At 39.6% G+C, this 121,789-nt stretch overlaps 7 protein-coding genes and 1 long non-coding RNA gene across 10 annotated transcripts; 4 read left to right on the top strand and 4 right to left on the bottom strand.

The window, feature by feature from the left end:
- The first annotated feature begins 10,715 nt into the window (after positions 1 to 10,715).
- On the top strand, positions 10,716 to 11,635 carry LOC137295824 (sarcoplasmic calcium-binding protein-like). Its single transcript, XM_067827376.1, has one exon. It carries the CDS (start codon positions 10,847 to 10,849, stop codon positions 11,471 to 11,473), a length of 627 nt encoding a protein of 208 aa, XP_067683477.1. The 5' UTR covers positions 10,716 to 10,846; the 3' UTR covers positions 11,474 to 11,635.
- Positions 11,636 to 14,833: 3,198 nt separating this feature from the next.
- Positions 14,834 to 20,785, bottom strand: LOC137295651 (NADH dehydrogenase [ubiquinone] 1 beta subcomplex subunit 11, mitochondrial-like). Of its 2 annotated transcripts, XM_067827115.1 has the most exons (4): positions 20,555 to 20,778; positions 17,593 to 17,726; positions 15,300 to 15,483; positions 14,834 to 15,054 (listed from the first exon to the last, which is right to left on the bottom strand). In XM_067827115.1, the coding sequence occupies exons 1-3, from the start codon at positions 20,762 to 20,764 to the stop codon at positions 15,327 to 15,329; spliced, it is 501 nt and encodes a 166-aa protein (XP_067683216.1). In that variant the 5' UTR covers positions 20,765 to 20,778; the 3' UTR covers positions 14,834 to 15,054; positions 15,300 to 15,326. The 2 variants fall into 2 exon arrangements, with proteins under 2 accessions (XP_067683216.1, XP_067683215.1); XM_067827114.1 differs by having other exon boundaries at positions 14,834 to 15,483; positions 20,555 to 20,785.
- Positions 20,786 to 20,928: 143 nt separating this feature from the next.
- On the top strand, positions 20,929 to 34,587 carry LOC137295650 (ATR-interacting protein-like). Its single transcript, XM_067827113.1, has 13 exons — positions 20,929 to 21,030; positions 21,980 to 22,556; positions 23,304 to 23,775; positions 24,772 to 24,849; positions 25,688 to 25,871; positions 26,954 to 27,497; positions 27,995 to 28,138; positions 28,888 to 28,970; positions 29,749 to 29,900; positions 31,401 to 31,489; positions 32,452 to 32,535; positions 33,128 to 33,362; positions 33,710 to 34,587. Exons 2-13 carry the CDS (start codon positions 22,035 to 22,037, stop codon positions 33,796 to 33,798), a joined length of 2,676 nt encoding a protein of 891 aa, XP_067683214.1. The 5' UTR covers positions 20,929 to 21,030; positions 21,980 to 22,034; the 3' UTR covers positions 33,799 to 34,587.
- Positions 34,588 to 36,726: 2,139 nt separating this feature from the next.
- LOC137295649 (thioredoxin-like protein 4B) lies at positions 36,727 to 42,216 on the bottom strand. Its single transcript, XM_067827112.1, has 3 exons — positions 41,559 to 42,216; positions 38,761 to 38,912; positions 36,727 to 38,325 (listed from the first exon to the last, which is right to left on the bottom strand). The coding sequence occupies exons 1-3, from the start codon at positions 41,688 to 41,690 to the stop codon at positions 38,160 to 38,162; spliced, it is 450 nt and encodes a 149-aa protein (XP_067683213.1). The 5' UTR covers positions 41,691 to 42,216; the 3' UTR covers positions 36,727 to 38,159.
- LOC137295648 (mitochondrial ribonuclease P protein 1 homolog) lies at positions 41,789 to 46,920 on the top strand. The gene is made up of 4 exons (XM_067827111.1): positions 41,789 to 42,102; positions 43,514 to 43,869; positions 44,175 to 44,869; positions 45,712 to 46,920. The coding sequence occupies exons 2-4, from the start codon at positions 43,552 to 43,554 to the stop codon at positions 45,836 to 45,838; spliced, it is 1,140 nt and encodes a 379-aa protein (XP_067683212.1). The 5' UTR covers positions 41,789 to 42,102; positions 43,514 to 43,551; the 3' UTR covers positions 45,839 to 46,920.
- A 1,595-nt stretch (positions 46,921 to 48,515) lies between these two features.
- On the bottom strand, positions 48,516 to 50,795 carry LOC137295881 (uncharacterized). Its single transcript, XR_010957608.1, has 2 exons — positions 50,706 to 50,795; positions 48,516 to 50,496 (listed from the first exon to the last, which is right to left on the bottom strand). It is a non-coding gene; the product is annotated as an uncharacterized lncRNA (long non-coding RNA).
- Positions 50,796 to 50,848: 53 nt separating this feature from the next.
- LOC137295880 (EF-hand calcium-binding domain-containing protein 12-like) lies at positions 50,849 to 59,444 on the top strand. The gene is made up of 7 exons (XM_067827443.1): positions 50,849 to 50,926; positions 52,206 to 53,058; positions 53,845 to 54,040; positions 55,924 to 56,237; positions 57,367 to 57,592; positions 58,256 to 58,565; positions 58,952 to 59,444. Exons 2-7 carry the CDS (start codon positions 52,243 to 52,245, stop codon positions 59,199 to 59,201), a joined length of 2,112 nt encoding a protein of 703 aa, XP_067683544.1. The 5' UTR covers positions 50,849 to 50,926; positions 52,206 to 52,242; the 3' UTR covers positions 59,202 to 59,444.
- Positions 59,445 to 59,936: 492 nt separating this feature from the next.
- LOC137295792 (zinc finger CCHC-type and RNA-binding motif-containing protein 1-like) lies at positions 59,937 to 68,649 on the bottom strand. 2 transcript variants are annotated; one of them, XM_067827341.1, is made up of 6 exons: positions 68,434 to 68,649; positions 67,012 to 67,123; positions 65,916 to 66,023; positions 64,622 to 64,719; positions 63,662 to 63,731; positions 59,937 to 60,771 (listed from the first exon to the last, which is right to left on the bottom strand). In XM_067827341.1, the coding sequence occupies exons 1-6, from the start codon at positions 68,544 to 68,546 to the stop codon at positions 60,637 to 60,639; spliced, it is 636 nt and encodes a 211-aa protein (XP_067683442.1). In that variant the 5' UTR covers positions 68,547 to 68,649; the 3' UTR covers positions 59,937 to 60,636. The 2 variants fall into 2 exon arrangements, with proteins under 2 accessions (XP_067683442.1, XP_067683443.1); XM_067827342.1 differs by lacking the exon at positions 68,434 to 68,649 and adding an exon at positions 67,811 to 67,901.
- Between the last annotated feature and the right edge of the window lie 53,140 nt (positions 68,650 to 121,789).

The raw sequence follows: 121,789 nt of genomic DNA, 5'->3' as shown, positions 1-121,789 counted from the left end.
TATTTAAAAAGTTTTAAAATTTATTGTCTCTTTGAGTGGAATTTTTAGAAGGTCGAGAGTCCGATAAGGATATACCTTCTTTTTTCAGGTGGTGTAAGGTACAGATTCTTGTATTGTTGTATCATGTATGCCTACTTGACTATGATACAAGATCTGTACCGTCGCACCACCTGAATAAAGAAGTGGTTCATCCACAAAGTTTGTCCTTATCCAAATTTATTGTTGGCAATCTTTAGTGTGCAAAATTGACAAATAGCATACTGGTACACATTTTCTGTGTTGGAGCTCCATAGAGTCTTTCACTGGCCTGAACATGAATGATAGGCCAGCCCATGCTGTTCGTAAAAGGTGACAGGCGTGTTTGAATGGAAAGGTCTGCTGGGTCGTCTCATCGGATCCGTTATAGATGCTCGTCGCAGAATTGTCTGGCCCAGACGCGATCATTTACATGCGCAATACCACTGTAATTCCTTATTAGTGAATGACCATTGAAGCTCTTCTGAAAACGGGTAAAAAAACTGAAAATGGTGGCGGATAAAAAGTCGAGTCAGGATTAAACATGGCAGCGCTGTGTACAAAACGTCACATTCTCGTGTAAGAATAGCTAGTAACTCACACGATTCGTGCTGTCTGCTTCACCTCATCCAGCCTGGAGGGCAAAATGTGACTCGGTGAGGCTCATTTCGCTGTGTTTACGTCCCACAGTCGTGTCTTGTCAGGAATTAATTCCTCATTAGCCATGAAGATAAGACCACGATCAGCCCCGCAGTTATACAAAGACTTATCTTCTACTGCTTCCCTCATCACAACATGGCAGTAAGCCACTATCTCAACAATCATTAATTAGATCTAAATCAGCTGGCACGTGCCTCTTTTAACTTAAATATATTTTGTAGAAAATGTATGAAGAGGTTTTCTGGTTTCATTTTTTTAGTCATGCAGAAGAACCCATAGAATAGATCTAATGAACGTCATTCTAGTTCATTTGGATGTTGTGTTTTGAACGAGAAGATGTCACGGGAGCAGAGAAACAACAAATCTGTTTCAATGAGCTTTGAGTATGAGTTCAATATGGAATCTGGGCTTCAATACGGAATTTGACCACACCATCCGTACTGCACCCCGTATTAGTATCCGTTCACATGGATATGTAAAGTCCTAACTCATAGGTGATATATCTAACAGTATCTTGTGAGAAGCACCAATGGTTTGGTCTAGTGTTTCGAGTTAGTTGTCGATCTGAATTTCGGGATCACCAACACCAGGAAAAAGAAGACAAGAAGACAAAGTCATCAATATATACCGCAATGGCGAAAATACCCTTGTGAATATGTCTACTAGTTATGGTGATGTCAAATGTTCGGGGACTAGATTTTCGGAGCTCTCTTAGCGCTAAGACAGTTGTAAGTGCCATACATTTACTTGCGACTGTCTTAGAGCTAAGAGAGCTTCGAAAATCTAGGCCCAATGCCCTTATTCTCGAAACTTAAGTAGCCCTAAGAATTCTTAACTGTGTTAAGAATAGGTTTAACAACTTCGCAGGGCTACGAACGTTTCCAGCCTGGTGTGTATGGCAAAGTGGAAGAAAATTATTGAAAGGTTTAAATGTGCTGCTCCAGAGCAGTACCATCAAATTCAACTGAAGCCAAACCTGTTGCCACGGCAACACAAAAAAATGTAAACTAGATAAGATCGAGGAAAATTAATTGATGAAATTAAACGATGAAGTTGCCATGTAAATGTGGGTGATTCTAATTCTTACAAGCATAAAATATTTGAGCGTGAGACGTCATCGTTATTGTGTGGTGGTTATGGTCATCGGAATATTGTTTGGGGTATCTCTGCACATTGGGGATCTGTAGTTGTGCACCAGATTACGTTCAATGTTCTTCCACCAAAATTATTGAGTGTTTGTAGAAAGATATAATCCGTGTGCTTGAATGTGAACATTGCTGAGGTGACATTCACTTTCAATGGGGGACTTTTCATGACAGCCATGCAGAAACAGCCACATGGAGTGTTACGGAGTTGCCAGAGTGAAATGTGAGTAAATTACATATTATATATGCTGCACCTTATGAAGACATGAACTTTGCATTACCACGCGTCGGAGGAATATCTTAAGCATTGGCTGAAGATCAACCGTTCTAGTACATGTTCGATTGAAAGGACGTGTGTCGCCATTTGCACTCATGAACTTTGCAGAACGTCTTATATTGTACATTGTTTCAACGAGTGTGTATTGCTTCTGAATGTTTTAACACTGGAATCACACAGTAGCTCGGTGCTGGAAGCGGACCTTTTTCGAAAGAATCTCTGTGTCTATCAGTGAAAAATGTCGTTTTCATCAATTTATCAAAGAAGCCTCGAGGTAAATCGATCTCACAATCGACAAGCACTGGCGTTATCGTGTCAGATATGTTTTGAAAGACGATACATGACACTTGTCACACATCCCTCCAGTAAAAGTACAAATTTGCACATGTTGAAGATTCTAAGGAATCCCGGTCTTTATGTCTAACGATTTTCGCATACTAGTAATTGTTTCCACAGGTATCACTGATTGTTCGAGCCTATTTTTAATTCATGAACAAAAGTTTTAAGGAACTGAATAGATTCGTGTTATATATATTATACATTGTGTAAAATATCTGTTTATGTTTCTATCGTGAAAATGACAGTTGTAAAGGATTTTTAGTCACTGAGAGGTTCCTGTGCTTGAAGCACGAGCAAAAATGAATTTTAGCCAGGAAGCAGTCCGTCATAACCTGGACCAAGGTCATGACCATTGAGTAGCCAATCACGGGATTAGAAATCGATCTCACACATATGGGGTGATACCAGTTTTCTCACATGGGTTTCTCACCCATGGATGTGTAAGGAAGTTCGCCCTACCACCATGTATAGACTAATAAAGCACACTTTCGCCCCTATCTGTTATAGTTAAAGTACGAGGACGCTAACTAGAATGTACCAACAAAAACAGGGTCCATCTATTGAACCCGTTCGTTATCGAACATTTTATTACAGGAATAACGGCGTACAATTCGTAAGTTGCGCTACACTGAAACCTGCGTAACCTTACTAACGCTTAGTCTCTAAATACCAGTATAAATACTTTCTTTCAATCAGAAAAGAAGACACAGCCAAGGAACTCAATCTAGACTTGCTAGCATTTCCGGTGTCCTCCGCTGTGATCGTACTGAAATATTGCGAAAGCGGGGTAAAACTCAACTCACTCACTCACTCATATGACATTCCGATCCCCAAAGTCCCCTGAAAGACAATATTTCTGTTGAGATGTTCGTCTCTGTATGAGTAATGTCAATGCAGCATCCCCTGACAAGTCAGTAACTCATACTGGGTGTTAACTGATAGTCGCCACGAGCACATCAGCCTACAGTGTGCTAAATACTTGTAGTGCATGGCCTGCAGGGTATTGGACCTACAGCTGTATCGTGCTCGGGGAAACTGGTGCCTGTAAGAAGCTTACAGATGTCATACTGGAGGCCATGGTCTGCGTGTACGTTGCAGTTGTGACTTCTCTTCCCTCGCAGTGGGGACGTTAGAGACAGACATTCGTGACCCGTTCGTAATAGAGACAAATGAATCATACAATATTGAATGTTTCAAGCTGTACAGAACTGGGGAGTGAATGAGATAAGGTTTACGTTCAGCAATATTACATCAATATCACGGAGGGGGACACCTGGGATGGGCTTCACACCTTGTGCCATCGTGGGAAATGGAATCGGCACTAGGCCGATTCGGCACTACCTAACCGCCCCACAGAATTTTTGTAATTCTCAGATATCCATACATACGACGACATAACGTCAAATCTTGGAAAAAAAGACATATTTGAAATTTCGGCGCCACGGGATTCGAACCCAGGAATTCCTTATGAATAAACACAAAGTGTGTTACTGATTCTTCGAGTTATATTATATATGAGATGTTGATACACGAATTGTCTAAAACAGTCGTAAATGACTCACAAACGTACGAATACCACGAAGCTTTCCGGGTAGCCCAGTAGTTAAAGCGTTCGCACGTCACTCTGACGCTTCCCGACATGGGTATTTCTGATATGTCCAGCACTGATATTGCTAGAAAATTGGTTAAAGTGTCGTAGAAGTATTTCTACGAAACGGAAAGATTATTTGAAGATAAAGCGGATTTAAACACGCGTTGAAAACAATTAGTGCTCGCCAGACTAACACTTCAATAAACCTTTTTAACATGTTGCAGTATTTCTATGAAGCCTTATCACAGAGCAAATGAGAGAATGGCAATCACAGAGTCCACACAGCCGCAATAGGTCCATGAATGGTGTGCATACAGACGATCCATAAGCTGATGCTACTGGTAATTCGATTCAATACCATTTGTCTAGATATTCTGTAAGAGGACAATGATTTCTCCTGATGTGTCGTTAAGCGGCATAACACGTGATCCACACGGCAGAATGTTGCGTGACTCATAATCCTCACAAGGTCGATGAGACGGTAATACTTCTGGTTATACTCATCTTGTCGATACGTGTACGTGACTTAAATGTACGTGATAAATCCGACATACAGACGGACGGTTATAATTCTTACCCAGTTTATAAATATTGGCTGTACATGCCGAATCTCGATACAGGAATAATTCCCACTTATGAATGTCAGTGGTGATATTCGCAAAACACGTTGTCGTCTAAAAGTTCTAAGAGCCGAAACGAAGACATTGGTCATTTTAAGATATTATACCCAGAAACAGAAACTGTAGCGTGTATAAATGCTGTTACCAGTCTAACTGAGTGGACGGGGGTAGTTTTACGCCGCTTTAAGCAATATTCCTGACTATCACAGCGTGGGACACCAGAAATGATCTTCACACATTGTGGGGAATTGAACCCCGGTCGCTGGCACGAAGAGCGGACTCTTTAACGTCGAGACTACCCCTCAACTTGACTAAAACTATGAGAATATTTATTATTTATTTATCGAAAATATGAGAAATAATTCTCAGGCAAAAAAAAATGTCACGATTTAAGTTGCCAACAAAACAAATATATTTTTTTTTAAAAAAAGCTGAAAACTTCTAACCCCAAAGTGGTTAAAGTGTTAAATTCGATACCCTTACAAATTTGATCCTTTTCCTGAGATAAATGTAGTTTATACTAAGACTCAGTGTAGTAGTCTAACGAATAATATTGAGACTAACTTTACTTAGACTGGGTTCGAAGATTAGGGCAGTTTGGAGGTTCAGTTCTCGAGCAAAGTTGTCAATCATTTTGTCAGTGTCAATGTAAGCTTTCCTCCTGCAATCGTGGTTTTATCCTGTGTCTATAGGTTAAAACTTGTCCTCAGCAAAACTTGTCTTCTGTTTAAAAGAGACCAATAACGGGATCGGAAAATCTTTGAGTTTGTTATTTAACGCCGCACTCAGGGATGGCCCAATTCTACGCGTGGCGTCTGTAAATAATCGAGTCCGGTCCGGACAATCCAGTGAGCATCCATCTAGGCAGATGGGAGACGTTGACACGTGTCAACCAAGTCAGCGAGCCTGACAAGTATGTGTTGCTGAAGACCAGTGGGTCGAACCAACCTTAGTTATCAACCGTAACTTAAGGTTAACCTTAGCTGAGGTTGTTTCGTGCAACGGGAGGCTAAGCTTAGTAAAGGTCTAAGGTTGAAATCTTAGAGATAAGGTTGACCTTGGAGATAAGGTTGTTTTGAACAACGGAGCACTGGTCTAATACGGATCTTCACGGGTGGATCGAGAGGTCAGGCTGGCTGACTTGGTTGATTGACGTTATCACACATCCCAGTTGCTTAGATCGATTGTTATAACTTCCATCACTGGACAGTCTGGTCCAAGTTCTGTTATTTACAGTCCGCCATCATACAGCAGGAAAATTGTTGATTCTGCTAACATGCAGAGCAATATACTCTTTATGGCATGATCAGATACGGCTGACGTAAATATCAGTATTCCAATACCATATATTTCAAAAAGATTTTCAACATTTACAAAATTTCAGCAAAATGTCTTCCCCTCCCTTCAAAGTCAATCTTTAAATAAGAGAACAGCCTTAGCATTAAGGTTGTTTTGAGCAACGACTCCCGGATCCACAAAGCCTTTTTAGTGCTACGACCTTCGTAAGCCCGTGATAAAGTATTGAGTTACGACAGGTCGTATCATTACGAACGCTTTGCGGATCGGGGACCTGGATCTGTAACACGTGAAATGAGAGAAACGATTTAACTGTTACACGTTCATCCGAAAGTTATGGCACGTTTCCCCTTAAACGGCAGACCCATAGTAGATGATTCCTTGCTCCGCAATGAACACACAAGCCCGTTGGTCTCTGATGATCCCTGGAAGACGATGAACACCTTGTGTCTCCAGTAGGTAATATAACGCGCAGCCAGGCTGGTGTCAGGGTAGTCGCACATGACCTTGGAGCTATCTGCCCGGAGATTTCGGTAGATGATGGCCTTACCATACCGTTGTTTCACCATTACGCGGAGAATCGTTTTTTCGCCTGATGCAATGTTAAACACATTGCTCTTACTGGACCGAAAGGTGGCAATTTTTTTATAAATGTATTCAGGATCATTAATTCCTATTTCAAAAACATCTTCAGCCAAACGTTTTCCTAAAATGTACAACTTCCGGTCAAGTTGATCCAGACGAAATCCGACAAACCGTAAAGGTATGGTTATCTTAAACAGCGTTTTTTCATTGTCACCCACATTTGATAACGTCTTCACGAACAATCCCCGAGTCCCCTCCTCTTTGACCAGTAAAAAGAAACGCTGCGAGGGAGAGTCAAACGTCAGGGTCTTCACGGTGGTGCCCGGCTTAAACTTCTTTATTATCTTTCTGTGGTCTCCCCCTGAACAGGCACATCTAATTGATGACGTATTCCTCTTTTTGTTGACGTATACCCAACAGACACGACACATCTTGGTATCCACGGTGATATGAGGTACTATACCTCTCAGCTGAAGCCCAATCTTCTTGACATGGTACATCTTATTACGTTCATACAAGCAATAGACGGGACGTTGTGTGCCATCTGGTTTTGTCAGTGTCATCACAACCTGCTGTTTACGGCGTTGAGCTTTCTCACCAGGAAATGTGCACTTGCAATTCAGTTTTAAAATTCTGTGTTTTTTGGTCGTAATGTGTGGAGTGGTAGGGACCGTGCCAGCCATCGTTTGGAGTTCGGTTACGGTCGCATGTGTATTGCTTGAAACTGTAGGTGCAAGAGTCGTTGTACTGGTCCCCACAATGGTAGTTTCAGTAGATGTGGATAATGTGCTTTGTGTAATTGTAGTAGACGAAGGTTCTTTCACCATTGTTAAAACTGAAATAGTGGGCGAATCTGCTGTAGTACTTCCTGAAATACCAGACTGTGGCCGACTGACATCCCTTGGTAAATACATCCGACATGATGGTGGCACGGGTACCATGATATTATCACGTGAATTCCTTGATGAGGTGGTTAATATGTGAATGCTTGAATTAACCTCAAGAAATGAACATGCTCCCTTCCAGTTTTTACATCCATACGTCACCGCTTCACACGGGAACGTCCTTAAACACAGCTCCACACAGCGAAGAAGGCTACGCTTGGATGTGGGATTGTCGATGATCTGGAAGCCACCGCTCCTGTCTGAAAGTTGATGTCCTGTCCACGATGTCTGTAAAATCCCTGAAGCTTTGCCATGTTTGATAAGGAACAAAATAAGCGCTATTCGCCAGCATCTTCTGTCGGTCATTTCGTCAACCGGGAATGGATTGAAAAAATATCTGCAACCGTGCTCCCCAAAGATAATGCAAATACAAGCGTGAGATCCCAGGTGTTCTTTTTTAACTTATGATAGACTTTCGTCACAACAGAAGGTGAAATTGTAAATATCAGCATTTGATCACATTAATTCAAATGACCGGGAAAGGTACGTTTTCTTGTTTGGTCTTCTTGAGTATATGAGTATTTAAATGGTGAACTTGATAGGAATACATTATTAATGAAGTGTTTATCAAGTGGAACCTAAGGTTCTACTGTTTTGTATACACAGTACAGTAGGGATTTAATTGTTGTTTTTGTCACCACGGAAACAGAAACATAATAGGATATGTTTCTCAGATCAATAGCCTAGCTTCTTGTCTCCGGTACAAGCTAATGTGGCCATGATATTATTCGGGATGAATAAAACATATTATCGTTTCCCGCTAAATTTCACCATGGAAAAACTTTACACCCTCACCAGAAACATGATCGCCATACACCCTCTACAAAAGCATGGTCGCCATGCCCACACTAAAGCGCAGGTTTGTTGAAGTAGAAGCCAGTTTAACACTGGTTTGGTTGTTGTTTAACGCCGCCCGTAGAAAACTTCTACCTATGTGGCCCGGGTCTGTATATAATCGAGTGTGGACCAGACAGTTCAGATGATGCCTGACCACCCAATCCCGTCAGTCGCCTCTTACGACATCAATGGGTGTTTGAAGACCAATAATGAATGGACGTTTTGAAAGGACATGATTATATTAAGACAAATTATTCATTATTCAAAGCACTTATGCACATGACTAAAGTTATTACCACTATTCGACAGAACAGGGTTGCCGTAAAGAAGGGAGTCACTGTGTAGGTGAACGTTTAATAGTTCAAAGTCTTGCTTAGATCCAAACAGTAAATTGTCGTAAATATCGACTTACGTGATCGAGTTGTCAGGTGTGCTTACTTGGTTGACACATGTCATCGGTTTCCATTTGCGTAAATCGATGCTCGTGCTGTTGATCACCAGATTGTCTGGTCCAGTCTCGATTATTTACAGACCTCTGCCTTGCATCTGACGTAAGAATCAACTGACTCAGTCTCTGGAAACCCGTGGAGTTGGAGGCAGAGCAAAGGTGGAGCAGAGGTGATCATTTGTCAACAAAATGCTGGACTTCCCTGTGACGAGTTGCATCCTTTGTGAGTGGAACTATCCGATAATAAGAAGTTGTTCATTATCCTTGGTTTGGAGCATAGTATCTGTAATACGTCGCTTGGGTTCTGCGGTGTGGCCTAGTGGTTAAAACATTTGCCGGCGTCGCTGAAGACTCAGGTTCGATTCCTCACATTGGTACAATGTGTGAAGCCCATTTCTGGTGAAAATTGCGCGAACTAATCACACTCACTAGCCAATACGATGTGAAGCAATTGAAACCATGGTGACAAACTAATCAGGCATATAAACCAGACAAATTACAGTATACACTTTTAAGTAAAAGTGTTATCAAAACGTCACAGTCGCCGCAACACTGTAATCTACAACCGTTTCAAATAAATCATCTTGGAATAAGAATTTCTTGTTTTATAGTGGCCATCATCAGTATGGGTGTATATATTTATTTTCTTTCACTCGGCGCTTCAGTTCATTGACTGACGCCCCCATGTAAACATACGTTCTACTAGAAATGTATCCTGTCTTTTCCTGCTCATGTTACCGGGGCAACAGTGACTTCCATATCAAATTCTTTGTAATTAATCCTAGCTACATTGTTGTTCCTGTGTTTAGGTGTTATATGTTCCATTGACAAATACCCGGGGTTACAAAATTACCTCGTCTCGGTGCGTATAGTTGCAGTCCTTTGGACATCTCAGAAGCCTGTTGGGATCATATTGAAGTACCTAGAATTGGGGAATTAGCCGGGGGCATCACCACCCCTTAATACAAAAAGAAGGGTTCCAGGGTCAGACTGATGTATGTTTCAGACCCTGGTGCTTATATAGCTGAACCCTCTGCTTGTATGGCATAACCAGTTTCCCTAAAATGGAGACGACGCTTTGCCTATCTTTTGAAAGGTTGTGCCATCGAGATATTACTCAATTTTGGCAGGTAGCTTTAGCGATTATAATTGCTTTGGCCGCATGTTGTCGGAAACGTTGAGTAATAACCAGTAATGTACGTAGTTAAGCATCCACATCTACATCTGTCTTATTTGACAGCGTGTACAGGCGTGAATATTTGACCATTAAGTTGTGGTCGGAGCAGTCAGTACAAACACTGGAGTGTAGTCTCAATCAGGCTTTTAGCGGCATGGGGCCATAGCGGTAGCATGGACTGCTGTCAGTTACGCAAGTTGCCGATAACAAGTCTGCTACAACGTGAATACTTTGACAAAATGTACGAAACATAACATTGACTTTGGTGAGAAATATCTGAATACTTTAGGTAAACATATACACATTTTGCAACTGTTATAATATGTAGACGTTTTTCAGTAGGTGTATTTTACCACAAACTGGTGAAAGTCCTAAGATCTGGGCCGCTTCTGGAATTTCTACGACCCCAGTTTGGCACACTGCGACAAAGCAGCGTTAAAGAGAAATGACTCACTCCAAATAAAATGTGCCCTCTTCATGTCGTGTGGAAACGATCCCTTCTGCAAACATGGAATTGGTATCTGTGAGAATAATCTGAAGTTGTATATTTTCTCCAAACATAATTTCAGTTTCGGGCTTCAAGCAAATGCAAGCTATAGTTCTTGTACTCACGTGTTACTGTACAGTGAGACTCAGATATTCGTGACCACTAATCATATTAAACGACATCGGAGAGATACATTTCGTTAAGCGTGCAGCCACCTTCATCATAACCAGAGCTGATTAAGTATATCCTATTATTGCTCATAACTAGTCTCGTTAATAAGACCTCGGGAAATATTCAAACTCAGTCAGCTCCCATCCTCAGAAGAGACGAGAAGTCCTTGTCACAGAGTGCAAAACAGGCCATTACACTCACCAAGCTCATAGCGACAAGGTGACTGCACACCTTTGGAGATCCATCAAACCAACATGGCTGCTAACGCACTCCTTGATACGAAAATCCGAGCTTGGTTCAAGATGACCGACGCCAAGAAGGACGGTTGTATGTGTAGAGAAGACTTCCAGCTTATAGCAGACAGATTTGTTGCAGAGTATAACCTCGGTCCGGAGAAGGCCACTGAGATAAGAAATTGGCTAGTTGACGGCTGGGACAAGATCCTCCATGACGACACATGTGACATGAAGGCCTTGGAAGCAGAACTACCTTTGGTAGTAGCGGTGAACGCTAAACTGGGTGCTGGAGAGAAGATTACTGAAGACGAGTTCACGGAAGCCTTCATTCAGCTCCGAAACAAAGACTTGTCCCTCGCGAAGAAGAGTCTGGAGAACATGATCGACGTCTTCTTCGACATCTTCGACGCCGACTCCGACGGGTTCATCATCAAGCCAGAGATGGTGGTCGCCATGAAGTGTTTCGGTCTGGAGAGTTCTGAACTCGTGCAGAAAACCTTTGAGTGCATGGACAAAGATAAGGACGGGAAGCTTAGCAAGGATGACTACATCGGAAGTTGGACTGACTTCTTTTTCGGTGAGGAGAGTGAGAATCCACTCCTTACATGCTTCGCTGCGTTCATGAATCCAGGTGCTGCCTCATAGACACCATGTGAATTGTTCGTGGACAATACTATCCCGAGATTGGGATGGGGTATGTATCGGTAGCTGTTTTGTGAGACAAGTACGGATAAAGGTGTCAACAGCCCATGCATTACACTCAATGATTTGTACGATGTGTAGTAAAATACAAAGTATCGATATGTCTGTGTTTGTATTTGATATTATGGAGTGTTGTGCGGTATATGCATGTTTTCTTGTTGACTGGTTGAAAGGGTTGTGTTCAAAGTCGTAATTGTGAGCATTGTTTAGTTACATTCCAAGGGAGTGTATTACAGGGTTAATGTAAATAGGTTGTGTTAATATATAAAATGACTTTAAGCATTGTTTCGTTACATCACGGGTAATGTATCACAGGGTTAATGTAAATCATCAGGATCCAAGGATCATCATGAGAAAGATTTGATTTGGACACGGTTGCTGGGATACTCCTGAGGTTATATATTTTCTTTATTGCTACTATGCTTTGGTGTGTGTGTGTGTGTGTGTGTGTGTCTGTGTGTGTGTGTGTGTGTGTCTGTGTGTCTTTGTGCATGTGTGCGTGCGTGCGTGCGTCAGTATGTGTGTCCGACCAAAACCAAAAGATTTTCACCAGAGACGACATCTTGTACCGACACAGTTCGGGATTTTTTAGGGTCTCTGGAATGTCTACATTATTTACAAACCTCCAACAATAGCATCTGAGAAATGAAAACTTCGTTCAATACAGCGAAAGTACACTGAAAAGTATCTCAGCAGCACAACGATACCGGGGTTAGATAATGTCTCCTGTGTCATATATCGTGAGAGAATTATTCAGAGTGAATGACATGAAATGATTGGTAGCAATTATTTTACGCCGCATTCAGCAGTATTCCAGCTATATGACGGCGGTTTGTAAATCATCACTTCTGGATCAGTTAACACAGTAAACAGCAGCATGAGCCTCGATCTACGCAACTGGGAAACGATAACGTCTCAACCTGGCCAGCGAGCCTGACCATCCGATCCCGTTAGTCTCCTTTTACATATACATGGATTACTTTGACTGGCATTCTAGAAGTTGGGTGTATGAAGAATGGGGACAATTTTTATGGATATACAACTTCTTTATTCTGTATAGGCGCCGTTTCGACAAAGATTCTACACCTGAAGACTAGTTCTAAGCCGGGTCTTCACGGGTAATGCGTGTAACGGCGTTCTGGAATCTGGGTATTCACTTTAACCATTAGGCTACAACACCGCCCCGAGGAAGCATTAAGTGAATTGGCTCACCATTGGTGGAACCTAGAAGCTGACAGCCTGGTGCTGACAGTCTTTGAAAAATTAAGAAAGCGAATGTGGCATTGGAACTCACACATTTAGCGCTAGGAACCCAACACTGAACGAGAAGGGATCGTAGATGCCCTATGAGAGGGGAGGTGTCTGGGTGTTTAACGTAAGGTTAAATATTAATGCATTTCCATCAACGTGTAAGCACCCGTGAAGGTCCCGTGGTAGAATAGCCCTTCAGCAACCCATGCTTGCCATAAAAGGCGACTATGCTTGTCGTAAGAGGCGACTAACGGGATCGTGTGGTCAGGCTCGCTGACTTGGTTGACACATGTCATCGGTTCCCAGTTTCGCAGATCGATGCTCATGTTGTTGATCACTGGATTGTCTGGTCCAGACTCGATTATTTACAGACCGCCGCCACTTGGCTGGAATATTGCTGGGTGCGGCGTAAACCTAAACTCACTCACTCACGTGTAAGCATACGAGTCTTCGCGTTGCTGCTTGTACTGATTGCCCTAGTTTAACTGCAGCTGAACACTTCTTGTTTTTGTAATGAGCTTTATACAGGTTAACAAGTGTACTTGTACGGGGTAACAGTCTAAGTAAACTTACCCTCAGTACTTTTCGTTACACTCCACCACTGAGTCTAACAGAACCTTACGGGAGGTCGCGTCAGGTAACCTTTGAGATTGACCGATCAGAACACAGCTTACCCACAGAACTGGAACAGCCGTTGTCTGATTGGTGAAATCTATTTCACCGTCTTGCGTTTGATAGGACGGTCATTGGTCGCTGAAAGGTTACCTGACGCGACCTTCTTCTAGGTTTTGTTAGACTCAGTGGTGGAGTGTAACGAAATACACTGAGACTAAGATTACTTAGACTGACGGGGTACAACCACCCTTATTCCGTTCTACAGACGCGCTCTCCAACAATTTCAGAAGCTTTATATCCTTCCGCGACACAGCAGGTTTTGAGTGAAAGTTTGTTTTGGTTTTCTGTGAGAATATAATAACCATCATCCTTGAAGTGCGAGGACATTCGGTAACAGAATCATCCTGGTTACTTCAGAAATAGTGTTTTTTCTGATTAACAGCACACTCAGCAGTGTTCCAGAGTGTCTGACTGAGACCTGTGAACAGTAGCATCTGGTCCAGACCACCAACCAGCGATTTGCAATGTGAGTGAGTTTAGTTTTACGCCGCACTCAGCAATATTCCAGCTAAATGGTTGGGGTCTGTAAATAATCGAGTCTGGACCAGACAATCTAGTGACCAACAACATGAGCATCGATCTGCGCAAGCCTTAATAGCCTGACCACCCGATCCCTCTTACGACAAGCATAGTTGCCTTTTATGGCAAGCATGGGTTGCTGAAGGCCTATTCTACTCGTGGTCAAATCATTCATGAAATCTATGCCAAACCAATATTTTTTGAGTTCACTAACCCAAACTTCGTGCATAGCGTCATGTTCTGTACATTTGAATGAGTATAGTTTAAGCTACACTCAGCAATATGCCAGCTATAGACAGCATCTTGAAAATGATCCAGTCTGAACCAGACAATCCTGTGACCAACAGCATGAGCATTGAGCATCGATATGGTCAAATGTGTCCCATTTGTCAAATCATACAACAAATAGTAATAGTACACATCTGTGGCGCTCATATCCAGGCACATTGCCTGCTCACTACGTACATTGTCCTCTAGGTCATAGGACTATCACACTTTCCAAAACTTTTTCAACTTCCTGGTGATCACATAGCCACGCTACCTGCTAGGCACAACATGCACTTATCACATTCGAAGCACATCCTAATGAGTACCCACTTTACAGCTGGGTGAACTGAGACAAGGTGGATCGAAGTATCTTGTCCAAGGATACTATACAAATGTGCCCCCTTCAAACACAGGCCAAGGTGCCTCCACTGGGGATCAAATTTAGGATTTCTGCCTTCAGCATGATAGGCAGACGCCACATCATTGTGCTTCACAAAGCACTGGTTCTGAAGACCAGTTCTCACCAAGATCAAGTGGGGACTTGGACTAGTGGCTAAAATGTTCTGGAAGAAAGAAAACCACCAAAAGATGGACTTTGTAATAATTTATTCAATCTTCAACATAGCACTTTGGCATCCCACACAAGTGTTTCGTTAACATCTCCCAAGTATCGATCATAAGAAGGGCCTTCATCCAAAGAGTCGGTTCCAAAGACTTCAAGCATATTTACTCTTCATCTGTCTATGCACACAAACTATGTACAAAGCAATCTGTATGTGACCCATGAAACAGATGTCTTGCTTCAACTGTGTCTGGAAAAACACTGACACATCAGGTATCAACAAAATATTCTTTCAAACTACAATCATGTCAAACCAGTAAACAACTGAAAAAGCATTAGTGTCAGTCATAAACAAAATCAATATAAGAACACTTTATCACTTTAACTGGTGTTATTTGTTTCTTTTGACCACAATAGATTTCAACAATAATATCTGAGATGTCAGCATACAAGACCTGATGATGAATGGAGGTTGACACAAAGCATACACTACACCTCCATCAGAGTGTTACGACAGTATATTTATATGATGATTTCCGTGTCACCAAGCTCTTCATCTGAAGGTAGGGATGCAATCACACTTTCTTTGTCAACGAGTTCTGGGTCTATCAAAGGAAGACCTTCCTTTTCCCGGCGTTCTAACTCAAGGAAAGCTTCTCTTGTAGACCAGCTTAGGTACCTGGAAACAAAGAATTACAAATTCAATGCAAAAGTCATTTAGAACCTGAGATCACACAGCAATATTTAAATTGGGCTAAATTTAATAGTATGGGAGAAATAAGGTGCAATATCATGTTCAAGATTGTTGCACCTGCAGAGCAGGGTGCATGCTGCATGTGGCTTCTTGTACTAGGTTGGTCTTAAGAGTCTGTCCCCTGAGACAGTGTCAGTTATTCCAAACCATTAATCTTCACCACCTAGCTGGGTAACAAAAGTACCATCTTTAATGTCCTTTTGTATGACATGGTCAGGAATGGAACTACTCAGCAGACACTTGTTACACTACAGACGGTGAGTTTAGTTTTACAACACAACATGTTGAATTACATCAATTTTGATAATTTTCAGATTGTTTGACAACACAACGAAAGTGAATGTAAAACTATTTTAATGTACCCATGTGACAACTGAACCCAAGTTACATAAAACCTATTTATATCTTTTCCAAAATGGCTAAAAATTGATTCAGGTTGTCCAGATCTATACATTCCTAGACAGATGCCATTTTCCTGGAAGTAAATTCAGAATTGCCTTGAATGCCATCTACTTGGACCTACAAGTCAGCTAGCCATCACTACCTGGGTTCCTTTTTCAGTTATTTCAAATAAAAATATTTGTCCAGTCATGTTATACTTTCTGTAACTCTGTACATCATGTAAACACATCATTAACAAGTTGTTACATATCGTAGGTATAAAATTCCCAATGGGTTTATCCAAATACAACTGGTGGAACATATTACTTTTTAGAATAAATGCAAAAAATGATCTGATACATTAAAGAATAAAACCTTGGGAAGTCTGTCTTCCACGTGCATTATTGTGTTGTGTTTGGGCGTGTGACTCAGACATGGTGTTGGATGTGTTTCAGCACCCTTGTTTTTCACTGTTTTTGACACTATTTTCTTTCAGTCAAACTCAATGCATTGAATCAGTTAAATTACTGCAAGTTCTTCAATTTTGTTCAGAGTCCATTACGCATACGAAAAGATACATTTACCTAAGGGTATAAATGACCTCACCACATTTCAGTGTATATGTAGCTATCAAATTTTCTAGTATTTATATAAAGATAACAGCTGGAGATGTTAGCCATCAAAGAGCAAGTTTTCCAGTGAAACCGTGAACAGACTTATGGTCTTGAAAAAAACATGAACATCCCTGGTGATTTACCAAACCAGAAGTAATTCTTGACATGCTTGTGAGGATCACTGGCCAATTGCTATCCAGTTCTCATGTGTTATGTTAATTTATTTAGTTTATTTAATATAATATAAATAATGACAGTTTTGTTCATTCCAAATACTAGTAACAAAGATTATGATTAAGTGTAATGAGAGTGTACCTTTCATCCATATTGGCAACCCTACTGCTTGAAGCCACCCTACATTTCTGTAGAGTGAGTGAATTAAGATTTTCAGTCACATCGGCAATACTGCAGCCCTACGTGACTGAATCAAGTTATAAATATATTGACAATCACAGATAAATTACAAAAAATCTGTCAGTGAAGGACAGTAAAACAACTAGAGTATCACAGATAAAACTAATAATTGAATCTAACTGTAAAAATATAGATTACCACCGACAGAACGTAGATCACCATACTAGGGACCCCATTTCTGCAGAAGCTGTCAGTGGTTTAATGATTTTGTATGCCGGAATCAGCATGATCAGTTGCCTTGCTTTATGGCATTGTGGCCTTCAGTCACTTGTCATAGAGGTACACAAAGAACATGATCTAGACTAGCATATGTCCAACAAGCACTTTTGTGGAAGCTGCAGTGGCTGAGTGGGTTAGATGGCTGACAGCAGGTACAGACAAACCTACATAAATACATATCCCCTTCATGACAACCTTCACCTTTCACTAAAATGTACCAGGTTATGGACACTATCATTAATGCTTGACACAATTTTCATAAATGTTCATAAAATCTTACAGCATAAAGCGTTAAGGCCTGAAATCATACACAACATTGCCAAGCACAGCAATGTGTTAAAAACAAAAACTTAAAGATACTTATCAAAAGTGAGGTGAAGTTACCATGGCAGCATCTACTACATACCTATAGTCAGGTTGGTATGCAAGGATGAAGCCTCCCCAACAAATGCATAATGTTATTGTCATAAACATGGTTATTCTGTGGACAAACCAGTCCAACTCAGGGTCTGTTGGCTCATAACCATGGCTGATCCAGTTCTAAAAAAGAGAAAAAAATACATTTGTAATGTACAGTTTGTGCTTCCCTATAATGGGAAGTGCATGTGCAGGTTCAAAATCAACGCTTTGATGTAGCAAATTCGCTACTTAAACTCCTGTTTTGCTACCTGAAAGGAAAACACAGTACCAACAACTAGCCAAAGGGTATTTTTTTAGTGAAACCGCTTACGTTCATCAATTAGCTGTCATTTTCAAAGGATAGATCTCCACTTGACCGGAGATGTAGACTGCAGACAAATACACTTGAAGATTTGAAGAAAATTAAACTTGCAGTCCCCTAGACTCTTAAAGACATTGATCCAATTGATCACTAGTGAACAGGTGGTGGGGGAGTGGAGAGAGGGTCAGGATACCTATTACAGTTCCATATCACAGATATGTAATTGGTAAAGGAACATAACTGAGTGTAGTTTTAAACAACAAACAAACAAATGAATAAATAAATATGAAAATGCACTATGTGGTGAATACGCATTCACTGTGAAAAGTAAGCGCTTTTACAACTAGTCTACCTGTCACCCAAGAGTTAGGGGTACTGATAATGAAGATAACCACCTACTTTATACAAACCTACAGACTCGTGCCAGCAATGTTGGGCACTTAATGTAATTCAATTTTTGTGTAGCATAAACAATTTTCATGAAATTCATTTCCCTAAGACCCACGTAAAATTTTGCTCGTTTTTGAGGAATCATCTTACCTATGATCACATATTTTCTGCTGAATTTTCTGTCATTTATTGAATGGCAACATAACGATCTAATCAACATATGTTAACTTCTCTAACACGGCTGCCTATGGATTTGTGCATTGTGGAACGATACATAAGCTGATAACTGAGATGTCATTAGTTAAATAGTGGTCAGAAAATTGAAATGAAATTATGTGTGCAGAGCAGAGATCATTTTAAATGTGCCTCTGAATTGGACCAATCGCTTATGAAATTAAGCAATCAACAGTCACATTGGGAAAGGGGCCCACTTTTAGAATACAGCACCACAAACTTTTAAAGACATGTCATAATACTATTTTACGTAACTGCAGGTGATTTTGTTCAAAAGCACGTTCTTGAAACAATGCCCTATGACGCTGGCATAGCAACAAGGTCGTCAAGCTCAGCGAGTGCGTATATGCTCCACTTACTGATGTTTCATCTCTACCAGCCATGGCATTACAGAAACCCAACGATGTTGAGAGTTTCCAGTAGTAGTTCCCGGCGGATGCGCAATTTTTTGCAAGCACCTGTTTTAAATATTTTTTTCGTTTTTTTTACTCATATTTCATGGTATTAAGAGGTGCTGAGGTATTATATTTTGTGTATTTATATATTTTCTATTTTTAAATTTAGTAAGAATGACTTACATTGATCACATTGTGCCATGTTTTATTATTCGCAGTTTGGGTCAATGTAAAATTAATCTAAGTATATTCTATATTTTGGTTTCAAACGTAACTATTTGGATCAAATGAATTATAACTGTAAACTAATATACATATATGTCTTTGTCATTCAGTAATTTGCACCATTACAAGGAAATATTTATTTCTCGAATAGAAAGAATTCATTACACTCGATACGTCAGCCATTTTCGTGCCGGTTCGGTGAGCGTATTCCATTTATTAGAATTATTCCAAGGGTTAGGTTTAGGGTTAGGGTTTAGGGTTAGGGTAAGGGTCCTAATCCAATGTAGTAGGTAAATGCACGAGTACTAACTGTTTTCCTTTTCCATTTTTAATACTCTGTTCACAAAGAAAAACGGGAGACCAAAAACGTCAAAAGTTAAATAAACGATGAAATGGTTTAAGCTCCATATTTTGGGCTGATGGAAATCGACCTCCAGCAACTTTTACCTCTAGATCTACATATTTTCAATAACATGCCCATGTCTCCCTCATTCCTCAGCACGATCCACATTATCCTTAGTGTGTTCCCTACAACACTTTTCTGTCACAAAAGCACACAATGCTTTTTATACAACCGCGCCATTCATGCATGCGCCATGAAATCAACATCTGACGCCTGACGTCAATAACCGTATTCAGTTTGAACCATATCGAAACAGCATGGTATCTTGTAGATTCCGGAATAGGATGATCATGCCAAATGATGTCGGGACCATTCGGCAACCGTCAGTAGATTGAAAGCACGAGGCACCAAGTCTACACGTAACCTTCATAATTGTCCGCAACCACTTCGACTCTTTCCGTTCATTTCCATGACGTGACAGGAATGAATAGCTAAATTTGCACATTGTGCAAGAATGTGGACGTAGCTCAGTCGGTTAGCTGTCGAGTTAACAATCCGTAGGTTGAGAGTTCACATCAGACGGGTTCTCACAAACTGGCTGTCTGTCTCACTGACATGTGACCTACGGCTGTGACCGTCCTCACGAGAAATTGTGGTGCTGAATTCTTAAGGTGCAATCAATCAATTAAGCAATCAATTTTCGATTATAATCGATTATCTAATTGTGCAAGAGGAAGGATTAGACTCTTCATGTGTTCAAGTTACTAATTAGTCTGAAATTATCTCTGAGTCAGCTAGATATTAAAGTTCATGATACAGACAGGTTACACTTCAAACTGTTTTCTCCCAAAAACAAACTATACTGACTCACTTTGATCAAATTTGACTCGGTATTTGAAGTTGTAACGAGTCATTTTGACTCAAGGCCATGAAGAGCAAAACGACACCCTGGAACAGCATTTTCAAAAATCAAAGAGTCAAAGGGACTAGACTGAAGTTACTTGACTGTGTTTGACGTTCGCACTGTTGGTGTTTACATGTATAGCATAAATTCACTCACCTTTTCTGAGGCTGGATTGGTGTCAGCAAAATGTTTTTCTAGTCTTTTTAGTTCTTCGGATTTTTCCATTGGTTCGACTGTAGTTGAAATGTCTTTATTTTTCTTTGAGGTTGAAATCAAACATGCTGATTGTTGCAGTTTGGGGTGACGAGGACGAACCAAACTAAGCGTTCGACCTTGCCGGGCAAGTGCCCTCATGAGAGTCGCCATGTTTGTTGTGGGAAAGTCTCGAGAACTAACGTTCATGGCATTCATAAATCATAAAACTTAAATAAAAATATAGCCATTAATTAATTTTATCTTTTCATGTGCAGTGGCATTTTGTGATGTCATATAGATAATATTTGCATAGTTCTACAAGACTCCCATCAGGCCCTATAATCAAAATGGCGGCAAATTGAAGCAGACAACTAGAGATCTGTGCACTGTGAGGAATGCTGATCTAGAAATGCTCTATTTCAGTAACATTATTCAGTGTACGCATGTGACAGTATTTGTATTCAATATTACACGATATCCCACAAGTAGGAACGACGTGATCAAATTTCTTGATGAAGTGTTGCTTTCTCATAATATCTAAACTCCCCTATCTAATGTAGGATTTTCTAGTTTTGTGGCGATAGTATGCCATTATTTGCATTCAGGGGATATTCAGTGATGTCACTGACATACAAGTTCTAATTTTGATATTGGTACATTGATGATACATCTCGAATCTCAAGTAAGGCATAATCTTGATATATGTTTTAAAGCAGCAGAGAAAGAAACTGAAGAAGAAAAGGTGACAGGTTATTTGAGTGTGAAAAAGTGTCACACCGTTTACAAAACTGTGTATAATATTGCTCGGTATTTGCACCCAGTTTACACAATTAGCACAACAGTCCATGAAAGGAGTCATCATATACATTACATAAAGGAATGACATTGAAGCAATTAATGAACACATAGGTCCAAGTTTGTTAAAATTAGTAATCAAACAGCGATGTTTTTGCAGTAACTTACTCTTAGACGCATGTAGATCACATAATGACTCGTAGCCCTCTGATATAACTGATAGATGATCAGCTGATGACTGCCAAAGTATTTCTACTCATGAAGTTTATTGTTAGATGTCCTACGATAATTATGACATTATTGACTAGGTATCTGTAGTCATTACACAGTTGTATGGTAAAAAGTAAACTTGTATCTGCTCTGAGACTTTTCACATAAACAACACTGAGACACTGATATGTTTAGGATGTTTAGGATTAGAACTGCGATAGCATGTAATAATTGTTTTTACATTTTTGTATCTTAATATTTTCTGAAAGTTTGGCCCTTTCAACTTTCCATTGGCTCTTTCGACTTTTTCAATTTTTTCCCTTTGGCCCTTATGATCTGTGCCTCTACTGGCAAAATTACAAATATCTGTTTGTATTTCAGATGCAACAAGATGACTTTCATTAATGCTGTATATGGTTGAATCCAGAGATTGTTTATGGCTATCAATCCCCTGTTTTCAAATTACAAACATCTATATTCGAGTCTGAACTGTCAAAGTGTCAACATGTCAAGAGATTCTGAAAAGCCACCTGAGAAGAGACGAAGAACAGATGATGAAACTGAGGCAAAGTATGATGAAATGTGGGATGATGAAATGGTATTCAGCCAAGCAGATATACAAAGCATCGATGTGATGGCCTCCCAAGCATACACATCTGAAACAAAGGAAGAACATCCAAAATCAAATGGAGGAACTCAGCCTTATCTGCTTGGCAGAAAGAAAACTACATGCCCAATCAGTACAGATTTTCAACAACCTGTTTCCCGCCCATCTGTATCTCAGACCTCAAGGAAGTCTTCTTCATCACTGTCTTTATCAAGAGGATCATCTTCAACTGCATCAACAGCATATCCATCCTCAACATCAAGCAATCGCAGCAGTGGCGGAAATGTGTCAAGCAACAGCAGTATGGACTCTGGGAGAGGAGACTCAAGGTTGCTACAGCAGCCCACTGAGGTAGGCATATACTCATATCTAAGATTGAGGTTATTTGTGTTTAGTATTTTCAGCATATCATCTCTGTCATTGCATAGTCATGATAATTGTGTAATGGATTTGGGGCTGATATGAAGAAAGTCCAGTTATGCAGTGTTTGCACAGTCCTTCAGAAATTCTTTGATAATACACAGAGTGGTAAGAGTTCCTCCCATCTCAGATAAGATTTATTCCTTGATATATCCTAGAATTATCAACAATTACTAGGGGACTCACAAAAATAAGTAAAAGCCCCCAAATAAAGTGTAGTATATAGAGTTGAACTACTTAGTATTACATCTGTTAATCTGCAGAAGAAAGAATATTGGGGAACAGAAGGAACTCTTTCCCACAGAGTACACATTTATATAATCTTGGGATCAACTTTTGCAATAACTAGGCTTCATATTGCTACGTTAATTATGTTGTCAAGTTGCACTCCATGTAGATAACATTTTCCACCAAAAGTGCATGGTACTGAATACTGTTGGTATAAATTTCACATATTAAGTAATTCTGTGAGTATCAGGTGGATCAGTTATTTGAAGAAAAAAGAAAACAAGTCGATTTTCATGTTCACCACCACATAGGTCACACACTATACACACAATCTTGAAACACTGTTGAAAACAATATGTATTTGTTGATGGTGGTCAAGATTACAATTACATATGTGTTCAGATATAAAAGGCATGATCATTCACAGTTTTTTATGTCGAAATGTTTCAGAAATCTGACGTTAAAGACGCCTTGTATACCAAAGATGGTGAGATTAAAATCCTAAGAGAATCACTTAAAAGGAGAGAGGCAGAGTTGGTTAAGATCCGAGAAGATCATGTTCATCTCATGGACCAAATGACAACACAGAAAGCTTCATTGAAAGAAACCTTCAGAACTGATATGGATAGATTACAAACTCAGCTGCAGTTCCGGGATCAGGAATTTAAAGAACTTGAGGAGAAATGTAGACTTATGGAGCAAAGACTCCAGGCTTTTCACTCAGGCTCCCCAATGAAACATTCAAGCCCCAAATCTCGGAGTCCTGTCAGTCGGAAAGTGAGGCCGGACATTTCACCAAACTCTAAAACTTCCTTCCCTTCAAGACAGAGCTTTATGTCTGATGAGAGGGAGTCTAGTGAACCTAAACCATCAACAAGTGCTGCCCAGCAGGAACCTGGTCCTCAACATGTGCTGAGTAAAGGTAAGCGGGATATAGAATATTGGACTATTGCTGAAAACAACATAAAACTAAACTCACTCACTCACTCACTAAAAGCAACATAAAACTAAACTTGCTCACTCACTCGCTTGATATCGCATCTGATTCAAAGTCAGCTTTCGCTATGGCTTGTTTGTCTGGCTTCAGACATGAGTTGTAAGTTCAAGTGATTAGTATATGGATGAGGTGAGGTGCAATGGGGTTTAATGTTACACTTAATTATTCTGCTCATGTGACAGTATGCATGAGTTTGTATGTATGGCTGTTGGTACTAGTCCAGACTTAAGCTGTTTTTTTACAGCTAGCCCACTGAGATACCTTGCTGCAGTTGTGCATGAATACCCCACTTAGACACATTATAGTGACTCTGACAAATCTTTGTTGTACCTATTAATGCCAAGAGCTAGACAAGGAACAACAAGTACCATATTATAACATATTTTGGTATGACGTGGACAAGGATTGAAACCACTGCCATCAACTCTCTAGATGGACATTCTAACCTCTACTTCATGGAGCGGGTCAGTACATGGGCAAACCAACCAGTTAATAGAAAAGCAGTGTTCTCAAATGATGTTTCAAAGTTTCACATGTCTGTCTGACTCACTGAAAATCGAAAAAAAATCAAGCCCACATTTTGTATTTAACATTTTGTATAATTTGGCATTGAAATTGTTAACAAATGTAAAATTTATATAAATGCAAAATGTGACCTGTCTCATGACAACTTCAGTCAAAGTCATTGTGAAATGTACATTTGAAGTGGACACTGGGGTCAGTAGGATGTAGACTTCCACAGGACCATTGGTGAATCTGCCGGATTTGTCTGAGGATCAGACGTTATTCATTAACATTAGAAAAGTTGTCATGTTTTGTCAACCTTCAAACTATACATCATCAGTTTCAACTGACAGGAATGATGAAAGAAAATATGTTTGAAAGAGAGCTTTGATGCTGAGTTATTTCTTATTATTACAGGAAAGACTCAGCCAATCAATGTAAGGCCAGGGAAACCAAGGACTAGAAGGCATGTCCTCAATACATGTATGACCAGAGGTAATACTCGGGTTTAAGTCCCTTGAATTTCAGTGCTGATTTGAATAGGTTATTTATGAAAAAGTATTACAGTGTCTGAAGAGAACACTTTGAAGACATATTCAGGTATTGGCATAGAGATTTTTGACAATGGGCCATTTTCAGGATTATTAGCAATTTTCTGTATTTAGAATGGCCGCTGTGCAAGTTATCCAAGTATCAGTTGTAAATTTCCAAATTTTAATGGGCCATTTTATATTCTAAAGTGCAAAATGGCCCATGACCCCTGCCTTTCGCGATCCCAGCATATTGTCTAATTTCACCTTGTGATAATGTTTCTTACCAATAAACATGATAACTAAGGGAACACATGGGAATTTGTGAATGTGTCACAATGTGAACATTCATTATCTACAGCAGGGCTCCAGATAAGGACCCTATCGGCGTATGTACAGATAAAAAATATGCACGATACGGTAGGAAAATAAGCAGAAAAAGTTGCACATATGCACAACAGCAATGGTGTAGTCTTAGAATCAATTACGGACATATTTGTCTGAAAAAGTATTGCTCTATTGTTTATTGACCTGTTTACACAAGAGTAGCAATGTTGTGGTGCATATTTGAAATGAAACATGAGATTACTTACACGCCATTAAATTCCATTCAGTACTCTAACTTTTCCCCATGCTGTTATATTGAAAAAATAAGGCATACATACTCCTCATGTTGAAAAATTATCTGTAGCCCTGTGTGTCTCTGTATCATGAAATGAGAAATGGTATTATTTTTTTATTAATCTCAATGTTACCACTGTGCACAGTCTGCCCCATTTAGTGTTTTCTGTCAATTGCCACAGGGGAGGTAACTGGTCCTTGTTTGGTATATCACATGCTGGAGCATCATCCGTCCGGCACCCAGGATCCTGGCGACCATGGGGTTATCGGGCTGCTGCATACACCTGCCACCCAACTCAACTTTCACAACATACAGTTTGACAGAGATTCAACATCAAATATCCTGTCACCAGTCAAAAGCAAACGGTGAGCATTTGTCAGAATCTGAAACTTGCTACTTGAAAATCCTACAACTATAGAGAACAGCAAAAGGAATGCAAGTTTAAATAAACGAAATCTTTTAAAAGTAAGCATTCATGTTTATGTCTTCTGTTTAAACGCTTGACAAAAGGTTGCGTTTCTTTTGCTGTTCAGTATATGATCCGTTAATATGTGTCTTTGATTAAGTTGTATAATTTCTGTTTGATAAAGGAAGTCATGAAGCTTCTTAACAATTTTAGAAGTGGAGGAGAATGATACTTTTTCATGGACAGAAAAAAGTTCATTTCCATAAAGGTATCATCATTCTTTTTAGCAAGCTTAAAATCTGCTGGTAGTAGTTTAAGACCTACTAGCACCTCCACAAAACAAAAGTGGAAGTGCACTGCACTCATGGAAGACTACAAGACTATATAGAGTCTGAGTATGCTCATTCTCAGAAGGATCTTTTCAGTATTATAAACATGACACCACTGTTGGAGGGTCTGTAGTAGATGTGTTTCAAGAAAAGGTGTTAATCTGAGACTTTGTAAAAGTTACTAAAAGTAACACTAGACATGTTAGGTTTTTGGTTTTCAGATTGTCTTGGTCAATATACCCTAAATTAGTAAATGTAATTCAGGCTTTTCAGATTTAAAAAGTTTCAAACATCACCTTTGAAATCAGACTTAACAAACCAATCATATTTTTTTATTTCAGTTAAAAATGTAGCATTTTAAATTCTGTCTTCTGAAACAGTAGGTTGGCTTCTGGTTGTTAACTGTCACCACGACGAATCAGTCATGCCAAAAAAAGAAACACACGTAATGATGTTATTTTAAATTTCAAAATAGAAACATCTTTTTCAAATATCTTGACCTAATCAGACTTAAATGTAATTATGGTTTAATGAGAATGAACTTGTTCTCTCAGGAATGAACTTGTTGCTCACCAACATGACATCTACAATGCTCACAAAACTGGTATGCAGTGACATGACATTTTTCTGTTCAAAGGGGTATAAAACACTACCCACTCAGTTGTCAAGGTTACAGATAGTAACAGTGAGAAGTAATTTGCTGTTCCCACAGGTTGTCTGACCTACAAGCTAGTCTACAGAGTGCAGATTGTCCTGACACATGCAGTGTTGTACCCAGAGACCACTATCTCATGGCTGTGGAGGGGCTCCAGGATTTGCTCAAGTCTCAGTCACAGTGCAGAGATACTGTCCTCAACACTGACTCACACCTTACTCACACAGAGGAACTGTCTGGAGCTGTGTTGATTCTGCCCCTTATAAATGACTACTTGTCTCATTACCTTGATATATTAAGTAACTCCCCAGTTCAAGGATCTTCATCAGGAACTCTGAATTCCAGTTTGGGTCGTGGCAGTGCAAGTGAAAGCTCTCTGGAATCTGTGACAAGCTCTATTGGTTTGTTACTGAAGGACTACCAGAATTCTGCCAATAATTTAGAGTGTTTATGTTTGACTTCCTTACGGACATTACACAAACTGGTGATGTTCAGCAAAGCTGTGAGGAGGTCGCTGATGGACAAGACAGACTGGAACCATAACCGATCGGATGCTAGTTTGGATGGATACCGTGCTTCGGCGGACAGTTCTGCATCAGGAGTAGGTCCTTGTTTCAGCACACCACATCATCTTCTGTCATTGGTCAACCATTCCATCCGTCTTTCACAATGTTATGATCTTTGAATTGTCAACAACAGACAGGTCTTGTCAAAAATATCTTTGACTTACATATCTTCAGACAAGGTTTATGAAAAACTGCTGAAAAAAGTGTTCACATCACCTGAAAATACAGACTCTATATACATTACTTTTACCTGTATTATGACTCCATGCATGATTACTTTTACCTGTAGTGTAACTTCATGCATGATTTCTGTTACCTGTAGTATGGCTCAAAACATGAGTTCTTTTGCCTGTAGTATGACTCAATACAAGAGTACTTTTACTTGTGATAGTTGTACGACCTGAGACTTGGGGACTCCAATGTTTTTGGCCTAGAAGTACATGGTGGTTCATTGAGACCAAGCTTTGGGTAACATGTAATCTGCTTTAGTTCCTGTTGGAACATGTTTATTCTCCTAGTTCATCCATTGCAGGAAAGTGCAATGGACACAGACGTGCCAGTTACATCATCTTCCGATAATGACACAATGTCCTTGGATTCTCGAGTGACATTCAGACAGTTACAAGAACTCAACCTCCTGAATAAGATTGTGAAGCTTGCACACCCACAGGGAGAGGTCAGTTTCAGAAGGAGCTCTCAGGAAGTCTCGTGGGGTTTATTAGCAATCAAGCTATTGGCATATTGGTCAAGCTCACCATACCTGTCATATTAGTAATACCTTGTTTGTTTCCAGTATTTGCAATTCATGTTTGTTTTGTACTTTTAATAATTATGTATAGACCATTCTGTTACAACAGTTCGAGCAATACGCCTGTAAATGATTTTAAGCCCGTACATCATTGCTGTGATGCGTATCTGCTACTTTTTCCACATTATTTCCTTCCATATCATGCATTTTCTTTATCTGTACATACACCGATACAGCCCTTATCTCGAGCTTCATTCTAAGCAAACATACACATAATTGTGTATACATTCCACTACATGTATTTTAAGTTTCCAATTTAAGTTATGATTCAAGATTTGTGTTCCTCAAAATTACAAATTGACATCCATAAATTCTTGACTTTATGTGTATCACTTCTAAATGCCATTCAGAGACTTTAAAATTTGAAGCATGAAGTGAAGGGTATAACTTAAATGTGTTAAACATAAAAGACCTTTTTGTTTTGTAATACACTGTATTGAAATAGTTATGCTTGTTGCTTAACTCCATAGCAATATTCCAGCTATATCACTATTACCTGTAAGGTATCAAGAACCTGAACCTGAGAGTGAAAGCTTTGTTCCTGTCAATGTTGTTCGTCTCCTGTGTTTTTCAGCAATTTGAAATCCTCCATGACCTTCCCATGTGTTGTGTTTCAGTCTTACAGTGTGTGTATGGTAGAGGAAGCACTTGACATCATCATCGTGCTTGCCAGCATCTGGAAGGATGACAATCACTTTAGGTAAACACAAACTTACATCTGTATCTCAAGTTTGAGGTTATTACATGGCATAAGAACAAGACAGTTCAGTGGTTCTCATCTAGGTCAGAGATTTACGGGATGTAAATTCCTGCGTCCTATACACATAAAAATTGACAAAATATAGCAACAAAATTTGACAGCACATCAACAGAGGTGCAGAAAAGTCCAAATACTTTTTGTAAAATTTCAATTAAGTAACAGGAAGTTATCCCTGAGTTTGTTACTTGCTGGGTTATGGTATCATTTGCAAAGTAATTACTGTAACAATGTGATGATCATGATACACACTACAATTACTGAATTACAGCAATGTTACTACATAGTATTAATAATAATATTCAAGTGTTTGGGACCCCTATTTTCAGTGTTCAGTGAGGAATTGCTTTGGCTAAGATGGACATTTCTGATTCAAGGTGGTGATGGAATCAGTGAGAAAATGAGTATTGTTTTCAGTCGCTTTTAGCAACATTCCAGAAATAATTCTGGTGACGCCAGAAATCTGCTTCACGCACTGTACCCATGTAGGGAATCGAACCAGGTCTTCAGCATGATGTGCTTTAACAAGACTACCCAGCCACCATTGTTTGAGATAGCTGACAGGTGATAGGTTCAAGGACCAAAACATCCTTCATTTAGGTTGGTAGCTGAACTTCTTGGCTTCACTTGAAAAACTTTAGAAGAGTCGTCAAGTCTTCAGGCATAAAAGTTTGAGAGATTGTGATGCTCATTGCATTTTTATATTGTTTCATTGTTTAAGGTTACATACTGCCTTGTCAAGAGGTGCCATGTTGTGTTGTTTGGAGTGTAAGGTCGGCATGACCCACTGGGGAATCATCACAAGAGCAGTCACAATCCTAGGGCATCTCACACGCACACAGAAAGTTGTACAAGTTCTCTGCACCAAGTCAGGTAAGTGTTTAATATGTCAAGATGACCCAGAGAAGGGATTCTACAGTGAAAATATTTCAACGCTTGAAATATATATAGATGATTGTACTTAGTGTACAGAAATCAGTTCTACTATCACTCTATCCATGTACAAATACGGTATCTTCATTCTCCTGTATATACCTGAAAACTGACAGTAAAATTCATTGGGGACTGGTAAACTGAGAGGTAGTCAGACACTGTGCTCATGAAAATATAAAAATCTTGGGTAAGCGAAATGACTCTTGGCTGTGCTTTCTTTCAAGGTTGCAAAAATTGTTATGTTTCGGAAATTCCCAGACTAAAAATAGCTTTGTAATGACAGTCAGTTTGGCACCTTGTGATTGGTCGACGTAATCAGTCATTCGGAATTTTCAATTCAGTTTTTAATACCTTAGATTATAGCTTAGAACATAATGATCCAGAGAAGTTTTTCTTTTGTTTAACCACATGTCAAAATGTTTGCATCAATATTTACAGTTTGTTAGCAAGTTAGTATGCTTACAGTATGATAATAGGATATGACCTGATTGGTAAATTTGTAGGCAGCCAGTGGCAGTGGAAACACTGAAGACACGAGATGACAGTGCCTTGTTAGGGACTGTGTGTTAAGGGTGTTGGCTTATGATATGATGGTTAATGCAATTTCAGGTTTTTCTCACATGAGCAAATGTTGTACATATGAACTGGGTGTATGTTTAGTCTTACCTCTATTTGAGTTAGTCACATTGTGGCTGAAATACTGTCAATGTGATTATATATTTTAACTCACTCACTCTATTTGGACATGTAAACGTTTAGGGGTAATGTGGCATTCCTGCCTTGGTTTAAAGGTTCTTGCAATCAATGGATGCTTCTTTTATCAGCCCATTACAGATAAGACCATTATTGAAACCTTTCATTAGAACAAACATCAAGGAGGTGGAAGATATAATTATACCTAAAGAGTTTTGACATATTTGCTGATAACTGTTTTCTTGGCAGACTTCCCTGTTCATGTAGGAACTGTTAGTTCTTGAACATTGTAACTGATTGTTCATTTTGAGGACTTTACTAATGTCATTGAAAATACATCTGTCAACCCAACTTTTGGGGCACCCCTTTAGTCAAATATTTTTCAAATAACAACTGATGACATGCTGTTAACGTTTATTGAGGTGATCCCTTTGACGTTATAAGAAAACATAGTTTGAACTGTGTGGTTCACTTGGGGGAAGATTGCTTAGGTAAGTGTCATTAAGATTCATCTTTCTTTTGGTGTCAAGCGACGGGGTGTAGTTCCAATAAAGGTAACAGTTTACAGGATATGTCAGAGCACAGGTCATCATGACCCACTTTTTGTGAAAATGAAACATTGTTTTATATGCACTCAAAAACAGGTTAGGTTGTCAACAAAGGGAAGAGGGTGATTCATAATTTGAATCATTTTTCATAATTCGATTATTTTGAGCATGAATGATGGCCTTCCCCTTTCATGTTCAGAAGCTTGTCCACTCCTGCATCTATACCTAGTGAGCCTAAAGCTGAGTGACGACACAGCCTGGGACACGCAGGAGGTCATCTATCAACAGGTCAGCTCCCATGTTGTTGCCCTTTGAATATCAGAGATCATAATGGTCGAAAAAGAAATAATTATGGCTAAGGACATGCTTTATTATTGACCAACTTTTGTATTTGGATGATGCAACATTTCGATAGAGATTCCTGTCATTGATTGTCACTGACTTCTACATGTAATCCCTTCGCATGCTCAGTCATTGCATTGTTTCTGTACTGCCCCATTAATTTCTTGTTCTTGTTAATAATACTCCTGCTACAAAGTAATTGGGCATATAGCGTTCATTCCGTCCATTAGTCCCAAAACTTTGTCCGGAGCATATATCTCTTAAAATTTACATGCTAGGTTCAGCAGACTTCACACACAGGTTAATCATCACCCATTGATGTGCCTTTTGATATTTTGAAGTTTTTCAGAATTTTAGGGGGTTTTTTTTGCTGTTTCCATAGAAATACAACTTAGTTCCAAATGTGTTTGATGATTTTGTCTGGAGCATATCTCTTAAAATTTACATGACAGGTTCACCAAACTTCGCTCACATCATCAGAGGCTGACAGATGACAATAAGAAGTGAATTCAAATTGTGCTGACAGACAATTGATAAAATAATGGTTCATAAGTAAAACAGACAATATATTTATCACCACACAGCGCGTTAGCATGAGAGAAACAGTCACAGCTATGGCGCGAGGTCAGTGATCAGTGAAATACAGCGATCTCTCATGATATGGCATATGGACCTTTCACACATTCTTGTACATGCTAAAATAGTGCAATATTCAAGTTAGTAATCGCGATAAGCAGGATACTAGTATTTACATTATATGCAATCATCACCCGGATTTATTAACTTTGTGATTACATTGCCTGATAGATAGTTAAGTAATACAATTAGGTATAATTATTACACTGCATAATGCATTTCCAATCCAACATTACAGCGTGATAGACAAATATGTGTGGCTCTACTTCCAGACAGTGACGTGCTTGACTAACATAGCCTCAGATCCTACTGATGCCAGTACCATCCTGGGCAACCACTGCCCCTGCACTACAGAGGTGAGGCTGACATGTTCTTTACACTGGACAGTCTTCTCTACACAGTGATGATGCCACAGCAGGCATACTTATTTGATACGTTTTGCAGAACAGAGGTCATGACACATATAACAATGATTAATTGTTTGTACATGAAATACTCACGGCAACAGTGCTGATCTAGAGCCCAAAACAATCTTAGGTGTCCAACTATTGTAAGGTAAAGCAGTTTTAGTATTATATGTATTAAGATCATTAAGTGAAAACAGGACCTGTTTATATGTAATTAGTTGAGGTAGCTCAATTAGTAACTTGCAATCAGACCCTTCTGTTTACAGGATGGGGGCAGTTTGGTAGCCTAATGGTGAAAGTGTTTGCTTGTCATACCAAAGACCCACATTCAATCCCTACATGGGTAGAATATGTGAAGCCTATTCCTGGTGTCCACTGCCTTGACATTGCTGGAATATTGGTCAAAGTGGCTTAACACTTAAATCACTCACTGCATTGCAGGATGGTCATGGTAGATATATGCTGTTTTGATCAGATCATATACTCACAGATGCAGTTTCAAGATATTCACACCCTTACTCTCTTAATGGTGTATTTGCAGGCTGGTCGGTGTCTGGTGGTGTGTATGTTACGTCTCTACCAGCACAACAAGGGGCAGCACCCAGCACACACTCTTCAGAGCTTGTGTGATGGACTTCAACTGCTCCAACTCCTGCAGCAACGGCAGGAACAATACCTGACAGACCGTGACTATGAGCTGCAGCATGACTACGTCACTCTTATATGTGGGCTCACATCTCTCTTCAGGCAGTTGCCTGGCAATCAGGAGACTGAGTGTAAGTTAAGGATCCATGTCATATAATCTAAAACAGTGACAATGCAGTTACACTACACTCAGCAATATTCCAGCCACATGGCAGAGACAGTTTATGAATCATACTTGAAATAATTTCTTAGGGTGACAGAACACCTTCACTTCATGCACAATTTCATCCTCAGACTTAAATATTAAACGCCAAGTCTGCACCAGATGACTAGATAATTTAAACTGGAAAAACTACTCAGAATATTTTATGTATGAACAAATCAATAAATCTGTGACTTATGTATATTTGACAAAGAGAGTATTCATGATTTAATTCATTTAGGTTTTCTTTTTATCTGTCTATGTATTTTGTTTCAGTAAATGCATTGACAGACCTGTGGGACTTCAATCAAGATGATTCTGAACTGTCACCAGACAGTGATCAGGAAGATTCCATGGAATCATGAAGTCTGGTTGCCATGGTATTGGGGCTTTAATCAAGATGATTCTGAACTGTCTCCAGACAGTGATTAGGAAGATTCCATGGAATCATGAGGTCTGTTTGCCATGGTATTGGGGCTTCAATCAAGATAATTCTGAACTGTCACCAGACAACAATCAAGAAGATTTGATGAAATCCTGAAGTCTGGTTGTCATGGTTTTTAACAGCTTCATAATGTGAGAAGATACCACAGATACCATGTAATGTAACTATAAATAGTGATGAGGATTTGAATGTGCATTCATAGACGATCATTGCCCCATGTGTCTTTAACAGACAAAATGAAACACTGATCATGTAAAATCTGATCACAGTGCTTGCTGAGCATTGCCTCAGAATTGTTTGATAGAATAATAACACATATCAGTTAAAAGTTAATTTTTGGTACTTAGAGAAAAAGCTAGATGTAACAAATCTGGCAACGACTGACATGTATATTGTGCCATAAGGGTTCCTATTCATGAAACTGTGATAATCTTGACTTAAATGATGCTGCTCTGTTAAACCGTTAAGAAATTGTTATGTACACTGCAGATTTTTAGTCAAAGATGAGGTTAAACTTTTGTAATTTATTGCTGGTGCCGAGGCATTGTTCTATGCATGTCTTTGTGCAAAAAAAATGTCTTTGATATACAACAAAAGGGGTCATCTTGTACAGTATAGCATTAAAATGAACATGTACATTATTTAATGTATACATTATGTAATCGCAAAAGAATACAGAAATTCTGCAAAATAAAATTTCTAAAACTGATATGTTTGAAAAAGTGTTGCTTATCAGTAGTCCCCAGTGCAGGGACTGAGAGCTTGAGGCTGGACTCAGCAATACTCAAACTATATGACAGAAGTCTGTAAATAAGCAAGTCTGAACAAGACAATCCAATGACTGACATGAGGATCAGTCTACAATGTGACATATGATTGTATGCATTAAGCAAGTCAGTTAGCTTCTTGATGTGATCCATAAAGTCACCGCCACAATCACAGTTTGCTGAAGACTGATTCTAACCCATTTCTTCACAGGAGAAGCAACAAGAAACCACATTTAACTCAGTTCAAGCCAAACCTTGTAACTAATGGTGTGTGGGTAACCTAAATTTGAAACAAAAAGATGAAAATGAAAATAAATGCTTTTGCTCCTATTTAAATTCTTGTGTGACAGGTATTGTTTGTGTTTTGAGGGTTTCCTTGAAATATGTAAAAGGTCTACATGGAATATCTTGACTGCTTAAATATAGTTCTCTCTACAGAGTTCTTCTGGTGTCTGCACCCCTACGATAGACACACGTTGCCGTGAAAACTAACCATAGTTTGATTACAGTACATGCCGATTACACAACTGAAAACCAAGAAACGGAATGCAATGGAGTAGTTACTGTAGGAGGCAGTTGATGACATCGTGACGTCAGTTACACTGTGACGTAATGCAAAATGTTCAATTACAAGGGGGCAGACTAGAATGGTGCAGTGACGTAAAGCAAAAATGTGCACATTATCATCTGTACTGTAAGTATTGTCAGTGCTTTTGATCTTTCACCGAAGTCGAAGTCATTTGCGTTGGTAATTCTTTATGTCAGTTTACGTTATCAAAACAAGCAGGAAATGAAAAAGAGATGTATGTCTTTGACCCTCACCACTGGTAAAACGGACAAACATGTGCATGGTAGAGACAAACCACGCCAGTACCGACTGGTTAGAGTATAATGTGCCCCCCATCAAGCAATGCAGGTCTCATGTGCGACGACTGACTGAATCTGATAGACTGACGGGAGTGGCTGATGGCGTTTCATCCACAGGCCCTCGTGTCATGGCGAGGATTAAATAAAAAAATAAAAAGTCTGAGATAGTACACAGTACATGTACTGTGAGGCGTTTAACCACTAAGCTATCCCACCACCTGTAGACAATCCAGTGATTGACAGTATGACCAAGGACACCAAAGATTCCATGCAATTCACCCAAACCCTGACTCTACGTTCTAACAATCAAACAATCAACACGTATGGTTGGTGACCTATTCCAGCCGGAAATGCATGTGAAGACCGTTCGGATTGCACCGGTGCACATATACTGTATTACACCTGTGTTCCTGCTCCAGGAAAAGGAGCTCCAATTAAAGTCAGTCTAAGTAAACTTAGAGGAATAGGAAAAGAAAGAAAGCTGTCGACTGACAACACCTTAAAAAAAACCCTCAAAACAACTATTGAAATTGTAGAAAACACTTGAATGTTTTCGGCAGGATGGGTGTGATCAAAGATCCCACCAGAATAAAAGAGTTATAGGTAAACTTGCCAAACATTCACTTGGTTTGTTTATTGTTTGCCACACTAGCAAAATTCCTATTTTGTGGCAGTGCAGTGCTGTGTAAATTATTAAACCTAGACCAGACAATTCAACAGTATGAGTATCGATCACCAAGTCAGCAAGCCGGACCACACCGCCACCCTCTCCCTCCCCCTCTTATGAAATAGAAATGTGGAGCTGTTTCAAAGTCAGATATATTACAGTTACTGCTTTAAAATACTATGTGACATTTGGTTCTCAAAGCATGTACAACGTGTAGTATTTTTATACTTATATACAAAGAAGTGGGTTGTGATTGAGTAATGGTCAAGTGAATTTATTGCCACATAATATTTCTTCCACATAAGATTCCGTTAGAATCTTACATCACCCAGCTTCATTGGCAGAAGGTCTGTTACTTGGAAATTACATGGTTCAGAGTTTGTATATCAGTCAAAGGTTCACGGTTCCACTTGACACTGACTATGCTTCACCTCTTGACGTCTATGAATTCTTTTAGGATATAGTAATCCAGAATTCTACAATGTGCAACAAAAGTGGAAATGAGTTATGCACCTACACATGCAAATTGAAAAGACAAACCACTCTGTGGGAACTGGAAGAGAGCATTTTATTCTTCATCAGTAGAATTACAAGAAGCACCTCTCACTTGTCTTTGTGATTCCTTGTCATAATATGCTGAAAATACTGCCAATGTGACCTTACATTTTGACGCACTCACTCACTCACTTTGGGACTCCTGTTTCTTAGGTTAGGAATCAGATCTATGGAACAATAACAGATTGTAATCCAAAATGCAACCCAAAGAGTCTTAGTACATTTGTTAATGATACAGACAGAAGTCCTTTTGAAAACTGACACAATCGAAAAAAATTTCAAATACCTCTGCCTCGGACAAAATTACTGTTACAGGCGGAGCCACAGTGGGGTGCGCACCCCTCCCTTTGTCCTGAAATTTTGGTAAATGACTGTTGAAACTCAGGTGAAATTGAAGTTTGCACTCCCGGATTTCCAATAGTGTCCACTCCCCATTTCTCAAAAAGCTGTATCCGCCCCTGGTTATTACATGTGTAAAGTAGCTATCAGTTACACATCTTTGCTCACATTATAATCGGCAAATTCCGCCTGAGCTCAGAAAACTTTGTAAACATTCCTGATTAAGAAGGCAAAACTTTTCTTGTATTTTCTTAGCTGTACTTGAGGCTTTTGCTTAAGATCTCTTTCATTTTCTACAAATTCATCAAGGAATAGTAACAGGACAGAATTAATTACTTCAAAATTCCCCAGTTGGTCCTTTCATCATTTTATCTCATGCCAAAAGCAGACCCTTTGATTTCAGTCCCTTGTGGTTGTGTACAGATGCAGCCAAGGAAGTTGGGATCTACTGTCTTCAGTATTGATAAAATACATGGACCCAGCAGCCAGTTCTGTTCTGACTTTCACAGATGCATTGTTTTATATGCCACAGTCAGAAATAGTTAAGCTCTGTCACAATGCAGTGTAATGTAAGGAGTCCACACCAGGTAGAGCAGAGACTGATAGCATGAGCAACATATCACACCCAGGTCACACATCATATGATAACCACAACCACTTATTGCTTCTTTTGATCACCTTCAACACACAACAGGCGATGTGGACCAATTCTTCTATAGACTCCTCACTTGGTCAATACACATTGTATGCATTATGCATTAACATATGTCTATCAATATTCACAATTATCCTCATATGAGTGACTGAATTGGTTTTATGGTGCTTTCAGCAATATCACAAAGGGAACACCTGAAATCAGCTTCACACACTGAGTCTGGGTGTGGAACTGAACCCGGGTCTTCGGCATGATGGGCGACCACTTTAACCATAAGTCTGCCTCATCAATCCAGTCCTCACATTGACATCATGCCATGTTCTCTTGCACATGGAGGTTACTGTGGTTACGGCTGCCATCTGACCTGACCAAAAGGTGGAAGGTATCCCATCCTGTTAGAACTAGCCTTGCCATCTCCACAAATCCACATATCATATGTCCTTGTAAATGAGATCATATTTAGGGATTTCGCTTGGATCAAGAGGACTCCGGACCATCACTTTGCCTTTCATGGCTCCTCGGAACACTGTCTCAACAACGTCTATAAAATGTTGTTTCTTCTTAAAACTGCCAATGAACTTGGTGTTGTCTGGACTCCTAGCAAAATAAAACAAAAATAAATCAGATTTACATCTTATGATGATTGTTCTATATCAATCAGAAATGCATGCATTACCAGCTAATGGTAGCACACTAAATGAGTGAAAACTGTTTTGACACCACCAAAACAACTAAAACTACCTTAGTGATATGTACACATTAATTGCCTGTAGTTTATCTTTGGAAACAGAAATATCTGAAGAAATAAAAACGTTTGTGGCTGTTCAGATCTGATTTTGTTTTGGTAAATAACAAATATTGGAAAGGTTCTAAAAGACACCATGATGCTTGGAAGTATGACTAATATTTATAGTTATGATTTTAACACCACAATAATGAGACCACCAAACAATTACAAATGCATCCACTTTCACTGCATTTGACATTTGAGACAATGAATATTTTCTACTCAAAACTTGACATAGGCCTCACCCCCAGTCTACTTTCATGTGTTGAGCATTGAAGAAAAAGACTGTTGCAGGGATGAGAGTGATGTCAAAGTAGGTCCGATACACTGGCACTGCATCCACATCAACCAGGCAAATGGTTGCCATCTTCGCCAGTTCAGGGGCGGCCTTGGACAGCTATTTGTAATACACAAATATTATTACATAGGTATAGTTGGGGACAGTAGCCACAAAGATTGCAGCTACTGTGTTTATTATCCTTGTCACACCGAATACACAAGTTACAAGAGTCTATTAAGGTATATGTAAAATTCAGCTTCATATATCAAGCTTCATCAGAAAGACTTCCGCCTGTATCTCCATTCAGTTTCATTCTAGTCAAATCATATCACCTTAATATATATTCCTCATTTGATACCCGCAGTAATATTGCTGAAATACTGCTAAAAGCAGCGTAAAACTCAATTCACTCACTCAACTCATAACTGTGAGTCTTCAACTGTTTCTTCAGTTGTATTTTAACATACTGAAAGTCATATCCAACTTGTAAAAATGCCACTCAAAGAAAGTTTTCTCCACTGTTAGAGTTTAGGGGGGATATGGGTGGATAAAGTCTTACCATGGCGAACAAGTCAAAATGTCAACATGAAAAAATAGCTACTCTGATCCCAGTCCAAATGACAACACACAAAAGTCAAAATGGCCATACCAAAAAGTCAAAATGGCCACAGAAAAAGTTAAAATGGCCATACATTATTTTCTTTTCAGATTAATGAGTATTGTTCTTGAAAAACTTTCCTTATTGCTTCTTTCTGATAGGGTAGCGTTTTGGTAAGATGACAATAAGTAGTTGACACATGCCAATTAAATCAACCCTTGTCATGATACTTAATTATATAATGCTGGAAAGAACTTTACTGGATATCCCTCAAACATGGCTGTTAAGCGCATGAAGTTTTCGAAGATCGAAGATCGTCCGGGAAAAAACAGCATACAGTTGAGTGTGATGGCTGTCATGGGTGGACTCACAGGACTTGTGATACCACGCATCCGGTACCCTACATGGTAGATGAGTTCATATTCTACAACACTTAACCAAATCGCTAGTTCTTCCCATTCAACTTTTCGAGAGATGCATTGTGCATCGCGAAATGTTTGCTACTGTGTGCGTTCGCTTCTTGCACAACGCAATCACATTTATCTACTACAACTAGATATCTTCTGCACACGAGACAGTGTTTACAGGTGGCGCTGTCATCTCGATGTACGCAAGAAATTATGGGGGAAAGAAATACAGTATGGTTCAAAATTATTGAGAATAGCTAAAGCATTTCATATTATTAAACGAGAACAAATCAGATAAAATTGAATGTATTGTGAACGTGAACTGACCTTTTCATGTTGTGTAGGTAACAATTTAATATTTTATCAAGTCTCCTTGAGCTTCACGGCACAGTCTAAGACGGGTAGGCATACTTCCTATCAGAGAGGTTAGTGTCTCGTGAGTTATGCTGTCCCAGTATCGGACCACTTCTCTCTTCATGTCTACAATTTTTGTCAACCCCTTTTGATTCACACATTCCTTCATCATCCCCCAAATGTTCTCAATGGGATTTAAGTCAGGACTATATGCAGGAAATGGTAATGCAGTCACATTTTTCTCCTGAAACCACTGCTTGGCATGTTTTGCGGTGTGTTTAGGATCATTATCTTGCTGCAAAATCCAGTCATTTCCATAAAACACATGTGCACTTGGAAGGAGAAAATGATCTAATATGTTAGTGTAGCGTTGACTTGTCAGATTTCCCTCAAACACACACAGCGGGGTCGTTCCTAATAAGGATATCCCTCCCCATACATGAAACTTTGGGCTGTATTTAGGTCGTCGATACAACGGTGCTGACGCAGACTTTGTCCATATTTTCACATTATTGGGATATACCGATATTGAGCTTTCATCAGTAAAAATCACATTTTCCCATTCAAAGTTTTCATGTGCCAAACACCACTCAACACGCCTGTCTTTATGTTCTTGTTTCATGAGAGGAGAAGGAATTCCAGTCTTTTTCTCCCATCCAAGATCAATCAAATTTCTTCTAACTGTAGATTTTGATACAACTGTTGATCCCCTTTCTATCATTTCATACCTGATGTTGGAGATGCTTGCCCTTTGCTTTTTAGACGCTAAAATTCCCAGCCGGACGCGATCTGAGAAGTCCAATTTTCTGGGTCTCCCTGCTCCTTTCTGGTGCCCAAAATCCTTTCCCTCTTTAAAATTCTTCCTAATCCTATACACAGTAGAAAGAGGAGTTCCTGTTCTCTTTGCCAATGTATTTACATCATCAATTCCTTGATTACACAACTCAAAAATCAACCTTCTTTTATCTTCAGCAGACATTGTTGACAGTGCTGAGGAAAATGACGTCCGCTACAAATTCAGGGGAGGTAACTCTAATTGTACTATACTCAGTAGGCCAAGATGAGTTACCTCCCTTATACCATTACTTAGTTTTAAGTATCAGTGAATCAGTTGAGGTGTTAGGATAGCTCAAAGTAAGAAGAAAAATTCTCAATAATTATGAACCAGACTATACCCTGAAAACATGGTTCCCCAAAAAACATGGTACGGCACGGTATATGAGGTCTAATGAAGCTCCAATCAAGAAAATGACACAGTGCAGAATGGGCCCGTCGAAGGGTACGTTTCTGAATTCAAATTTTGGCTAGTGTACGTTTCTGTATACGATGAACATATCTGTAGTTCTGGTAATGAACCCTTCCGTCTGAGATAATCTCTGTGTTTATTTACGATAAACTGCTTACGATATCATCCATCTGCAGACAGCCATGATCATCATCTCTCCCAAATCGTAAAACCAAAACTAGATCCTCTGTGGTCTTTATGGTATGGTCGACCTGTTTTTTCGTACTGAGTTTAGGAAGAAGAAAGCTCATCCTCACGACACTGTATGATCAACGTTGCGATGTTCACTGTTAGTGGCTGGGCACCCGTCCTCAAACGCAAATAAAACAATGGAACCAGTTTTGAAACGGCCTTGACCTCAGCTCCGGACCCATACAGCATAAACAATTTTCTAGCACCACGAAATGTATCGATTATTCATATTGTAAGCCGAAATAAAAATTAGATACATATATTTAAAATGACCAGATATTTTTGAATTGACGTAACCCAAAAAGTACTGACTTTACCAAGTTGCCATTGTCAATGAAGTAGAGTCACTAGAGAACCGCATGGTCTGAGCGAAAACTGTGGCATAAGGTCCACGCACAGGACAAGAAAAAGGGGAGATTAAGAAATACTGTTGTTGCCTTAGAAATGTAAAGAAAGCCTAACCTTTTCAAGGTAACTATGTGAATCGGTAAATTTTGAAAACCAGGCAACACCCCGAGTGATCTGACAGCACAGTAGTGATTTCAATGAGGCCTAGGCCCTAACAAACTAAGGGTCAAGAGGGCCGAAAAGGCCGAGAATTACGAAGTCAAAATGAACGATAGAAAATGTCAAAAAGGCCGTGACAAAAAGTTTAAAAGGCCGAGGTGAAAGTCAAAAGGGCCCAACAGGGAAAAGGGATAGCACATTATTTATTGACACACATAGCATTGAAACACAAAAACATCATATCATTAATAAAAGGTCACATTCGTTCAAAACTTACTCACATTCATTCATTATTTGCACAAGTTCACATTCGTTTAATAATTACACAAGTTCACATTCGTTTATAATTTACGCACATTCATTCATAAGTTACATGTTCATCCATTAATTTACAAGTTCACATTCAGGTCACATTCGTTCAATATTTACACAAGTTTACATTTGCGCATAAGTCACACAAGTTCATTCAAACAAAGCAGGGGCATACACTTTGGAACACATTGTCAGGATTGCATTTTGGACTGATCTCCCCCTCTCTGTGCATCCGTCAAGCCGCAAAGATCTGAGTTTGGTCAGCAGATGCTGATTTCTTCAGAAATCTTGTGAGTTTTCCATCATGGAGGAGGTGGGCTTAGCATGGCAGAAGGCTGGTTTCTTTATGATGCAGAGAGGCATTATCTTCATCTGCAGACTGGTCTTCAGTCATATCCATGTGTAGAGAGCAGTTGGTAGAAGGGACTTTTAAATATTTTGAATGTCCCAAACTAAACACTATTTTTGCAATTTACTATGTAATTTAATATTTTTTTTATTTTTCGGTCCTGTTTTCGGACGTTTTGACTTATCATCTTTGGCCCATTTGACCATTAGCCTCAGCCCTTTTGACTACAAAATTGATCATATACTGTGGTTTAAAACAACCTTTGTAATACTTTGTCCTGATTTGCATGTGCCTACTGGCCAACAAGGATAAGTTGAGCACTGATCTGATAACTGACCTGTGTTACAATGTATGTGTGCCTCCCACTAGCACTTGCCATTCTGAGCAAAAGGGCCCCTGAGGTTGACCGCCATCAAAAGTAGTGCGATGGGTCAAGTGGAAGAGTCTTATGAGCAGGTGCAGCTACGCACAGAATCAATTTCATCATTATGCACTGCATGTGCACTGACCTACATCTGTTCTACCTTTCACAAACACAACTGTCTTGCAATGCCACATTCTTTGCAACGGTCCAACTTATCTTTGTTTGCAAGCAGTTTCCCTTTTAACTTATGGAAGTTGCCAATGTAATGTACTGTGTCATAATATGTACTCTCACCATCAACATGAAACTGATATTTACCCTCTAATTGCACTCTCTATTTTCATTAATAGGAAGCAAACAACAACTATAAACTGATTTTTTCTCCACCATGCTGAGACAGTTGTCACGGACGCATTGTTGGGTACAAGGGTTAATCACGACATCAGTAGAAAGACCCATGCAGAATGGTAGTCTTCTCTCAAGGCATGTATGGACAATGGTTTGTCCGAGCAGGAACCAGAGACTGAAGTTGCCAAAGCCTGCGTTGTGTCAGTCATCAAGGCTGCAACATGATGACATACATATGACAAAGGAAGAGAAAGATGCAACTGCTGAGAAAGTTCTTGCCAATCTCGACCCAGCTAGACAAAAGAAGCTTGATTTGATTAAGCTTGAATATGATGTACTCCAGCAATCACGTGTAGATGTATGTCATCAACCACTTTTACAACCTTTTCTCTTTCATATCTGAGAATACTCATGACAATTCAGGGCGAAAAAAACAACAACAATTGGTTCCATAGAATGCATAACATACCTCACAATTAATATAACAGTAATTGAAACAAAGAATTAGTAGTACTGAGTAGGTTGTCAGTGTTCTTATTTGCTTCACAAAAGTAGTGGTGATTTTGTTTATTGGTTTCAACTGCAAACCTCAACTTCTATATCTTGGTTTCTGTTCTTTCATGATGATTATTTACATCTGAAATTTCCTTAATATTGTTACAGGTACCAGAGAATATCGTACCATCAGACTGGCTAGAATTACTAAATTTACCGTCACAAAGCTCGAGGAGACGTCTGTATCGTTACCTTGTGAAAACGGAGAGGAAAAGGAAATCTGCAATAATGAAAAAGGCCAAGCGGGCTCTTTTGAAAGCAGAGCAGACTCCAGAACCTGAAGCAGGAAGAGAGAAGAAATCAAATATTATTTTCCCAATGTATAACAACCCAGCAAAACTCTATCGTAACAATAATGTGGCACATTCAATGATATTTGGACCCGATGTTGTCATAGATCTCGACTTTGATGACCATATGCGAGACATGGATTCTTCACATTTAGCAAACCAACTTTTCATGGGTCACAGGTTTAACTCTGAGGACTCAGAACCTTTTCATATGATATTTGCAAATGTTTCTTCCTCGAATAGAACCATTCAGTATATGTCAAAAAGATGTGGTTTTTCACTTGACAAAATGATGTTCACTGTGACTGAGAAGGATTATCTAGATCTGTATCCAAAAGAGAAGCTTGTGTATCTCACTCCACATACGGACAATGTCTTACCCAAATTTAGTTATGATGACATCTACATTGTCGGGGGTCTCATTGACAAGGCCATTACAAAACCACTAACTTTTGCCAAAGCAAAAGAACAGCGTATTAGGACTGCAAAGTTTCCTCTAGACAACTACCTGATGTAAGTGTTTTTATTTTCTTCTTTAGGCAACACCGATTTCATTTCTTGTTTTATGAATTTTTGTCCTCAATAAACCTAAAGGCAGGAATGAAAAAAAAATAAAATAAAATCACCAACCAAAGTAATATTCCTTCTAAATACTAAAGTATTTTATGTTTTGCAAGTTATGAAGTGTATATGGGGCAAAAGAAACAATTTGATAAAATTTTATAGTAAGTTTACATTGCTGGCTTTTTTTTTTTTGAGAGGGGAAAATTTATTTGTATGATTTTTCTTATTCTTTAAAAAAAATATGGCAGGTGGATCTGTAAAACAAGAAATAAAACTGGCTTGGCCTTAGCTAAATTAGTGGATATTCTTGGTGAAAATCGTAAGAGGCGACTTATGGGATTGGGTGGTCATGCTTGCTGACTTAGTTGACTCATGTTATCGTATCCCGATTGCATAGATTGATGCTTATGCTGTTGATCATTGGATTGTCTGGTGCAGACTCAATTGTTTACAGATTGCCACCACATAGATGGAATATTGCTGAGTGTGACATAAAACTAAACTCACTCACCTTTCATGCCCTGGACACCATGCTTGTCATAGGATCTAGGATCTAACAAATTAATAAGTGTGGCTACTATGGATATTGTGTGTGGTGAGGCTGATTGTGTCAACATACCCTGAAACAGAGGTACTTGTAACACTAAAAACTGCAATTAAGGTAAATACTGTTACTAACAGGATCATAGTACTTTTCACTGAAGCTCACATTTGTATATATTTGACTTTTCTCCCTTTTAAGATCCATGTTGTCCAAGCCCAATCTGAATATTACTTTGTTCTGATTTCAGCTGGGAGAAAGGAGGAAAGAGACTGACAATTGATCAAGTGATCAAGATTCTGGTGACACTCAAACACAGCAACTGTTGGAAAACTGCACTTCAACATGTACCATCACGAAAAGTTGTCAGATTCTGAGAGGTGCAGAAAGAGCAAGCACACCTGCTAGGTTACACAATGGCAAAGAGACACTTGACCTCAATAATGTTAGCCTTTGTAAATAGATGACACTGTGTTGAGAGTTATGGGTGGTTGAGATAAAAAGAGAGTTATATAAGTAAATGTGGATTTGGCTTTGTGAAACAAAAACACAAGGCACTATACAGGGTTAGATTCTAAATCAAGTATGTTGTAAAAGTCTTTTATGTGTTATGTTCAGTCATGAATACCATTGCTTCATATTTTAACCACCTTTTATATCATGTGTTCAAGACATTAAATATATCTAAGTAACTGTCCTTGTGAGCCAACTGTTCTTGTAAGACTTTGCATGAGTGCTGTTAAATATACAAATGCATGTATGTGCCCATACATACCTGTCAGACCGCACTTTGAGGAAACTCCTGATGACTAATGCATTGTGCTTTGGGGTAAAAGTATCAAATACATTCAAACACTGTTGTGTTAAACTTTGATGTATTTGACTGACAGTCTTCTCAAAGTAAATGTTCAGTATGCGAAAATTTCCAAATTTTACTAGCCACTCAGGCTAGCTGTGCATGATACTAGTGATAGTTACTAACCCACAGAATAATTCACTATCCCCAAATTTGAATGTAAAAACTAACGAAGAGGTTATGTTTACAAAATGATGCCGTGAAAATTCACGGGCAAGTTAGGCCAGTGATGTGACTGGGTGGGACATACTGGCTCAACTGGATTTTAACTAGCCATGGGCCAGTGGCTTTTTTGTTGTCTGATGTTGGGTCCCTTCAAATGCTTTCCTTATTCATAATAGTTTTGTTGTCTTGAACATCATAACTTAAAGTATTTACAAAGTTCCTTCATCTTTAAATCTTGTGTCCCTGGATTATCTGCTTAGCTACAATTCCTGTTCAAGGGGCTACATGTATTCATCCCTATCCCTATATTAACAAAGATGTGACACAATGGCTTGTGTCTACCACCATGATTGTGGTTTCTTGTAATTGAAGAATTAAAGAGTTCCTCTTTGTTTAAGAGTGTGTGTTAGTCAAAGAGTAATAAACAATACAAGGATATCCCTTCTGTCTTCATCTATGTGTGCATGAGGGACCACTTCCACATCGGGCTCCGAAGCACCAACAGCTTCAGTCAGTGGTCACATTAACGCGTAAATACCCATGAAGATCCAGGTTAGAAGTGATCTTCAGTGACCCATGCTTGTCGTAATAGGTGTCTAATGGAGCAGGTGGCCAGGCTTGCTGACTTATTTGACAAGTCATCAGTTCTCAATTGCTCAGATTGATGCTCATGCTGTTGATCGCTGGACTGTCCGGTCCAGACGCAATTATTTACAGATCATCGTCATACAGCTGGAATATTGCCGAGTGTGGCATAAAAGTAAAATCACCAAATGATGGTCAAACAATAAGGCCATAGCCTATTTTCAAATATCTTCTAGTGAATTGTCACGTCATGGGTGCAATATAAAAATGCCAGATTAAACTTGTCCTTGTTCAGTTTATCCCTTCAACATTTCATTGTTGTCAGATACAGCTTGGTCTGAACACAGAGAATCTGTCATGTACACTAATGCAAAATGTGTTATAGCGATATAATGAATAATTCTTCTGAAGGAAGTATGGAGCACCTCCATCACCCAGAAACATGTTATTATCGTGTGCACTATCTTTTACAGCTTTGTTTAAAGTACAGATTCTAGGACTTTTATTAGGTTGTGCTCTATCCATGATTCGAACCCATACTCAGGCACCTAATCGCCATTCCATAAAGCCATCAAACCCACTCAGCCATCACAGCTTTCACAAAATGGAAGTTAGACAACTGGCAGTTCTGATCATGTATTTTGTGTACTCCTCCGATAAATGTAAACTGGCACTGTTCCCATGGCCGACTCAATTAACTAGTACTAACATCTGAGAAAGTGTAATCTCAAACAAAATATGTTGCAGCCTTGTACATGTTACATGTAATCATAGTTATGGTGTCCAGGGTCAAATATAATTATAACATTGAAGAATTATTGTAAACCAAAAGTCACTGTGTTCTGTAATCTGATTGGTTGAAAAACATGATCAAATGGTATTAGATTCCCGGAAACTGCAAGACTATTTACTGCGTACTGACACGAAGAAACCTCACAAACAATTGTTTTGTTGCGTCATCAACAGTGGTGACGTCATTCAAATCATAGTGTGACGTAAAGTTAGAATGACGTCACCAATGAGCAGCTCCAGATGCTACCATGGGAACCAGCTGAAACGGCCAGCTGATGACACTTCACTGCTGTATTCGTTCTCGATGTAAACGAGTGCATACAGTAAAACCCTTTGGTTTACTTTTGTGTTTACAATGTTGATAAACATCATGTGTTGGCCAATTTCCGCCGGAGGTTTCAAATGAAATATTCCCGTGCTTCAAATACTCAATAACACCCGGAAATTGGCCAACACATGATGTTTATCTCCTAAATATGAACCTCAATTACAGATTTTCTGTGCATAAGTATGCTAAGTATGCCCAAATCTTCAATATAAAATATTTGCTTTCTCGTTTCCAATCATGCTTTGCCAAGCACAATATTTTGCTTCTAAAATACACATCATTCAAGAATAGGCCCTTCTATTTAAAAAAAACCCCAAAACAATGAACATGGATGTGCACATAACGGTTTAATTCATAAACTCACAAACGAACAAGTTTGATTGCCATTGATACAATGTCACTGAAATGCTTATTGTATAATCCTGGCCAAATACCCTCAACCTATTTCTTCAGATGGCTTTTTAGGGGGAATATTGTGTGAAACCATCCGTGAGTGAGTACAGAGATAAATTTAATGGCACTTTGAACATTATTCCATTTATATTATGGAATGTCTTCTCAATTTGAGACCCCTGAAGTACCTGAATTGGTCTTCAGCGTCCCATGCTTGTAAGAGGCAATTAACAAGATCGGGTGGGTCATCCTCGCTGACATGGTGGATACATGTGATTATATCCCAGTTTGAATACAAGGATATACTTTTTACCTATTATACCGTTTAAGCATTTGGACCACCCGATCCCGTTAGTCGCCTCTTACGACAAGCAAAGTCACCTTTTATGGCAAGCTTGGGTTGCTGAAGACATATTCTACCCCAGATTTTCTAGGAATTCTCAACAGAAAAACACTTTGCATCATGACTAGACGAACTGATTTGGAATAAACAATGGTTCATAATCATGTTGGGTTTTTTTTTCAGAACCTTATGGTTAATGTTGCTATGGAGGTCTTTGTCTGCACAGGTACTACAGATACGTACCCAAGATAAGTCAAAATACAGCAAATAGGAGAAAAAATCCATATTCTACAACCCAAAACTGAAACCAGTTGTGCATCCTGAGTGGTACTGTACATTGCAAAACATTCATTACTGTGTAGTCTTGTGTCTTCTGTAATGCATAGAAAATGCTACATGAGGTCTTATTACATACAAATTATACGAAACAAGTATCCTTCCTGATGTACCTTACCGAGCAGAGATACCATGGAAAGGTGTTATTAGTATGTAATGGCACCGAGTGTGGTATTCTATTTGTCATCCACGTCTTATGTATTAGACTGAAAAGATAGCATACATTTGTTATTTTCATGGCTTCAGAAAAAGGTTGCAGAAGTATGTTGTACTGTAGTACACTTTGTGCATGACGTCTCACTATAATGATGTCACTATGCCATTCTTGTTAGAACCCTTGGTAACTGACGTCACAATGCATGTCAGATGTTGTCGCCTCATACTGCCACCTACAGTAAACTACTCCATATCATCCATTTTCTTGGTATGCAGTTGCTTCACTTGGCTAACTTCACTAGTGGAAACAGTGCACTTACGGTTTTTGATGGATATATTGTCTCAGTTTGACTCAAAATAAAACTGAGGTACAGTAACATTCACAATGTTTACATTCCCATTATGTATTCAAGTTGTAGAATAACTAAAACATCAGTTCTGTCACAACATGACCTAATTGAGAGGTCATCAGTTATCATCATCACAATCTCAGGTCAGGTTGTTACGACACAGGTCAACATGATAAGACACTTGTGTGACATACAAGATTAGTATGCAACTATCCACACATTGACCACCTGGGTTATAAAGTCGAATATGCACCTCCTGCAACGGTATGGCCGTTCCATTCAAGAAAAAGTGCCGAGTGGACACTTTCCAGGGTAGTTTCTGTATTCCGATTTTGGCTAGGTTATGTTTCTGTAGGTATGGGTACACGTTTCCCATAGCCATGCCAACAACAACCCACTTCAGCATTTTATGTTAGGCTTTACCCTTATTATTTATTACTTGGCACACTGCCATCAGTCATGAGTGACGATGAGTGAAAGACACCATCCTGTCTCAATCTTACGTGTAACTATCAGCTTTTAGGCATACTGCACTGTTCAGTTAAGCTGATGAGGAATCAATATTTTCAGTTTGGTAATGTTTACGAAGAAGACTGGCTGACTATTTGCTATCAGGCAGGTGCAGATGTTAAAATGCAAGATTCATTGCAGTTATTTCTTTTCCCTGGGACACTGGCATCTCTGTTCAGGAGGAACACCTTCCAAGGCCTTCTCAATGTGATTCCCACAACCTGTTAAAAAGTAAAAAGAATGCTGTTGTTTTCCTGTCATGTCAAGCAAATAAGTTGACACCGGTAAACAAATTCACATTGACATTATTTTGTTATACTAACACATGCAGCGTGCATTTTCATTACTAGAAAAATAGCGTTCAGTATAGAAAACTGCATGCATTCAGCACATCATATCTCAGATATGTAAAATCAGATATCCCCCGTACCGGCCCAGGTAGGTTTTCCACATTTCTCACAATCTTTTCTAAAACACATGTTCGGTTATTTCAAAACACTGTAAGGTGGTAGATGGCGCTGATTTCGGTTTTCAAACTCCTCACATTATACTTCATTGTGATGAAGAGTCTGAAGTGCCGTAGAATGTCGCTGTGAGGAGTTTGAATACTTGTTTACAGTGGCAACAAGATGGCGCTCACTGTAAACCACAGTAAGATTATTTTTAGAGATATTTTCCGTTTTCAGTTTATTACCCTGACCACGGACATCACATTCCATGGATCTAAAATGACAGAATATGCTAAGTCGATGACAGTGCAGCAATACAGAACACGTGTGTTATCGGTTAATGTTTTATCTTCGTCGTGTCGCCCACCAAAATATCTTTTAGTGCTACCACTGAGTAACACCTCCACCTTACAAGGCGTCATTGTAGAAACAAAATACATGTACACTTTTTTGGTAGTATATATGTATAAATTGGAATGGTGTAACCGGAATCTCAGTAGATGAACATCTTAGAATATAATGGTTTAACTCACATGTTTGCATATGTGGCTGATAGTGTTAAACTATTATTCATTATGAATTTAAATTGAAAATTATTACCATAATCTATTTGGCCTACTACTCATGCTGCTCACATGTTTAGTCATCGGTTTCCTTATCCATGTTTTTTTTCTTTCTGAAGATATCTCACTGGATAATATTATTTCTGGAATATCACTAACAGTGTAATACTCACTCTGTCAAATTCAGATCTAAGAACATCCCATTATAGATCACATTAAAACTACCTTACTTCTTTAGAAGCTGGTATGATGAAGATAAACAAAATTTATGGATTTACAACTTCTTTGTTGCAGTAGGTGCACATTTTCGGTGTAGTAGATGCATGATAGTGGCGCTAGCATTGATGCATGAAATGTTGTACCTATTGCAAGAAAGAAGTTGCCAGACCATAACTTTTGTTTCTCTTAACCCCTTTTCAATCTTAAGAAAAAACAGCAAATAAGGAAAGTGACAATCTGAATGTGAAAAGAAGACACTTAATCATCAGCTTCTAAAATGATATAGATAATCTGATTGTGTTATTAAATCATATAACCTAGAACAGGTTATCATGGAGTCTGTTCAACAACAAATGTTACAACATGCAGGAGTGCTTCAGTAAAAATCTTTCTCAATATCTTGCTTTAACAGGGAAAAAAAATTCATACGGAGGACTTTTCTTTCATTTAGTTCTGCAACTGAAAAGAAAATGTTCTAAATAATAATCTTAAATGGAAGGTGCAAGTGTGAATCTTTACCATAAAGATCAAGAAAACAGCTATATGACTGGTTAATGTCAGCTTCTTGTCAGTCATTCCATTGGTCTTTCATGGTCAGTTGAGGACCTCCATGACATGACTCATTGGATGTCCTCAGATGTCTGTTGTATGGTATCAAGGACTAAGATCTGATTTTAGTCACATTTGTTTTGTTTTCAGATGGATCTGTATGCCTCTTAATACAGAACACTGATGGATGCTATATAACCCACTGAGGTCTTGTTATCCTAACACTTTCGTCTCAGCAAAAACTTCAAAACAAATAAACATGCCGCCCTCCCAGCGTAGTGGTCCAGATCTGCTGGATCATACTGATGTCAGCTTTTCTCTGGAGCGGCTGTTTGACCATTATAATATGGATCACATTCCTGAGGGTAAAAGGCTAGATGGATTTCAACAGAGGGATCTTCGTCATGTCAAAGGCTACAAAGCTGCAGTGAGAATATTTGGAGGTCCCCTTAGCAGGAAACGTATCATTGTTGCTCCACCAATGGAGACACCAATGAAACACAGACTTGGCATTTATCAGAACAGGAAGTCTCCCCCTCCAGCAGTAACCTTGAACTCTGACCTTCAGCCACAGACACCTCCTGAAAAAAAACCATCAACAGAGGAAATAGAAGCACAGAAGGAAAGGGAGAAATGTGAAGAATATCAGAAATGGATAAGTGACCGTAAAAAACTTCGACAAGATTTGAACAGCATTGGTCTGAATGACAAATGGCTTCAAGGAAAAACACAGATAACAGTTTTGGAGACACGTGTTATGACTAGAATGAAGGATGAGAAACGTTTTAAGCCAGAGGAGCCTGTGGTAAAGGAACCCCATCGCTCTACTCCAACACAGGCTCCCCCTGTCCCGGTGATGAAGATACCCTCCCCTCATGGCCTCCAGATCCTAGATGAGCATCTGCACAAAAGGAGGGTTAGGCTTTTGGATCTTTTCCGTCTGGTCGACAAGGACAAAAACTGGTCTGTGTCAAAGGATGAATTTGCCAAATGCATAGAGGAGGTAAGGGGTCTTGATCAGATGTGTTTTCTTGTAGTGCTTTCCTGTTTGGGTTGAATTTCATTACTACAGATAGAGACCTTTTTAATTGTTATTTGGAATTTAAGTATGAGTAAAGGCAGCTGAGTAATAATAAACAACATTGTCAAGCTACTAATTTGGTTGAAGGTGTGAGACTTTGCTCATGATATCAGTCACTGGTTTGTCTGATCCAGACCCAGGGATTTATGGGTGGCTGTGATATTGCTGAAATAATGCTGAACTTTCGTCATGTTCCATGACCAACCAGCCTGGAGACCCAGTGGTAGACTTGTTATTTTATCAAGCAATCAGGTACGAATATTTGCAGTTGCCATCAGTAAATTATCTGTCTTGTTTTTCAATTGGAATCTCTCCTTATTTGTTTTAGCCTTTATTATCTTCGGGAATCATCCTTGATCCTTTATGTTACCATAACTTACAGTTTCACGTCTTTCAGCGCTTTGCGCAAGGAATGTCAGCAACAATCTCTCTGTGCCAGAGGATTCTCTAATTGAGTTTGTAGACACAATGTGAAAGTATACAGTGTAGTCTATTTTGTTTTTACTGGTTTGACTTGTAGAATTTAAAGCCTGCAGCTGAGTCCCTCATGGCCATCTTTCATTAATTATTTAAGGATAGCAGACACTGTTTTGATGATGCCTAATGTTTTCAAACTGATTCTCATCCTACACTAACAGGGTAGACACATTTCAGCAGTCGGTATAACGTTTCTGGTTGTCTGAAATCACTCTGCTGTTTTGCCACCAGGCCCAGCTTGACATTACAGAGAAGGAGTTGGAAGACATGGTTATCTCCCTTGACTCAGACCTGACTGATGAAGTAGACTACAGTGAACTTGCGAAGGGCATGCTAAGGTGGAAGAGAGAGAGGCGAGAGAAGAAGAGAGAGCAGATGTCTCAGAACTCAAGAAGTTCGTCAAGCAGAAGTCGCTCAGACTCTCCAGGTTTTTAAAACCCTCATAATCTTATGCTTTGCTTGTAACGTTTCACAAACTTAAGTGTTAAGTTTTGTCACCATGGGCATAGCTATCATTACATGAAAAAGCCAGGACAAACGTATGCTTTTTGTAGTACTATCTAAATATGAAGCTTTGCAACTTATCAGACTTACATGGAAAAATTGGCTTGCGTAGTAACACACCTGGTCACTGACTAGTGTGAACATAGCAGTCACATTGGACTAAAGCTTTGTCTTTGAATGCACATATTTTTGTTAAAAACAAACAATTCCTTTTAAATTTGAAATTAGGAGCCCCAGTGATCTGAACAGTGTTAACAGTGCACAAGAATCTGCTTTCAACATGTTCGTTTGTATCAATTGCAGTCTCTGTTAGATATGTCAAGCAAATTTCTAACACACAATGGTTGTAGCTGTTTTGTGTTAAGAGTGAGTGAGGTTCTATGCCGCTTTTAGCAATATTCCAGCAATATCATGGCAGGAGACATCAGAAATAAGCTTCACAAATTGTTGTCATGTAGGGAATCAAACCTAATGGTCTTTGTTGTGACAAATGAATGCTTTAACCCATAGCAGACCTGCCTACCTGGCGTATTTTGGCGTATTTTGTACAATTTTTTCATCAGTAAATACAATTCTACGCCCACATAGCAGGTTGTACACCTATCGAGATACATTCGTAAAAAATAGTTTCATTCCACACTGTAGTTCAACTTTTAACCATCATTGAGAACATCCTTGTCTGTTCTTCCAGTATTGTCTATCAATGTCATTGACACACACACCCAAGTCTTACTGATATATTCTGATTGCTTAGGAATAGCCACAGCATGGTTATTTACCAAGCCATTGACAAAACACGGGATTCGAAAATCAAAAACTATCCTCCCATCAAAAGTGTATTGAGAAATACACTTCCATCCCCGGAATAAGCAGGTCAACTAAAAGAGCCAAGTATGTGTATTGCCGTGCGGACATTAATATTGTGCTTTCAGGAATCATGCTGGGAGGAGCCAGATTATATTCCTTAAAAGACTGTACACTTTTACACCTCAAAATACATATTTAGCCACCAAGATTATACACTTTGAAGGCAAGTAGGGTAGGCAGGTCTGCCATAGACTACATCACCCTTTTCATGTTAAGACTGTGAACTGATAAAGTCCAAAGTAATAATCTCTCATTGATAATCATCTGCAAAGAATAAAACAACATTCAATAACACTTTTAGCATAATGATATCAATGGTCTTTTTATCCAGGAAAAATTATTACAAATTCGAGTTCAGCCTTGAAAACATGAAATCTTTTCTGGATATAAACAACTTCAAATTGTAGCAACATTTCATGTCTATTTCTTGCCCATTCATCAGAGCAAGTGAGTGTAGTTTTACACTGCACTCAGCAACTATTCATCAGAAGAATGAAAGTGCAAAAAGTAACCCTGAAAAGAAATGAGCGAAGGAGTGAGTTCAGTTTTATGTCACTGTTAGCAATAATGAGACTGTCTTCGGCATAATACAAGCGAACCCTATAAATACTACAGGCTACCCTACCACCCCAACAGAAATTATGAGTTATCATCTTTGGAAGAAAAGTATTTTGTCTTCATGCCCTTCCTACTTTTATGTGCCAATGAAACATAGGTCAGTGGGACAGCCTAGAGGTCAAAGCGTTGGCTCAATTAACACAGAATGCCTGATTTGATTCCCCACATGGGTACAATGTGTGAGGCCCATTTCTGGTTTCCCCTACCATATTAATGGAATATTCCTATAAGCAACATAAAACGAAACTCACTCACCTCTTTGAAAGTCTGTAGATAGCTGTTATGTGCAGAGAAAAGTTGTTTATACAATTTTTTCCACAGCAACATCACGAGGTGGGAGGTCACCAAGCTCATCATCCAAGAACTCACATCGTGTCCAAGGTGATATTACTGTGGGTCAGGCACCACTGGACAGAGCTACTGAGAGAACCATGACTGCCGAAGGCCGTCCAACCTCTAACAGAAGCAGTAACAGCAGTGAGAGATCAAGGGGAGGTAACTCTACTCCCCAGTACCTCGAGCCCCCTCCTGGTGACACAAGACTGGAACAGATGATTTTATCATCTGAAGAGGCAATGGTGGACCTTCGGAAACATGATCATGTGGTACTCACACGGTCCCAGTCAAAAAGGAAAGTAGGTGTTTTGATAATTTACCTTTCATTTAGGAGATAAACATCATGTGTTGGCCAGTTTCCGGGTGTTTATGATTGAGTATTTGAAGCATGGGAATACATTTGGAACTGATGGCGTTAACCGGAGGTTTCAAATGGAATATTTCCATGCTTCAAATACTCAATAACACCAGGAAATTGGCCAACACATGATGTTTTTCGACACTGTAAGCAAAAAAGTAAACCAAAGGGTTCTAGTGTCTGCACTCGTTTACATCGAGTACTCGTACAGCAGTGATGTGTCATCAGATGGTCGTTTCGGCTGGTTCCCATGGTAGCATCTGGAGCTGCTCATTTGTGACATCATTCTGACTTTACGTCACAATATGATTTGAATGACGTCACCACTGTTGATGACGCAACAAAACAATTGTTTGTGAGGTTTCTTCGTGTCAGTACGCAGTAAATAGTCTTGCAGTTTCCGGGAATCTAATACCATTTGATCATGTTTTTCAACCAATCAGATTACAGAACACAGTGACTTTTGGTTACAATAATTCTTCAATGTTATAATTATATTTGACCCTGGACACCATAACTATGATTACATGTAACATGTACAAGGCTGCAACATATTTTGTTTGAGATTACACTTTCTCAGATGTTAGTACTAGTTAATTGAGTCGGCCATGGGAACAGTGCCAGTTTACATTTATTGGAGGAGTACACAAAATACATGACACAACAAAACAATTGTGATGCAATGTTTCTACACGTCAATACACAGCGAACAGTCTTGCAGTTTCCGGGAATTAAATACCATTTGATCATGTTTTTCAACCAATCAGATTACAGAACACAGTGACTTTTGGTTTACAATGATATTAATAATCATAGCCAATATCCTTTTCTCTCTTTTTTGTGGCATGTCACACTCAGCACGGTATTCCACCTATATCACCTATTTGTAGTGTAGATAATCAACTCTGGACCAGCCAGTGATAAAATGCAAAATGCTGAGATCCTAGTGATACTAATGAGACTAGAAATAGTCATAAACAAACTTTATACACATTTTACGTTAGAAGATAGTAAGAACCTACCTCATCTGGTATATAGACTACTTGACTCGGTTGCCTCCCTTGTTTCAGTCTTCAGGAAGCAAGAGAGATTCGTCAGTGTCACCAAGCCCCCCTCCCTCTGTCATCAAGATTGGCCATAAGGCTATTGACAACCACTCACTTGTATCCACCCTGGGAGGGGAGGTGGGTGAGATGGTGAACCGCTTCCGGCAGCTGCGACTTAAGGAATACTATGACGTTGTTCGTATGTGTGAAGAGAAAGGTGTACCTCTGACACGCCCTGTATTGGAGAGAGGTGAGTGGAACATACTACTTGCGTCACTGTGATAATTCTTGGAAGAAGCCTTGACCTGTTAGCTCCTTAATTTGGAAAAGGCTTGTATTTTCAAAGACATGGCATGTTAACAATTTTTTTTGTGCTGTATGTGCTAGTGTGGATGACCCCCAGGAATATTTCAAATTTTCAGTTAAAGGGCCCTTGTCATATTATTTATGGTTTCTGTGAATACCAGAACGGGAGACTGACATTTTTCTGATTTGTGACCTGTATGGTTGCCTCAACCTTCATGGTATAGAGGATATGGTGTCTTCCCTGGAAAGCAGAAGACTGGTGATTAGATATCTTGCTACATCATACATAAAGATGTTTCGTAAGATATGTCATAAAGCTATTCAGAAAGATGGTGCATGTTTTACCATTCATGACACTAAGAATTATGGAGATGAAAACAAGGACTTGTCAGTTCTGACTCAGGTCCCATTTCTCAAAGAAGAGCCAATGCTACAGACATCTAACACCATGTAACTTACACATTATGAAAACACTACCATCACTTTGTGAGACCTGCCCCTTGTACTTTACAGTTTCATCCACAGGATTACACAAATTTACATTTTTAAATCAAAGGACTACAGATAAAAGAATTCAGAAGTAAATATCCAACTTCTTTGCCTGCAGTCCTGTTATATCCACCTGACCTTCCTCCTGGGAGCATCAAGAGACGGGTGTCCCAGCCTGGCCAGAAACTGCTTTCCACCCGCTTTGCTACCTCTCCAAAACCTCCACGTGCACCTCTGGAGGTCCGACACAAAGACAGGATGAAGCGATCCAAGAGCGGGCAACTCATGATTGATAGCCGTCATATATATCCTAGAGGATCCAATGTGACACAGTCTGTATCCAAGGAGACTCTGTCAACTGGAAGAGCTCTGATCAGTCGTAAGATTGACTGCTGGATGTCTTTTGAGGAATATGAAGAGCTGACAAGGTATGCAGAAGAGTTATTGGGATTTGGAAATATTCAGAAACTATTTCGCCTGGGGCTGGGATGGATTACTCACGTATCCAGGTTGGGTAAACACTTTTCACTACCCAGGTCTTGAGTAGGTTCGATTCCCCACTTGGGTACAATGGGTACACTTACTTTGTACATGCTGCTCTATAACAGTCATCATTCCCCAGCCATAGATAATAAACTAAGCCTAATACTAATGTTTGCAATTTGACTTCCAAAGGATCTCAGTATTACAATTTTGCTCTTTAATAGTCACACAAGAAAAATGAAGGACTCAGTCTTCAAAACCATGTGTGTATCTGTGTGTGTGTGTATGCAAAATTTTGTAAAAATATCACATGCTTTATCTCTGTTCTAAGTCATCTGGCAGTCCGCTACAAGCAGCTCCATGGTAACGTGGACAACAACGCCTTCTGGCCAGGTCACCTTCTCAGCAAGCTCCGTCTGTGTATGCCGACATCCAACGATGGATCCCAGGCTGTGTTCCACAACACAAAACAACAGAAACGCTCCAACCCGGGGTATCACAACGACCTCCAGACTTGGCCGGTTGGACCAGAAGGTCATGTCATGTATGCCCCCTGTGCGCGCCATTACAGGAATCCTTGAGGTTTCGGGCTGCTTGTTTTGTGTACAGTGTGTATAAATGTCCTGAGGCTGTGATATTTTTGCCAAAAAATCCTGTGATTTTCTTACAAGCTGAATGTACAAACTATGATTTGTGTGAAATTTTGCGTGTTTTGGATAATTTAATTTTCATATCATTTTAAATTCAATTTACATTTAAACTAACATATACAAGATGATTGTTTTCAAACCAGAACAAGAGAAATAAAAGCAATTTCATTCCAGGCCTGTTCTCCATTATTTCTCATGGGTTTGAACAAATTATAGAATATGCTTTTGCACAAAACTTAGTAGCATGACTGGCATAAGTCTGTAATGTAGTGACTGACAGGATCGGGAGGTCTGACTTGCTGATTCGGTTGACACATGTCATCGTATCCCAGTCTGCATTGATCGATGCTCATGACTTTGATCACTAGATTCTCTGGTCCAGACTTGATTATTTACCCAGCTCCACCATACAGCTTGAATATTGTGGAATGTGATGTTAAACAAAAAACAAAGTCTGTGCTGAGGTATGGAAGCAAAAATCACTGTAGAACAAAGATCACTTTGTCCAAATCACAAATGGTACCCTGTACTGAACAGTTTTAATAAATATTATCTATCCTGGCATTTGGAGAATAAGTGTAAATACATGTTATATACACAAAACAGTAGGGGTCATTTTTACCCATCATCAAAGTGATGTTATCTTAAAATAATACAGAACACAAATCAGTTTTCAAAAGCAGTTTGGACTTTTATTTATTACTACTTTCATCTTCAAAATATGTGATTTTCTGCAAAAAACAAAAAACGTGAGTGAAGACCCATTTGAGATAGTTGGTTATATATGGATATGGATGACCAACTGTTTTCCTCAATTTTGACCGACAACAACAGCAATGGCGATAACAGCACACAGAAACATTGGTCATTAACCAGTGTATTTAATCTCTGCTCTAATACAATACATTCAAAACCTTCATCATGATAAACACTAAATAAGGATGTCATCTCAAACAACCTGAAAGTCTTCTAATAAACTTATATTACCATGAGACATGCCGAATCAGTATTTTTGAGGACCTCACTTTAGACTGATAGACGGACACAGGGAGACACCACTGGTCATATCTCAAACACACAGATAATTTCACAAACATGGGTTTTGATGAATAACTTGATCCGGTGAAAAAACGACACGCACATCTAGATTTTCACTTATATTGGACTAGTGGGCAAATCTAACCCAGCTGCCAAGCCAGGATGCCCCCAAATGTGATGTGTATTGGCTGCCCAAGACATCAGGAGCATGCTTTGTTGGTAATTGTACTGCCTGCAGCAGAACACATCCTTAATCAGAACACATTCCATGTAAGACAGTTCATGATCAATATAGCAGAATTCGTTGCAATATCCTTTATTCTTATCATCAGTCATTGTCACTAAGTTCTTCTTCATCACTGAAGTAGGAATCCTTTTTATACTTCTTCCTCTTGGGTTCATCCTGGTCCCCATCTGGGAATGGAAGAGGATACTGCTCTGACTCCTCGTAGTGCTTCTGTTGCTGCAAACCCCAGAAAGAAATGTTAAAACATTAAGACAAGTTAGTTTTCAGCTTGTCATCAGAGGCAATTAACAGGGTTAAATTGTCAACAGTGTGGACTTTGAATGACACGTCATCATATCCCAGCTGTGCAGATCGATACTCTGCTGTTGATCATTGTGTTGTCCTGGGCAATGATTATATACAGTCGCCATCTGACTTCCATTTTTTTGTGGAAGTCGCATTGGCTGAGCAGGCTAGGCAGCTGATTTTGTGTGCTGACAATTAGGTGCCTGACTCTGAGGGAGCGGGTTTGAATCCCGGATGGGACCCAACCCCCAAAAGTACTAGAATTTGTACTTTACTATGAAAGTGAAATCCCAAATACGACATGTTGCATTTTACCATTTTCCAAATGGCATTGTGTAATCATACAGACCGCCACTCATAGAGCTGGAATTTTCCTGATTATACTCTGTTTGGCACTGCTTCTGACAAAAAGGGGTTGCTAAAGACCCATTCCAACACATCATGGGGAAAGCTTGTATGTAAATGAAAACTGATGATCACTAAATGGATTGGATTCTTCAGTACACAGACTACAGCAATGGATGCATCATATCCAAATTAAGTAGACTGACCCTCAGGACCATGGCCTCTTTTACTTACTATCAGCCCTCATATAGCCAGAATATCATGTGGCATTAGCCAACAAACAAAACACAAGTGTTGAAATGTTCTTATGTACAGTCAAATCCTGAAGAGTCGAATCGCTGGGGACCAAGTACTAAATTCGACTTATCATCTGGACCAACAGGTACTTTGACTTACACATGACATTTGAGATGAGGGTATTCAACTCATCAGGATTTTACTGTATTTACATCAATGACAGTTCCCCAGAGCTAAATCTCCAAATTCAACAGTCTGAGTCCCAGGACTCATTGAACTGAGTATCTATAAGACCATTCTGAAACAACTGAGTCCCTCAGAACTTATATGTGTCCCTGGTAAAGATTAATGCCACAATTATTATTCAAACTAGTTTATTGTTACAGTACATAGGTTACACAGGTGACTCTTGATGGTAATAGATCACTGGCAGTGGTTGGAGAATTATTGATGATTTAACCTTCCAGGAGAATTTCAATTCAAATTTCAAATTCATGAAATAAGTCGACATAACTTTTAAACTTTGTCAATGGGATGTTTTCACAAGCCACCCAATGAACATTTCATCAAAGTGATAGCTGTTTTGTCTTGTTTTTAAGACACATGAGCAGTTGCAACCTGCAAATCATCACCAAGTTTTGAACAGTTTATGATCACTGTGATTTAGACGTCTGGTCAAAGATGTATTTTGAAAATTTCTGCATTTAGCATCTTGTGTCAAACCATTTTCTATACCATTTTCGGTACATAGTTTACAAAACATGAAATCACGTTCCCTGTCATAAGTCAGTCATGACCCATGTCTTTTCTGACACGCTTTTATCACCCGCTTCCTGTGCAGAGCATTCCTTTGTCTCAGTTTTACCCTATTTGTGTCACCTTGACCAAACACAGAAGTCATGTTTTTTAACGAACTTCACAGCTTAAGTATCTTCCTGTAGACTGCTGTGTATAGGAAAAAACATGCCTCTGAGGTTTTACACTGTCTATCAAAACCAAGGAGAAGTGTTTTCTCTATCACATATACCGTCAATGATGGGCAATTACAATGTAGATGATCATTTAATGAAGCTACATAACAACAACTGAAGCACACGTAAAATCAATTTAATGACAGTAACTATAAGTAGATAATTTAAACTTTCACCTTCGTCGGCCCGGTGGCCGTGCGGTAGAGCGTCTGCCTACAGATGAGAGAAATGCGGTTTCAACCTGCTTCGGAAAACCTTTGTATTGTGACTTTAATCTTGAACAATATTTTTCAACTGATTTCAAACACTCATGGATCATTTGAATGTTGATGTTTAAATAAAGTTAGGAAAAGTAAACCCTGGGAAGTGGTCTTAGTAACGAAAAGTAAAACCTGGGAGTGGTCTTACTAATGAAAAGTAAACCCTGTCCCTCTAAAACAAAAACCTCAAATGCGGTTATTCTGGGAAAACAAGAGATGACCTGACATATAGTGAGATGCACACTTCAGGTTTATATATTTTAATAATAACACCACAGATCTAGGTCGTATGCAGGCTTGCTCCCAACTGGCCGACCTCATTGTCAGGCAATTAGCTGTCGCGTTTTGAAGAAAATACTTCCTTTTTAGACACATATTTTCCAGGAGAACGTAGATCGATTGAACAGACTTTTGTATGATTATGCACATTTTATTAGCCATCTGTACTTGTAGATAAAGGTGATATTACCTCTCCACAAAATCAACATTAGTGCTTCAGTCCTGCAAGAATTGGTTGTGTCAGAGATGAAGGGCATGGGCAGGGGAAGGGGGTGGGGATAGATTGAGCATGGTGATACTGATAAACTCAAAGCCATCTTTACATCAGCATAGGAAACAATTTCATGACATTTACATTCAAACTTTCCATACACATTAATTAAATCTTTTGTTAGAACTTATTACAGAAAATTAGTTATAAGTCAAACTTGCACCCGGTGAGTTTAGTTTTACACCACACTCAGCAATATTCCAGCTATATGGCAACATTCTGTAAATAATTAAGTTTGGACCAGACAATCCTGTGATCAACAGCATGAGCACTGATCTGCTCAACTGGGAACCGATGACGTGTCAACTAAATCAGTCAGCCTGACCACCCAGTCCCGTTAGTCGCATGGGTTACTTTAGGCCAATATTCCGATCCAGACTATATGGGTAGGCATGTAAAGACACATACAAAAATAATGAATTTTGAAATGATGACTGCATCAGGGTTAAAATTATTACCTGGTAGCGAATAGCTGCTGATAGACTGTCTTGAGTCTGGTCTTCTTCCTTGTCAGAATCCTTTTCATCTCTGGAAAATGTATTTTCTCTGTTGTGAAATAACAATACATCCACCTATCATTTGTTATAGATTGAATTAACCTTTCCCAATTACTGCAAAAAACAAGGTGTAAATCATCATATCTGAAGGTATTTTGTCTGAAATTTCACATTTCTGTGATCGAAGTTAGTTATCACCTGTTTGCTCACTCTGAATTTGCTGAAAGGATACAATGACGTTTTCTACTGTTCACTACACTCAAATAATCTTATGAATTATATGAAATAGCTTTTCACTTCTTCTCTGTACAATTTTTGAAAGTTAGGTAACTGACAAAAGATCTGGATAACAGGACACTTGTTAATCTATGACCTGATATGATAAGATTTGAGAAAATGCATGTTTCATGATTAGCACGTTTCCACTGATCATGAACCTTTTCAAATGAACTTCTTCCTGGGCCTGTCTATCTCTCTCAGACTATATATAAAGAAAACTGCCAAAGTGGCTGATAATTGTAGGTGAAGTTAAGTAACAAGACATTGATGCATCCAAGACATCTGATATGATCTCAAATGATCAAAGCAATGACATTCAAAATCATTTTATCAAATTTGAAGCCCAGTTTCATTTATTGAACGTTATGTATATCCACTAGGACAAGACTACAGAGGACAAGCAAATATCCAGTGATGACAGTCTTGATTGAATGGTAGCAGTTTGAGCTACCTGTCATTTTTAATGCTTCATTTTTGCACAAAATTGGAACAGAAATATATATATACCTTCCCCCAAAAAAACATTTTATCGTACTCAAACAGGACTTAATCTGAGGACCAGTGAAATTATGTTTACAATAATCGTTGACCAGTTGAGAAGAAGTAATTTCCCATCTCAGAGCTGATCTAGATAAAGCATACTCCTCATTTTCATCATTCTGTTTCTTCTTCTTCTTCTCTGGAGGCTCCCGATCTCCCAGCAGGTTCTTGGGGCACTGATAGCTCAAGTGTCCTTCATCCTGTTAAAAATAGCATCACACATTCAACTAGTACTGGAATGGGTCCACATCTCCTACCTGAGTATGAGACCCCATGATAACCATTATAACACTAATTGCAAATTATTCCACTTCAAACAAATCAGTCAAGGCCCAGATTAGAGTGGTGTCACGAAATATTTTAATCATGTTGCAAACACACACATTCAAATAAATCTTCACTTATTAGTCACATGACCAAAGAGGGTCTAGGTAATGTGATGGATACCCGGGTTCAACTCTTTACCCACCTGCCCCAGGTGTTCAAGTTACCCATCCCAGCCCTACATCCAACAACAATCCTGAAATACTCATCGATATTCAAGTTTCACCTATACTACAGTGTTCCTGTATTGTGTGCACAGTGCCACACTGTGAAACTCAAACACAAAGGGATAGTGCCTACAGAACTGTGTAAAAAATAGCTTCAAATTGAACCCTAGTAATTGTGAGCAGCGTAACAGCTTCTCCAAACACTCCCTTACTTTTCCCTATCACAGTGAGAACCATTTCAAAACAGTACCAGTAAAGGTAGACTGAGTGAGAGAGTTTAGCGTGATTCCAGCTATGTGGCAGCAGTCTGTAACTATTCGAGGCTGGACCAGACACTTCAGTGATAAACAACATGAGTGTTGATGTGCGCAATTAAGAACCAATGACATGTGTCAACCAAGTCTGTGAGTCTGACCACCAATCCCATTAGTTGCCTCTTATGACAAGAGCCAAAATAGAGGGAACTTTTGACTGAAGATGTACTTGGCAAAAATCAACTAGGAAACAAAGGAAATAATGTTCTGGGTGATTTAGAAATTTACATTCATTGCTGAGTATAGGATGGGTCAATTGTTTCAGACACTAAAATTTGATTACCATCATTACAATTGTTTAGGTATGATGCGGTAGGCAACTGGGTAATGTTGGCGTGATGACAGGGGTTTGCTTCTATATACAGTTGTAGTAACTGTATTAAGCCAAACCTGCACATCCCTACTCTAGTACTGCAAAATTGTTAATGTGGCGTAAAACACACAAGACCATTCAAATAGTGGAGATGTCATTATCACTTTTTACAACTACAATTACTAAAAGCTGAAAAGTCAAAGCAAACCAATGTTAATTTATCACTGCTATTAGAACCACAGGTAAATGAGAAAACAAGGAACAGAAATTCCTCTCACCCCACATTCATAGCATCGTGATTTATCTTTGTATGTCTTTTTCTTAATGAACTCAGTCGTTCTGCCGTTGTCTTTCGCAATACTGCATTTAATAGTTCTTCCAAACATCTGTCAAACAAGAACAGGAAGTAATAAGTAACCATGGTAACACAGCTTTGATATGTTATTTCAGCAATTAATGTTGAGAGGAAAGAAGTATATTTTCAGCTTAGTGCGTGCCACAGGCCACTTCCAAACATGTTTTCAGATATGTTGTTTTTGATACATGTATATTCGCACCAACCAGAAGAACACTCTTGATGGTTCTTTGATCTCAGTGAACTATTCCCATCATGAACTAGATATTAATACATTTTGTGATAAAAATATAGCATTTACCCTTCCTTTTCAATGCAATTAATCTTACCTGTTTGAAAAGTTAATGGTTAAATAAATCAGTTTGTTCATACAGGCAATTAAATATTCTAAGTCTATTCAACACAAAGGGCATAAGCCCAAGTATAAGATTCAACAAGATAAAAACAATAGTTACAAAATGGTTAAGTACACTATTCAAATACTTCTTAACCTTAAAGCTTCTTTTGCAAATGTTGCTAAGGTAATTAGGATATTTACTTTATCACAACTTAACAATGCATTACATTTATAAATTGAAGGATGTTTCCAGAAATATTCAGGAATATACTAATGTCTTAAAAGTAAATAAACTTTACATATTAACCAAAAATGGTATTCATCTTCTGTACACCCATGTTCATTTGTTCATACAGAACATTAAAAACGTCTTTGTTCATGTGAACAAAAACTTATATGCTAATAAGATTATTTCCATGTCCTTGTCTTGATCAACTACATAAAAGTTACTTTTTAAGTGGCATTTAAAAGCATGATGAAGAAGAACAAGTTTAATGGATCACCTGCTTCATAATGGTGCTAGCATCTACCCTAAAACATTGCATATGTTGCAATAAAGAATTTGTCTGTCCACAAAACTTGCAGAAAAGTAAAAGAGAGTTTTGTTTACAAAAGGGTTTTTCAATGTGTCATATACTTCTCTGCACTGGACATCACTTGTCTGTACACTTGTCTACCCTACCTGGGACTTATTGAGAGAGCGGACAGCTTTATGAGCTGCATCCCGTTCAAGGTACAGCACAAAAGCCACGCCCTTACTCCGCCGTGTGTCCTTGTCCTTCATGACCGTTACTCTGGAATGAAATCGCTCAATTACTTTCTGTCATATCATAAAGCAAGTGAACATACTTTTGCAATATTCCAGCAATATCATGGCAGAGGACACCAGAAATGGGCTACACATACTGTAACCATGTTGGCAATCGAACCCAAGTTTTCAGCATGACGAGCAAACACTTTAAACACAATTCAGTACTACCTACCCAATTACAAAGATGTAAGAATACAAACTTATTAACCTCATGTGCAGTGAACCCTAGAAAATTAAAGATACACATGGGTTGTCTTCAGTAATGCATGCTTGTCATAAAATTGACTAAAGTGATCAGGTGGTCAGACCCGTTGACTTGGTTGACATATATGCATAGACAAATGCTCATGTTGTTGATCAGTGGATTGTCTGGTCAAGACTCAATTATGTACAGACTGCTGCCATATACCTGGAATTTTGCTGAGTGCAGCTTAAACAAACAAACCATATACAGCACTTACTTGCTCAATGACAAAGTTTGATGGTTCACAGACTCATTGTAAATGATGGCATGTAAGATAAAGTTGGTTTTCCCAACATATTGTACAATTGTTCATGGATAAAGGAGAAATTCATGTTTATAAGTGTCTGAAACCTGCTCAAATTTGGATAAGGTCTAACTTGTTCTGGCGCCTGAAACACCGATGGTATGACTTCGGGTCAGACTCACTTGCTGACTTATGACTCATTACTTCCTCCTGACCTGTCTGCAGTCCTAGTTGCTGCACTCAACGCAGTGTCGCTGTTAGTGTTACCTAACTCTGAAACGTACTACAAGTACACTTGGGAGAAAAACATGACAAAGGACTTCTTTGCAGTAATGGCTAATGATGTAGAGACTTACACCATTAACGAAATTTTGAATGATTATAAACATATAGGTATTATGTGAGAAAATTTTGAAAAGTTTCTATCACAAAAGTAAATGTACTATATTATGATTAATACAATTTTCATATCGAAAAACCTTTATTGTTTTTTCTATCGACTATATTTTCTAATTATTAATATTTTGTTTGGCTGAATTAAGAATTCAATGAAACATATTTCTCCAGTTCCTTCGTCATTTTCGTTTCAGGTATACTGATAACTTTTAAAGCAGGAAATGTTTCATGGGACTGCACCACGACATAAAAACAAACCAAGGAACCAGGCCCGTAGTCCATTAACTTTGAAGATAGGGACAGTGCCTTGTCCTCGCTGAATTCCGTTAGTATATTTCGACTGTAAACTATTACATACTTTGTGAAAGTAACATTGACAGTCTGTGTCCGGCTGTCCGAACCTACTTACTTGACAACTTTCCCATATTTAGCAAATATCTTGTGCATATCATTGTTGGTAAGTGAAAATGGTAAGTTAGACACATAAATGGTACTTCTACTTGGGGCCAAACCCCCGCTCATGTTGCTATCGATGTAACCGATTTTCTCTGTTTACGATGCGTCGGCCACACGACACATTAGAGTTATCTGCCGGTAGTTCACCACCGCGCCGCAAGTCGACGGAGCTGTGTTAATCGTCTTCCAAACGGGATGTTAGATTTTCGAAGCTCTCTTAGCTCTGCGATAGTCGTATGTGCCATACTTTAACATTGACTTACGACTAACTATCTTAGCTATAAGAGAACATAAAAAATCTAGGCGCTGGTCTACACCACTACCAGATTATCTTATATAAAAAAGAACCGAAGTGTATATATATACAGACTGATTAATTGGTATCACAAATTAATGTTTGATACAATTAATGCCTAGATATTTAAACCTATATAACACAGAAACCTAGTTAGAGTTCACTTCCTTAATATTCTTATTTCCTGTTTACAAATGAGGGGTAGCCTAGTGGTTAAATCGTTCGCTCGTTACACCGAAGGCCCGGGTTCGATTCGCCCCATGGGGTACAATGTATGAAGGTCATTTCTGGTGTCGCCCGCCGTTATGCACATATACCTTATTAGGTTAAATGGTCACTGATGTAAGACCTCAACGTCTCTAACACCGCAACCAAGTTTTCGTTCACTGCCGGAACCGTGAAGATCTGGGTTAGAACTGGTGTTCAGTAACACAGGCTTGTAAGGGAGAGGATGGTCAGGCTCGCTGATTTGGTTGATGTCAGCCTATCTGCCTATCTCATTTGCATAGATCGATGCTCATGCTGATGATCACTGTTTTGTCTGGTCCAGACTTGATTATTTACAGACGGTACCATATAGCTGGAATATTGCCGAGTGCATTGTTAGACAACAAAACAGTCAGCCATTAGCCGCCGTGACCGATTTATCGTAACATTATCGTTTCTTGTATGAATAAAGCTATGGTGTCACGTTTATAGTACCTGTGTGAATGGGCGAAGCGAGGGTGTGCTTGCACCAAGGACAGTGATATCAGGGACAAGAATCACGTGACCTAGCAGGTTAATGCATCGCGTGGTGTGTCAGATTGCTATCTATATTTTGGACAAATTGTTTTGTTTGGGTGAGCTATGTATAGGCAGATGAACAGACGTTGAACTCTGTTATCTGGTCAGAATGTATACCAAGTGTATAATTAGATGGTTATATATAGCCCTTATCATATGTACGCCACCGGGGTCACATGTAATATATATATATTTAACATAATCATTCATCTTAGGAACATCCTAACGTTACACATTGTGTTGTGTACATACCTACACATACCTACAAATACACACGCGCACTCATACATACATACATACATACATACATACATACATACATACATACATACATACATACATACATACATACATACATACAGTGTGCGATATAGTTACTGGCCCGCCAGCCCGTGTCTAGTAAAAATCACTTCGGGCCAGTAACTCTCCCCAGTCAATGGAGCGACTGTCAAGTGAATTTCTAGGGGGTCATTTTGTAAATATATCACTCTCTCAGACTTGTTAAACTGTAATACATTTTTAAATCAATAAAGGTCATGGCCTGACAAAAAAGTTAATCATATCAGCAGCTTAATGATGAAACCCGTGTCGTGCAGAAACTATGTGGACTAGTAACTTTCTAGTAATATTCTGGCTAGTTCCACTGACCAGAATATTACCCTTAAAGTTCTACATTTCTGTAATACATATGTATACATCTTATATTTGAAAGAAGTGCTTTTGTGTCAGGAAGTGGGTAAATATCTACTACTATGTTCCATGGGGACTTATATAGTACCTTTGCTACCTGCATGGATCCTACATGCATTTACCCCATCCATGCAGCCACTGGCGATTGTAGAAAATTTTAGCCTAATTTAAACTAACAAAAAATACTATGTTTAAAAGATTGGTACGTGAAAAAAGTACTTTGAAAGCTCTCACGGGGACAATACTTTTACGATACTTTAACCCGTCTGAAGATACAGATACTAACAATCACATTTGCTAATTTACACTACCTTCTATAAAATAACATTCATACATATACATAGAACAGCATTTATGAGCTGGCTGTTAAGTAAACCTAAATGTAAACACAAGAAATGAAGACAAAAGCGAGTGTGGTGTTCAATGGGCACAGTGTGGATGGTGAGGACAGGAAACAGTACCGAAGCATGTAAAGCCCGCACGGGCTAGCAAAGCATTTACAGACCCGCACAGGTGTGCACAAGTTAGACCGCCGTGGCATGGCAGCCCAAATGCTGGAAATACTCAACAGTTCAGCTGCACGAGGAGCAAGCTGCTGACGTAAGCGGAAGTGACTTCAAGCGCGGGAATTAGCTGGTGGACAAAATGTGAACAATGGCGGGGTGAGTAAACGGAACAAAATGGAAACGGAGCCCATAACACAATTTAGCTACATATTGCTCAATGTCATTTTAAAAAAACAACAACACGTCACTCACTTTTGAAATTGGTAGTCAGTTTAATTCAAACACATGTAAATAACATATTGAAAGATTTCAAAATTGACACGTTTGATCATCAATATGTAAAGACGAATTTCAGACAGTTACAAGTCCAAATGACGATAGGAGGTGCTACAGAGCGACCCGAAAGTCAATAACGTGTCTGGCCTGCTTAATCGTTGATCAGCGGAGTGGATGAGACGGTTGATGAAGGCCATAGGAACTTTCACTCAGGCCCTGTGTTACGCCTGAGAGTTCAGCTGGAGTTGTCAGCCTTGGTCGCCCATCATTGAGCCTCCTCTGAATCTCGTCCCACAAGTGTTCTATCGGGTTTAAGTCTGGACTTCAGGTGGGCCATTGAATAGTTTGTATGCCGTGTTGACGGAGAAGGTCTCCAGTTGCTCTGGCAGTAGGGGCACAAGCATTGTCTGACTGGAAGACGTGGTTCCATGAGGACGATAGGGCTTGATCAATGTAGTGGGCAGATGTTACCAAATGATATATTTTGGAACACCTCAGGGCCTACTTCGTGATTGAATCAAAAGTTCTTAAACATTGGCTACAAACCAGGGCGCCGTTGCAGAAAACACCCTTAGCACTAATTTTTAAGTCTATGTTAAGGTATGCACAAATATCGTTTGGTACAACGGCACCCAGATCTAACTAACATATAAAAAGTGAAAAAATATTTGAAATTAAAATCAAACATACATGTATCTAGAAACTTTTTTGGGAGGGTGACGTTCCTTTTGTGGTTCAGTATTGTTTCTAACAATTCTATTTCTTCTTTAAAAAAACACAATTATTTAATGATTTGCATTATATAAAAATCCTTAATTGTTTTGACACTGACATACGTATCCCTTGTGATGACAAAATCGATACAGTCAAGCAAAACGTGCTTTGACAGTGATTCCTTCATCGCTAGAGATACAAAACGGGGGGTCTTCGCCCTTTAGCGTATGTTCATGAGTATATTTAGAATGGTCAATGCGTCATCGTCAAAATCGTCTCCAAATCTGGACTTACAACCCTAATAGGTGTAACCAATATGGGGATTTTATTGCATGTAATTCATTCCTACCTTTTTCAGTGTCCCACTTGTTCTGCATTAAATCACGGAGATAAGGTCTAATGCTAGCTTTGTAATCCGAGTATAGAATGAGAAGTGGTGTCAAAGATTTGCTGCCTCGGCAGCAAGATCAGCCATTGTGTTCCCAGAAATCCCAACGTGGCTGGGTAGCCAACAGAGGATGTCGCATTGGCAGGAAGCACACTCTTTATATGATTCAATTATGACGATTAAAAGTGCCTGAAGGCAGGAACATGAGTCGAGAAAGAGTATGCATTGTTCATATTTAGGGTGTTACTAATACATATTTAAGTCTTATGCACTGGCAAGGCGACTATGCTCGTCGTAAGAGGCGACTAACGGGAGTAAGCAGGCTCGCTGACTTGGTTAACACATGTCATCGGGTCCCAATTACGCAGATCGATGCGCGTGCTGTTCATCAGTGGATTGTCTGGTCCAGACTTGATTATTTACAGACTGCCGCCATATGGTTGGAATATTGCTGAGTGCGGCGTAAAACTAAGCTCACTCACTCACTTACGCACTTGAATTATAACCATGGCAAGGGGAAATGACTTGTAACATATGTCATATTTCGGTTTACGCTTTCTTAGTAAAGTACAAATTCTAATATTTTTTGTGGTTGCAAGTCTATTAGTATATTCTCAGGGACTATCCCAGGTAGGAGTGATTACGGGACACATGTCCCTCTTGAAAGTAATGTTCACTATCCCGAGCTTTACTGGAAGATGAATGTTTCTAGAGACACCGCGCTTCGCACTCAAAACACAACCCATTTAGCACGAAGAGCGGGTCCTGTGAACCTCATTTCAAATCGGACGTATTTCCAGTAATCACTCGTACCTCATTGGTTATTCTCTAAACATTTAACATATGTACATTTACTGAATCGTGGTATAGTCAGTGAGTGAGTTTAGTGTTACGCCCTATGCAATCGTCCATCTATATGGCAGCTGTCCCTGAATAATCGACTCTGGACGAGACAATCCAGTGATCAACAGCATGAAAATCGATCTGCGCAGCTGGGAACCGATGACATGTGTCAACCAAGTCAGCGATCTTGACCACCTGATCACCCGTTAGTCGCCTCTTACAAGCATAGTCGCCTTTTATGGCAAGCATGGGTTGCTGAAGGCCTATTCTACCCCGGAACTTCACGGATAAATAGGGATATATCTTCAACGGATTAATAGTGATATATCTTCTAAAACGGCGACAGAGAGGTTGACGTCACGACTTGTTTTATGTGTTTAGCAATTAGCACCAGACAAAAGACGACGTTGCTATGGCGATGAGTTTTCATCTCACCTAATTTACAATAATTCCATAAAAAATGTCTTGACTTGTCTTGTCTGAAAGTTCTCTTTCCACAACAGTGACAGATACAGCGTTTTGAGATAGGTGGGGTGCACACTATTAAGAAAAGGAGAGTGCACACTTCAATGTGAAATGTGAATCGATTTAGTGTATCAATGGCAGTTTTCCAACTCGTGCATATTTCACCTCCATGTGTGCCATAATTCTGCGCCAAGAGACCAGGAGGTACCAAACCAAGGGCACTAAGGAGAAGTCTTGACGACAGTGTACTTGGGATGCAAGCGGGACATTTCAAGGGCGAGGTCCACTTATGTCTCATGCTTTTACTAGTGAATCTTGCCTGTCAGGTTGCAGTCAAAAGGGACAACACATTCAGTGATGCAAATACATTCATTTGCTTTAATCACAAGGACAAGATCAGGTTTGTTGGACGGGATTCTTCTGAGGCTGTACATGGGCCTATTCCAAAGATGTTTTAAAGCATTATTTTCCATGGACACGTTCAGGGTCGTACCATGGATGGACTTCGGAGTCAAAGCCACAGGCATGTTGAGGAGAAACGTAGAAGCAGCAAACCATGTCATCGTGTTTGTGCCAAGAAAGAACATCCACTGAAAAGGTGCTTGACAATCTCTGTAAATTCATTGCACAATTTACATTTCATACAAATGTTTTCTTTTAGAATCACATTTTGGCGATTGTGAGTGGGTAGTGACATTCCCCTGTTTCACATTTAGAACCAGCCGACTTCATCCAGGCGAACGAGTCGGTTGCATTGCTTCTCAGAGAGCAATGGCTTCTCAGAAAGACTCTTATCTGGGCAGACTTGGTGAATGGCTTCACCTGGTTTACTCCCGTCGCTGTACCGTCCAGCAGTACATAGCCATCAACAAAATCAACCTCAAATTTCAGATTCTTTCACGCTTAAAGTAACTGTGGATCCTGGCACAGTCAGGTTGGTATGGAATTATTAATATAATTTGCATCCACTCCATTGTCTGTTTTTCAAGTGCACCACCCAAACCTTCATTGCACGAAAAAGCAGTTTAATATTCTTCTTGAATAGAAAGTCGACCAATTCTGGAGTAACTGCTCCAAGAACCATTTAACGCGAAGAACGTTATTCTCCAATAACATAGCATCCCATGAAGATCCGATCAGACTTGATCTTCCGCAACTCAAGCTTTTTCTAATAGGACTAAATGTGAATGCACTGTGAAGTTACTCACAAACCTAAAAGCTGTCGCAGCACCGATAACTTTGCATGTAATTTAGTTGCCCGTACCATCTGCTCTTTAAATTTGTTTTCTGGATTACTGAACATTTTTGATAATGGTGACAATCGCTCACGTGGTCCACGTGGTGTGTAAATACTATAACTTGCCATTTGGTCATCTGGGTCGGCAGGCTTTAAAATCTACAGGCCCTGAATGAAATCTGCAGGTCCATTTTGTCAAACCACTAAAACACAATAGTCTACTCTATGTACAGTTTCAGACTGTTTCTACATATCAAGCATCGAAGCCTATGCCGAAGAGAGAAGTTTTTTAATTTGTTAAAGACAAGTGTTGACATTCCTAGCGCTGAAATACCAGGATGTGAAACTGTAAGTTATCGTAACATGAAGGATCATGGATGTTTAACGAACCCTAAGATAGCAAACAATTATGTGAAAGACAGATAATTTACTGGAGGCCACAAGAACCTGTAAATATTTGAAAGTGACATCCCGATATAATAACAGCTGGCGTTGGACCACCGGCCGGCGATTATTTCGAAAGCTGATTACCACTGACCATTTTGTTAGAGCCTTATGTTCCCTGTGATTTAATTAACAAACACCTTCCATTGTTTTTGAGTCAGAGAGACCTATTTATATGGCTATTTATGTTGTTACACCTGACTACAGAAGCGACTAAACGTCAGTTTTCACATTACTGTCAAACACAAAGCTCAGTCACGATAAAAACTAAGAACAGAGAACTGAAAAAAATCCCATAGAATTAGATGGTTATCAGTCACTCTCGGGAAGGAAATCTCTTTGATTTATGTTCTTGTTCGGTCAAAATGAGGCCGATAAATCACAGATTAACTACAAATCGGTCCGTGATCAAGCATTAATTCCAGCGCAGAAATAAATTAAAACATCAGACCAACTCTGGAAAAAAGCGTCATGACGTTTAAGTTACTTAACAACTATCATCATTTTGTTTGGAGTTTGCGTGTAAAGTTTGACGAGGGCAAAGTAACAGTAGCACTGTTGAAGGAACATCCTCAAGGGCATGAAGTACGTGCCGCTTAGGATGTCAACATTTAGGAGTTGTAGCATCAGAATCTAAAACTCCAACAAATGCAACGAAGAATGTACTGAAAACACCCAACTAACTCTGGAATAAATTTCTTAACGTTTGTCTCCAAAATGAGGGGGGGGGGGGGGGGGGGGGGGGGGGGGGCTTAAAATTAACACAACTACAAATAGAATTTCTCGCCCTGACTGGGAACCTCTGTTATAATATGGCCATAATTATAATTTCCCGGTTTTCATAAAATCCCCTAGCGGCAACAAAGCGCAATACGAATTATCCTCCTTTCTATCTAAACAGAACACTTGTTATATCGACGTAGATCCAACTTGACTAATACACGAAAATGTGTCTGTCGGGATCTTGTGTTGATGTGACACACGCGACGTTTAATTCCTAGCTTATCCGTTATCAACGAGGACGATGGAGACGCCATTGATCTGCCATTACATGACTGAGTTCTGTCTAGAAGAAACATTTGTGCATGGAACTGGGGAAGAGGTTCTAGTTTTCCCGAAGCATACGGAAATTATCGCGGCCTTACGAATGATCGCTCTTGGGCCAAAGCCGCTGATTGCACAACTGAATCTGATTGCAACCAATCACGGATCCTGAACACTCGCTCCATGAAACCTCCGTATTATAGAAGAAGTTCGTAGGAAGATGTGACTAGAAACCTCTGTTGGAAGAGAATGCTGTGAACAGTACAACAGACCATAGATGGTCATTTTCTTGCACAACCAGGTATGACGACGCCCCATAGTCTCACCTGGCATGACATGCATGTGCTGAATGCAGGGGTCATCTCGAAAGATATTTTATGCTTTTACATGTGCGAGGAATATGTTTCATCTGTTGATAACATCCTACGTATCTTGCTTTATAAAGTTTATGTCAGCTCACAAAGCCAGCCGCCTAGCCCGCTCAACCACCGCGACTTCCACAAATATGGAAGGGTGTACAAAGTACGCAGTGTAGACTACAAGTTGTTCGGTGACTGAGCGGGCTAGGCGGCTGGCTTTGCTGGCTTTGGGTGCTGGCGATTAGGTGCCTGACTGTGAGGATGCGGGTTTGAATCCTGAATGGGACTCAGCCAAAAAAAGTACTAGAATCTGTACTTTAATAAGAGAGTGAAATCCCAAATATGATATATGTTGCATTTGACCACTTTCTAAATGGCACCGTGTAATCAGTGTTTTTTCTTTAAACAATATTAATATTCCATTATTTTTGCTATACAGTTAGCGCAGTACACCCATATTCCTTTAAACAAGAGTTAAAAATGTTTTACGGTTAATTATGTCTTTTGGACAATATAATTAATATTGTATTTGACAAAAATACAAAATATTTTGATGACAGGATATCATATTGTATCTATTTATCTATATCTATAAAGGCATTGCTTCCTGATAGTTCCATACACAGGGAACTGTTTTCGCATGTTTTAGTGCAGACTTATCAAGAGAAAAAGCAACATAATCATTAACAAAGAAGTGTTCTTTACTAAAATATACATTCGTGTGTTTTGAAAATTTGTTAAATGACAATTGACTTGGGTGAAAATGAAGTGTGCATCCCCACTTTTCTCAACACTGAGGGCCGTCCTTTCTCAAATAGCTGTATCCGCCCCTGAACAGATGGAAGTTTGTACACTTGAACACACATATGTGCTTCGTGAAAAGTGTGTGCTCATGCAAAAACGTGTTGCTTGCACCAACGACGAGCTGCTTTCTGACTGGTCAGAAATAAAACACCAGTAGTATTTTCATTTCGTGGCGTGATATATCGTGTTTGTGCGAAAGTGAAGGACATACATGATGGACTCGACCACCCGATACCGCTAATTTGCCAATATAGTCGTGTATTGCGTGTAAAAGAATAACCTATTTTATTTGAGAGACTGTAAATGAAAGCGGAAGATCTAATGATTACGGAAAGATTATGGGGTTTTTTTTCGCCGATCGGATGTTTTTAAGAGAAAATACGTAGTGTTTCTTTTCCACGCGGCGATGATTTTCGTAGGCAGGCTTTGGGCGTACAAATGAAAAAGTTGTCTTTTCCCGAGTTCCAAGCAAAGTTACTCGGTACATAGTACACCGATTTTGATAATTTTGGATTTATTCGAAAGGTAATTTATCTGGCTTTTTTTCTGTAAGAATTGCGGCTGTATATTCCACAATTTCCCACCCAGAATCCGCCCATAGTCGAGACAACTTTGTGCGCGTTACGTAACGGATAACACCCAAACACGATGGCGTTCTAGGAAAAGAAAGGCCTGTTCCCAAGAGCAGAACGCCCGAGTGTGGGGGTGTTATCCAGCGTATATACAGAAAAAAATCACCTAATACTCATTTTCGATGAGTGGTTTCACAAGTTTCAGTACTGCAGCCTCGTTAAATTCGGCAGTTTTCGGAAGTATTCGGCGAAATACGATTCGTTACAACTTTCGGCGCACGTGCTGTGTTCACACGTGCTGCACGCGCCAGTTTCATTCGCAGTCACAATGTCTGACTGTGAGGAATTGTTTTTGACACAGGCGAAATAATGTGAAAAATCTCAAACTGACGACGATGATTTCATTTTCCGCTTCGGTGAACCTTCGTCAGAAGAAATGGTGCAAGCTAAATTTGATGATAATCAGACAAAAAGTACGAAAAGGAAAAAAAGAATGGGTCTTGTTATTTAGGGGATGGCAAGCAGAGAGAATGCAGCGTTCAGTGAGTGACAATATTTATCTTAATTCCGGCTGTTTAACAAAGAGAACTGAACACATGTTTAAAATACTTCTTGTGTGAGACCCGTGAAGGTCCCGGGATAGAATTGGCCTTCAGGAAACCATGCTTGCCATGAAAGGCGACTATGCTTGTAAGACGCGACAAACGGGATCGGGTGGTCAGGCTCGCTGACTTGGTGGACACGTCATCGGTTCCCAATTGCGCAGATCGATGCACATGCTGTTGATCACTAGATTGTCTGGTCCAGACTTGATTATCTACAGACAGCCGCCATATAGCTGGAATATAGCGTAAAACTAAATTAAACTCGCTCGCTTCTTGTGTGATGTCAGGAAGAAAGACGGAAGCCATTATCACTCATCTTCGCTGTATGCAATATCTCATCTGCTTTAAAAGCTTCAGGTTCGAAGGATTATAGTTTCAGCGACGCTAGAAAACGTCTTGACTGCGTTATGAGGGAAAGGACAGCTGCTGGAATGGGTGTTTCGTCAAGAAAGCAGACGGAAGTAATAAGTTTCGCCGAAGAAGAGAAATTGTGGGAAACACAAGTATTGGGAGACGATTCCCCTCAAACACTTTTAGACACAGTGCTATACTTAACCGGTAAGATTACAATTCATTTTAGTTCAACAAAAGTATCACAATAAACACCTTTTTTTGTCAGTGAGGACGACAAAACTACATTTACAATATCTTGTGACTTCTCAAGTACTCGCATAGTATTAAGAATAGATGTCACATGTAACAGGTACTGCATACTTTCGCATTGGTTCTTTCAGAACTAAACTTTGCACTACGTGGTGGAAGAGAACATCGTAATCTCCAGATGCACAACAACCCTCAGATTACTGGGCCGCACACTGATGACATTGGGCGAAGGTACCTAAGATACGGTGAAGACGCCTCAAAAACGAACCCTGGAGGTTTGAGTGAGTGAGTTCAGTTTTACGCCGCACTCAGCAATATTCCAGCTATATGGCGGCGGTCTGTAAATAATCGAGTCTGGACCAGACAATCCAGTGATCAACGACATGAGCATCGATCTGCACAATTGGGAACCGATGACATGTGTCAACCAAGTCAGCGAGCCTGACCACCCGATCCCGTTAGTCGCCTCTTACGACAAGCTGAGTCGCCTTTTATGGCAAGCATGGGTTGCTGAAGGCCTATTCTACCCCGGGACCTTCACGGGTCCTGGAGGTTTGAAAAACCGCAAAGCTGTTCCAAAAGACGTAAGGGCTCATGGAAACCTGGTTATACCGGATCGCTGCTATGTGCGATATACCAGAAGCACACATCACCTTGGTATGAATTGAGAAAATATAATTGTTTATTAGTTTTACTGTTTTGATAATGGTATTCATGTCAGTATATATTACTGGAATACTTCATAACATTTGAAATAAATGGTCCGAGTAAAACATCCCCCGAAATTTTGTTAACGTCAAGTAAAGAAAAATGTTGATATCCAATGTTCCTGATTCTTTTCATGTCCTAAAGCACTCCAAGTTACTTATTCTAATAATATTCAAGTTTTATTCACAGTCCGGAACTTTGTCCGAACATCACCAAGGACGCCTTTTATTTGTCACCACTGAGGAAAAAGAAACCATGCATCTGGTCCACCAGTGTCCCAGTTGGACACAACACCTTGCAGGAAACTGTCAAACGTATCTGCACTTCCGCTAGTATACATGGCAAGAAGACCAACCATTCGCTACGGGCAACGCAGCTGTATCAAGCCAACGTCGATGAACAAACAATCTGCGAACACACAGGTCACAGGAGCGAAGCGGGTCGTATCTACAAGAGAACGAGTGACGACCAGAATGCCGCGGTTTCAGAAATACTCGCCAAATCCCGTAAACAAAAAGCCGCTGCAGACAGACGTGCACAAGATACCCAAAATGACAGTAAATACGATAAAGACGGATGTCTCCAAAAGCAGCCCAGAGTCCAGCAGAGAACGATGTTACCAACAACACCGACATGAAATCACGTCCTGTAATCGTCTTTAATTTCAATTAAAAATAAATGTGAAAATAATGTATTTTGGTTTTATTCAGTTTTATGTGGCGGAAGCGACAAGGCCTCATAGACATAATTTTGTCGTCCAAATGGCCAAAATCCCACAGAGCACAACGATTCGAGCACACTGCCCTAGCATAAGACCAGAGCCCTACTGTAATCGTTATAATTGTTATCTATTGTTGTATAATAGTCGGCCTTACTTTCATTCAGTCATAACTCAAGAAGCCAAGGTCAGAAGCTCTACCAAAGCATTCACCAAAGTGTTCAGAGGCACTTACATCAAAGAGTTTAATGGCCCATGGACATGGTCGTGTGTGGTGCCCTTAAGTGCACAATGGTCTTAAGTGCACAGAGAGCATTAATATTCACAACAGTCATGCTTTTCAACGTACTTTCTACCTTTCTGTCTATAATCTAGTCTAACAGACAATCCAGTGATCAACAACATGATCATCGGTCGACGCAACTGGGATACGATGATGTGTATCAACCAAGTCTACGAGCCTGACCATCCGATCCCGTTAGTCGCCACTGACGACAAGCATGGGTTGCTGAAAGCCAGATTTTCAAGTGACGTCTGGTCGAGACTTGATTATGTACAGACTGCCGTCATATAGTTGGAATATTGATTGCAGAGTAAACTCAGCTAAATCACTCACTCTTCAAGGGACGAACCGAGAACTACGGAAGCCGGTTAGTGCCACCCCCCAAAAAAATTTATCTCGTAATTACGACAAAGTACCTCTTAATTACGACATAACAAAATCGTATCAAGTCGTAATTACGACTTAAGATACAGTGTTACTATTACACATGTTGCCTCTTCTTGGGTTCACCAATGGGACGACATTCGTGCTCTGAGTTCTCAAGTGTTGTTTTTAGGAATGTATATAAAATCATTTTACTGCATGTGTACATAGTTATGTATCACGTATTAATCTGATGTAGCCCATGCTTCACCGGGCTCTCGTTGGCCGATTTATTATCTCAACATCGTTAACAGGGATTTATAAAATGAGACACTCAAACATAATTACTCACTGTAAACCTCTGTAAAGTAGTATGCACTAAATATGCACTAAGATCCCTAGGGCCTTACTGAATAACATGTCTGACTGTCACATCTTATGTACATGAATATGTATGTTTCTCTTCAGTGATTCAAGTCATGGATAGATCAACTTTGTGCAAGTTCTACTTTCATATGGGTTTAAGCTACAAACATATACTGATGTTTCTAGCTAAGCTACATGGGATATGCATACGTTTAAGGACACTTACAAGAACTTTAAGATCGCTGGGTCTTTTCAGAAGAAAATTTTACTCTGACATTTCAGAAGCAGCCTTGTTTATAGAAGAGAAGCTTAAATCATCTGGCAACCTGCAGTCACACAGATGGATGCACCTCCAGTGTCTCCACAAAGGCATACCAATATCCAGGGAGAGTGTTGAAATCTTAATGGACATTCTCGATCCAGAAGGTGTCCAGTTCAGGATTAAAAGACGCCTAAGGAGGAGACAGTACTTTGCGCGGGGACCAGATTATCTTTGGCACATGGACTCGTATAAGCTCAAGCGCTACGGACTATGCATCAATGGATGCATTGATGGTTTCTCACGACAGGTCATATGGCTCAATGCATATACCACAAGCAGTGATCCCCGAGTTATTGCTGGGTACTTCATAGAAGCGATTCGAGAGAGGAGAGGGTATCCATCTCTAATTAAAGGCGACAAGGGGACCGAAACTGGACATGTAGCTCAGATGCAAGAAATTTTGTCAAAGAAGGCTACTTTCTTATTTGGAAGAAGTACAGGCAACGAAAGGATAGAGATGTTCTGGTGTTTTGTTAGGAAACAGTGTTGTCAGTTTTGGATGGATGCTCTTGCATCTCTGACAGATACTGGCCTATTTGAAGGAGACTTTCTCGATGTTAACCTTCTGCAGTTCTGTTTCTTGTCTTTACTTCAGGTATGGTTGCTTCACATTATGTCTTAAAACTGGTTTTATTATGCTGTCTGAGAGACATTTAAAATCTGGAATAAATCTTTCGTCTTTCAACGTGAAACTACTAGTAACTGGAATATCAATTTTAGATCATATGTGTATGTCTCTTAACAAAATCGTAATTATTACAGAAGGAACTTGACGTTACGGCTCATACATGGAACACGCATCACATCCGACCTACGAAGAACCAGAACTGTCCTCATGGCCGTCCTGTTGTCATGTACATGCTGCCTGCCTCTTATAACACTCGGAGCTACCTTCATCCAGTAGATGAGGTGGAAATAGATGTGTGTAAAGAAGAGTGTATCTTTCGCAAACGTTACCCATGGGATCAGGATGTACATGAACTATGTACACTGTATATGAACGACAAGAACTTGGAAATGCCTGCGAGTGTAGAAGAAATTTTAAAACTTTACACAGATCTACGTGAAACCCTTATCCAGGATCTTTTTCGTTGAAACCAGATAGCTTACACAAATTGTGTATGTTGCCGACTGTACAGTTAAATCTGAACCGAGCATGTAGAGTACACAAAGAATGTTCTTCAGTTTTGATGTGTAATGTTTACTGGTGAGTTACCTTTGTATTCCTTGGACTGATGACTGATAAAGGTCTTCTTGCTAACTCATAATCAAACGTAGGCATTCAGTTGCAAGTTTGCCTTGCCACTACTGAGTTTTTGTTAAAGCTTCAAATTACATATACTCACTTAAACAACTTGATGTTACATGTTATGGAGTCTGAGAATGATTCAGCTGTATTTATTAGTCTCTATTTTTACCACATGATAATGACCATCAGTCGTTTCAATCATATTAATTGACATTTTCTGTCAGCAAAATATCAGCTAAACCAAAAAAATCAGGAAAGCAACTCAACAAATTATTCTTTACAGATTCCACACGTTGCATTACTCAATACTCTGTTGACTAATCTTGTTTACTTTATAACAAGAAAAAGGATATGGACACTTTCACAAACTCAATCTTCCACTGAATTTTGAAAGGCTTAGAATAACATATAATTTTGCATAGACAAGTACAACAGAAGTACTGAATTATTATACTCAAGTGGTGTCGTCCCACATGCATTCAAGAACCTGACAGATCGAGTAAGTGTCAACAACCACAAACTCATAGCACAGAAACGCCATGGCAAAATAGACAGGCAGAACATCGACCAGAACATTTTCTTTTGTTCCAGGAGGGATGAAAATTAATATAAATATGAGCGAGTTCAAATACAAAAATCCGAAAGTTGGTTATGCAACAAAATGAGCTTAATCCTCGGATGTTCTTAAAAAAGTTAACACGATAAACATTGATAACTTATGTCGATCCCATTGTCATACTCATGTCTGAGCAGGGCATCACTACCAGATCCACGTCAAGCCAGAATAACATCTAACAACAAAAGGAATGAAAGTTAACAACAAAGAACTAAACAGACCAGCATTTGGGCCTAAGTTATCGATTGAAATTATTCAAACGTAAACAATGAAATTGCAAATGATTCTTCCCAGCACACGATAGAACCCCAACTGTGTTTCGATAATAATATATATTATTTGGTAACTCGGTAATTCAAATGCACAAACTGTGCATTATTCTCTCCACCATGTAGCTGAAAATAATGAGACATGTCAAACACAAACGGTTGATACCATTCTCATCATCTCAAACACAGTAAATCCCGTGCGTGAACTGCACGTGTAAGTGTCCTGAAAACAATAAAGTTAAACAATGTCCATAACCCAAATGTTGCTCTCAAGCACATTGTCAAACTCCGATCTAAACTCCATATAGTTCTCATAGTTTCTAGCTAGCTGCAGGCTGCAACCACAGGTTCTGGCTATTGGACTTCTCTTGAGCCCTCTCATGTCGGCAAACTCAACACTGATGTTTGGAACAGTTATTAGGTCCGATCCTGTAGAAAAGCGCAAGAAATGAGAAAGTTTTGTGGGGTCGAGCTCCCTAACATATCTCTTAATCAGTTTCGACACACCAAGTGCTTGAGCATCTAGACATCCTGGAAATTGGAACATTTTCAAAACAGATTTGTTAGTTGGAACCATTGTTGTGTACATCTCCTGCAGTTACTTCTTTCTAACATTTAGAGATAAACACTGGTATCTCGAGAATCTCTTTGTGAGCGATCTCACGAAGAACAGCCTTGCAGTTCTCTGCAGTGACGACTGATCGACAATCGTGGTTTTCAAGGGCATCCAGTAGTTCCTCAGTGTCAGCAGCTGAAAAGTCTTCTGTAGCCTTCTGAAATATCTCCTTCTCAAGAATAGGAATGCAGCTGTAGAAGTCACTCATCAGATAGGGCTCTTCTGCCTCCATAGTTCAGAACATGCTTTAGCGAATGAAAGCTTGGGAGATATGTACTGGCCAGTAGCCAGTGTTCATATAGCCATATCATTTAAACATATTTATTCGTGAAAAACGAATGGATTGGCAAACAAGCTAAAAGCTTATGTTAATGCCTCTCCAAAGCATTTTACAAAAGTAAATAACCAAAGTTCTAATAGAGGATAGTCACATGACAAACCACAAGGTAAATGCACATGAAACTAGTTAATGGTTAATGTTTCAAAAACAACCAATATATTTCTTAGAGCTAGTAATTCTCAACCACATTTAGTATCAAATCTACGAGAATCAATGACGATATGCTAAAACTCTTCCCACCGATCTCCACTCTTCAACGCCAAAATCGTGTCTTAAACTGGGCACTTTAATGTCTCTCCCTACAGTACATTTATCATAGAATGCTTGCCAGAATTCAGTCAATAAATCTCTAAGAACTCCTCCAGTATCCTCTGCCATTTCCTTGTCTCCATTGGGTAAGATCCGGGTGACTGACAGCGGAAGATGCACTATGTAAGGATCTTTAAAGTATCCGATTAACTCCAAAAAGGCCATTGGTCCACGATGGATCGTCATCTCCAGTGGGATTATCTGTGATGCAGACGCTGGGCTATATGGAACTGTGATTTCATTAGCGAGTTCTACATCTGCGATCTTAAAACATATTTCTGTGTCTGATTCTTCCAAATAAGGAAGGTTCGAGGCACCTTCTGTTTCCGTCGAGTCAATGATTGTTTCGAACTTAGATTCAGTCTCGGTTATGTTGAAACTGCAGCTAGCAACTGCGCTTGCAGTAGAGGTTGCAGAAGTTGTTTCAGCTGAAAGGTCCGCTGGTTCAGATGGAGTGATGTGAACATTATCCTCGTTTTGTTCACCAGTCATCTTACTGGCAAGGTAAAACCGCAAGATATTCATGCCTGTGCGATCGTACATCTCACCTACTGTCTCATGCGAATTCATTATGTCTTCTGAGAAGTCCATGACATCAAACATAAAGCTGTCTAACTTTCCGAGTATTGATTTCCTACCAGGGAAGAAGACTGACTTGGCAGCTTCTTCGATATCTGGCTTGGTTGCATGAACATGTCAACTTTTCTGGTGCTGCCACCGCCTTTCCTTCTAACCTGCTTGTATGTGTTTGCAGAGAAGTCGAAATTCAACGACCCAAGTTCTACCTTCCTTGTAGATTTCTTTGCATTGGTGTTTCCACACACAGACCCTTCTTTTTGGGGGGTTGTCGTCATCCGAATCAGATGGATCTTTACCTTTCTTCATCAGAAGCTTTTTCCGAAGAGACTGTAGTAGCGAAGATCGTCTTTCCTTAGTTTTATCCTCCTTCGTACTGACAAAATCTTTTACTGCTATCCTGTCACCTGAATAAGGCAGATAGTCGCGAAGGTTTTCATCGCTGATTACTTGAAGCACAAACGTATCCACCTGTAAATGAAAGTATGCCACGTTAACAAACATTAACAATGCATTGCGTTGAAAGCATGACATAAGAATCTGTCTATCTATCATATGTATGTATGTATGTATGTATGTATGTATGTATGTATGTATGTATGTATGTATGCAATGTGTGTGTGTGTGTGTGTGTGTGTGTGTGTGTGTAATGTATGAAATGTATGTATGTAATGTATTTATACTGATCGTTTCAGAAAATCTCTCTGATTATGATACTGCATGATAAATACTTTTCAGGATGGTGTACTTCACTAACTCTTTAAATATTGCCAAGGACATACTAATGAAGTTACAAACCTTATCGTCAACCATTTTCTTTATTGTTTCTTCCGGTACAGCTCTCTTTCTCAAGAAAGTTTGAAGTTCCTCCTCCATGATTTATCCTATATTGGAGTAACAAACAAGTAACATAACCTCGAACAAAGTATACAAGAGTCATCAAGGGATAAGAACCAACAACACTCCCACCCACCCCCAAAACACACACACACATACACACACACACAGCACGACGACCACCAATATCTTTATATGGCAAAGGCACCAGTTCACAATCTGATATATTTGCACGTGAAGGTTATTAATTAATAATTACTAATTTCATAGTTTCACAGATATGGTCCGGTTTATTTCGATAGAGGCAGCACTATTACAACATCAAAGTCAAAGTTGTTGCTATGAATGGGGAAGGTAACAATTAGCAAAATCTCTAAGAAAGGACGGCAGTTCGCAGTGAGATCTTAGTAAGCTTGGTGTCATTGTTCAAATCGTAACAGTGTCAGAGGTAAGGTTCAGACAAAGATACTACTACCAAACGGGTCGAAATCGTATAAGTTGCCATGGAACCAGGAAAAAATGAAATAAAATTAGCAAAAGGCACCAATTCACAATATGATCTAAGTGTGTGTTAAGTGTTTCATTAGTAAATTCCAAATAGTTTCAGCGTTTCAGAGATATGGTCCGGTGAAAACTGACAACAGACAGACAGACAGACAGACGTGCCGATTGCTATACTTCCCCGTATTGTAATATGGGAGGATCAAAATGCACGGGTACATTTAATTCATGCCCGTAATTGTGATAGTGACGCGGACACATGTACCAACATAAAGCGAACATTTTTACAGAATAGGATATTTACTTTTACAATTAAAGGGATCGGTCAATTTCCGTATGAAATCAATGTTACTGGACTCGCTCTTTACATTTATAGTAATGCTTGGGGGATATGGGAATATGTGACTCCAGTGCCTATCCACGCAGTTATACTCCCCGCTCACTTTCACTTTCTATAAATAGCTATGATGAAACTTTTAATGGAACTGAGTTTCACTGAATTGTCTGCAAGGGTGGTAAATGGAGTAGAATACATACCCCTCAAACAGTTAAAGCAGCTGCGCTGTCACCGGGTTGACACAGACGTGTTCTGACGGAAGCGTGCAGCACGAGACGACGAAGTCGTAAATACGAGATAGTTATGTTGTAATTACGAGTTACTATGTCGTAAGTACGAGTTCCTTAGTCGTAATTACGAGATACCTAATTCGTAATTAAGATATTAATTGTTAATAATAATTAAGGTACTATGTCGTAATTAGGAGATAAAAAAAATATTTGGGTGGCACTATGCGGCTTCCGTAGGGAACAGTGATCAAGGTAAGCTACCGCCTTTCAAAGAGGCAACTATCTCGTCTGCTGGACTCAGCAGAGGTTCATGACCCTTGCGAGTTTTGCACGAGTTTCTTGGATGAGTTTCGGCAATAAGTGTTGGGGGCTTCATCTTATATACACTCATGCAGCCAACACGATTCAACCGAGTATTTTGTTTGCGTGTGTACACTGTGATAATGGAAAGGAAAAACCCAATTGCATCTCACCTATTTAGGCTACAGAGAGTAAAATTACACACGACTCAGGGAAACCAGTATAATATGTGTCTTGAACAGTTTTGAACCGACTGTAAAACGTGTTAATAGGTCTTTTCGTCGGATGCCACCTTGTCTCTATTTTGGAGTGTTTTTTGTTTTGTGCTTGCTAAAATTAACATAATAATTGAAACCGTTACAAAGGGCCGAGAAAAGGGCTGAGAAGCGTCAAGTCAAAAGGGCCGATGGAAGAAGTCAAAAGGACCGAGGTGAAAGTCAAATGGGCCGCGACAGTTAAAAGGACCTTATTCCTAGTCATATGGGGCGAACAGGAAAAAAGGTTTGGAAAGTGCTTTGTTGAAACATGTAGTATTGAAATGTAAAATATCATGATAACATTATTTAAAATGGTAATGGCATGTTAATAGCTAAGTTTGGAAAAGGCCAATATTGACAAAAAAGTCAAAATGGCCACTAATCCTAGTCAAAATGACCGTAGCAAAAAGTCAAAATGGCCCTTTGACTACAACTTTGTGCAAGCAAATAAGTTGGTGAGGGTGAAAGTATTCTAATCGGTATTCAACTGGGAAAGTGCAATGCCAAGTATCAAACTAGTATTGCATTTGACGAGATGAGATGATGACCTATTATCCAGATGTTTTTTCGGCACAAACCGAACATTGACATCTCCCTTCACAATTTCCGGCTGACACGTCTGCGTGTAGAAACCTTCAATAACTGTGCATCACATTCTCGCTTGACGGACACAGAGCAGAATTTGCATTGCTGGTGTCCTTTTCCGTGATATTGCTGGAATATTGCCAAAGGTGGCTTTAAACTATACTCACTCAGAGCAGTGGAACTGTATGTAATAACCCATGTTATTACCGTCTCCTTTACCATCTACCGTCTCGAAAAGTCTTAGCTAAAGCCAGGAAGTCATTTACAATGCTGAAGGCCATAACGAAGTAGTAAGATGAGGCCATACAAATTTAACACTCTAAACGGCTATGTTGCAACATCATGAACACAGCTGCAGATGGTTTTCCTTGTTGCAAGCATCTAAAGATTGTGGTGCCAGAAATGGGCTTCACACACTGTATCCATGTGGGGAATCGAACCCGTGTCTTCGGCGTTATGAGCGAACACTTTAACCACTAGGCTACCCTATATGCTTGTGAGAAGACAGAGGTAGATAATGTAAATGCTGTAAGTAAGTGAGTGAGTGAGTTAATATTTAACGTCACATCGGCAATATCTCCACCATATCGTGACGAGAACCATAAATATTATACATAATAGTGAATGGTAAAAATGTCAACGAAGGACACTAAAACAACTAGAATATCACAGATAGACATTTAAAACCAGTAATTAATTCTAAAACAGTTTAATAATAGAAGACGCTACAATATAAGACACGGGCTATAGATCGCCAACAACTGAAGGTAGATCACCATACTAAGGTCCATGGGGACTTACGGTATCTTTACTACCTGCATGGACCCTAGTTGGATTTACATCATCCCCTCAGCCGCTGACGATGGTAGGAACGCTTAGCCAAAGTTTCAAAAGAACACAAATGCTACGTTTAACATCAGGTAAGCAAAAATTAAACTGTGAACGTTTTGGGGACTTACGTATCTTCTCAGGAGGACAATAATTTTACGATGCTTTAACCCCCTTTGAGGATACAGCCACTAACAATACCAGTTGCTAATTTGTACTACCAATCGTTAACATATCTATCTACAGCATATAATAATCAAAATTCGGTCATTAAATCAATTTCTTTTAAAAAAAACAATTATTAAATGATAACTAAAGCAGTAAAAAGATCATTAATAGTTTTGACATTGAAATATTTATCCCTTGTGAAGGAGAATTCCACACAGTCAAGCAGGATATGCTTGACCGTAACTCTCTCGGCACAAGGGATACAAAACAGAGGATCTTCACCTTTTAACAGGTATGCATGTGTATATCTAGTGTGGCCAATACGACATCGTCTCATGATGACCTCTTCAAATCTGGACTGACAGCCCACGTAGGTGTAACCAATATAGGGTTTTATTTCATGTAATTTATTGATAGCAACTTGGGTGTCCCACCTCTTTTGCATAAGACCACGGATGTAAGATCTAATTCTAGCTTTGTAATCAGAGTATGGAATAAGAAGTGGTGTCACAGATTTATTGAGCGCTGCCTTGGCAGCAAGATCTGCCATTGTGTTACCAGAAATGCCCATGTGGCTTGGTAACTAACAAAAGACGATGTCGTACTGGCCAGTAGCAAGATCATTATATAATTCAATAATTTCTATTAAAAGTGGATGTTTACAAGATAGCCTTTTAATAGCCTGAAGGCACGAAAGAGAATCTGAATAAATGATATATTGGTTATGTTTAGGATGTCTTTGAATATATTTGAGAGCCGTTAATATGGCGTTAGCTTCTGCAGTAAAAATAGAGCTGGTATTTGGTATTCTAGAAAATGTTGTTCTGAATCCAATGACAGTGGTACAAGCTACAGCGCCACTTAGACCCATCTGTAAATAAGGCTTTGTAAGTATTATATTTACTTTTTAATTGATTATATTCTTGTTTATATTGTAAGTCATTAGTTTCTGATTTTTTAAATGATGTTAATGTTAGGTCAACTTGTGGCTTTACCAGTTGCCAAGGAGGAGAAGAAAGAAGTCGAGAAGGAGATATAGTTTCCAACTCAATGCCAGCAGCAGCAATAAACGGCTTTATTCTGAGCCCAAGAGGTGGAACAAGAGAAGACATTTTGCTATACAAATCCTCATACAGAGGATTGAAGACACAGTTATATGCAGGGTTAGATTCGTTAGAGTATATTTTGTGATATATTGTAAAGATAATTTTATACGGCGTTGTGCAAGAGATGGTTCATCGGCTTCAACGTAGAGACTGTCAACAGATGTTCTAAAGGACCCAAGACAAAGTCTTAGACCTTGGTGGTGGACAGAATCTAATAGTTTTAAGTTTCTTTTACAAGCTCCACCATAAACGATGGAGCCATAATCAAGCTTTGAGCGGACAAGTGATCTGTATAGGTGTAGGAGAGTAGCTTGATCTCCTCCCCACCTTGAATTAGACACGACTTTCAATAAATCAAGTGCCTTCAAGCATTTAGTATTTAGGGATCTTATATGCGGAAGAAAAGTTAAATGTGAGTCGAAAATCAGACCTAAGAATTTGACCTCTTTGACAACTTTGATGGGAGTGCCATTCAAAAACAATTCTGGATCTTTATGTGGTTTATATTTACGGCAGAAATGTATGCAGTTAGTTTTTGATTTAGAAAATTTAAAGCCGTTTTTAAGACACCATTTATTTATTTTGATTAGGCACAATTGCATTTGCCGTCCAGTGGTATGCATATTTTTACCACAACAAGAAATATCAAAATCATCCACAAAAAGTGACCTATCAATTGAACAACTTAAAACCTTGGATAAACTGTTGATCTTGATGCTAAATAAAGTGACAGACAAAATACTGCCTTGTGGGACACCCTGGTCCTGACTGAAATGGTCAGACAGGGTAGAACCAACTCGGACGTGGAATTGTCTGTCTTCTAAAAACTGACATATAAATTGGGGTAAACGGCCCCTCAAACCAAAGTCTTGAAGATCCTTAAGAATTCCATACTTCCATGTCGTATGATATGGCTTTTCAAGGTCGAAAAAAAATTGATACAGCGTGTTGTTTATTTAACATGGAATTTTTAATAAAAGATTCTAAACGTACCAAATGATCGAGGGTACTTCGATTTTTGCGGAAACCACATTGAATGTTAGTGATGAGGTTGTTGGTTTCCAGGTACCAAACTAAACGATTATTAACCATACGTTCCATAGTCTTACAAACTCAGCTAGTAAGTGATATTGGTCGGTAGTTAGAAGGATCAATATGATCCCGACCAGGTTTAGGAACAGGAATGATAATAGCATTTCGCCATGATGAAGGAAAATGACCAGACGTCCATATATTATCAAAGATATTCAACAATGTTTCTAAAGATGATTCAGGTAAATGTTTAGTCGCTGTATCATGAGCTTGCTCAAGGGCAGCATGGAGCTCATGGATGGAAAAGATTTCATTGTAGTCCTCCCCATTGTCGGAATTAAAATTAATTTTCTTTTTTTCTTGTTGATCTTTAAATTTCTTAAAGTCTGGTAAATAATTTGACGAAGAGGAATGTTTTGCAAACGTTTCACCAATTTTATTTGCAATATCAGATGTTTCAGTGAGAAAACTGTCACCTTCCTTGAGATGGTGAACACTACACTTCGATCCTTTCCCTTTGATTTTCTGTACCATATTCCAAACCTTAGAAATTGGCGTTCGTGAGTTGATTTTAGAAACGTAGTTTTGCCATGACTGTCACTTTTGTTGCTTAAATGTGCGACGAGCCTTCGCATTAGAAATTTTAAATTGATTTAAATTATGGACAGTTGGATGGCGACGGAAATATTTTACTGCCTTTTTTCTCTCCCTTCTAGCTTGTTTGCAATCAGTGTTAAACCACGATTTACGTGTGAAACTGTAGAGGATTTTGGAATGCTTTCATCAGCTATGACATTTAATTCATCAGAAAAGGTTTGAATATGATCAGGGGCATTTAGAAATAAATTAGGTTGCAACCTTTCAGTGCATAATGTTCGAAACAGAGACCAATCAGCTTTTGTAAAGTTCCATCTTGATGATGGCGGAGTGTCACTTGGATGTACAGTTGATAGAACAGTGGGAAAATGGTCGCTTCCAGAACCGACCATGCAAATTCATTTAATAAGTTGGAGTCTGTAAGGGAAAGATCTATTGAAGAATAACTTCCCGTTCCAGGATGCAGATGAGTATGTGAATTATCATTGAATATACATAAATCATTTTTGGAGATGAAATCCTCAAGTATTTTTCCTTTTGTATTTATAACTGAACCACCCCAAAGTGGGTTGTAGCCGTTCAAGTCACCTGCAATAACACAGGGTTTAGGAAGTTGATCATACAACTCTTGAAGATCTGATTGCTGAAGATAGTAAGAAGGAGGAATGTAAAGAGAACATAAAGTGAACACAAAATTAAATGTAAGCCGGACTGCAACTGTTTGAAGAGAGGTATTAAATGAGATAGGACTATGGATTATACCCTGATTCACAATAACTGAAGATCCTCCAGTAGCCTTATGACCTGGAGGGGAGAAACTATGATATGAGCTATACTGCCGGAGGTCAAGTGTGTTTGTGGCTTTGAGATAGGTCTCTTGTAAGCATAAAACTGATGGCTTCAAATCTTGAACCAAAAGCTGTAAATCATTAAAATTATTCCGCAGACCTCTATAGTTCCATTGGATTATATTTTGAGAACAGCGGTTCAGTAGGAGATCTGGATGAGTTCAGTATCAATACATTAGAGTATCAATCATTTAGGATCAGCTATTGGAGAAACCTCACGACCTTTTTTCTTTGGAGAATGACTCTTGGAGTAGGTGCTCACCTGAGATGACACGTCCATGTCATCTAAAATTTCAAACCTATTTAGAACGGACACAGGGTCTCTTTGTGCTTTAGTCACACGATCAGTTCTACTTTGCTTTTTAGAATAATCAACGTTTGCATTTTTCTTTTTCACAACTGGTGCAGACGTCTGAGTTTCTAATGATTTCAGTGATTTTTGTGAGGAAGATTGACTGTTAGAAAGGGAAGTCAGATCAGAAATGCACACAGGTTTATCAACAGACATCCATGTCAAATCAGTCTGACATTCAGTGGACTTGACAGATGGTTTCAGTACTTCTGCGTATGTGGATTTAGCTCTCAAGGAAGCAGTGCAAGAAGTCGAAGCTGAAGCAGCCAGTTTCTTTGCTTCTGAAAAACTTATATTCTTTTCAGTTTTGATACGCTGAGCAGACATTTCAAATTGCCAAGCTGGACATTCTTTTGAGGAAGCCATGTGCGAACCAGAACAATTCACACATTTTGGGTCAGATGAACATGTGGTAGAATCATGATCGTCACCACCACAGCGATAACAAACAGCTCGGTTCTTACAGGCCTTCTGTCCATGCCCAGACCTCTGGCAGTTAAAGCACCTGAGAGGATTAGGGACATAAAGATCAATTTTCATTGAAAAGAACAGTATATGACTGTATGGTATACGTTTGAGTTATATATAATTGTCCAATTAAGTCATAAATTCTATTCTTCTCACAGTAAACCATAATGAGCAATCAGGAAGGCGCAGTCATGCACATGGACATAATTGGCAAGAGCTTCTATAAATGTGTCAAATTCGTGAATGTTATTCTTCGGGAAAGTATGGCGGTCCCCAAATATTCCCCACCAGTCTGGCTGTGACACAGCCGTCACAAACCACTCCGAGGCACACGTTAACCCACGCTGACAATTTGAACTTGGAGCTGACACTCTCATGATATATTCGCCATATCGGTTTAGGGTTCCACATGATCCTTCCCATATTGGGAAGGTCGTTCACCTAATGGTGAAAGCGTTCGTTCGTAACACTGAAGACCCGGGTTCGATTCTCTACATGTGCACAATATGTTATGAAGCCCATAGATGGTGTTCCTCGCCATGCTATGACTGGAACATTGCTGAAACTAAACTAGACGTACTTACTTCCTTCCCCGACGTGAACATGCATGTGGTGAGGCGACGTCGTATCATGCCGTCACGTCCGTCAGGGTAACATGCGCTACAACCACCAGCTGGGTAAGCAGCTGGGTTTTCTGGCTTGCGGTGCGTCTTTGCGCGGAGGGTTTTAGTTTCAGATGTCTCCGGGAAGGTGAATCTTAATAAGAACGCAACCTGTCTTGTCGGGTAAAGTTGCAGGTTGACTAGTTTAACAGTTTGCCATATTCCATCTTAACCCAACTACGTATATCGGTGCTCTTGCCGTTGATCACAGGACTGTCTGGTCCAGACTCGATTATTTACATATAGCGGCAATATTGCTGAGTGTGGCGTAAAACCCAACTCAATCGGTCAGTTAATCAGTCCGTGAAATGGTCGTGGGCAATTCCTTTGGAGCTGGTTGCTCATTTTGTATTTTGTACGTGTTTAGGGGTTTTGTTTCTGTGTCCACGTATGGAATACATACTATTGGTATGTTCTGATTTGCTTTAAGACCGGGATGATTAACAAGGGTGTGGCAAACCGTGAATGCTCTTTTCAAAAGACGTGCAATCAACTCACTGCACACACCCACGAAAACCTCGTAAATCATGATAACCAACTTGTTTGTTATCCCCCGCCGCACTGACATAGTATTAGGCTCCGTCCGCCCACCCGTCCGTGCGCACGAAATGGAATCGAATAAGTAAAGGACGGTTGCCTACATTCTTTTAATGTCTGTTACGAGGGCTGGTCAAAAGGACGGTTGCCTACATTCTTTTAATGTCTGTTACGAGGGCTGGTCAAAAAGTTCTAACACTACATAATTTCGATTCCATGGTTTAGAACATAGATCGTCCGCCAGGGGAGCGAAAGGTCGCAGGTTCCATCCCCGGCCGCATCATAGCAAAAGTGTAACATGGTATCTCAGTGAGCGTGCACTAGAAAACCAGCTGAAGTCTGTGCTAGTACAAACAACCACACATACACACGCATGAACGTCGTGGTATGAACGTAATATTCTTAATTGTAAACCAAAAGTTACTGTGTTCTGTAATCTGATTGGTTGAAAAATATGATTAAATGGTATTAGATTCCCGGAAACTGAAAGACTATTCACCGCGTATTGACACGTAAACAATTGTTTTGTTGTGTCATCAACAGTGGTGACGTCATTCAAATCATATTGTGACGTAAAGTTAGAATGACGTCACAAATGAGCAGCTCCAGATGCTACCATGGGAACCAGCTGAAACGGCCAGCTGATGACACTTCACTGCTGTATCCGTATTCGATGTAAACGAGTGCAGACACTAAAACCCTTTGTTTTACATTTGTGTTTACAATGTCGATAAACATCATGTGTTGGCCATTTTCCGGGTGTTATTGAGTATTTGAAGCACGGGAATATTTCATTTGAAACCTCCGGCTGACGCCGTCGGTTCCAAATGCATTCCCGTGCTTCAAATACTCAATAACACCCGGAAAATGGTGATGCTTATCTCCTAAGTACAATTTACCTTCATCAACTCATGCTTGTCTCCCCACGAGAAGATCCGTGTTCCAGTTGGTCTTCAGCAACCTATCTTTATCTCTCTATACGAGGACCCGTGCTACAATTTACCTTCATCAACTCATGCTTGTCTCCCCACGAGAAGATCCGTGTTCCAGTCGGTCTTCAGCAACCAATCTTTATCTCTCTATACGAGGACCCGTGCTACAATTTACCTTCATCAACTCATGCTTGTCTCCCCACGAGAAGATCTGTGTTCCAGTTGGTCTTCAGCAACCTATCTTTATCTCTCTATACGAGGACCCGTGCTACAATTTACCTTCATCAACTCATGCTTGTCTCCCCACGAGAAGATCCGTGTTCCAGTCGGTCTTCAGCAACCAATCTTTATCTCTCTATACGAGGACCCGTGCTACAATTTACCTTCATCAACTCATGCTTGTCTCCCCACGAGAAGATCTGTGTTCCAGTTGGTCTTCAGCAACCTATCTTTATCTCTCTATACGAGGACCCGTGCTACAATTTACCTTCATCAACTCATGCTTGTCGCACTACGTGTGGATCCGTGTTCCAGTTGGTCTTCAGCAACCTATCTTTATCTCTCTATACGAGGACCCGTGCTACAATTTACCTTCATCAACTCATGCTTGTCTCCCCACGAGAAGATCCGTGTTCCAGTTGGTCTTCAGCAACCTATCTTTATCTCTCTATACGAGGACCCGTGCTACAATTTACCTTCATCAACTCATGCTTGTCTCCCTACGTGAGGATCCGTTTTACAGTCGGCCTTCATCTACACACGCTTGTATCTCTACGTGATAATCCGTCCTACTACAATCGTCCCTCATCAACTCATGACTGTCTCCTCGCGTAAAGGTCCCTATTTTAATTGACCCTCAGGAATTCATACTTGACCTGAATGCCTATCGGTGTTCGAGTTGGCAAAACCAATGCTTGCCGTATGAGGCGACTAATGGGATCGTGCTCCATAAATCTGATGATTCCCCTGTCCCAAATAGGTAGATCGACCCTCCTGACATCAGTCACTTGATTATCTGACCCATAAACAATTTACGAAAACGTTGAAGCATGAACGTGTACCCTTTACGCTGAATATGCCAAATGGACTGAAAAAAGTGTACGACAACAGCCCTGTCCAAATGTGGCGTATGCTGACAAGTGGTTCCTTTATCTGTTACTGTTGTCCTCAAATACTGTCAGCCAGTACGAGTCATCGCACTGTTGCGGGCGTCGAAACTCACATGTCTGTTATCACCTGCAGTTGTCGTCTTGATAACACACACATGCCTTCTTCAGTAAGGGATGATTTATGAATTTCCATAAAACATGTTCATGTTTCTTATGATGCAATTGGAAACGTAATCAATTACGATGTAATACTGTCCCCGAAAGCACAAAAACGAATTAAAATTCGAAGAATTGCCGTTCAGTCACAAGGCAACAATAAACAACTATCCATCTGAAGTGAGTGATCTTTAGAATAACGGACATCATGTCAGTGACCTCATCGAGAATGAATCTTAATAACCACGGAAATGTGATTTAATGAGGCATGCATTGTCTATTCGACATCCCTGGGACGTGGTCCCGTCCACAAAGCGCTTATTGCATGTTCACGTTCCCTACTTGATCAATACCATTTCTTTCGTAATAAACAGTTCTTGGCCGTTAAAAACCCAGCATGTTTCTATTCATAACAAGCATGTTCTATATTATTAACGAAAATATCTAACCAGTGAAAAATAAGTGGAAACCTTTTTGATAGCTTCCAAAACAATTTAAGTATTTTTTTAAGAGGTAATTAAATATTATCAGTTTACACTGCAAACATGATTTGCATCTTCGTATGTGATTTTGATACACGCCATTCGTAATGTTTACTATAGTTCTGTGTGCTTGGGTATTCTAATTAGAAAAGGAAGTTATGAATTTGTTTAGGCGTTCTTTCACCGAAGGGAAATATTAGATCATGTGTCATCCGAGCGTCTTCCAAAGCACCATCCTGTTCCGAGGCATTATCATCGTCGTGAACGTCTGCGTATTGCACTGGAGCGTCCGACCACTGACCGCAGTGCATTGGAGGAGGGCCTGGTTTTTGCGATGAGTCTCGGTTCTTGCTGTATCGCCATGGTGGCAGGATGCGTGTCTAAAGGCGGAGAAATAAACGCTAATATTCTTGAAATCGAGAGATTCTTTGGTAAAAGCGTCATGATGTGGACAGGCATATCCTTCCTCCAACGACACCGTAATCCCGCCATTGACGTCAGGAGAGAGATTTCCAACCAAAACAACGCCAGAGCGAATACTGCACGTGTTACCATGGATTATTTTGCCAGCAACAATGTCAGTGTGCTGCCATGGCCATCCAAATTTGCATATCCCAAAACATTGAACATTTGTGTGATCTGCTCGACAAACGTCACGCCGAAGTCCCGGGTTCGATTCCCCACATGGGTACCACGTGTGAAGCTCACTTCTGGGGTCCCCACCGCAATATTGCTGGAATATTGCTGAAAGTGGCGTAAAGCCATACTTACTCACGCTGATGCATGTTAAGACTGGGTATTCATTTGTTATATAAAACGTCAGGCACAAAACATAAATCAAAATCCAGAAAATCTAATGTATATCAGTAAAAATGTGTGCCATTTTGTTCACGTTTTATACAAAGCCAACAAATATTTAAAAACAACGTCACACAAAAAATAGATCCGGCATGCGATAAGAAGCTAATCTTACACTAACACAACTTTAATGCAAATCGGAGTCTTTGAAAACATTTAGCGTTATTCAAGCCATTCCAAAAGTTAGAAGAACCGGGTTAAAATCCACAGGCAGTTACAGTGAGAGAAGTCCATTCCTGGCGCCCTCCGACGTGTTATTGTGGGAATATTGCTATATTCACTCACTCACTCACTCACTCACTTATTGCTAATGCCTAAACTTGGAAAAATATATATCGCAACAGTATCAATATGTAACTTACGTTACTTAATCGGTATTCAATGAATAAGCAAATGGTAAATATAAACGTAATGACAAAGAAAGACTGTTGATTTTTTTCAGAGAATCAAACACGGCCAAACAACTGACACATTTTCAATTTCCAACGAGCACAATGTCAATACCTTGTGCCATCTCCGCTAACTGTAATGACATGCATGCCCCTTGGCCTCATCGACTCTATCAGACATAGACTTGACGTTGACGTATCTTGATTGAGAGTGTGAGCCCAGCATATTTTCTACAGAAGGAGTATTTTGCTACCCGTGATGTCTCCCAAAATGTCTCCTAGATGGACCAAGTTAGAGCTGGTACGTCATCACGACGTAAGCAGTCACCAAGCGCACGTGCAGAATGTTGCCTAGTATTATCGTCAGCCAAGACCACTCTTGTTTACAGTTTACAGTATGACAAGTATTTACATATCTTGATCACGGGCATAGCACCAAGCTTAATTAGCTTTAATTTTCACATGTAAAATCAGTTACACAGCACTGTATGAAACTTACTAAACTATCTTACACAACTATATTCTAACGAGTCAAACCCTGTCTTCAATCCCGTCTATGTGAATTCATACAACAGATAATCTTCTCTTGTTACGCCTCCCGAAAACCATTTGTTTCTGCTGCCGACATTCAGCTGGACTCCTTCTCCAGTAGTGGTGTTCCGATTAAATGAAAAAATGGAAGATTGGCTGCAGTGACCAAACGACCAAGCAATTCATCGCATTTTGTCAACTAAACAAACGATTTGGGAACAATTGTTATAGTCTTTGAAACACTTAACGAAGGAAAAAATCTTCAAACTTGTCAGGCCCTGAAAACTTGTTAACTCTTAGAAAACCCACTTCACTAACTGATGCTTTAAAGTGATGACTAATATTATCATGAACTGTATTAGTCATCACTTTAAAGTATCAAGTTGCATCACGTTATGCATGTCTGCAAGAACAACCTGGATAGGAAGATAAGAAAAATGACGCTAGCCTACTTTTTCGATGACAGTTTGTTGATAATGAAGCAATCATCAATTGTGAAATTTCAACCAAATCCCAACGCTGCCTTCCTGTCGTCCTCTTTCTTCTCCTACTTGGCAGTTAGAGACGCCACAAGTTGACCTAACACTGACAAAGTTTTAAAAATCCGAAAATATTAAACAACAATATTGACAAGAAGATAATCAATTATCTTCGTTATATTGAAATCATTCTTGTTTACAGATAGATCCAAGGACGGTGGCACAGTAGCTTGTGCCATTGTCAATAGAACCGGAACAGTCTCTTCGGGGTTACCTGACGACAGTTTTATTTTCAAAGCTGAAGCTAACGCTATATCAACTACTCTGACAAATAACTAATAAACACTCTAAACATAAACAGTATATCTCTCTCTTGCCTTTGGGCTGTTGAAAAATATCTCTTGCTCATCGTTCACAACTCTGTGTTGTTTAACAAAGTGTCAATAAAATATTTACACAGTTCACTATTTGTCACAAGTGCACAGAGAGGAACGGTCAGGTAAGCAAGAGAGGATGTTGATAGCACAGCACAGGTAAATGAATCATCAAATCTGTCCGCACGTGCCTCGCGTTCACCTGGTTGTTCCTGTCTTTGTATTTCTCCCTCATAAAAAATAGTGAAGTGTGTCAATATTTTAATGATACTTCGTTAAACAACTTTTTTTCTTTTCATGAAATAATAACAGAGTTGGTCTGGGGGTTTCATTATGATCAGTGCTTCATTGATTATTATATATTTGTTAGCTTTCGAGAAACTGCAACAATCATTCATCGGCCCGCTTTTAAGCCAAATGGACTCTGAGACATTGCATTCGTCGTCTGTATCAGATTTGCATAAATAACACAGACATTGTTCTCGGCGTAGTTTTCCCCTTTCAACCCTAAACATCTGTATGCTTAGTCTGATAGCGCTCTCGAACCTTTACAATATCGTTATTACCCATGAAGATCCGGGGTTAGAATTTGTCTTCAGTAACCCATGCTTGTCGTACGAGACACTCTAAATCCAAAAACAAATTGTATATACTTCTGCCGTAAATATAAACCTCACACGGACCCAGGGGTGTTTTAAAACGACACTGGAGACCAAGGTCATGGGTTTAACCTTCGACTCCCATTTTACTTAGAATAAATGATACACCGCGGCCTTCCCCTCCATAACATGTTTAAGAACGGAAAAGTATCGCGATACCACGTGTTAACATCAGCTGTCCTTTTAAAAAACAGACTTTGAGACATTTTTGTTTACATTAATAATTAATTCAGATATGTTATTGCATGTTGGGAATGGAATGGACATTAAGAAAATGTTAACTGTCACTCTGCCCTCAAAAATGAAGTGTAAAACTGTCACAAAGCGTTCTAAACACCTTTTCAGTTTTGTCATATAATAAGATCAACAAGAAGGAAAGAAGTTATGGAACTATAAGCCTCAAGCATCAATGGCGAATCAGAGCAGATCGGTAATAAGCCATATTTTTCACACACACCTGAAGTACACCCTAACGTTTTGTTTTAGATTATAAAACTATCACTATTACTTGCAAACACATTTCACCTGATAGTATACTCTCCTCATAAGAATTAAAGTTGTATGTGAAAGATGTTTTTGTAGTAATCACTAGAAACACTCAAACAATGGCGTGTAATATTACAATGGCGGATCAGAGCAGATCGGCGATATGTCACATTTTTCAAATACACCCTAACAAGTGTTTAAGTCATAAAACTGTCACTATTAGTTGCAAACACCTTTCAGCTAAAGGTATGTTTTCCTTCTAAAATCCCACGAATGTGTGAAAGTCGTTTTTGTCGGCACAATTTAGTCTATCCTCGCGGTGAATCGAGAATAGAAGCATGTGAGCTATAACATAGCGACTTGAAACTTTACTACAGATTTGCTGTCCTAATACGGACACTAATATCAATTATTTCACTTAAACTGAAGTGACCAAAATAGTAACCTATCTTCTACATGTGGGATTTCAGTGGTTACAACACTCGGCGATTGTAACAAGGTGTTGAAAATAAACCGGGCTCAATCTTAAATACTACGCTTCCACCACATTGGCTACAATGGTTAGGTAACGACCCGAGACATACGTTCAGCGGCTTTTCGAGGAGTTTCTACTCCCCCTCTATCTCTATATGGGCTCCCTGGTTTTATAGAGAATGTGTAGGAAGCTCGTCATTTTGCTGTTTTGCTCGACGTCACCAAAGACATACCGAATTGTTGTGCTGCCGTCAATTGCTCCTTGGGGTCGGGTGATGGTGTCACTATGCACAGATTTCCACCAGACGCCGTAGTTTGTAGTTAGGTTTAACGTACCCTTTGCAGATACACGTAAACGGATTTATTGACTTCGAGAAGAAAGACTTGCGCCAAATTGTGTTCTTGAACATGGTCGTTTTGGAAGGGTTGATGCCATGACCAAAGACAAGTGCTGAACTGACACCGACCCTTCAACATCACTGGCAGACCATTCCACAGCTGTTTCTGAGAAATCTGTGTCTTCCAATGCCCCCGATGACTGTCTTGCACTGCACGGTGGACACACACGATATTGACTGCAAGTGACCCCTCCTTTGTTTGATGTCGTTGCTGCGTCACTGATGGTGTTGTTGTTGTTTGGACATTTTCCGATTAAGTTATCCACAGATGTTTATTTAAAACATATCTGCCAGTTACATCTATATATGTTGATATTTGTGCGAGTAAAGAAAGTATGATAAGGCAGCACTCAACAAATCTGTGACACTACTTCTCATTCCATACACCGATTACAAAGCTATTGTTATAGAGTCTAATTCAGGACAGCTATCGTCCAAATATTTCTAAAATACCCTTTGGCAAACTATGTAACCAAGCCATCTGAGACTTATTTATTATTGAATCTGCATCTTTATCCGCACAATGCCGCAGCTATAGAAGTTTGTACTCAACTATGCCTTTGTCTTCAACTTGACGTATTCGTTCGTATTCGTCAACATGTTGTTCATCTTAAATATGAGCTAATTCCCCAGTCGACGCTCACCATATACCACGTGTTGACACTATCATTATATCCTACATCCGCGATCTGGCGCAGAAGTAGGACACCCACAATAAATTACATAAAATAAAAACAACGATTGGTTACGTCATTGGATTGTCAGTCCAGAACTGACGGTGTCGTATTGGCCATAGACGGTATACTCATGATGAATATTTACCGAAAGACGATGATCCACCGTTCTGAACCCTTTGTGGTGCAAGAATCGCGGCCAAGCATGTGCTGTCTGATTGTGTTGATTTTTCCATCACGTTATTGTAGGATTCCTTTAATTTTGTTGATTCACATTTAATCCATCGATTTTCAAAAACAATTGAATTAATTGAAAGATTTTGATATGTTTTAGATAGCTGATTTTATTATTTGCAGAATTTACGTTGCAGCTTAAATGGTCTGAGGCTGCACCCACGGCGGGTATTAAAGTATTGTAAGAGTCCCCAAACATTCAAAGTCAGTTTTGACCTACAAAATTTTAATCGTAGAATATTTGTTGTTTTAAATAATGGCTAAATTTCACTACAGCCACCAGTGGCTGAAGTGATGGTGTAAATCCAGCTAGGTCCCCATGGCCTCTGGTATGGTCATCGACCCTTGTTTGATGCTGATCTATAGTCAATATATATTGTCATATCCTAAATAGTACACACTTCTAAGTCACATTCTAGTCTTAAATCTCTAACTGTGGTATTCTAGATATGTTACTGTCCGTCTGTGTTAGATATGTGGGATAGAGAGAATTGGAACTCAGATTTATTTCATGACAGTAATTACAAGTTAAATGGTAATAAATTAAGAACCTACAGACTGTTTAAACAGGAAATCTCTACGTCGGCATACGTGAGAATGCCCATTTCAAGACAACCAAGAAGATTGGTAGGATCACTGAGGTGTGGAAACCTGCCTCTCAATATTGAGAGAGGAAGACACACCAAACCTGTTACTCCCCTAAATGACAGACTGTGTACGTTATGTGATAAAAGTCAAGTTGAAGATGAAATCCATTTTTTGTTAGAATGTTCATTTTACAGCGACTTAAGAAACATACTTACAACTTCATGCAACAAAATCACTCTTTTTCCAAAGCTGGACAACCAGGCTAAATTAATCTGGCTTATGAATACTGAAGAAATACAATATGGGCTCGCCCGCACAAGAGACGTTTAGCTTTGTAACATATCTGTGATATTTCTAACCCTTTAAACTTAACAACTCTGCGATTATAAAGTGTGTAAAGTATTATGAATATTGGGATAAATCTGTGTGTTTGTTCAAGTAAATCAGTGTGACTGAATGAGTTGATACGTCGGTACGAAGGAGTCGGTGTGTCTGAGTTAGACCGTATGTCTGTTTGAGGTGGTTCATAGATCTGTATGGGCATGTTGTTGTGGCTGGTTGAGAGAGTTGGTGTGTATACCTGAGTGTGTTGGTATATCTGTTAATGGGGTCGGAGTGTTATTCTATAGAGTCAGTGTGTCTGTCAGAGTGAGTTGGTGAGAAGTGTGAGTCAGAGTGTGAGGGTGTCAACGTCTGTTAGTAAGTCGATGAGTCCGTTCGAGTGCGTTGGTGTGACTGTTTGAATGAGTCACTATATCTGTTTGAGTAAGTCTTGTTTCTGTCTGAGTGAGAAGGGGTGTCTGCCAGAAGTAGTCATTTACAATGTGACGTATATGCTCGATGTTTGGGTGAATTAATGCCTTTTTTCAATGTGAAATAATGTTTTAACTACGGTGTCTTTTAGGCCCTATGGGGCCCGGTTGTTACATGTGTTTTATGGCTGTATGTAATATGAAATATGACGTGGAAATAAACTCTTCTTCTTCTTCTCAAACAGACTGTAAGATACAACATTATGAATCATTTAAGTATGACCTTTTTAGTGACGATGTGGCTGAAATATTGCCAAAGACAGTCAACTTCAGTACCACTCACTCACAGACTCGTAAGAGGCAAGTAACGGGATAGGGTGATCAAACTGGCTGATTTCTCGTTGTCAACACGTCATTGTATCTCAGCTGCGTACATCGTAGCTCATGGTGTTGATCACTGAATTGTCCAGACTTAACAAATCAGTGAAACCATTTCTCATTTCATTACAAAGCTAGCATTAGATCTTCTATCACTGACCTGGTGCAGAAGACGTGTGACATTACGAGAGACAACAAAAACACAACTAGTTAGGACGACAGTTTTGTGGTCACTTTCACAATGCCAGTGACAAGGTTGCAATTCCAATTAATTCTAGTAATTAATGGTCTGATCTGGACAACAGGTTTTTGCTGTATCATATGTCTAGTCATTACCTCCCGGATGACATGAGGCACTGGACCCATGACAGAGTCAGTTACACCAAGGATCCATTTAGGACCATGAATGAAATTCTTTACCCACATGAGATCACATATCTGAAAGGATAGCAGCTTCCTTATAGATTCTCCTGAGACTTTCCTCTGATTCCTCTTCACCCGACCTTGAATATCTGACATGAGCAAATCCAGCTTGGATCTGTGTGTCCTTCCCAAAAACATATGAGCAGGATCCAGGCGATAGCTGAAGGGAAAGCTATAAAGCTTCTCTTTCAAAGTGTTACTATGAGTCTTTCCCAAACCATTCTTTATTATTTGAACAGTTTTCTCAGCTACCCCATTTCCAGAGGGATGGTAAGGAGCAACCGTTACATGTTCAGTGGCACCGTCGGTCAACAGTATTTCAAATTCTTTACTTTAGACGTTTGCATCACTCACCAGCAATTCCGGTATAGCAAAGCTGCTTATTAAGTGACCCACGGTAGCTGCAGATATAAAACTCTTCATAGCAATGCATTCAATCCGATCTGAATGAGCAAATTTGACATTACTCGATTTATTCTGTATCTTTTGATAAGGTTTCAATTCATCAGGCACAGCTGAACTATTGGGCCAACCATGAACCGCATATTCATGCAATCTGGGAAAGGTTTCTCCACCCACTTCCTCTGCTGTAATAGTAGAAGCTTCTCTGTGGCCCAACATAAACACCAGCTGTGATAAACAGGTCCATGCGAAACCCGTTGAAAAGAGCAGAGAACTGACCTCCGACACACAGCTATGTATTCCATTATCGTCTAAAGATTCGAGAAGACAGTTCTGCTTTGGGTATCGGAAGGAGTCCATTTGTAATAGTTTCAACCAGTGTTGATTATTTGCTTACTGGTATGCCCAAATATACTGCAGCGATCTGTTTCACCCAATGTTGCTTTGTTTGGTGCACATTTCCCTACGGATAGGAATCGTTTGAGGAGTGACGTATGGAGCTTTTCAATAGCTTCATTGTATAGTGTTCCCCATATCTCGGCGCCATACAGGAGGATTGGTAAAGGTTTGCAGTCGATGATAGCCAAGTTCTGTGGAGAACGTCATTGCTTGAGTATGTTTAAATAGCTAATATCAGTATTGTTGTAGACATGTATATGTGTTTGAAATCATTTCTACCACAGTTGATATTGTCTACGTATTCGGCTGAACGGTCAATCCGTTGAAGTAAGGTGGAATATTGCAGGTGACGATGATACACCAAAATGTATACTGAAACAAACCTTTGTGAGTGTTGATAACCACAAATTTCCTTTAGTCTTCATCTACAACAACCTGCTGATAAGCCTGACTCAAGTCAAGTTTAGTAAACATTTCACCTCCATCTTACTTGTTACTCAGGTCTTCTAGGGTAGGTATGGGGCACTGTTAAAGGTTGGATACTTTGTTTACAGTTAAATTGTATGCACCACAAAGTCTTACTTTGCCATCAGGCACCACGATAAGCACTATTGGGCAGGCCCATTCATAGCGTTTTGCTGGTTCTGTGATCCTTCCTTCAGTTCACCTCATCTTCTGTCCTCTGCCGTATAACATAAAAAGTACTGACGTGGCTTTGAGGCATTAGGATCAACATAAATCTTGGCCTTGAATCCTTCTAGTTAACCAATTTGTTTTCAAAGTTTAATGTTTCGTCAACACATTCAGAGTCATGGTATGGGCTGGATACATGTTATGCGAAGTACTCCCTGCCATGACATTCAAATCCAAATTCAGTTAACTGTACCAGCTTATGCCTAACAGACTGGGACCATTATCGTTTACTACAAGAACTGTGAGGGGAGTGATATGACTTTGGACTTTAACTTCATCAGTTCCAAAAATATGCGCCAGCTGCCCTGTATAAGAGGTCAGTTTCACTTTGGTAGGGTTTAAATGAGAAAAATACCCACGTTGCTTGCATTTCTTCGGTTCAACAGTCACACTGCTACCAGTGCCAAGTTCCAATACAACAGGAACACTGTTAACATCCAAAGTTGTGTATCACTATTTCCAGAACCAGAGGATACGTTTGTCAAATCAAATACCGAATCTGCAAATAAATCCTCAACATCAGGAATATAATATTTGGCAGCAGCAGAAACCAAATGGAATATAGACTTTGAGTATTTAGCAGTTAGGTGCACAGATTTATCGTCACCCTGGGCCCCGTTTCACAAAACTCTCTTTCGTAACTTGTAGCATTTGCACCTCCTATGTTACAGTATGCCAGGTACAAATGCTACGAGAAAAGTTACGAGATCTTAGGCTTACTAGAGTTTTGTGAAACGGGCCCCAGCTTAGACCCTTCTGATTTAGACTGGGGCCGTATCCCAAATGTGTAGATCGGTGCTCATGATGCTGATCACTGGAGTGTCCGGTCCAGACTTGGGTATTTACACACCACCGCCAAAGAGCTAGATTCTATCACTACTCTTACAGAGGATTTAATCTTTTTCCAAAATTGCTTAAAAACAATGTACAGCATATATCTGAAAATTCCTCATTTTTCCCTTCTCCATAATCCCAGATACGTCCCTGCAATGTGTGAGTGAGTGAATTTAGTTTTACGCCCCTTTCGCCTCTTACGACAAGCATGGGTTGGTGATGGTCAGTTCCAGACCGGATCTTCACAGGTATCGTCAGTGGCAAGAACAGAGATGTGGTCTGTGGGTTAATGTTGCCGTGGAAAGATAGGGAACACAAATGTTAAATTTACAACGCACAACGTTAATTTCGATTTCGGTAGAAATAAACCTTTCAGAATAGTTGTTACACAATGATATCGCCCACTTACTTCCAGCTTACCTTTTTAACGCTGGTATATTTTGAGAGAAACTATGCTTACGCAGGAAGTTATTCACAGAATGTTTTCTTGTCACCTCCTACCTCACAACGTCAATCCCAGCTTTGAGACGATAATAAGTGGATATTTTGAAAGCACGTGTTGGGTGTGGCAGCAATCCTCCAGGTTACATAAACACCAAATCTTTTTCATAGACTTCTTTTGTAATCTTGAATTTTTTACAATTATCCAGGCGATCAAGAGCCATTAAATGCACACATGGGTGCTGTTTGATTCTGTTGAGCGATCAAAATCAAACTCATGGAAACGTTTATGTAACACTGATATGGGAGCAACGTTTATGTAAAGATGGTATGGGAGTGAGTGAGTGAGTTTAGTTTTACGCCGCACTTAGCAATATTCCAGCTATATGGCGGAAGTCTGCAAATAATCGAGTCTGGGCCAGACAATCCAGTGATCAACAGCATGGGCATCGATCTGCGCAATTGAGAACCGATGACATATGTCAACCAAGTCAGCGAACGTGACCACCCGATCCCCTTTGTCGCCTCATACGACAAGCATGGGCTGCTGAAGGCCCAGTCTACCCCGCGACTTTCACGGGTCACTGAATAATACCTCCAGATATTGTACTTATCGTATTTACGAGCATAAATGACAGAAAGTAGTCAAATGTAATAGATCTTACAATTGTAAGTACAGAGTTCAAATCCTCTAGTGTCATCCCTGTCATTCGAGGGAATTGTAATAAAAATATAAACATTACTTACTGGATGTACTCATTTAGTACTGGTGAATGAATGAATGAATGAATGAATGAATGAATATATGAATGAATGAATAGTGAATATCTGTATTTCGTTGTTTCGCGTATGTCTTTATTTTTTCAAAAGATATTCAAAGATTACATAAATATGACATCTGTCAGTTACACATACTGGACAATAATAGTTAGGGATATATGTACATTTTGAAATTATGAATACTGATCTATTTATTCACTGACACACTGATGAAATATCGATCATAAAAGCACCAATATCCCTAAATTGTTCTGTCCAGTATATATGTATATATGATATTTACAGACCACAGGTATTTACAACAATGGTAATTTTGAAAGTATGCATCAATGAATCCTTTGGGGTTTAGGTACAAACCTGCAGCATGTGGTGTCAATTAGTACTCTACTATTACATGATATTTGTAGAGCGCCAATATCCAGCCCAGCTCAGCTGCTCAAAAGCACTTTACATCCATATACAATACACTCCTATATCACAGTAGGTCCTCCGGGTGTGATCAACGTTGGGTCTGGACCAAATGAAGTATACCAGCGTGTTAACTCGTGACGTCACGCTGCCATCCAGGTGTGATCAACTCTCAGTCAGGAAGTGGTCGGCACCCGTGGCGGCGAGCCACCTCCTCGTGGTGGGTGCTGGGTAACGCGAAGAGCTCGCCGACACCCCCGCTGTGGACCCGGGGGATATTTGGTCCACCAACCCGTTTGCCGTGGGTTGCGGCCCTGTGTCGGCGGAGGAGGGGATCCTGGTGGTTGAGGGCAATAGGGGCTTGCAACCATGTTCCTGTTGCTCAATACACCACTTTGGCCCTGACTTCGCCTAGACGGGTGGTTGAATGGGCCCGGTTCAACCAATCGGCTGGTCATGTCAAGCCCTGTGCATGGAGTTTATGTTGAAATTTGCACAAACTGTGATTTGGAATTGTTTAAATTTTGGTCTTGGCGCCCTTGGTTTAAGTAATATTATTTAACTATAATTTTGTTTACATGAACTTTGCCTAGAGTCTTATGCCCAGAGGGCGGTGGCTCATGTGCCAATCTTGTGGTGCATATCTCTAATGCTACTGCTTGAGTATATCCTCTTGGATTCCTTGGCGCCGCCTGTTGGAGGCCCACAGGCATTAAGCATCGTCCTTGTTTACACTCCGTGGTGGGTGGGAAGCCAGGAGGATGAAACACAAATCTATTACCACGGCAAACCAAAACCCCAAAAAGCAAAAAACGTTATCACATTGATGATACTGATGATGAGGATGATATCATTACCAGACTCTGTTACTCTGAACGTAACACAAGGCCTCGATTCATTGTCGCTGAATCAAGTGAGAAAAAGTTAACATCTTGTTCTCCCATTCTGCTAGAGAAAGCAATTCAAGGAATTGCTGGGACTGTCAAGAATGTTACAAAAACTCGATCTGGTTCAATTCTCATAGAATGTCTAAAGAGAGAGCAAGCGGCCAATCTTCTGGAAGCAAAATCATTCGCAAATATCTCTGTAAAATGCTATGCTCACAAATCTTTAAATTTTAGCAAAGGAATCATCCGAGACAGAGATAAGAGTCTTGCTGATCTGTCAACCGATGACATTGTTAGTCAGCTGCGGATGCAAGGAGTGGTCGAGGCTAAGCGATTCAGCTTTAAAAAGGACGGAATATATCTACCCACAAATACTTACTTGCTTACGTTTGATGTACCCAATTTACCTCAATCAATTAAAGTAGGATGCTTCTCTATGAAAATTGACATGTATGTTCCAAATCCACTGAGATGTTTTCACTGTCAGAAGTTTGGCCATGGGCAGAACACTTGTAAGAATCATGCTTCTTGTTCACGCTGTGCTGGTAATGATCACGACAGCAGCACGTGCTCGTCTGAAATCAAATGTGTAAATTGTTCTGGATCTCACATGTCGTCTTCTAAAGAATGTCCGGTATGGCAGTTTGAAATGAGTGTCCAACGTATTAAAACTGAGAAGAACATAAGTTTTTCAGAAGCAAGGAAGTTGGCAACTTCAGCTACACCATCTGGTAGCACTGTATTGAGAGGTAAGTCAACATATGCAGAGGTGATGAGACCTTCCACTAAATCTATTGACTGCCAAACAGACCTGACTTGGCTGACAGCTCAGACACCTTTGAGTATTCAGGATCTTCCTTCTGTTTCTTCCTCACGAAAAACTTCACAATCCTCTGAAACTCAAACAGCACCTACACCGGTTATCAAAAAGAAGAATGTAAATGTAGATTACTCTAAGAAGCAAAATACAAGTGACCGTCTTCCTAAAGGACAAAGAGGCTCTGTGTCACTTGTAAACAGATTTAATCTTTTAGATGACATGGAAGTGTCACCTCCTCTGACAACCCGCTCTCGGAGCCATTCTCCTAAGAAAAAGGGTCGTGAACTGTCACCGATAACACGTCCTAAATGACGGATACACTAATACAATGGAATTGCAGAAGACTTAGGAAGAATTATAATGAGATTCTTCTATTGTTACAGGACTTTAAACCTTCAGCATTGTGTCTACAGGAGACGTATCTGAAACATACTGATGTTTTAACTTAAGACAATATAGTTGCTACCATTCATTTTCTCCCCATGGGGACAAAGCTACAGGAGGATCTAGTATCCTGGTCAGACAGGACATGATTCTTAGTGCCGTTCTGCTGAATACTAATCTTCAAGCTATGATTACACGATGCCATTTAGAAAGTGGTCAAATGCAACATATGTCATATTTGGGATTTCACTTTCTTAGTAAAGTACAAATTCTAGTACTTTTTTCGGTTGAGTCCCATCCGGGATTCGAACCCGCACCCTCAGAGTCAGGCACCTAATCGCCAGCACACAAAGTCAGCCGCCTAGCCCGCTCAGCCACCGCGACTTCCAAAATGAAAGTCGGACAACTGGTAGTCTAGACTGCGTACTTTGTGTACCCCTCTGATGAGTGTAAATTGGCACGGCTTCCACGGCCGAAAGCTATGATTACACGATGCCATTTAGAAAGTGGTCAAATGCAACATATGTCATATTTGGGATTTCACTTTCTTAGTAAAGTACAAATTCTAGTACTTTTTTCGGTTGAGTCCCATCCGGGATTCGAACCCGCACCCTCAGAGTCAGGCACCTAATCGCCAGCACACAAAGTCAGCCGCCTAGCCTGCTCAGCCACCGCGACTTCCAAGATGGTGTATATATATAATCTTCAAGCTGTTGCTATCCGGCTGACCTTGCACATTGCTCTTACTTTGTGCTCACTGTATGTACCACCTTCATCAGTTCTTCGTCAAACTGACCTTCAAAGTTTGTATGACCAGCTCCCAAAGCCCTGCATCATTATGGGCGACTTAAATGGGCACAACCCTCTATGGGGTAGTACAAATACAAACAATAAAGGGAAAGTTATTGAAGATTTTATTTCCGATAATAATTTATGTGTTTTTAATGATGATTCCAATATTTACTTGCATCCAGCCACTGGAACGTATTCTGCACTTGCTCTAACTCTCACAGAGTCGAACATTGTCAATGAATTTGAATGGTCTGTACATGATGACCTTTGCGGAAGCGATCACTTCCCTACGCTCCTGAAATCTATAGCACCAGGTGACAGTCCACCTTCATCCCGGTGGAATTTCACTAAGGCAAATTGGCCTGTATATGAGCAATTATGCGTTGAAAAATTAACACCCGATCACTGCAGTAATGTACCAGATCCCATCTTGATGTTCTCAACACAACTGAATGAAATTGCTGATCAAACCATTCCTAAGTCCTCTGCAACTCCTCATATTCGTAAACCATGGTTTACTGACGAATGCAAACAGGCAAGAAAACGTAGGAAAAAAGCAGAAAAATATTTTCGCAGACATCCTACTGTTCATAACTTCAGCAACGTTAAAATTACTAGTGCTAAGGCACGACGTACGTATAAGCAAAACAAGCGCCAATCTTCGAGGAACTATGTTTCAAAAATTAATTCACGTACACCCATGTCTAAGGTGTGGAACATGGTTCAGCGAATAAAAGGCGAAGGTTCAAAATCTGCAGTTCACCATCTTAAAGATGGTGACAAATTAGTAACTAACAAAGCAGACATTGCAAATAAAATTGGCGAAACTCTTGCCAAAAACTCATCATCAGCAAATTATGTTCCTGAGTTTCAGAGGTATCAGAAACACCAGGAAAAGACAAAAGTTAATTTCGATTCCAATAATGGTGAAGACTATAATGAAGTGTTTTCGTTACATGAGCTCCACACGGCTCTTGATAAAGCTCATGATACTGCAGCAGGTGATGACAATGTTCATTACCAGCTAATGAAACACTTGCCTGAACCATGTCTGGTCACACTTATTATATTTATACTTGACACTTGATATATTTGACAAAATATGGACGTCTGGAATTTTTCCTCCTTCGTGGCGTAATGCCATTGTAGTGCCAATACCAAAACCTGGCCGGGATCACACGGACCCATCAAATTACAGACCGATATCTTTAACCAGCTGCGTCTGTAAAACCATGGAACGAATGGTAAATAAAAGATTAATTTGGTATTTGGAAACTAATAACCTCATTACAAATATTCAATGTGGTTTTCGGAAGAATCGAAGTACTATTGATCATTTAGTACGTTTAGAATCCTTCGTCAAAAATGCTATTATCACCAAACAACACGCAGTATCTATATTTTTTTATCACTACGTGGAAGCATGGCATTTTAAAGGATTTACATGATTTTAGTTTGCGAGGTCGTTTGCCTCTCTTTATATCACAGTTTTTAACCGACATGCACATGGTGTGTCTATCTTTTTTTATCTTGAGAAGGCATAATACACAACCTGGAAGTATGGCATTCTGAGAGATCTACATGATTTCGGTTTGCGTGGTCGTTTGCTCAATCCATTGGCAAATTTTTAAATAACAGACAATTTCAAGTCCCCGTGGGATCTACCCTGTCTGATCATTACAATCAGGATCAGGGTGTCCCACAAGGTAGTATTTTGTCGGTCACGCTGTTTAGTATTAAAATAAATAGTCTTTCAAAGGTTTTAAGTGATTCAATTGATGGATCATTATTTGTTGATGATTTTAATATTTCTTGCCGTGGTAAAAATATGCGAACTATTGAGAGACAGTTACAAATTTGTCTAAACAAAATTCATAAATGGTGTCTGGAAAACGGGTTTAAATTTTCTAAAACTAAAACCAATTGTATACATTTTTGTAGGAAATACAAACCCCATAAAGACCCCGAATTATCATTAAATGGCACACCCATCAAAGTTGTGAAGGAGGCTAAATTTCTTGGTCTCATCTTTGACTCGCATCTAACCTTTCTGCCCCACATTAAGTACCTCAAAGCCAAATGTCTGAAGGCACTCGATTTGTTAAAAGTTGTTTCTATTTCAAAGTGGGGAGGGGACCAAACTACCCACCTTCACTTATATAGATCTCTGGTTCGATCGAAACTTGATTACGGTTCCATTGTGTATGGTGGAGCCTGCAAAAGCAACCTAAAGCTATTAGATTCTGTACATCACCAAGGTCTGAGGCTATGTCTTGGATCTTTCAGAACATCTCCCATTGACAGTCTCTACGTTGAGGCCGATGAACCATCTCTGAAACTTCGCCGTATCAAATTGTCTTTACAATATATCACAAAGTTATATTCTAATGAATCCAATCCTGCTCATAACTGCGTTTTCAATCCTCTTTATGAGGATTTGTATAATAAAAAAACTTCACTTGTTCCACCTCTTGGGATCAGAATCCAGCAATTCATTTCTGCTGCTGGCATTGAGCTGAAGAATATTTCTCCTTCCCGGCTTTTTTCTTCTCCCCCTTGGCAAATGGTGAGGCCACAAGTTGACCTAACACTGACAATGTTTAAAAAATCAGATACTAATGAACTACAATATAAACAAGAATTTATTCAGTTAAAACATAAATATAATACATACAAATCCTTATTTACAGATGGGTCCAAGGATGGTGGCGCAGTAGCTTGTGCCATTGTCATTGGATCCAGAACAATCTCTTCTTGAATACCTAATGATAGTTCTATTTTTACAGCAGAAGCAAACGCAATACTAACAGCTCTTAAATATATTCAAAGACATCCTAAATATAAACAGCATATAATCTTTTCAGGCTCTCTTTCTTGTCTTCAGGCTATTAAAAACATATCTTGCAAACATCCACTTTTAACAGAAATTATTGAGTTATATAATGTTCTTGCTACTGGCCAATGTGACATCGTCTTTTGTTGGTTACCCAGCCACGTTGGCATTTCTGGCAACACAATGGCCGATCTTGCCGCTAAGGCAGCACTCAATAAATCTGTGACACCACTTCTGATTCCATACTCAGATTATATCCGTGATCTAATGCAGAAGCAGTGGGACACCCAAGTGGGTATTAATAAATTACATGAAATAAAACCCTATATTGGTTACACCTACTTGGGTTGTCAGTCCAGATTTGAGGAGGTTGTTATGCGACGATGTCGCATTGGCCATACTAGATATACTCACGAATATATACTTAAAGGTGAGGATCCTCCGTTTTGTATCCCTTGTGATGAGGGAATCACGGTCAAGCATATCTTGCTTGACTGTATTGATTTTGCCATCACAAGGGATAAATATTTTAATGTCAAAACAATGAAGGATCTTTTTAATGTTAATTATCATTTAATCATTGAATTCTTAAAGGAAATAGAATTATTAGATAAATTTTGAATAATATGTTTTGTAAATAGAAAGCTGATATTTTAACCATGGTGGTAAGAATTGTCAACTGCGATCGTTAGTGGCTGTGCCCTCAAAGTGGGTTAAAGTAGCGTAAAATTATTGTCCCCCTGAGAGGATACGTAAGTCCCAAAACTTTCAAGGTGAAATCTAAACTGACCAATTTTTTAATCGTAGTATTTTTGTCATTTCAAATTTCGGCTACATTTTCCTACAATCACCAACGGCTGAGGGGATGGTGTAAATCCAGCTAGGGTCCATGCAGGTAGCAAAAGTAATGTAAGTCCCCATGGTCCCTAGTATGTTGATCTACCTTCAGTTGTTGGCGATCTACAGCCCGTATTTTATATTGTATTGTCCAAATAGTGGTATTTGTTTTAACTCTCCACACTAGTTTTAATTGTAACTGTGATATTCTAGTTGTTTTACTGTCCTTTGACGACAGGTGATTATAATGTATACATATTTCATTTCATATAATGTTCTCGTCACGATATGGCTGAAATATTGCCGATGTGACGTTAAATATTAACTCACTCACTCACTCAGGAAGTGGTCAGTCTAACGTGACCAGAATCCACGCGAAGATGCAGCAGTATAAAGGTGAAAGACTATGCTGTACCTGTATCTAGACTATACTGGTTTCCCTTCCTTGCGTCCATTTCTGAAATGCAAAAGCAATGTGGAGGTAAGTGAGTCAAACCGACAGTGGGTATCCTTATCGTGACAATATTATATATGTAAGATGTAAAAGCTATAAATCAAAGAAACCGTTTCATTTTACCGGCCATTAAGGGACATTAAAGCAACCACGTTATCACATAATTAACCATTAGCATGTATTTTTAAGATAATAGCGTGGATACAAATCGTCAACCATAAAAGGTAGATCATCACACGAAGGACTGCGTGAGCTCACTTTTTCAACCTGCATGGAAACGAGTTTGATTTACACCATCCCTTCAGCTTTTCGCGATTGGGCACAAATTTAGCAATCACATAAATAGCAGATTTACTTCGATTTAAATATGTACTCGGCGTCGAGCTGTTGGTAACATTATGTCTTAAAAAGTGTAAAATTAGTTTGAAATATCAACTGAATGGTTTACAGACTTACAGAGATTACTTGATTACAGATTACATTTTATGCATCAAAGTATTGATATAACTCTCTTTTAACGTTGATAGTACTGACAGTCCTCGAATGTACTGAAATCCATATTATACAAACATATCAGACAATTTGAGTTCGGTGGATAGACTACTTAAGTTGTTTGGGCTTTTTATTTTCAAAATGCACTTGAGTTAAATATTCAGCTGTGTCAAACTGTCAAACCCCGTTGGATATTTGAGTAAACATTTTAGTGTATTTCGACAAATCGAGGCCTGAATACACAGGCACTGATGCGTTTTCACTTTCGTGCACTGTTAAGGTACCTGTTTGAAATCGCAGCCACAAATGACATAAAATGGGAGAGTTTTTTTCACTCTTCATGAAGGGTTCGGGCTGTAGGCCTTTTGAAATCTGGCCAAACCCAGCGGCAGGTTGCTGACCGTTTTAAAATGTGAGTCACTGTGCTATTGGTGACATGGCAGTGATTTCAAGATTGAGTGGTTGCATTTAAGCTTGGTCCTTGAAGTTGAAAATTCTGACGAATGAATGAATAAATTTCCTCAGACAAATTCATTTCCTAATATAATGTTTTCTCAGTTGCTCACAGTGATAAAGAAAGATTGTGGTGTTTAAAGATGTCTTTCTTTAAAGAGTTTGTTAATGCTTATACTTCCTATCCAGATTGAAAGTTCAGGTTGCCTACTTTTATACTGCGGTCCGATTTACGGATTTTGCGAAGTGAGAAGAACAGAAAGGTGTGTGCGTTGCACGTGTACAAGTACCGACGAAGTCACAGATTCATTAACCTGTACTGTGCTGTCTCCATCCTTTCTCGCACACCTGGCTCTTCCTTCCTTTGCACTCCTCCCTCATAACAAATAGTGAACTGTTCTTGTTGAGTCGTTGACTTGGGTTTGACGTCAGATCGGCATTGTTCCAGCCATATAGAGATGAGATCAATTTTGCGATAGGCGTACCATCTAAAGACACGTCTGGATCCTTGTGCGTGCGGTTTGTATTTGCGGCAAAAGTGAATACAGTTTGTTTTGGATTTTGAAAACTTAAAACCATTTTCATTGGCCTATTTTTTGGAGTTTGTTAAGGCACAATTGTGGCTGCCTTTCCATTGCATACACATTCTTACCACGGCATGAAATACTGAAATCATCTACGAAAAGGGACCCGCAACACATCTATTTAAACCTTTAGTGAGGCTGTTGATTCTGATACTGAAAGGGGTGACAGACAGGATGCTTCCCTGAGGAACGTCCTGGTTGTGGTGGAAATAATCATACAATGTGGAATCCACCCGTACGTGGAATTTTCTGTTGTTTAAAAACTAGGATATGAACTGGCGTAATCTGCCCCTCAATCCAAATTCATGTAAGGTTGTTTAAGGTACCACGTTTCCACGTTGTATCACATGTTATCCGAAAATCATAGAGACAGTATGTTGTTTGTTGACAATGGAATTTGAATTTTTGATCAGGCTCCTTTCCTCTGAGGACAATTTGGTCGCCAAATGGAGTGGTGTGACCCTATTCGACCCCGGGTTCACACGGATGTGGAGAGCCATTAGCGTTACCCAACACCCTCCTAGATGAGGTTTCTCTTCTAGGGGCTAATAGTGAATTGAGTAAATATTTTAATAATAGCTTCTTAAGCAACGTGTTTTTACATTTAGAGCACAGATTCTACAAAACACTCAGTGCGAGTTGGTCCGATGTTTTAATTGTGATCATTTTAATTATTTCATTTAGTACTATATGTTTATTAGTTTTCGAGTTGAAAAAATGTTGCAGTTCATGGGTCCGCTTTTGAGCCAAACTGACTATATCATGGTGAAAGTTTTCGCTTGTCTCGCCCAAGATCCGGGTTCGATTCCCCACATGGATACAATTTGTTAAGCCCAATTCTGGAGTCGATGATTTTGCTGAAATATTGCTAAAAGCAGGGTAAGACCGTATTCACTCACTCAGTCAGATCACCTAACTGTGTCGAACATTCATGAAGTCAGACAGACTCCATTGTTTACAGACCGCCGCCATATAGCTGGAATACTGTTGAGTGCGGCGTAAAACTCACCTCACTCACTACCGTCATCCAAGTCAGATGAAATCAACAACATAGGTCGCTCGGCTGTAAGATTCCTAAATCTCCACGCGGATCAGTCAACAAAATCAATGCATCAGCGAGGGTTCTTTGGGTGCACTTGCACTATGCGTCGCCAGCCATCCATTCTTAAGAGCGTGCCGACACCACGTGACCACTGTACGCCGAAGAGCTCTCCCAATACATGTGACCAAGACATCGTGCTCACAACGTGTGGCGGCGTGGATTCATTGTTGCTGGTAAATCTGTTCTGGACAAACATTGATCACGCCCACTTGAAGCTGCCGAAAATGCAATGGATGCTAAATATATGACTGAATGGGTGACTTCTCCTCATTCAAACAATGCATGCATTTGTTGGTCATCGGTACACTTCAAAGCATGGACACGATATGACTCCAATATTGCCGATGTAACGCTAAACGCTATTAACTGATTTTTCACGTTTATCTCAACAGATTACGTAGATTCTATGTGAAAGTGTGAAATCCCTGTTTAACCGCGTTCTGGCTAACTACAGTTCCGGTTATAGGGAGATAGGAAACGACAGATATAACTTGGCTGAGGTGAGATTAGTGCAGAAATGAGCAATCCGGATTTTTTTCAAAATTCAAAGCTACTTATTTGGAACAGATCATGACTTTATGCAAATTTGGGTTACATAGATATTATATTACAAATAATAGATATTACATTACTTTTTAAATGTCATAAATACCTGACGTAAAAAACAATAACTTTCATGCTGAAATTATGAAGGATGTAGCTACCATAGAGTCTCACTATCACTATCAAACGAAACAGGTTGGAGGGGTCGTCTCAAAAACAAAACCAGGACGGCTGTAGCAGACGATGGTTGCGGTTGGGCTGGAGTATAGAGATATCGGCTAAGATATGATATGATTATCCAGTCCTGTCCACCAAGACACATGAACAGAAAAAACATATCTTTGAGACGACCCCTTGTGTCAGTAGACAGAACATGCATGTCATGCCAGGAGAGTCAACGGTCCATCGTCATACCCGGGTGAGCGAAAGTATTAGATGAGCCACGACCTGACAAAAGACCCCAATTTGCATATATGGGAACGTCCTCCTGAACATTCCATTTGAAACAAGAGGGAAACAGGTTGTCGTCTAAATGTTGAAAAGGTCAGTTTTCTCGTGCGAATCGTGTTATGATGGTGTCTTGCTGAACTAAATCGCTCTACGAGACACTTGTTAAACAGTAGCGGTATTCGCCTGCATGTCACTGCGCTTGCTCATCTGATACTTTTCAAACAGTAATTGCCATCTATAGTCTGATCTAATATTTTCAGCAGCTATTCGTATTTTCCCCCGATTTTATGAGTATATTCTCGTTCTAGATATCCTCTTACGCATCCCACGGATGCCCAGTTAGGCTGAAGTGAGTTGTTACGGTGGAGTGAAATGGGGTTTAGCATCATATAAGACGACGACGTGCATGCGTGCGTATATGTGGCCCCTGACACTAGCCCAGACTCAAACTGGTTTTACAGTCCAAGCTGAGATACGATGCCCCAACTGAGCATGGATACCCAACAGGCCTACCATACAAACTGAACTCATATACACCAAAACAGAACAAAAATCACCAAAAAGTGGAACAATAACCTCAAAAACCGAAACAAACGCTCTGTAACGGACAACTAATCGTTTGAAATGGATTCAAAACTCGCATATCAGCTACAACAGCGTCCGAGAACGGTCTCCGAGCGCACAAAACGGTAGTCAGTGCATCCAAAAAACGCAACCGTAGCATAGAAATTATACCCCTACACTCATTACATAGTAATTGAAATGGATTTCTTCGGGAATTCGACCGCTACACTCATTAGATAGTAATCAAGTAGATTTTCCTTTAAAAAATCCATTTCTTTACCGATTTCGTTCAAATTTGAAATATATGTGAGTTATAGCATCTAAAAACATTATACGGTTGCAAAAGTCTAGATTTGTATTTTTGAATTTTTTTGTCAAAACTAAGATACGAACCCCAGTGAACCATAGCATCCCGAAACGGCATAAATGTCATCAAAAATGGCTGCGAGGGGAGACGAACAGGTTGTAGTCAATAATGTTTTTCGTCACTATGAGTCTAATTTTGAAAATTTCCGGATGTAGCGCATCAACCCCCTATTGTATTTAACTTCAAACCTATGTTCAGACTTCTCAGAGTCAGGCTTGCGATTCTGCACAATTGGGTCCTACGTTCGACCGACTAGGGTGTGTTCCGAAAATGTCAACGTCTGTGTGTATTCAGTGTAAGAAGAAGTTAAAATTCGGACAGCATTGCGTAAACATGCTTATAATTTCATTTGTTGAGTGTGTATCAGGAGCGTCATCGGCCAGTTATTATTTGTAGCATTCTG

The sequence above is a fragment of the Haliotis asinina genome, chromosome 9, assembly GCF_037392515.1.
Source record: "Haliotis asinina isolate JCU_RB_2024 chromosome 9, JCU_Hal_asi_v2, whole genome shotgun sequence".
Taxonomy (NCBI): domain Eukaryota; kingdom Metazoa; phylum Mollusca; class Gastropoda; order Lepetellida; family Haliotidae; genus Haliotis; species Haliotis asinina.
Note: the sequence above shows the minus strand (reverse complement) of the source record. Positions and strands in the feature narration are given on the sequence as shown.

Bases quoted from the DNA above. Each gene is read 5' to 3' on its own strand.
- LOC137295824 (XM_067827376.1), top strand. From the start codon at position 10,847: ATGGCTGCTAACGCACTCCTTGATACGAAAATCCGAGCTTGGTTCAAG.
- LOC137295651 (XM_067827114.1), bottom strand. From the start codon at position 20,764: ATGGCGACTCTCATGAGGGCACTTGCCCGGCAAGGTCGAACGCTTAGT. The intron at 17,727-20,554 runs GTGAGTGAATTT...TCTCTTTTTTAG, and splicing joins CCAATCCAGCCTCAGAAAAG to AACTGGATCAGCCATGGTTA. The intron at 15,484-17,592 runs GTATGTAGTAGA...CTTTGTTTCCAG, and splicing joins GCATACCAACCTGACTATAG to GTACCTAAGCTGGTCTACAA.
- LOC137295650 (XM_067827113.1), top strand. From the start codon at position 22,035: ATGGCTATCAATCCCCTGTTTTCAAATTACAAACATCTATATTCGAGT. The intron at 25,872-26,953 runs GTGAGCATTTGT...CTGTTCCCACAG, and splicing joins TCACCAGTCAAAAGCAAACG to GTTGTCTGACCTACAAGCTA. The intron at 28,139-28,887 runs GTCAGTTTCAGA...GTTGTGTTTCAG, and splicing joins TTGCACACCCACAGGGAGAG to TCTTACAGTGTGTGTATGGT.
- LOC137295649 (XM_067827112.1), bottom strand. From the start codon at position 41,690: ATGAGCTTTCTTCTTCCTAAACTCAGTACGAAAAAACAGGTCGACCAT. The intron at 38,913-41,558 runs GTAAGCAGTTTA...TATTACAAATAG, and splicing joins GTCTGCAGATGGATGATATC to CTGTCCAAGGCCGCCCCTGA. The intron at 38,326-38,760 runs GTGAGGCCTATG...TTATTTTGCTAG, and splicing joins CACATGAAAGTAGACTGGGG to GAGTCCAGACAACACCAAGT.
- LOC137295648 (XM_067827111.1), top strand. From the start codon at position 43,552: ATGCTGAGACAGTTGTCACGGACGCATTGTTGGGTACAAGGGTTAATC. The intron at 43,870-44,174 runs GTATGTCATCAA...ATATTGTTACAG, and splicing joins TCCAGCAATCACGTGTAGAT to GTACCAGAGAATATCGTACC. The intron at 44,870-45,711 runs GTAAGTGTTTTT...TTCTGATTTCAG, and splicing joins CCTCTAGACAACTACCTGAT to CTGGGAGAAAGGAGGAAAGA.
- LOC137295880 (XM_067827443.1), top strand. From the start codon at position 52,243: ATGCTATATAACCCACTGAGGTCTTGTTATCCTAACACTTTCGTCTCA. The intron at 53,059-53,844 runs GTAAGGGGTCTT...TTTTGCCACCAG, and splicing joins TTGCCAAATGCATAGAGGAG to GCCCAGCTTGACATTACAGA. The intron at 56,238-57,366 runs GTAGGTGTTTTG...CCCTTGTTTCAG, and splicing joins GGTCCCAGTCAAAAAGGAAA to TCTTCAGGAAGCAAGAGAGA.
- LOC137295792 (XM_067827341.1), bottom strand. From the start codon at position 68,546: ATGAGCGGGGGTTTGGCCCCAAGTAGAAGTACCATTTATGTGTCTAAC. The intron at 67,124-68,433 runs GTAAGTAGGTTC...ATTTCATTCCAG, and splicing joins AAATATGGGAAAGTTGTCAA to AGTAACGGTCATGAAGGACA. The intron at 64,720-65,915 runs GTGAGAGGAATT...TATTTTTAACAG, and splicing joins CACGATGCTATGAATGTGGG to GATGAAGGACACTTGAGCTA.